At 46.9% G+C, this 144,179-nt stretch overlaps 1 protein-coding gene across 1 annotated transcript; it reads right to left on the reverse strand.

Moving 5' to 3' along the window:
- Positions 1–3,098: 3,098 nt before the first annotated feature.
- LOC147124761 (atrial natriuretic peptide receptor 1) lies at positions 3,099–97,446 on the reverse strand. The gene is made up of 23 exons (XM_086003431.1): positions 97,393–97,446; positions 96,874–96,979; positions 90,504–90,636; positions 88,456–88,579; positions 85,477–85,581; positions 81,110–81,212; positions 79,882–80,021; positions 79,684–79,756; positions 71,608–71,746; positions 62,337–62,423; positions 59,527–59,670; positions 57,758–57,879; positions 57,220–57,361; positions 50,222–50,270; positions 44,934–45,038; positions 44,722–44,841; positions 16,337–16,430; positions 14,865–14,952; positions 9,209–9,348; positions 7,789–7,941; positions 7,516–7,614; positions 4,284–4,375; positions 3,099–3,474 (listed from the first exon to the last, which is right to left on the reverse strand). Exons 1-23 carry the CDS (start codon positions 97,444–97,446, stop codon positions 3,277–3,279), a joined length of 2,610 nt encoding a protein of 869 aa, XP_085859557.1. The 3' UTR covers positions 3,099–3,276.
- Between the last annotated feature and the right edge of the window lie 46,733 nt (positions 97,447–144,179).

Raw genomic sequence — 144,179 nt, forward strand, 5'->3', positions numbered from 1 at the left:
CTTTCCATACCTCGGGAGCCTACTGTCAACAAGGGCAGCCGTCGACGGCGAAGTCCAACACCGCCTTCAGTGTGCCAGTGCAGCCTTCGGTCGCCGGAGGAAGAGAGTGTTTGAAGACCAGGACCTCAAACCCAGCACTAAGCTCATGGTCTACAGAGCAGCAGTGATACCCGCCCTGCTGTATGCCTCAGAGACATAGACCATGTATAGCAGGCACCTCAAAGCACTGGAGAGGTACCACCAACGCTGCCTCCGCAAGATCCAGCAAATCCATTGGCAGGATAGGCGCACCAACGTCAGTGTTCTCGCTCAGGCCAACATCCCCAGCATCGAAACTTTGACCACGCTCGATCAGTTCCGATGGACGGGTCACATCATCCGCATGCCCGATACGAGACTCCCAAAACAAGAGCTCTACTTGGAGCTCCGGCACGGCAAGAGAGCCCCAGGTGGGCAGAGGAAATGCTTCAAGGACACCCTCACAGGCTCCTTGAAAAAGTGTAACATCCCCACCAACACCTGGGAATCCCTGGCACAAGACCGCACAAAGTGGAGGAGAAGCATCCGGGAAGGCACCGAATACCATGAGTCTCTTCGCCAGGAGCAAGTGGAAGCCAAGCGCAAGCAACGCAAGAAGCACACTTCAACCCAAGCACCCCACCCACCCACCCCTTCAACCACCGTCTGCCCCACCTGTGACAGAGACTGTAGGTCCCGCATTGGACTCATCAGTCACCTGAGAACTCATTTTTAATGTGGAAGCAAGTCATCCTCGGTTCCGAGGGACTGCCTAAGAAGAAGAGGAGAAGACTCTCAATCATCAGCAAAGTGATGGAAGGTGTCATCGACAGTGCTATCAAGCAGCACTTACTCACCAATAACCTGCTCACGGATGCCCAGTTTGGGTTCCGCCAAGTCCACTCGGCTCCCGACCTCATTACAGCCTTGGTCCAAACATGGACAAAGGAGCTGAATTCCAGCGGTGAGGTGAGAGTGACTGTCCTTGACATCAAGGCAGCATTTGACCGAGTCTGGCATCAAGGAGCCCTAGTAAAACTGAAGTCAATGGGAATCAGGGGGAAAATGCTCCACTGGCTGGAGTCATATCTAGCACAAAGGAGGATGGTTGCGGTGGTTGAAGGTCAATCATCACAGCCCCTGGACATTGCTGCAGGAGTTCCTCAGGGCAGTGTCCTGGGCCCAACCATCTTCAACTGCTTCATCAATGACCTCCCCTCCAACATAAGGTCAGAAATGGGGATGTTCACTAATGACTGCACAGTGTTCAGCGCCATTCACAACTCCACAGATAATGAAGCAGCCCATGCCCATATGCAACAAGACCTGGACGACGTTCAGGCTTGGGCTGATAAGTGACAGGTAACATTCGCGCCACAGAAGTGCCAGGCAATGACTATCTCCAACAAGCGAGAATCTAACCACCTCCCCTTGATATTCAATGGCATTACCATCACCGAATCCCCCACTATCAACGTCCTGGGGGTCACCATTAACTAGAAACTTAACTGGACCAGCCACATAAGTACAGTGGCAACAAGAGCAGGTCAGAGACTAGGTATTCTGCGATGAGTGTTTCACCTCCTGACTCCCCAAAGCCTTTCCACCATCTACAAGGCACAAGTAAGGAGTGTGATGGAATATTCTCCACTTGCCTGGATGAGTGCAGCTCTAACAACACTCAAGAAGCTCGACACCATCCAGGACAAAGCAGCCCACTTGATTGGCACCCCATCCACCACCTTAAACATTCACTCCTTCCACCACCGGCGTACTGTGGCTGCAGTGTGTACCATCTACAGGATGCACTGCAGCAACTCGCCAAGACTTCTTCAGCAGCACCTCCCAAACCCATGACCTCTTCCACCTAGAAGGACAAGGGCAGCAGGATGCATGGGAACACCACCACCTCCAAGTTCCCCTCCAAGTCACACACCATCCTGACTTAGAAGTATATTGCCGATCTTTCATCGTTGCTGGGTCAAAATCCTGCAACTCCCTACCTAACAGCACTGTGGGAGTACCATCACCACACGGACTGCAGCGGTTCAAGAAGGCGGCTCACCACCACCTTCTCAAGGGCAACTAGGGATGGGCAATAAATGCTGGCATTGCCAGCGACGCCCTGATCCCATAAATGAATATTAAAAAAAAGATGCTACACACTGCAGCCACAGTGCATCGGTGATGGAGGGAGTGAATGTTTAAGGTGGTGGATGGGGTGCGAATCAAACTGGCTGCTTTGTCCTGGATGGTGTTGAGTTTCTTGATTGTTTCTGTATGTGTCACATAGAACACCTACGAATGAATTACATGGCAATAATCCAATAAAGAAGGTTTAAATGACGTCGTGACCCATAAGAGAATAAATTGAGTGATTTATGTTCTAATTCTTAACCTAGTATTAGTCTCTTGCCTTCAAATCACATACAACTGTTGATTATTCTGTGTGTGCAGTACTGATGTCAATTTGTACTCTTATTTATTATACACATATATTTATATATATATATATAATAATATATCTATAGGTATATAAGCTGGGCCAGGCTTCCCATCAGGTTTGCGAAGTCAGAAAATTACCTCACTGGATCACATGATGGTGTAATCTGTGGCTCAGTGAGTAGCACTCTCACATTTGAGTCAGAAGGTTGTGGGTTCAAGTCCCACTCCAGAGACTTAAGCACAAAATCTAGGCTGACACTCTCAGTGCAGTACTGAGGGAGTGCTGCACTGTCGGAGGTGCTCTCTTTTGGATGACATGTTAAACCGAGGCCCTGTCTGTCCTCTTTGGGGGATGTAAAAGATCCCATGGCACTATTTTGAAGAAGAGCAGGGGAGTTCCTTCCAGTGCCTTGGCCAATATTTATCCTTCAACCAACATCATTAAAACAGATTATCTGGTCATCATCAGATTGCTGTTTGTGGGAGCTTGCTGTGCGCAAATTGGCTGCCGTGTTTCCTACATTATAACAGTGACTACACTTCAAAAAGCATTTGATTGCCTGTAAAACGCTTTGGGACGTCCTGAGGTCATGAAAGGTGCTATATAAATGCAAGTCTTTCTTTATGACATGGCTTCCAATATTACAAGTTTCTTGCAGCAAATTACAACAAAATTATCTAATTGTATTTCTTTTGTTAACTATTTTCTAATTGTTGAGGACCCTTCCACTCAGAAAGAGTCTATGTAGCTCTTGAAATGGTGAAAATATTAAATTACTTCTACTTGCTGGTCATAAATTATGGATTTGTGGGCTACCAGGAATTAGATTGAAGGTCATTGCTCAACACCCCAGGAATGACGCTATATGTCTCTTTCTCTGACTCTGGGATGGAGGTGATGTTTTCCGGCTGTGCTTTGTTCAGTGATGCATTCGTTGGTGTATTCGCTGATGTGTTTGATGATGAACTTTGCTTCCCTTCAAGCCAATAAGTCACCATGTCGCCCTTCCCCTGCAAATGAAAGAAGGTGCGAGGTAGATTACATAGAATTACATAGAGTCTACAGCATAGCAACAGGCCATTTTGGCCCAACTGGTCTATGTCAGTGTTTATGCTTCCCACAAGCCTTCATCTCACCCTATCGACATATCCTTCTATTCCTTTCTCCCTCATGTGTTTATCTAGTTTCCCCTTATAAGAATCCACGTTATTCGCCTCAACCACTCCCTGTGGTAGCGAGCAACATTCCTGTGGTCTGGGGGTCCCGCGCAGGCCGCTCGTCGGCTTTTGCATGGAAGAAACCACGCGTGCATGAAAATTTGAATGGGCCACGCAGCCAGTTAAAGGGACCGCACACGAGAAAAAAAATTAGAGAATATTGGTAGCAAGTTCCACATTCTCACCACTCTCTGGGTAACGAAGTTGCTCCTGAATTCCTTACTGGATTTATTAGTGACTATCTCACATTGATGGCCCCTAGTTTTGGACTCCCCTCTGAGATTGCACAGCCCTTCTAATGCTGTCATTGAATTACATGGATGAAAGCCATTCCGAGGAAACGCCATCAAGCTTGGCTCTGCCTACATTTACTTTCTCTGAGATATGTGCACTCAACCTGGAATGTGAATTAAAAATAACTTTGACGCATGGAACTATTAGCCTGGTCAGGGGATTAAATTCACTCATGACTCACGAGTTTGATTTGATACCGTGACAAGGCTCAATATTCATTAAAGAAATATTATTTTGTTCACATCATCATCATACCTATTTTTCACTTGTCCCACTAAAATTCATCATATAACGTGAGGTTAACATACCTTTATTTGCAATGTGCCACGGCATATTAAGATGTATCCTCCAAACTGCTCCAGTAGACTATATGTGCTGGAACTACATTGTATCTTCAGTGCTAAAATATAAGCAACAAAGCAGTTCGGTACTGAGAATCATAGAATCTTACAGCACAGGAGGAGGCCACTTGACCCATTGTGCCTGTGCCGGCTCTTTAGAAGAGCTATCCAATTAGTCCCACTCCCCCCTGCTCTTTCTCCCACAGCCCTGCAAATTTTTCCTTTTCAATACTTCGAGCCTGCTTCACATCATCTCCAATATATTTTGCAACCAGACTCGAAAATGTGCTGATTGTTTTATAAACTTACATTTTTTCCCATCTTACCACAGTTTACCTCTTCTGCCCAATGATTACTTACCTTCACACATATGAACATAGGAAAATGATGGGCAGGAAAGGACTAGCTGGTCCATCAAGCTTGCCCCACACTCATGATGCCTGGACCATGCCTACTGTTATCGCCATCATTGACTTCTAGTCTATAGGCTTTGACTGGCAGCCCAGGGTACAACCTTGGGTATAACTGGGAGGTGCTGCCCTTGACATCCTCTCTTCCATCTCTCCCTATCACTGAGCTCATTATCATTGTCCTTCTCTTTCTCTTTTTTTTAGCAGTGCGGAGGGCAAAGAATGTCTAATTGTTGACAGAGGTGATGATATCTATATAGATAAAAGGATACTTCTGTCTGTCATTCCGTCTGTCTGTCTGTCTGTCTTGAATTAACTCGAAAGTTATAGAGCGTACCTACACGTGCGTTACGTCGAAAGAAAGCTGACGATTCCAGAACCGTCCTAAGCGTATTTACGTTTTGGCCGGACAAAAATTGCGCCCGCGGTATCCAAAAAACGTTCAACATTCCGCTCATTATCTGCTCATTAGCATCGAGTGACGTCGAGGTCGACCAATCGTACGGCGGGTTCCTGGCGCGTGCGGCCAGGCCCTCCTACGGTCGAGTGATGGGACGATTGACCAATCCTACGCTTCGGTGACCTGATGGTCCACCAATCGGTGCCTGTGTGGGTGGGCCTTATTGTTCTGAACCGAGGTGAGTCGCCGCCATCTTGATTCCAAACTTTTCATTTCTTTTTCCCGCTTTCTGCGTCTTTAAAAAAAAAAGTTCCTTTTAAAACAGAAATTCTTTTTAAAAAAAGTTAATTACTTTCAGAAATTGTTTTAAAAAAAAGTTAATTACTTTCTAAATCTTTTATCTAATCTCATTAATTTTCCTACCTTTCCCCATTTTTGCAGGTAGGCCTCTATGCCTGGGCGTCTGTTGCCAGCCATGCTGGACCCTAGGCAATTGTTTTGTGGCAAGCTCCTCCCACCCCTCACCCCCCCCTTCGGTCTCCCCCATCACGTGATGGTTGACCAATCCTATGGCGTGTGTGGGCGGGGCCTGATGCTTAATAAGACAGAATAAATAAAAGTTACTTTAGTCTTCGCGAGCACTGGAGTGACTGCAGCAACTATTGCAACGTAAGTGAAGAGATAGAGAATAAATAATTCAGTTTTTATATCTTCTAACTTTGTATCTTCTTTCCTTAAAAAACTTTCGGTTTTCAAAAGGCGAAAGTTTTTTAAGGAAAGAAGACATAAAGTTAGAAGATATACAAAAACCGAAAGTTTTTCACGAAAGAAGATATAAAGTTAGAAGATATACAAAAGCTGAAAGTTTTTAAGGAAAGAACATATAAAGTTAGAAGATTTCCGATTTTGTACCTTGCAGCTACTTTTTTTAAAAGTAAAGAAATTTTGCAGTTTTTAATTAAGAATTTTTTTTCCCGTGCTTCCAACTGACATGAGAAAATGGCCGCCGGCTTCTTCACGCACCTTCAAGGCTGGCCTCACCCGCCCTGAAGGCTGGCAGACAGCTTTTTTTTCTTTCTGCCCCCGCCCCCTATCCCCTCTCCCCGCCCCTCTCAAGGGTTAACCCGGCAACTGGCTCTGGAGATCGGGAGGGGAGGAGGGTTACCCCGGCAACTGGGCCCGGCCATCTTTCATCCTGGCAGCAGTTCAATGCAGCGACACCACAGCGCCATATTTGATCCTGGCGGCACGACAATTTCCTCGTGACGCCATCTTTGATCATGGCGGAACTTCAATGTGGGCCCGAACAGCGCCATCTTTAGTCTGGGCTGCCCGGTTTCTTCCTCCTTCCCTCTCTCCTTCCCCCTCCCTCCCTCTCTCTTCCCCCCCTCCCTCTCTCTCCCCCCTCTCTCCCCTCCCTCTCCCTGCACCCCCCTCTCCCTGCACCCCTCTCTCCCTCCCTCCCCCCTCTCCCTCCCCCCCTCCCCCCCTCCCCTCCCCCTCCCCCCTCCTCCCCCTCCCCCTCCCTCCCCCCCTCCCCCCTTCCCCCCTCCCCCCAGTCACTCTCTCTCTTCCCCCCAGTCGCTCTCTCTCTCTCCCCCCCCCCCCCCAGTCGCTCTCTCTCTCTCTCTTCCAACAACAACATGCCCTCGAAAAAGCCTCGGCACCGCCGGGCACTCCAGCTAGTAATACTATAAACAAAATGAGTATTGACACCACCATGGAGGCAGGGCAGGACATACGGCAGGACTCACAGCAAGCAGTCTATTTTACAGCAAACAGCAAACAGAGTCTATTTAAAAAGAGTCTCGATGAACTGCAGCAAATGGAACTCCTGACCGAAACTACAGCAAAGGCTCCTGATAAAAGCAGGATTATTTCTCCAGCAAAATGCAGTAAGAGGAGGAGAGTTACATAATACAGATTCTGTGCATAAAATCAATCTCAGTCACTTACAGCAGTGCGGGCTCCAGGCATGATTGACGGGGGAATTACCCAATCATCTCCATTCTGGCCGGGACTTGTGATGTCACTATACCCAGCCTATTATAAAACAGGAATGTCCAAGGCACAGCCTTTGGCTGAATGCAGGCTGTGAGCTTCTTTGATCCAGGCCTTGTAACTCCTGCTTGTGTGCAAATCTGACTGTGGCGCCTTTTTAAGCTGTTTAAAGTTCCCAGGCCTGGAGGACTGGAAAAGTCTACTTCTTGCATGCTGGGTTTTGACTAGTCAGGGAAGAAGCCTTTTCTAGTGCTTCAAGCCTTGCAATTTTAAGGAACTGATGCGTTCTCTCCCTCTCTCTTGCTCCCTTTAGTATTTGACTACACCCCCATCATTATTCAGAAAACATGATTCAAAGGTATCAAAACAATCACAAAATGCAGTCTACCTTCACTTGTCGACTCCATCCTTGAAGCTGTGTTTACGGTGTCACCAAATAAGCAGTAACGAGGCATCTTTGTCCCAACCACCCCGGCAACCACAGGTCCTGCAGTTACCAACATTACCAAAAACAACAGCGTTCAGTGTCATTGCAACATGTTGGTAGCTACACACGCAAAGGTGTGATAAACTGAGACAATGGAGTATTAGAACGATGTCAAAAGGATTCATTATGGCACTCTTTCAACTACTGTACCTACTGGTGCCTGGGCTACATTACCTGAGTGGATTCCAGCCCGTATCTTGAGTTTTGTCTGTGGTTTGTGTGGAATTTTGAAAGTGTTACACACAGCTACCAAGTCCAGGGCCATACTTGCTATCTCACTTGCATGACCAATGCCATTTTCCTTTGGCACACCTGAAACTACCATATCTGCAACATAAAACAACAGAGTACTTTGCACCTTTCCAACCTTTTTATTTGTTGTTGAAATCTTACTTTTTTAAACACCGGAGACTTGCAAATTCAGCTCCTTCTTGGGTCAGATTTTGGGCACAGGGATAGAGATGGGACTGAGAGTTGGGGTCTAACCTGTGTCTCTCGGGTTTTCACCCCACTGATATAGCCACAGCAAATTCTGATGGAGAGGACATAGCTGATACTTCTTCTGCCTGCCCCCGCTCCCCTCCCACCCCACGACCATCGTCTGGAATTCAGTTTGGGGGGGATGTCGGCGGGGCGGGATGGGGGGCCTGGAATGCTGTCAGATGTGCTGCCTGGAGACCTAAAGCAGGCCCAGGTATCATTCTAGGCTGCAAGTGGGCCGCCCCAGGAAGACAACAAATGGCAACCAAACCCTAGATTCGCCATTGATTCTTGGCTGGATTGTGTGGCCATATTGATCCGTTTGGCTGCATTTAAATCACTACCCATTTTACCGTGGAGTTGCCAACTCTGGTTGGACGTATTCCTGGAGGATTCATCACATGACCTCCTGCCTCCAACCGCACCCCCCCAAGTCAAACAACATTTTTTTTCCATTTCCATATTTTTGTAACCAATAAACAAAAATGTTTGAAGAAAAACAAAAAAACACAATTATTTTCTAATGGCCCAATTATTTTCCTCCCTGGTAGCTCACAGCAGATTAACTTTCAATTCCTGGAGACTCCTGGAGGGTTGGCAACCCTATTTCACCAGCACAACCCTACATTCAGGATTTGAATAATATCCCATCTCAATGGTTATGGTATCCTTGGTTTCAAATCCCTCCATGGCCTTCCCCCCATCCCATCTCTGTAACCTCCTCCATCCCTACAACCCCCCGAGATCTCTGCGCTCCTCCAGCTCTGGCCTCTTGCGCATCCCCTGATTTTCATCGCCCCACCATTGGCGGCCGTGCCTTCAGCTGCCTCGGGCCTTAAGCTCTGGAATTCCCTCCCTAAACCTCTCCGCCCCTCCACCTCTCTCTCCTCCTTTAAGACGCTCCTTAAAACCTACCTCTTTGACCAAGCTTTAGGTCGCCTGACCTAATATCTCCTTATGTGGCTCGGTGTTAAATTTTGCTTGATAATTTCTCTTGTAAAATGCCTTGGGTCATTTTACTACATTAAAGGCACTATATAAATGCAAATTGTTGTAAAAGAAGCAATTAATTAACTACTTAGATTTTTTTTTAAACTCTATGTGCAATACTTACATGCATCTCCTATAGTTTCCACTTTGTAGACGTCGTGATTGTCTATAATTTCATCGAAGGTTGTGTATAATTTGTTTAACAATTCTACAACTTGATACGGTGTACTAGTACTTGACAGCTGTGTAAAACCTTCAATATCACTGTGAAGCAAAAAGAACAATGTATAAAAAGAATATAAACTTCTTTACCTGGACAGTGGTGAGAATGTGGAACTTGCTACCACAGGGAGCGGTTGAGGCGAATAGTATAGATACATTTAAGGGGCAGCGAAATAAACGCATGAGGGAGAAATGAATAGAAGGATATGCAAATAGGGTGAGATGAAGAGGGGTGGGAGGAGGCTCATGTGGAGCATAAACACCAGCATGGACCAGTTGAGCCGAATGGCCTGTTTCTGTGCTGTACATTCTATGTAATTCTATGTAAAACTCACTGGAAGGAACACACCATAATCTGATACACCTAAGCAATAAAAACAAGCTGTTCATATGCAACAAGAGGTTACATTATACAAATATCTTTACTGCAATTTTCTCCCCTCCACTTACCCAAGTGTTCATTCTTCACGTACGAACCTAGGCGGTTACTGTTGACAGTATATCCAACCGCGGGGCCATCACAACTCAACCCAATACTATGTGTACACCCAAGGAGCTGAAGCATCCACTGCCACCTTAGCTGAGATCAGCTAACTCAGCACAGACAGATGGATCACACCTGGAATCTTCCTTGTTTGTATGGCTTAGTCCCTGAGCTACCGTGAGAACAAGTTTAAAATCACTAACCATTTTACCATAGAGTTGGACGTTTCCTGGAGGATTCATCACATGACCTTCTGCCTCCAACCACCCCATCCAGTCAACCATTCAGGATTTGAACAATATGCCTTCTCAATGGTTACAGTATCCTTGTTTTCAAATCCCTCCATGGCCTCACCCCTCCCTATCTCTGTAACCTCCTCCAGCACCACAACCCTCCGCGATCTCTGCGCTCCTCCAGTTCTGGCCTCTTGTGCATCCCCGATCTTCATTGTCCACCATTGGGACCTTGAGATTTCTAAATGGTTAGCGGTTCCCTCTCACCAACTTACTGAAGAGATTCAAACCCTACCGTGAAGGAAAGAAATCAAATCTCTGGTACAAGGATGGAAAGAATCTCAATTTTAAAAGAGATTTGAACCATTGAATCACAGAATGATACAGCATAGAAGGTGGCCATTCAGCCTGTCGTGCCTGTGCCTGTGCCTGCTCCTTGAAAGAGCTATCCCAATTAGTCCCACTCCCCTGCCCTTTCCCCATAGCCCTGCAAATATTTCCTTTTCAAGAATTTATCTAATTCCATTTTGAAAGTTACTGCTGAATCTGCTTCCACCGTCCTTTCAGGCTGTGTTCCAGATCATAACAACTCGCTGCGTAAGAAATTTCTCCTCATGTTACCTCTAGTTCTTTTGCCAATTACCTTAAATCTGTCCTCCTGTTACTGACTCTTCTGCCAGTGGAAACAGTTTCCCCTTTTTTACTCTATCAAAATCCTTCATGATTTTGAACACATCTATCAATCTCCCCTTAACCTTCTCTGCTTTAAGGAGAACAACCTCAGTTTCTCCAGTCTCCCCACTTAACTGAAATCCTTTATCACTGGTACCATTCTAGTAAATCTCCTCTGCACCCTGTCTGAGGCCTTGACATCCTTCCTAAAGTGTAGGGCCCAGAATTGGCCACAATACTGCAGCTGAGGCCTAACCAGTGCTTTATAAAGTTCCATCTTTTTCTCCAGTTCCTCATTGCACCTGTTGAGATGACAGGAGGGACGCTACAGAAATGGAACACTGTGCAGTAATGGCGCTTGCTTTTCGGAGGGATGGAGTATTAAACTACCAGTATTTTCTATTAGCCAATCATAGAGAAAATTGGGCAATGGCCATGGATGAGTTTAAGGCCCAATTTCTTACTTTGAGAGTGTTTTGTGGTGTTTGAAAGCAGCAGATGAAATAAAGAGCGAAATAACTTCTATATCTATAGCACCTTTCGCAACCTCAGGCTGTCCCAAGGTACTTCACAGCCAATGAAGTACTTTTAGTCTCTGTTGCAATGTTGGGGAAACATGGTAGCCAATGTGCACACAGCAAGGTCCCACAAACAGCAATGAGATAAGTCACCAGATAATCTGTTTTAGAGATGTTGGTTGTGGGATAAATAATAATAGAAAGATTTAAATGGGAAAGACTTTTTAAAAAATGCATCAAGGTACATAAACCTCAGGACTTTTCAGTCTTCAAGTGATAATTATCAACAAATTTCAGCTGCAGCTGCTGAGCATCTGCTGTGACAGAAAGTACTGTGATGGTCAAAAAATAACATTAAAGGCCATTAAAGCTCAAGAAAGGAAGAACCAGACTTTATCTTATTTTATCGTACATCTTCCAGCTCAGATTCAGAGCAACAGCTGCCTCAGATACCGCAGTGAGCTCTCTGTTACTTTAGAGTGTATCATCACTGTCTTCTTGACATTACACTTTGGGATACTTGCATATACACCCTTAATCTGTTCCCTGTAAAACTCCGTCCTCTGCTATTTTATCCCTGCCCTACAACCCTCCAAGATCTCTGCGCTCCTCCGATTCTGGACTCTTATGTATCCTCGATTTCTTTCACTCCAACATTGGCTGCCGTGCCTTCAGCTGCCAAGGCCCTAGGCTCTGGATTTCCATCCCTAAACCTCTCCACCGGTCTTTCCTCCTTTAAGACATTCCTTAAAACCTACCTCTTTGTCCAAGTTGTCCTAATATCTCCTTATGTGGCTCAGTGTCAAAATCTTTGTCTCATAACTCTCCTGTGATGCACCTTGGGACATTTTACTATGTTAAAGGCACTATATAAATGCAAGTTGTTGTTGTGTTAACCCATTTATTTTAAACAAAATTAATGACACTGGTTTTAAAGAAATTTCATGCCAATGCATTAAGCTTTCATACATTACTGTCCTATGATGGAATTGCAAGGCCAGTGTCTTTTAGTAGATCATGTATACATTACATTGCAAACAATTAGATTAATCATGTATCACATGGCATGGCCACACTTGACACATGGATTAGTTGCCATCTCATACGTTAAGACAGAATTTAAGGCTACACTTAGTTATAATTCCTCCAATATCTGGAAATGTTCATAACATTCTCCAAATGGATGAGACGTTAAACTGCCTGCCATCTCAGTTGGGTGTAAAAGATCCCATGGCTAGTATTTATCCCTCAATCAACGTCATTAAAACAGAATATCTGGTTATTATCTCATTGCTGTTTGTGCGACCTTGCTGTGCGCAAATTGGCTGCTGCATGTTCTACATTACAACAGTGACTACACTTCCTAAACAGCACTTCATTGGCTGTGAAGTGTTTTGGGACGTCCTGAGGTTATGAAAGGCGCTGTATAAATGCAGGTTCTTTCTTTCATTTAATTGCTACCAGAACCTTCTACAGCATTCTAACAAATTCAATACAAACTGTAATAAGTAAAGTTGTTTTTATCGCAACTGCATTTATTTATCGCAAGTGCAGTAAACATACTTTAGCAAACAGCTCATCATTTTACATTTATATGCTGACTATCAGCTTTTCCAGCACTGGTACCTGAAAACACGGCAAGGTGGGAAGCAGCGTGAAATACATACTGGATCAAGTTTCTACCCCTAATTGTTTTAATGTGTTTCTGAAGCACTATCAGAATTTAATGACCCAGAATTTGCTGCCAAAATACATCAATGATTTGGAGTCGGGAATCGAAAATACAATTTCAGAATTTGCGGACGACACCAAATTGGGGCGTGTAGTTAATACAGAGGAGGACTGCGGCAAGGGACAACGGCAGCAAATGCATGGGAACACCACCACCTCCAAGTCACACACCACCCTGACTTGGAAATATATCGCCGTTCCTTCATCGTCGCTGGGTCAAAATCCTGGAACTCCCTACCTAACAGCACTGTGGGAGCACCTTCACCACATGGACTGCATCCGTTCAAGAAGGCGGCTCACCACCACCTTCTCAAGGGGCAACTAGGGATGGGCAATAAATGCTGGCCTTGCCAGTGATGCCCACAGCCTGTGAATGAATAAAAAAAACACAGGAAGACATTAATAAACTTGCACAATGGACGGGTAATTGGCAAATGAAGTTCAATATAGATAACTGTGAGGTGGTACATTTGGTTGAAAGAATAAGGAGGCCACATACTCCTTGTTAGTGTCTAATTGGGGTAGAGGAACAGAGGGATCTGGGGGTACAGATACACAGATCACTAAAAGTACCGACGCAGGATAATAAGGCCATAAAAAAAGCAAACAAAGCACTGGGATTCATTTCTAAAGGGGTAGAATTGACAAGCAGAGAACTTATGTTAAACTTGTATAGAACCTTGGTTAGACCACACTTGGAGTACTGTGTACAGTACCAGTCTCCATATTATAAAAAGGGTATAGAGGCACTGGAAAAGGTGCAAAAAAGATTTAGTAGAATGATACCAGAACTGAGTGGTTATACCTATCAGGAAAGATTGAACAGGCTGGGGCTCTTTTCTCTAGAAAAGAGAAGACTGAGGGATGACCTGATAGAGATCTTTAGGATTATGAAAGGGTTTGATAGGGTGGGAAGATACCCCGTGAATTGCAAATCGCAGCCTGTTATACATCTCTCCCATTGACTTCAATGGAAAGGAAAATCAGGAGAGATGTAAAATGGGCTGTCAATTCGCTACCACTCATTTTACGCTGTCTCACAAAAATCAAAATCATACCCCCACCCCCCACCCCCGCCGCCTCCCGTCTGTATAGGGATGAGGTGACGACAAGATCATATTAGTCTGAGATACATCCACAGACAGTAACCTGTGGGCACTTACTCTCTAAGCACATACAAATAATGGGGTTCTGGAGGGTTGCTGACAACCTTGGGGCCATATCCCAACACGAGTCAGTGCTTCCAGGAGAGGAGAGGAGGAAAGAGTAGAAAATTGGAAATAAAAATGGGTGGATTGGTAGCGGGCTATAAATTTCTCAACTGGACAGTTGTGTGGTTGGATGCAGGATTATTTAGTGGAGTGTTTTGCATCAAGATGGTTCCACCATGTCTACAATAAATACACATTAAAGAAAAGTCTCGGTTGACAGACGCAAGTCCTTCATTTTATATTCCCCACTGTGATGGTGAGGCTCGATGCAATTTAGTTCATTTTGTTTGTTTCCAAACAAATTTTTTTTTTTAAATTGGTAAACTGTTTTTCATTCACGAAGGGGCACTGGTCCTCTTTAATATATCACTGACATTGTCAGGATTGCTCGCTTGCTAAGCAGGAATAGTTGCTGACAGTGGTAGCAAATATATACGTACAGCTATGCTTCCCATCACTCAGACTGAAGACATTACCTCTGTAACAGCTTGCTGACACTTCGCTATTCAAGACTGCTCGGTATAAGCTGATTCTTTTAATAGAGTCCCTCTCACTTTACAATACTCTGCCCTCTTCAGCTGGTATAGTGCGTGGTCAAAATCCCTGGAGTGCAGTTTAAAAACTGGGTCAGTCGAGAAGACTTAGGTCATTTTCCCTCTCCCCAAATTTATGCATTTGCCACATACACAGGTGTTGCGCATATATTTACCTGAAGAATATTGTTGCGCTAGAATAGTTCTGAGCTTGAGCCATGATTCCTTGCCTTAGGTCATCGGCTACTTGTTTTGGCAACATACCTAGAACAGGAACAATATTTTAGACACATGCACAAACTAAATGCAAATGCAGTGCAATCTGTCAGCAATGTCCTCTTCTCATGTTTTCCTAAGAGGGTCAGCAGGTCCCAACCCATTTGCCAAGCATAGATTTTCTTTTTCTCTTCATTTAAAACAATTTAGGATTGTGTTCCCATTGTAACTCCAAATCTTAATCGCATAGAGTTGGGTAAATTTTTGCATACAGTATATAAGGCCATATTACAGTATATAAGGAAACATACATGTTCCCTGCATGCAGCAAGATCTGGACGATGTTCAGGCTTGGGCTGATAAGTGGCAGGTAACAGTCGCACCACAGAAGTGCCAGGCAATGACTATCTCCAACAAGAGAGAGTCTAACCAACTCCCCTTGACATTTAGTGGCATTACTATCGCCAAATCCCCCACCATCAACATCCTGGGGTCACCATTGACCAGAAACTTAACTAGCCCAGCCACATAAGTACTGTGGCTACAAGAGCAGGTTAGAGGCTGGATATTCTGCAGCGAGTGATTCGCCTGGATGAATGCAGCTCCAACAACACTCAAGAAGTTCGACACCATCTTAAACATTCACTCCATCCACCACTGGTGCACCGTGGCTGCAGTGTGTACTGGGAGTGTGGACAAGATGCACTGCAGCAACTCGCCAAGGCTTCTTCAACAGCATCTCCAAAATCCGCGACCTCTACCGCCTAGAAGGACAAGGGCAGCAGGCACATGGGAACACCACCACCTGCAAGTTCCCCTCCAAGTCACACACTATCCTGACTTGGAAATATATCGCTGTTCCTTCATCGTTGTTGGGTCAAAATCCTGGAACTCCCTACCTAACAGCACTGTGGGAGTACTTTCACTACATGGACTGCAGCGGTTCAAGAAGGTGGCTCACCACCACCTTCTCGAGGGCAATTATGGATGGGAAATAAATTCTGGCCTTGCCAGCAATGCCCATATACCAGGAATGAATAAAAAAGCATACACTATATAAGGAAACACACAGTATATACTCCCACGTAAGATGACCACACTACTTTCTAGCCAAGAAGCCTTAACAAAACATCTGGCCCACATACAAGATGAAGGCCAACATCCTAACCCATTTGATAACATTGCTCTGCTTAAAAATAGGTTAATGCTTCTGCCAAAACAGTGGACAACTTAATATCACCTAACCTAATTAGACATTCATCTTCGAACACTTCCAATGATAATTTCTAGACTAGCCTTTAATCTGTTTTATTCAAAGCAAAGCAGAACAGGAAAGGCCGTTTTTTTTAAATCACAATTAATAATCATAATTCTATTAACTGTCTGAATGCGAGTGGGATTTTTTTCAAGGGGTGGCTCCCTCAAGACTTACTGTAAAGCAAACGATCTGTTTTCTGTTTCTCGTGGACTAAGTCTTGCGTCCTTTCAGCTACCAAAAGTTCCAGGTGCTTGCTGTACTTCTCCATCTTAAGTACATGGACACAAATCAGTTAAAAGCTAGCCAGTTGTGTAACAGAATCAGAATAAGTCCTAACTTGTTTATTTCATTACAGTACGGAATAAACACCGAATTAAATTTCCAACCTGAAGTATGGGCCAGGTGAGGTGATCTCTATTTACCCCAAGTTTGGGGACATGTTCATGTTCTTCTGCTTTTTAAAAATGTGCTGGGGCCAATTTCCATCACGATATTGCCCGCCGCTTATGCACCTTTGAATGGTTAGTGTCGAGGTGAAAACTGGGCCTACTTACTGCCAGAGGTCCCACCCACTTACTGCCAGAGGCCCTGCCCACTTACTGCCAGAGGCCCTGCCCACTTACTGCCAGAGGCCCCACCCAGTTACTGCCAGAGGCTCTGCCCACTTACTGCCAGAGGTCCCACCCACTTACTGCCAGATTCCCCGCTCACTTACTGCCAGAGGTCCTGCCCACTTCCTGCCAAAGACCCCGCCCACTTACTGACGGAGGCCCTGCCCACTTACTGCCAATGGTCCTGCCCAATTACTGCCAGAGGCCCCACCCACTTACTGCCAGAGGTCCCGCCCACCTACCACTGGAGGACCTTCGAGTTAGGCAACCAGTGTTCCTGCCAGAAGGAGACAAGGATCTAATTCAGATATTCAAGCAGAGGGGTTAACTGATGTTGTCAGGACCTCCCCATGCACCATTTTCATGTCAGTCAGCGCTGCAACAATTACTTCCTCATCCCGCCCATGAAGCATGATTGGTAGAGGTTGAGAGGCAGTTATTACAACACTAATTAAAGGGATCTTTAGCTGCTGACTGCTGCTCATTTCGTCTTCAATCTCGAGAGTTTTGAGCTTTTTTGACACAAAATATGGAATAGATTCCCAGATAGAGTAAAACGAAAGAACATTTTGTACTGTCTTTCAAGACTTCAGGATGTCCCAAAGTGCTTTACAGCCAATGAAGTACTTTTGAAGTGTAGTCACTGTTGTAACGGTGCCTGAGGAAATGCGGCAAAAGCACACAGTGGCTTGTGAACTTTTACCGCGGCACCATAGAGAGTGTCTTGACGAGTGGTGTCAATGTGTGGTATGGTAACACCACTGCACAGAACAAGAAAGCCATCCAGAGAGTTGTGAATATGGCAGAAAAGATCATCGGGTGTGCACTTCCGTCCATCGAGGAGATCTTCCAGACCAGGTGCCGGAACAAGGCCCGCTCCATCATCCAGGACCCCAATCACCCTGGGCACAAACTGTTCTCCCTCCTGCGGTCCGGACGTCAGTACCGCAGCATCCGAACCAGGACCAGCAGGTTTAAGAACAGTTTCTATCCACAGGCAGTGCACCTACTGAACTGCTAACCGCACTGCCCCACATATTATAGTTATATGTTTATGTAAATATATATATTATACTTATATTACCATATATTTATCATATTACATTACTATTATTTCCAGTGGTAATTGAGGCTTTTTTGCACTATTCATCATATCCTGCAACTTGGACTGTTATTGCTATACTTTCTGCTTATTTGCTTATTGTTTTTATTTATACTTGTTTTTATTTTTTGCTTTTATATTTATATGCTTGTATTGTGGGAGTGAGTGGGGAGTAAGCATTCCATTGTACTAGTTACATATGGCAATAAAATGATCTTGAATCTTGAATCTTGAATCTTGAAACGTGGCAGTCAATTTGCGCACAACAAGCTCCCACAACAGCACTGTGATAAATGACCAGATAATCTGTTTTTAGTGATGTTGGGTGAGAGATAAATATTGGTCAGGACACCGGGGAGAACGCCCCTGCTCATCTTTGAAAGAGTGCCACGTGATTTTTTTATGTCCACCTGAGAGGGCAGACGGGGCCTCGGTTTAACGCTTCATCGGAAAGATGGCATCTCCGACAGTGCAGCACTCCCTCAGTACTGCACTGGTGTGTCAGCCTGGATTTTGTGCTCAAGTCTCTGGAGTGGGACTGCCCTCTGAAGTAGCCTAGTAAGCCACTCAGTTCAGGGCAACTAGAGTTGGGCAATAACTACTGGCTTTGTGATGCCCACATGTGAATGAATAAAAAAAAACTGAAGGGTTTTTACACAGAATTACATAAAATGTACAGCACAGAGACAGCCCATTCCGCCCAAGTGGTCTGTGATACACACGAGACTCCCCCCATCCTACTTCATCTAACCTGAGCAACATATCCTTCTATTCCTTTCTCCTTCATGTACTTATCTAGCTTCCCCTTAAGTGCATCTATGCTATTTGCCTCAACTACGCCATATTGCAAGTTCCACATTATCCCCACTCTCTGAGTAAAGAAGTTTCTCCTGAATTCCTTATTGGATTTATTGATGACTATTTTATATTTATGGACCCCAGTTTTGGACTTCTCACAAGTGGAAAGTCTATCCTATCAAATCCCTTGATAATTATAAAGGCATATTGAATAATTACTTTGTGTCTAGCACGCCGGACATCCCAAGGAAAATAATATTGAATCAGGGATGGGGCCTCACCAAAATGAATGTAAGCAAAAATAACAGTAATGAAGAAAATAATGGCACTAAAGAGTGACGAATCTCCAGGACCAGATGATTTCTATCCCAGGGTTCTAAATGAAGTAGGTGAGAACATTGTAGATGCCCTAACTATAATCTTCCAAAGTTCACTCGATTCAGAAACTGTTCCTTTAGATTGGAAAATTGCACATGTCACTCCGCTATTTAAGAAAGGTGAGAGAAGGAAACCAGTGAATTATAGATCAGTTAGCCTAATATCTGTCATCGGAAAATTTTAATTAAGGATAGAGTGACTGAAAATCTTGAAAATTTTCAGCTGATTGGGGAAAGCCAGCATGGATTTGTAAAGGATAGGTCATGCCTGACGAACCAGATTGAATTTTTTGAAGAGGTATGTTATTTATATGGACTTCCAGAAGGCATTCAATAAAGAGACTCATAAGAGACTGTTAGCTAAAACTGATGCTCATGGAATTGAAGGCAAATTATTGACCTGGTTAGGAAATTGGCTGAACAGCAGGAGACAGAGCGTAGGGATAATGGACAGGTACTCTAATTGGCAGGGTTTAACTAGTGGTATCCAACAGGGATCTGTGTTGGGGCCTCAACTATTCACCGTATTTATTAACGACTCAGATGATTGGATAGAAAGCCACATATCCAAGTTTGCTAATGACATAAAGATAGGTGGCATTATAAGCAGTGTAGATGGAAGCATAAAATTACAAAGCGATATTAATAGATTAAGTGAATTGGCAATACTGTGGCAAATGGATTTCAATGTAAGCAAATGCGAGGCCATCCACTTTGGACCTATAAAGGATAGATCAGAGTACTTTTTAAATGGTGAAAAGCTAGAAACAATGGAGATTCAAAGTGACCTGGGGGTCTATGTACATAGATCATTAAAATGTGATGGACAGGTACAGAAAATAATCACAAAGGCTAAGGGAAGTCTTTCTATCTAGAGGACTAGAATACAAGGAGGTAGAAGTCATGCTACAGCTATACAAAGCCCAGGTTAGACCACACCTGGAGTATTGTGAGCAGTTCTGGGCACCACACCTTAGGTAGGATATATTGGCCTTGGAGGGAGTGTAGTGAAGATTTACCAGAATGATACCCAGACTCCAGGGTTAAACTACGAGGAGAGATTACACAAACCAGGGTTGTGTTCCCTGGAATTTAGAAGGTTAAGGGGTGATTTGATCGAAGTTTTCAAGATATTAAGGGGAACTGATATGGTAGTGTTTGCTAGTGCTGTGGGGGAGGGTTTAAACGAAAATGGCAGGGGGTTGGGAACCTGAGCAGGGAGACAGAGGAAAGGGAAACAAGGATAAAAGCAAAAGATAGGAAGGAGAAAAACAAAAGTGGCAGTCAGAGAAATCAACGGTTTAAATCAAACATGGCCACAGTAAATAATAATTCTAATATGTCTAAGAGCGTTAAAAAAACAAGTCTGAAGGCTTTGTGTCTTAATGCGAGGAGCATTTGTAATAAGGTGGATGAATTGGCTGCGCAAATAGAGGTAAACGAATACGATTTGGTTGGGATTACGGAAACGTGGCTCAAGGATGGCCAAGACTGGGAACTCAACATCCAGGGGTATTCGATATTCAGGAAAGATAGGCAAAAAGGGAGGTGGGGTAGCATTACTGGTTAAAGAAGGGATTAACACAATTGTAATGAAGGATATTAGCTCTGATGATGTGGAATCTGTATGGGTAGAATTGAGAAATACTAAGGGGAAAAAAACATTAGTGGGAGTGGTATATAGACCTCCAAACAGTAAGGTGGAGGTTGGGGATGGCATTAAAAGGGAAATTAAAGAAGCGTACAATAAGGGCACAGCAGTCATCATGGGTGACTTTAATCTAGATTGGGCCAACCAAATTAGTAACAATACTGTGGAGGAGGAATTCCTGGAGTGTTTATGGGATGGTTTCCTGGACCAATATGTCGAGGAACCAACCAGAGATCAGGCCATCTTAGGCTGGGGATTATGTAACGAGAAAGGATTAATTAGCAATCTTGTTGTACGAGGCCCCTTGGGTCGGAGCGATCATAATACAATCGAATTCTTCATTAAGATGGAGAATGAAGTAGTTGACTCAGAGACTAGCGTCCTCAATTTAAATAAAGGAAACTACGATGGTCTGAGGAGCGAGTTGGGTAGGATTGATTGGGGAATGGCACTCAAAGGGTTGACGGTGGATAGTCAATGGCAAACATTCAAAGACCGAATGGATGAGCTACAGAATTTGTTCATCCCAGTTTGGCATAAAAATAAAACAAAAAAGGTGACTCAACCGTGGCTAACAAGGGAAATTAGGGATAGCATAAGATCCAAGGAGAGGACATATAAATTGGCCAGAAAAAGCAATAATCCTGAGGATTGGGAACAGTTTAGGATTCAACAAAGGAGGAAAAAGGGATTAATTAAGAAAGGGAAAATAGAATATGAGAGTAAGCTTGCAGGGAACATAAAAGCTGACTGTAAAAGCTTTTATAGATATGTGAAGAGAAAAAGATTGGTGAAGTCAAGCGTAGGTCCCTTGCAGTCAGAATCAGGGGAATTTATAATGGGGAACAAAGAAATGGCAGACCAACTAAATACATATTTTGGTTCTGTCTTCACAAAGGAGGACACAAATAACCTCCCAGAGATGCCGGGGAACATAGTGTCTGATGAAAGGGTGGAACTGAAAGAAATCAGTATTTGTAGGGAAATGGTGTTAGGAAAATTGATGGGACTGAAGGCCGATAAATCCCCAGGGCCTGATAATCTACATCCCAGGGTACTTAAGGAAGTGGCCGTAGAAATAGTAGATGCATTGCTGGTCATCTTTCAGAACTCGATAGACTCTGGAACAGTACCCATGGATTGGAGGGTAGCTAATGTTACCCCACTATTCAAAAAAGGTAGTAGAGAAAAAGCGGGGAATTATAGACCGGCAAGCCTGACATCGGTAGTGGGGAAAATGATAGAGTCCATTATAAAAGATGTAATAGCAGAGCACTTGGAAAGCAGTGACAGGATCGGACAAAGTCAACATGGATTTACAAAAGGTAAATCATGCTTGACTAATCTACTGGAATTTTTTGAGGATGTAACTGGTAAAATAGATAAGGGAGAACCAGTGGATGTGGTGTATTTGGACTTTCAGAAGGCTTTTGATAAGGTCCCACATAAGAGATTAGCGTGCAAAATTAAGGCACATGGGATTGGGGGCAAGGTATTGACTTGGATAGAGAACTGGTTGGCGGACAGAAAGCAAAGGTTTGGAATAAACGGGTCGTTTTCTGAGTGGCAGGCAGTGACGAGTGGGGTACCGCAAGGATCGGTCCTAGGACCTCAGCTGTTCACTATATATATTAATGATCTGGATATGGTAGAAACATAGAAACATAGGAGATAGGAGCAGGAGTAGGCCATTCGGCCCCTCGAGCCTGCTCCGCCATTCAATGCGATCATGGCTGATCATCCAAATTCAGTACCCTGTCCCTGCTTTCTCCCCATATCCCTTGATCCCTTTAGCCTTAAGAAATATATCCAACTCCTTCTTGAATATATTTAATGAATTGGCCTCTACTGCCTTCTGTGGTAGAGAATTCCACAGGTTCACCACTCTCTGGGTGAAGAAATTCCTCATCATTTCTGTCCTAAATGGCTTACCCCTTATCCTTAGACTGTGCCCCCTGGTTCTGGACTCCCCGACCATCGGGAACATCCTTCCTGCATCTAGTCTGTCCAGTCCTGTCAGAATTTTATAAGTTTCAATAAGATCCCCTCTCATTCTTCTAAACTCCAGCGAGTATAAGCCCAATTGACCCAATCTCTCCTCATACGTCATTCCTGCCATCCCAGGTATCAGCCTGGTGAATCTTCACTGAACTCCTTCCATGGCAAGAACATCCTTCCTCAGATAAGGCGACCAAAACTGCACACAATACTCAAGATGTGGTCTCACCAAGGCCCTGTACAACTGCAGCAAGACATCCTTGTTCCTGTACTCAAACCCTCTCGCTACGAAGGCCAACATACCATTTGCCTTCTTAACTGCCTGCTGCACCTGCATGCTTACCTTCAGCGACTGGTGCACAAGGACACCCAGGTCTCTTTGCACTTCCCCTTCTCCCAATCTATTGCCATTCAGATAATAATCTGCCTTCCTGTTTTTGCCACCAAAGTGGATAACCTCGCATTTACCCACGTTATATTGCATCTGCCATGCTTCTGCCCAATCACCCAACCTGTCCAAATCATCCTGGAGTTTCTCGGCATCCTCCTCACAGCACACACGCCCACCCAGCTTTGTGTCGTCTGCAAACTTGGAGATATTACATCTAGTTCCCTCGTCTAGATCATTAATACATATTGTGAATAGCTCGGGTCCAAGGACCGATCCCTGCGGTACCCCACTAGTCACTACCTGCCACTCGGAAAAAGACCCGTTTATTCCAACTCTTTGCTTTCTGTCTGCCAACCAGTTCTCTGTCCAAGTCAATACCTTGCCTCCAATCCCATGTGCCTTAACTTTACACGCTAATCTCTTATGTGGGACCTTATCGAAAGCCTTTTGAAAGTCCAAATACACCACATCCACTGGTTCTCCCTTATCTACTTTACCAGTTACATCCTCAAAAAATTCCAGTAGATTAGTCAAGCACGATTTACCTTTGTCCGATCCTGTCACTGTTTTCCAAGTGCTCTGCTATTACATCTTTTATAATGGGCTCTAGCATTTTCCCCACTACCAATGTCAGGCTTACATTACAGGTCTGTAATTCCCCATTTTCTCTCCACCACCTTTTTTGAATAGTGGGGTAAAATTAGCTACCCTCCAATCCATGGGTACAGTTCCAGATTCCATCGAATGTTGAAAGATGATCAGCAATGCATCTACTATTTCTAGGGCACTTCCTTAAGTACCCTAGGATGTAGATTATCAGGCCCTGGGGATTTATCGGCCTTCAATCCCGTCAATTTCCCTAACACCATTTCCCTACAAATACTGTATCTATAAAAGCTTTTAGTCAGTTTTTATGTTCCCTGAAAGCTTACTCTCATATTCTATTTTCCCCTTCTTAATTAATCCCTTTGTCCTCCTTTGTTGAATCCTAAACTGCTCCCAATCCTCAGGTTTACTGCTTTTTCTGGCCAATTTATATGTCCTCTCCTTGGATCTTATGCTATCCCTAATTTCCCTTGTTAGGCACGGTTGAGTCGCCTTTTTTGTTTTATTTTCATGCCAAACTGGGATGAACAAATTCTGTTGTTCATCCATGCGGTCTTTGAATGTTTGCCATTGCTTATGCACCATCCACCCTTTGAGTGACATTCCCCAAATAATCCTACCTAACTCGCGCCTCATACCATCGTAGTTTCCTTTATTTAAATTCAGGACCCTAGTCTCTGAGTCAACTACTTCACTCTCCATCTTAATGAAGAATTCTATCATATTATGATCGCTCTGACTCAAGGGGCCTCGTACAACAAGATTGCTAATTAATCCTTTCTCATTACCTAATACCCAGTCTAAGATGGCCTGATCTCTGGTTGGTTCCTCGACATATTGGTCCAGGAAACCATCCCGTAAACACTCCAGGAATTCCTCCTCCACAGTATTGTTACTAATTTGGTTAGCCCAATATATATGTAGATTAAAGTCACCCATGATGACTGCTATGCCCTTATTGCACGCTTCTCTAATTTCCCTTTTAATGCCATCCCCAACCTCTGCATTACTGTTTGGAGGTCTATATACCACTCCCACTAACGTTTTCTGCCCCTTGGTATTTCTCAGTTCTACCCATACAGATTCCACATCATCAGAGCTAATATCCTTCCTTACAATTGTGTTAATCCCTTCTTTAACCAGCAATGCTACCCGACCTCCTTTTCCTTTTTGCCTATCTTTCCAGAATATTGAATACCCCTGGATGTTGAGTTCCCAGCCTTGGTCACCCTGGAGCCATGTTTCCGTAATCCCAATCAAATCATATTCGTTTACCTCTATTTGTGCAGCTAATTCATCCACCTTATTACGAATGCTCCTCGCATTAAGACACAAAGCCTTCAGGCTTGTTTTTTTAACGCTCTTAGACATATTAGAATTATTATTTACTGTGGCCATGTTTGATTTAAACCGTTGATTTCTCTGACTGCCTCTTTTGTTTTTCTCCTTCCTATCTTTTGCTTTTATCCTTGTTTCCCTTTCCTCTGTCTCCCTGCTCAGGTTCCCAACCCCCTGCCATTTTAGTTTAAACCCTCCCCCAGAGCACTAGCAAACAGTCCCCCTAGGACATTGGTCCCGGCCCTGCCCAGGTACAAACCGTCCAGTTTGTACTGGTCCCACCTCCCCCAGAACCGGTTCCAATGTCCCAGGAATTTGAATCCTTCCCCCTTGCACCATTCCTCTAGCCACGTATTCAGCTGAAATATCCTTCTATTCCTACTCTGACTAGCATGTGGCACTGGTAGCAATCCTGAGATTACTACCTTTGATGTCCTATTTTTTAATTTACCTCCTAACTCCCTAAATTCAGCTTTTAGGACCTCATCCCGTTTTTTACATATATCATTGGTACCTATATGCACCTCCCCTTCCAAAATTTTCTGCAGCCGCTCTGAGGCATTCTTGACCCTTGCACTAGGGAGGCAACACACCATCCTGGAGTCTCGTTTGCGACCGCAGAAATGCCTATCTATTCCCCTTATATAGAATCCCCTATTACTATAGCTCTACCCCTCATTTTCCTCCCGTCCTGTGCAGCAGAACCACCCCTGGTGCTAGGAAGTTGGCTGCTGCTGCTTTCCCCTGATAAGCCATCCCCCTCAACAGTATTCAAAGTGGTATATCTGTTGGAGAGGGGGATGTCCACAGGGGACTCCTGCACTACCTGCCTGCGCCTACTACTCTGCCTGTTGGTCACCCATTCCCTTTCTGCCTGTGCAACCTTTGCCTGCGGCATGACCAACTGATTAAACTTGATATCCACAATGTGCTCAGCATCGCGAATGGTCCAGTATGTCTCCAATCGCAGCTCCAGCGCCGCAATGCGATCTGCCAGTAGCTGCAGCTGGATACACTTCCTGCACACATGGTTGTCAGGGACACAGAAAGTGTCCCTGGGTTCCCACATAGCGCAGGAGGAGCATACCACGGGGCTGAGCTCTCCTATCATGACTTACCCTTTAATTAATTCAAATTAAATTAAATCAAATCAATCCCACCAATTACACTACAGTTAAATGATATACTTAAGGGCCTTGGTTTACCAACAGTCCTCGCTGCACCACAGAGAGCTTAGAAACTATAAACCACAGAGTTTAAGTTTAAAAGAGAGAGAAATACTCACCAACCAATCACTTACCTGCTTTCTGGTGACGTCACACTTCAATTACATTTTACTTCTCTCCCTCTCTGAGTTCGGAGATTGGAGATTGGTAAGCCTACCTGTGCTCTGCCGCCGCTTTTAACCACGCTCCTCTGCCGCCGCCGCCTCAACCAGGTCCGCCACCACTGTGGGGCCTATCTGCGCTCTGCCGCTGCTTTTAACCACGCTCCTCTGCCGCTGTCACCTCACCCAGGTCCGCCGCTGCTGTGGGGCCTACCTGCGCTCTGCCGCTGCTTTTAACCATGCTCCTCTGCCGCCGTCGCCTCACCCAGGTCCGCCGCCGCTGTGGGGCCTACCTGCGCTCCGCTGCCGCCTTTAACCATGCTTCTCTGCCGTCGCCGCCTCACCCAGGTCCGCCGCTGCTGTGGGGCCTACCTGCGCTCTGCCGCCGCTTTTAACCATGCTCCTCTGCCGCTGCCACCTCACCCAGGTCCGCCGCCGCTGTGGGGCCTACCTGCGCTCCGCTGCCGCTTTTAACCATGCTCCTCTGCCGTCGCCGCCTCACCCAGGTCCGCCGCCGCTGTGGGGCCTACCTGCGCTCTGCCGCCGCTTTTAACCATGCTCCTCTGCCGCCGCCGCCTTACCCAGGTAGATAGAGAGAAACTAGGACTAGGAGACATAGCCTAAAAATTAGAGCCAGGCTTTTCAGGAGTGAAGTTAGGAAACATTTCTACACACAAAGGGTGGTTGAAATTTAGAACTCTCTTCCACAAACGGCAGTTGATGCTAGATCAATCGTTAATTTTAAATCTGAGATTGATAGATTTTTGTTAAATAAAGATATTAAGGGATATGGGGCAAAGGCAGGTGGATGGAGTTAGGATATAGATCAGTCATGATCTCATTGAATGGCAGAACAGGCTCGAGGGGCTAAATGGCCTACTCCTGTTCTTATGTTCTTATAAGACCTCTATCAGGTCACCCTCAGCCTTCTCTTTTCTAGAGACTGTAGGGTTCTCAAAATTCCCACATTCCCCGAAAGTTATGGATAAAGGGACCCTGTATGGGCAAGTTATTAAAAGGTTACCCAAAATGGCTTCTGAAACCTCGTGACCAAGGCCTGCAGGATTTTAAAAAAAACAAGGCCCTGCAAAAGGCAGGCCCTTTCAAATCCTGAAACAAAAGCTAACATGCATGGATCTGTGAAAGACTTTGTCCTTTTCTAAAGCCAGACAGCTAGGTAAACACAGAATATGCATTCTTCATCTTGGAACAGATCAAGTCAGGATGGACCTAATCTTGAGGCCATTAACTTCTTGCAGAAATAATCGGTAACAGCTCACAGTAGCTGCCAAGCCAGGAGAAAATGATTAAATTTCATAAATAACAAACAGCCAGGATATCGAAGCCATTAAACAAGGAGACAACTGCCCCAATAGCCGTTAAAGTGAATGACTGTAATCATTTTAGACAAGCCTGCCAAAAAATAGACAAAGAACTGACCTGATTTGGCGTGCAGATAAGGGGTGAAGAACCGGGTATAACTGTAGGCCCACCTGTAGCCAAGGCCTCTTGCCTCTTGCCTCTTCGCTGGCTCTCTTCTTCCTCTCCTCCCTCCCCGCGCTGCTCGACACCGAGGACGCCCATTACAACACCGGGGGCCAAACGCGGGAGGAGAACGGGACCCGACTCAAACACGCACAGGATGCATGGGCCCGCAACCGGGCAGATGAGACGAGATGAACGGCAAAAACCGATAAGCAGAGAAGGGCAGCGAAAAGGAGCGTTGGGGACGAGTGGGCACACACCTCGGCCTAGTTATAAGCTGGCATTTGAAGCATGGGTAGGAAAATCAAGCTAACAATATAAACCACCAACCGAACCCCAACCGCAACAAAACCACCGGCGACCAAACCACCACCAGAAGAAGAACCATTTCTGCAAAGTAAAGTACCCAACAAAGACTTTACACCATTTCTCTAATGGAGGAAAAGGAGGGTACTTTACACAGACGACTCCATCGCCGCGCCCTGGGACCATATGACGATGGCAGGCCCCAAAGGACAACAAGATCGAACCCCAAAACCACAACCGGCTTAGTCGACAGGTTTCGAACTGTCAAGGAAACCCCATTGGTGAGCATAAATCCCTGACCCCTCGTAGCTTAATCTAGTTAGGTATTGGGGGTGGGATAAGGGTGGGGGGATTTTTAATGTGTTTGTTCCCTCGATGTGCCATGTGTTCCCCATTCCCAAATAAGTGTAATTTTATATGCCTGTAATTATTCTAGTGATTTTTCCAGTGTTGTAATATTGTTGTGCCTTTAATAAGATTACAGTTTTCTTGTACCAAACCAGTTGCCTACTCTATTTTCTGTATCGCCGCCTGTACCTAAGTCCGGTGTCTAGAACCCAGGGGTGTGGGAGCGATTCGAACCGCTCAGAGACAGTCAGGGGCAGAGCTGACTGGGCACACACCACCCCCTACAGAAATGGCGACCGCAGCAGGACACCGGCAACAGAGGTGCGATACAGTAGACAATGGTTCAGAAGAGTAAACCATGATGGAGGAAAGGATTTCTGATTATGTGTTCAGCAAGGTGAATATCACAAAGAAGTGGATCACCAATCTGTTAAAGGCTGGGCGTCCGGTAGATGCCGCAGCTAAGTGGACAGAAGGGAAGGAGCACAAGAAATCCCTAGAGAAGGCAGTCTGGCTGATGTGCTTCAAGAAGCAGGTCCAGCTTTTGGACAGGCTTGTTGCAGTACAGGCAGCCGAGATAAGGGAGTCAGCCCTGGAGATCCAGGACAAGGCTCTAGCAGGGGAGAAGTTACTGGTAGCATTGCAGGCCCTGAATCAGGAAAGGGTACAATTAGTGGGAGAACATAAGGCCAGGTTGGAATACCTACAGTGCCAGGTCACCGAAGCCAAGAGCAGTGAGTTGAGGTTGCGGGAAAAGAACGCCCGCCTAGCGAGACAAGTAAGAGCGCAGGAGGAGAAAGTAAAAGAAGTAAAGGCAGCCTATAAGTTGGCAAGTGAACAGGGGTTTGAAGACGCAGATCATGGCCCCTGCAAGTAACAAATAGAGAATCTGAGCCTGGCCCTAAGGAAGGCAAAGGGCATGGTGTGCCTCATAAGCCCGAAGGCAGGCCAGGCGGATTTTACAGGGAACGAGGGGAGGACAGTTCAGACACCACAGGTAGTGCCAAGGGATGACCCGGTTGAGGAACAGGAGGTCCCATGACCACCATCCGTAGTGCCAGGTTTTAGCGAGGTCTGGCAGCAAGGGGGGTGAAGTCAGGGGTAGAAGCGGAGGTGGAGCAACCCCCGCAAGAGAGGCTGGAACCAGGCCCGATGTGCCCAGCCTGGCATCGGAAGTTTGGCCCACCCGTTAATGGCGAGGCCGTGGGACCCCTCCAAAACCAGTTCGTATTACCCTATAGCACCCAACAGCTTAGGGCTATGGTGAGCCATATCCCAAAGCTCGCAGAAAAAGGGAACCCCTCGGTCCACTTCAGGGAAGTGGAACAGGCAGCCAGCATCAACGAGTGTGATGATGCTGAGCAGGCCAAAATGCTGCTGTTCTCTTTGGAGAGTAGGCTCCTCCAGTCCCTCTCTGACGAATGTAAGAGGGGGCAGAGTGGGTATGAGGAGCTCAGGGATGAAGTTCTGGAGGCCATGGGATGAATGAGGGAAGTCCTTTCTTCCGTGTGAAGACAGTGCAGCTCGCAGGGGAAACCCCGCAGGCCTTTGCAGACAGGTTATGGCCGGTATATAGGAGCGCCTGTCCTGGAGCACCTAACCGGGCATTCCTGAACCGGGATCAGCTGGCCCACTGGCTCCGTTGCCAGGTGGCAAACAGCTTGCTACAGGTCCGGGCCAAGGCGGAAGTCTGGTTCGACCCTAGGAATCCCCTGACCACTGAACTTACGGTGATCAGACAGTTGACCCTAGCCTATAAGAATGGTAGGTGAACCGATGCACACCCACCTAAGGGGAAGGTGCATGAGGTAAAACCCGGACAGGGTAGGAAGGAGTGGCATCAGGAAGGGAATAACCCTTCTAGCACTAAGCTCAATTGTTACGGGTATGGGAAGGATGGATACTGGAGGAAGGAGTGCAAAAACCCTTGGAAAGATAACAAGGGAAAGAATTCCACAGCCCCAGTCCAAAAGGCAGAGACAGGAATCCCTCCCGCCACGGTCGAGTCATTTTTGAACACCATGAGGTCCCTATTGACTGGCCAGGGGAGAGTAGCAGCCGCTACCGGTGCTCTGACCCCATCCGCCCCATGGCCCTGACTAGAACCAGCGAAGCCTGTCGACCTGTGTCCCCTTGAAAACGATGAGGGGAGCAGGCCCTGTGTTAAGATGCGGGTGGAGACGGTGCAGGGGAGATATTCGGTGGACACTGGAGCTTCCAGCACGGTGGTCCATTCGGAAGACCCGACCAATCCTCCCAGGTCTAACAAGGTCCCATTTAGCCTAATGGGATTTACAGGGAACGAGCAGGCTGGGGGAATGGCCAAACCTTTGGCCAGAGATTTGGGATCCCTCCCTACCACGCGGGAGGGTAACCAAAGGACCAATGAGGTGCCCAAGCAGAGGGCTAGGGAAGGAGAGTATTGGGACCCATATCGGACAGGTTCGGTGGCCGTAATCCGGGACAAGGGAGGCACACAGGGGGTAGCTTTGGCCCCAGACCTAAAGCAGGTCCAAGCCCAAGATCCCTTCCTTAAGGCCGAACCGGTAAGGAGAAAGGATGGGGAGTCCATAGAAGGCTCATTCAAGGCAGCGGACGAGACTTTAAAACAGGCTGCTAGTTACATCAATCAGTGTAAACTGTTTAAACCCGAGAAGAGAGAACAGCCAGTTGGGGCAAGGTCTGAGGATAGAAATCCTCAGCCTGCAGCAGGAGCAAGTTCACAGACTGCACAGGCAGGCGCAGTGGCTTGTTTAAGGGGAGGGACCATCCCACCCACCACTTGGGACAGTCCCCCACTCTTCTGGGATTCAGATGAGGGGGGACCCGAGGGCGAAGACCCCGCCCCTGGCCCAGGTTTAGAGGAGGAGGGACCTGAGGGTGAAGACCCCGCCCCGGACCCAGATTTGGGACCCGAGGGCGAGGACCCTCAGCCTGCAGCACCAGGCTGCGAAGAGTTACCTGCCCCTAGCCCAGGTTCAGGAGAGGTAAAGCCTGAGGATGAAGATCCCCAGCCAGCGGTAGTGGTAAGTGCACAGATCGCAGAGGAGGGGGCAATGGCTCGGGTTAAAGAACCACCAGCCAGGAAAACCCCACCCGCCAAAGTCCCCAGAAGGTCCCCACGGACGCCCCAGCCAAGGAAACCCTGGTCACCGGCTCCCCATTTAAAAAGGGCAGCCTCTCGAGTCAGGGATCAGTCTGAGGGCAGAGGTCCCCAGCCAGCAGCCACAGGCTGCGAGGGACCGAAAGTACAGGACAGTGCGGCCACACCAAAGGGAGCGGTGTGCCGCAGCCCGAACAGGATTTAGGCTTGCCGCCCGGAGACAGGCGACGGATGTACATAGTGTTACGTAATTTTTAAGCTTGATATTGTTAAGTTTGGATGTTTAGTTTAAGTTTAAACAAGGTGATTGGTAGTTTTAAATAGTAGTAGTATTGTTAAGAGTGTTAGTATTTTGAGTCGAGGTCGCAAGACCCGACTATGCTTCACCCAAGCCAGAGAATCTCCTCGGGACCTGGCTATATGTTCTTGTATCTCTTTGCAGAAAGGATTTCAAGATGAAGGGGGGCGTAATCCTACTCGCCCTGATAGGAATGAGCATTGGAAAGCGAGGTGACGTGGAGGACTCCCACATCTATGGGTGCTCAGGAGAGAGAGCACCGATAGTTACCGATGGAAGTGGCGAACGGGATGTGGAGGAGCTCGCCATCTACTTCCACGAGGGAAGGTGGCCAGGGTGGCTGGGGTCCAATTCGACTCAGTACTCCAGCCAGACCGGGTTCACGTACGGGGAGGCCTCCCTCCTGTGCCCCAGGGTACAGGTCGTTGCCACAAGGGTCAGCGTCACCGTAGGGAAACGTGTATGTTTAACATGCAAGGGACACATTCCTTTGGATAGGTGGTGGCGGCTCAGAAAACTGAGCAAGGATATGGGAAACCCCACAGTTGAGTGGGAACGATTGGGGAACAATACCCATCGGACGATTACAGGGACTCACGGGGGATTAAGTGTGTGCTGGGACAAGTGGTGGGAACCGGATCAGGGGATTTATGTCTGTATGTGGGGGTCAGAGAAGGTCTGCCCCACAGGCATATCCATCATTTTCCACCGGCAATGGCAAGATGGCGGTGAGGAGGTGGATTGGGATTCCAGCCTGAAGGCGTGCGCAGTCCCATACTCCCCGATCCCAGTGAATGCCACTGAACTTGTGACCCACCCCCGAAAGCCCCTGCCCACAACCCAGGCAGCAAGGACACACAGGGAGGGGTGCCCTGCCACCACCAAGGGACCAGGGTATGGGCTGGTACTAGTGCCTACGGAACAGGTGCTATACCAGGGGGTACACTATCCGGTAGCCTCCGTGGTATTAAACCTCACCGAGGTACACTTACCGGAGTGGTGCCCCAAAGAGACAGAACAGCTATACCAGGCCCTGTTAAAAGAGATGTTTAGGAAATTCTACGAGTTCGATTTTGACAATGTAGACAAAACCGAACTGTACACCACACACAATGAGTACTTTGGTAATATGGGGAGACAAAGAAGGGGTGCCTGGACTGATGTTTTTACGACATTTAACACAGGGTCCTCTGTCATCAACAGCCTGGATGACACAGAATTGCAGACACAGATAAACGGTTTAAAAACACAATTGAGGAAAATCCTTATGGATGAAAATAAGGTAGTAGGCTCAGAGTTACACGAGGACCAGGCCATGATGGTCCATTTAAAAGAAATAATAGCTGAGCTGGAGAAGCACGCAAAGACTGTAAATGCCCTTATAAGAGAGGACAGGAATGCTTCAGATCAGGCTGCACAGAACGAGGTGTATGTACTGTACGGGGCATGGTTGCTAGGCGAGGGCCGCAGTAACCTGGAGGATTAAAACAGGGTTTAGTCCCCTCCTGGATCAGCAACAAGCACCTCGCAGCCCTCCATCCATTTGAGAATGCATTAAGCCCGTGTCAACTCCGGCTAGCTTCTGAGGCCTACCCAGTCCCAGTAGATTGTGGACGTTCAAATCATACTATTGTGGGTATAGTAGTAAGGTTGCCGGTCATGGGTGGGACAGCCCGACCCGCACCGGTATACAGGGTAGAGAACATTGGAGTCATTCAAGGGGGTGCACACATCCGTTTCACAGCGGTCCCACCTTATGTCATAAAGTGGGAGCACGCTATGACAGGTACTGACCTCTCGGGGTGCCGGAGCCGGGAGCATACATAATACTGTGTCCCCAGCACTTGAACGCCTATTCAAAACCACAGTGCGGGTGTAAAGCTGCTGGCGCAAAACCGATAAACTGTACCATGGAGGTAATGGCACAAGACCATGTTCCCCCGCAGGTAGCATATATAGGAGGTGGGACATATTGTGTCACCACAGGTGCACCCCACTACCAGCATGGACAGCATAGCTGGTGTCCGGTAAGTGAAAGCAGTTTCTGCTTTAAACCCGAGGCAGAAGTTCAAGTGGCCCAGGAACGAATTGTACGATAGCAAAATACTGCAGATGCTGGAAATCCGAAATAACAACAGAAAATGCTGGAAAAACTCAGCAGGCCAGGCAACATCCGTGGAGAGAAATTAGAGTTGACGTTTCGGGTCTAACTCTTTTTCAAAACTGGAAAGGAAATGAAATAGATCGAAAGGCAGGGCTGGGAGGGAACAAAAGAAGTGAAGAGACATTAAGAGGTATTCAAAACGAGACGAGATGGTGATCGGACTAGTGGAGACAAAAGACAGCTCAGATTAGGTGTGAAATGTTCTGGCAGAATGAGAGACAGCTGCCATGTGGGAGAGGGGGAAAAAAGGAAAGGGAGGGGGAGGGAAAAACCAAAACAAAGGGGTGGATAAAAAATATAAGTAAAAATGTAATAGGGGCCGAGGTTATGATCTGAAATTGTTGAACTCGATATTGAGTCCGGAAGGCTGCAAAGTGCCTAATCGGAAGATGAGGTGCTGTTCCTCGAGTTTACGTTGAGCTTCCATGGAATAATGCAAGAGGCCAAGGACGGTGAGGTCCGAGTGGGAATGGAGCGGTGAATTAAAATTACAGGCGACCGGAAGCTCGGGGTCACCCTTACGGACTGAACGGAGGTGTTCCGCAAAGCGGTCACCCAATCTGCGTTTGGTCTCCCCAATGTAGAGGAGACCGCATCATGAGCATCGTGAGGAACGAATTGTCCCCATTCCTGAACCCTCCACTGCTCACCTCACTGTAAAAGAGAATTTTACCAACCTGCAAAAGTATGTAGCACATTTCGGCTACGAAATCCCCCCTCTCCCAGAACACCTTACCAAAATACTCAAAGCAGTAATAGTCTCACAGAAACATTTCTACACTCTGGAGCAGAAGATGGTAGAGATAGGGGCCAAGATACTGGACATTGTAGTTCCACCCTGGTGGGACATTTTTGAAAATATAGAGGTCCCTTCTGTTGTGTATGTACCTTTAAGAGAGAACTGCTTTTATACTGTAGTACCGGCAGTGACCACACCTGTATATAAAGCCGTAGCAGGCTTCTGTACTTTCAGTTCCAGCATACTCTCTGTTCAGTAAACACCTGTTATTACCGTTCTCCTGCAGTCCGTGTGTTATTGATACGCGGACACTACAGTGGCGACGAGCAGGTTCAAACTCACCTGCAGTACTGCATCACCTCACGGGGATCCATCCCTGAAAAGAAGCTTCTTGGAGGTCGAAGCCAGAGCAACGGCCGTCGACCGTGGGCAACCGCCCAGTGATCCATCGGAGTTCAGAGAATCGCAGGGGAAGCTGTGGAGAGCTGGGCTTGGTTCTCCAGTCAAGGTGTCCCAGCAAATCGGGCTGGTAGCAGGTAGTGCGCTGACCCTTCCCGGACTGCGGTGGGCTAGAGCTCGATCGAGCGGCTCTGCAAGGGGGCCGAGCAGCGTCGTCGGGAAGAAAAAGAGAGAGAGAGGGTGGAGCGCACAGGGTGCGGCCGGTACTCAAGAGTCGGGCAGTGTTAAAGAAAATAAAAAAGGGGAAGGAAAAGAGACGCGCAGTGGACAACGTTGAAGAAGAATAATACTAAGAAAATTAATTAACAAAAGAGAGACGCGCAGAAAGCCGCGGGGCGCCGCCATTACTAGTTAGAACGCTAGGAGCAGCATTGGCAGCAGGGGGAAGAAGGAAAAGCGCGGGAGGCACCATTTTAATCCATTGGGGAAGAAGGAAAAGCGTGGGAGGCGCCATTTTAAACCACCCAAGATGCCGAAGAGTGGCAGCATCACTGCTTTCGACAACGAAATAGAAGACTGGACCACGTATGTGGAAAGAATTGAAGTGTACTGCAAGGCAAATGAGGTGGCCGATGAAAAGAAGGCATCGGTATTATTGAATTTGATGGGCGCGAGAACGTACGGCCTATTGCGGAATTTAATTACCCCAGCTAAACCAATGCAGAAAAGCTTTGAAGAGATTGTCAATATCTTACAGGACCAATTAAACCCCACACCGCTGCTGATAGCAGAAAGATTTAAGTTTCACAAAAGGAACCAGCATAAAGACGAAAGTAATGCTGAGTATTTAACGGAACTGCGCAAGCTATCGAAACACTGCCAGTTTGGAATGGGACTAGCAGATACCTTAAGGGACAAGTTTGTGTGTGGGCTTCAAAGTGAAGGAACCCAGAAACGGCTTCTATCAGAAAAGGATCTTACGCTGGACAAGACTTTCAGCATGGCAGTATCACACGAAGCAGCCGCACGGGGCGCTGCGGAGATACAGCGGAGACCGCTAGGATACGGCACCAATGAAATGTCATATGGAGCAGGGAAGTGTTATAGCTGCGGCAAAACAACACACGACCAGAAGGATTGCTGGTTCAAGGACCAAGTGTGCAGACAGTGTGGAAAAGCAGGACACATAGCAAGAGTCTGCAGGTCGGGGAAGAAAACCAGCAGCAAGAAATCTCCACAGGAGAAGTACAAAAAGGTACATAAGGTGACGGAGAGTAGTTCAGACGAACAGAAAAGTGACACAGACTCCGGAAGCAAGGAGCTGGGTTGTCTGAAACTACATAATGTAATCAAAATGGAGGATCACCAGACTATCTGGGTCACGCTCAAGATAGACGGAGTCCAAGTGAAAATGGAATTGGACACAGGATCAGCCCTAACAGTCATAAACCGAAGGGACTACAAGCGGCTATTCTCACATATACCCTTGAAAGCTACAGAGATTGTCTTGAAGACGTACACGGGGGAAAAAGTCCACCCCAAAGGAAAAATAAGGGTGAACGTGATATACAACGACCAGGAAATACCAAAAATGGACCTATATGTATTGCCAGATGGAGGACCACCACTACTAGGACGTGAATGGATCCGGAAGATACAATTAGATTGGCATTCCATACAGGCACTGACGGTAGAGGCCAAAAAGGATGACGACGCCACACCTGGACGACTGTCAAAAATGCTAACTGACGCACAAGAAGTGTTCCAGGAGGGACTCGGAACACTAAAAGGCATAACAGCGACGATTAAAATAGAGGAAAATGCAAGCCCAATGTTTTTTAAGGCCAGACCGGTGCCTTATGCGATCCGCCCAGCCGTCGAAGCAGAGCTGGAAGGGTTGGAACGTTCAGGAGTACTGTCCAAAGTGGACTGGAGTGAGTGGGCTACACCCATCGTTCCTGTAATGAAGAGGTCATTGAGTAATACGCCTGGGGAACCAAAGAAGGTTCGCATCTGTGGGGACTTCAAGGTGACAGTGAACCCAGTCCTTCACACGGTACAATATCCGCTTCCGCGGATAGAAGATATTTTCGCCTCGCTATCTGGAGGAAAACGCTTCACGAAGATTGATCTGGCCCAGGCGTACCTGCAAATGGAGGTAGAAGAAGCCTCAAAACAATACCTCACGATCAACATTCACAAAGGTCTCTACCAATATAACCGGCTGGTGTTCGGGGTAGCATCGGCTCCGGCTATTTGGCAAAGGGCAATGGATCAAGTCCTGCAAGGGATTCCAGGGACCCAGTGTTATTTGGACGACATCCTGGTCACGGGCAAAAATGACAGTGATCACCTCGCCAACCTGGAGCAGGTGCTCACTAGATTGAAGGGATATGGGCTACGAGCTAATCGCCACAAATGCGAGTTTTTCCAGAAGCAGATCTCATATTGTGGCCACGTTATTGATGAAGAGGGGTTACATAAGTCCCCTGAAAAGATTGAGGCAGTAGTCATGGCTCCGGCACCGGAAAATGTGTCACAACTGAGGTCGTTCCTCGGACTGGTGAACTATTACCATAAGTTCTTACCAAATTTGTCTACAGTATTACACCCACTGAACACCCTACTGCAGACGGGGGTACCATGGAAGTGGAATGACGAATGTAAACGAGCTTTCCAGAAGTGCAAAGAATTGATCACATCAAAAGAGGTATTGGCCCATTTCAACCCAGCACTACCAATTCGGTTGGCGTGTGATGCATCACCCTATGGTATTGGAGCGGTGCTGTCGCACAAATTCCCAGACGGGTTGGAGACGCCAGTCGCCTTTGCGTCTCGGTCACTAACCTCAGCCGAGCGCAACTACGCCCAGATTGACAGGGAGCCCTCAGCCTAGTATGGGGAGTAAAAAAATTCAACCACTATCTGCATGGGCAGAAGTTCACCTTGCTGACTGACCACCAACCACTTGTCTCCATCTTTAATCCAAAGAACGGCGTTCTGGTGATGACTGCACAACGGCTACAAAGATGGTCCCTTTTTCTAGGGGCGAACCAATATGAAACAGAGTATAAGGGCACGAAACAGCATGGAAGCGCTGATGGGCTATCACGCCAGCCACTGCCTACTGTGGAGGAAGCACCTGCAGTGGACCCTGTCGAAATATTTTATTCATCAATAATTGAACTCTTGCCAGTAACGAACACGGATATAGAGAAGGAGACCCGAAATGATCCGACACTGTCTCGGGTATATGACTTAACGGTGAAGGGATGGCCAACACATGGCGATTCACTGTTGCCAGCATTCTCATCCAGAAGAGAACAGCTGTCAGTGTGCCAGGGGACAGTGATGTGTGGATCCCGAGTGGTAATTCCACCCAAGTTAAGGGAGAGAGTGCTCAATGAGCTTCACGAAGGCCACCTGGGAGGGGTGAAAATGAAAGGCCTTGCTAGGGCTTATGTGTGGTGGCTGGGGATCGATCAACAAATCGAGGACCTAACAAAGAGCTGCTCAGGATGCCAGAAGATCCAAAACGCACCACCACATGCCCCTTTACACCCATGGGAGTGGCCCTCCTCTCCATGGCAATGGGTGCATATTGATTTTGCTGGTCCATTCATGGACTCAATGTTCTTAATAGCAGTGGATGCGCATTCGAAATGGCCTGAGGTGATCAAAATGTCCTCCACCACTACGGAGAAAACGATTGCAGTCCTACGGACCATATTTGCCAGGAACGGCTTGCCAGAGCAGATTTGCTCTGATAACGGACCACAGTTTGTGTCCGAAGAGTTTCGGAAATTTATGAGAAGGAATGGGGTAAGGCATTACACATCCACCCCGTATCATCCAGCCAGAAATGGATTGGCCGAGAGGTTCGTACAAACCTTTAAAAAGGCAGTAAGGGCCATGTGCAATGACGACAGTCCACTGCAGCATAAGGTGGACAATTTCCTGTTTGTCTACCGAAATGTGACAGATGCAGTTACCAACCAGACCCCAGCCATGATGTTTTTTAACCGAAGGTTGAGATCTCGTCTGGATTTGCTCAGACCAAATGCGCGAAGAAATGTTGAGAATAAGCAATTCCAGCACATCAATGAGAAGCCGACAAGGAGCTTCAATGGAGGACAACCAGTCTTGGCCCGTGACTACCGAACAGAGAAATGGCAACCCGGAACGATATGCACAAGGCAGGGGCCACTAATGTACACAGTGGATGTCGGGGGGAACATTGTGAGATGCCATGTCGATCAGATCTTAGCGTCACAGGAACGAGTCAATCCCATGTCCCGCGTACCTGGTGATGAACTGGACATACCGGTAGCATCTACCCCAGAAACAGTAGCATCGGAAGCTGATGAACCAACCGACGACCGGGGGCCAGAATCGCCTCCACACCAAGAGCAAGACACTCAGGAAAGGCGCTATCCAGAATGGATCAGGAAGCCGCCCCAAAGACTGGATTTATAAATGGACTATTTTCAGTTAATGTTGCATGTTAAAAGTGTTAATTGTTAAATGAATGTTATGGTACTGTTAATCTAAAAGGGGAGGAATTGTTGTGTATGTACCTTTAAGAGAGAACTGCTTTTATACTGTAGTACCGGCAGTGACCACACCTGTATATAAAGCCATAGCAGGCTTCTGTACTTTCAGTTCCAGCATACCCTCTGTTCAGTAAACACCTGTTATTACCATTCTCCTGCAGTCCGTGTGTTATTGATACACGGACACTACACCTTTATGGATTAGACTGGCTTCCCACATTCTCGTGGTTTGCCAGCTGGGAATAGTATTGTACCTAGTGTGCACTCAGTGCAAGGGAAAAGGCCAAATACTAGAATTCCGAAACCAAAGGACCTGGAAGGAACATTATGTTAAGGTGGAGGGAGATACACCTGTTTGAATTTTTTGTGTGTTTTCTGAATAAAGATTGTTGTTTTTTTTGTGTTCTTTTTGTTATTTTTAATAAAGATTTTCGATTTGTTCATTTTAATAAAGATGTATGTGTACCAAGTGGTGCAGGGGTGTTGGAGCCCTCCATGCTTGGATGTGTGTAAACGCCTGTATTCTGTTTATGTATGCTAATGTACACTACATTTTTACAGAATGGGAAATGCATGTGTCGTGGGATCATAGATAGGTAATTACAGGGGAAGATTGACTATGGAGGGTTGGGAATTTTGCTCACCTTGTCAGGACGATACTTAAAGCGAGTTTAGTATCAACAGGGGAGAGTGTAGGGTTCTCAAAATTCCCACATTCCCCGAAAGTTATGGATAAAGGGACCCTGTATGGACAAGTTATTAAAAGAGTACCCAAAATGGCTTCTGAAACCTCGTGACCAAGGCCTGCAGGATTTTAAAAAAAACAAGGTCCTGCAAAAGGCAGGCCCTTTCAAACCCTGAAACAAAAGCTAACATGCATGGATCTGTGAAAGACTTTGTCCTTTTCTAAAGCCAGACAGCTAGGTAAACACAGAATATGCATTCTTTATCTTGGAACAGATCAAGTCAGGATGGGCCTAATCTTGAGGCTATTAAATTTTTGCATAAATAATCGGTAACAGCTCACAGTAGCTGCCAAGCCAGGAAAAGACGATTACATTTCATAAACAACAAACAGCCAGGATATCGAAGCCATTAAACAAGGAGACAACCGCCCCAATAGCCGTTAAAGTGAATGATTGTAATCACTTTAGACGAGCCCGCCAAAAAATAGACAAAGAACTGACCTGATTTGGCGTGCAGATAAGGGGTGAAGAACCGGGTATAACTGTAGGCCCACCTGTAGCCAAGGCCTCTTGCCTCTTCGCTGGCTCTCTTCTTCCTCTCCTCCCTCCCCGCGCTGCTCGACACCAAGGACGCCCATTACAACACTGGGGGCCAAACGCGGGAGGAGAACGGGACCCGACTCAAATACGCGCAGAACACACGGGGCCGCAACCGGGCAGACGAGACGAGACAATGGCAAAAACGAATAAGCAGAGAAGGGCAGCGAAAAGGAGCGTTGGGGATGAGCGGGCACACACCTCGGCCTAGTTATAAGCTGGCGTTTGAAGCATGGGTAGGAAAATCAAGCTAACAATATAAACCGCCAACCGAACCCCAACCGCAAAAAAACCGCCGGCGACCAAACCACCACCAGAAGAACAACCATTTCTGCAAAGTAAAGTACCCAACAAAGACTTTACACCATTTCTCTAACGGAGGAAAAGGAGGGTACTTTACACAGACGACTCCACCGCCGCGCCCTGGGACCATATGACGATGGCAGGCCCCAAAGGACAACAAGATCGAACCCCAAAACCACAACCGGCTTAGTCGACAGGTTTCGAACTGTCAAGGAAACCCCATTGGTGAGCATAAATCCCTGACCCCTCGTAGCTTAATCTAGTTAGATATTGGGGGTGGGATAAGGGTAGGGGGATTTTTAATGTGTTTGTTCCCTCGATGTGCCGTGTGTTCCCCAATCCCAAATAAGTGTAATTTCATATGCCTGTAATTATTCTAGTGATTTTTCCAGTGTTGTAATATTGTTGTGCCTTTAATAAAATTACGGTTTTCTTGTACCAAACCAGTTGTCTACTCTATTTTCTGTATCGCTGCCTGTACCTAAGTCCGGTGTCTAGAACCCAGGGGTGTGGGAGCGATTCGAACCGCTCAGAGACAGTCAGGCAGAGCTGACTGGGCATACGCCACCCCCTACAGAGACAAGAGCCCAAGCCTGTTCAGTATTTCCTGATAGGTATAACCCAGTTCTGGTATCATCCTTGTAAATCTTTTTTTGCACCTTCTCTAGTGCTTCGATATTCTTTTAGTAATATGGAGACCAGAACTGTACACAGTACACCAAGTGTGATCCAACCAATGCTCTATACAAGTTTAACATAACTTCTCTGCTTTTCAATTCTATTCCATTAGGCATGAACCCCAGTGCTTTGTTTGCATTTTTCTTACACTCAGGTGGTTCTCTCCTCCTTGCCGCAAGAGACTGTCTGTTCCCTCATGATCCTTCTATAGCTCAGGACATCAAGCCAACAGTCGAGAGGTGATTTTTATTGCTCCTGCGAGCACAAAAGTTTGGAACTTGAGGCATGCCTAATTCCTGTGGTCAAGTTGGTGTTTGATATTCCTTCGTTGAATGTGATCAGTCAGTTGCTAGTTAAGGATTTTAATCATTCAATGCATATATTTTTTGATGTGCTGTAAAACTGGATGAAGGAGTGTACCAGTGATTGGAGCACATGATGTAACTGTGCCAGCTAGCAGAGTCCTCCACCCTTAGCCAGGGAAAAGCAGATAATTGGCACATATAATCATACAGCACAGAAGGAAGGCGTTCAGCCCATTGTGCCTGTGCCGGCTCTTTGAAAGAGCTATCCAATTAATCCCACTGCCCCCTGCTCTTTCCCCATAGCTCTGCAAATGTTTCCTTTTCAAGTATTTATCCAATTACCTTTTGAAGGTTACTATTGGATATGTTTCCACTGCTCTTTCAGGCAGTGCATTCCAGATCATAACAACTCGCTGAGTAAAAAAAATTCTCCTCATCTCCCCACTGGTTCTTTTGTCAACCTGTGTCCCCTAGTAACCAACCCTTCTGCCACTGGAAACAGTTTCTCCTCAGTTACTCTATCAAAGCCCTTCATGATTTTGAACACATCCATTAAATCTCCCCTTAACCTTCTCTGCTCTAGATTGAAGGAGATCTAAGAAGAACAACCCCAGCTTCTTTAGTCTCTCCACTCAAGGTGCTCAGGTGCACTTCTTGGTCAATCAGCCAAGTTGCAACACAACATTCTCAGGCTGACCTGACCTTACCCTCTGATTTAGGAAAACAGTTGTGCAATAAAACTGAAGGGGCGCAAAATTAAATGAGCAAAAAGATGGGGTAACAACTTAACTTAAATCCAACTAGGGTCCATAAATATAAGACAGTCACTAATAAACCCAATAAGGAATTCAGGAGAAGCTTCTTTACCCAGAAAGTAATGAGAATGTGGAACTCGCTACCACAGGGAGTGGCTGAGGCGAATAGTATAGATACAGTACATTTAAGGGGAAGCCAGATAAACACACGAGGGAGAAAGGAATAGAAGGATATGTTGATAGGGTGAGATGAAGAGGGGTGGGAGGAGTCTCGTGTGGAGCATAATCACCGGCATAGAATAGTTGAGCCGCATGGCCTGTTTCTGTGCTGTACATTCTGTGGAGGAGAAATTTGTTTGGTTAGCGCCTCGCGTTAGTGCCTGGAGGGGGGGCACTAATGGGGCACTAAGGGGTAAGCGACCGGGCGCGGTGAATGCTGCGACGCCCGCAAACTTCTGAGCCGGCTTAGCGATGCCGCTAACTCTTACTGCCTGGGCCTCTAGCGCCTTGCAGATCGTGATGTCATAAAGTGCGCAGCGCCCCGTTATCGCCCTGGATGTGAAATTGCTTCCCGCCCCCTGCTGTATCACTGGGCGTGAACAGCGGCAGGAAGAGGAGGCGCTGTCAACTCGATGTTTGCGCCGCTCACGAAATTAACTTGACATTTTGCGGCGGTGCTAAACACTACAGCCACAATCTCCTGCACTGGCAGATCGTGACGTCAGTCGAGTGTGCAATGCCCCAGTAGTGCCCCGGACCGGATATTGAGTGGCGCCCCCTGCCTTACCGCCTGCCGTTAGCAACGACAGGTTAAGGGGAGCGTTTTACAGTCAGGAAGGGACTGGGTGGGCGTTATTTAAAGGCGACCACTGCCTGCCTTTTTTTGTTGGTGACATTTTTGTACCACGCATTCTGAGAGAGAGAGACTTCTGGAGAGATTCAACGCTGTGTGAAGGAGTATTGGGTACTGAGCAGCACTTTGCAGGTTCATTTTGATTTGCCCTTCCTTGTATCGATTTAGAAGAGACTGTGGGGGCCGCACTCTGAGCTCTTTCCCTGGGCCTCTCCATTGTTCTTTCCAGCAAATTTGATGTACAGGTCTCTCCAGGCCGAGATTCAAGGCTGCAATGAGTAGGATGTGGATGGCGAGCAAGATCGACCCTCACCTTTAAGAACTGGCCGGCGCCAGTGTGTCTGTGTTCCATTGCTGACTGACATCACATGAGCTTCGCCCGTGCTCTGAGGTAGCGTCTCGCTCCTCGGCCTTTGCACCTTAAGACAGGTGTGAAGCACCTGATTTAGCACTCCAAATCACCTCCAGGGGCGATAAAAGCCAAGTTTGCAGTTGGAGGCGACAATTAGCGGCAGGCGCTAATTTTTGCGCCCGGCTGATAATTGCGCCCCAAATGGGGCGATACTGAATTTCTCCCCCAATGGTTTACAGCTAGGCCAACCTTTACTATTTGCACCAGTTTGGTGCCTGCTTAAAGGTTTTTTTAGAACTGTAACTAAAAAACCAATATATGTAACATATAACTTTGGGCTTTGCAGCAACAATTGGGGGGGATAACAGCACTTGCATATACTGTGATTGTATTGTTTTAAATAATATATACTTAAATTCCAATTTTCCATCAGTACCAGGGTCATCATCATGTCCACAGGGCTGACTTTATTGGGATTAATTTTGTGCAGGTACTTCTTTATCTGTTCAAACGTGGGTCGCTGGGTTGGATTTTGTGCCCGGCACTTTCTAATCAGCTGTGGAGCAAAAGGAGAAAACCAAGTTTGTAAAAAGGGTCCACTTTACTCACAAAGTTATTTATTGTTTTTTTTTGTACTGACTTCCTTACCACGATATATTCGGAGGGGCAAGGGCAGGCATTTTCTGATTTTCCACTTATTAATTCTGGTAAAGGTGCACATCGCCCACATTCGGTAGAATTTCCATCTTCCCTCTAAAGTATAATTTAAGGGCACATGTTAAAAATTCTTTTGAATTGAGTTATTTTTGACTAAAAGACGAGTCACAATTTTCTCAGTTTCAAACTGCTCGATTGGAACATGCCCAACCTCCTGTTTCCATGACGATGCTGACCATCGACACAAAGCTACAAGATGCACTGCAGCAACTCACCAAAACTTCTTCGGCAGCACCTCCCAAACCCAGGAGCTCTACCATCTAGAAGGACAAGGGCAGCAGGCGCATGGGAACACCACCACCTCCAGGTTTCCCTCCAAGTCACACACCACCCTGATTTAGAAGTATATCGCCGATCCTTCATCGTCGCTGGGTCAAAATCCTGGAACTCCCTCCCTAACAACACTGTGGGAGTACCTTCACCACACGGATTGCAGCAGTTCAAGAAGGTGGCTCACCACCACCTTCTCAAGGGCAATTGAGGATGGGCAATAAATGCTGGTCTCGCCAGCGGCACACACATCCCATAAATGAATTAAAAAAAGAGCCATTTTTCTGCCTTCAAAGTTGCACGATTTTCCCAATGTTTTCCCTTCAAGTACTTATCCAATTCTCTTATGTTACTATTGAATCTGCTTCCACCACCATTTCTGATTAAAATATGAATAATTAAAAATAAAATTGTCTACAAATATACTGCATGTAATGGGGCCAGTGCAGTCTTTCCTCGATAGGACACTATTGACGAGAGCCAAGGAAAGTAGTACTGTATTGAGGGATGGGCCGTGCGTGGTAATTGTTTTGAGTTACAGAAAAAAACGAGAGAACCTAGAGATATAAGAAGAATGCTGGGAATCCCAAGTAGCAACAGAAAGTATGGGACAGACACAGCAGATATGGGACTAGTGTTGATTGGCCATGCCTGGAGAGTCTAGAACTAAGGGGCATAGTCTCAGGATAAGGAGTCGGCCATTTTCTAATTTTTTTATTTGTTTATGGGATGTGGGTGTCGCTGGCAAGGCCAGCATTTATTGCCCATCCCTAATTGCCCTTGAGAAGGTGGTGGTGAGCCGCTTCTTGAACTGCTGCAGTCCGTGTGGTGAAGGTACTCCCACAGTGCTGTTAGGGAGGGAGTTCCAGGATTTTGACCCAGCGACGATGAAGGATAGGTGATATACTTCTAAGTCAGGATGGTGTGTGACTTGGAGGGGAACTTGGAGGTGATGGTGTTCCCATGCGCCTGCTGCCCTTGTCCTTCTAGGTGGAAGAGGTTGCGGGTTTGGGAGGTGCTGCTGAAGAAGCTTTGGCGAGTTGCTGCAGTGCATCCTGTAGATGGTACACACTGCAGCCACGGTTAGCCAGTGGTGGAGGGAGTGAATGTTTAAGGTAGTGGATGGGGTGCCAATCAAGTGGGCAACTTTGTCCTGGATGGTGTTAAGCTTCTTGAGTGTTGTTGGTGCTGCACTCATCCAGTCAAGTGGAGAGTATTCCATCACACTCCTTACTTGTGCCTTGTAGATGGCAAAATACCTAGCCTCTGACCTGCTCTTGTTGCCACAGTATTTATGTGGCTGGTCCAGTTAAGTTTCTGGTCAATAGTAACTCCCAGGATGTTGATGGTGGGGGATTCGGCAATGGTAATGCCGTTGAATGTCAAAGGGTAATGGTTAGTCTCTCGCTGGTTGGAGATAGTCATTGCCTGGCACTTGTGTGGCGTGAATATCACCTGCCACTTATCAGCCCAAGCCTGAACGTTGTCCAGGCCTTGTTGCATGTGGGCATGGACGCTTATAAAGGAGTCTGTCTGATTTTCTGCCCATTAAATGAAGCAGGCTCCATCAGATATGTTCGATTCTCCCCGCCTGATCCTTTACTGCCGAAGCACTAAAGAGGAAAATCTGCCCTAATATTTTCTGGCCAGCCATGAGATACGACAGATGCTGCAATCACCCTTCTTGAGATAACCAGGGTTCATTCATGATTACTTTCAATTATGAGTTATCTGCTCAACTTCACTTAAGGCTGGTCTATGATTTTCTTATATGCAAACTGAAAAGTGCAGTCACTTCATACAAATGCGCAAACTCCTCTCATAATGACCATTCCACTGTCTGAACAGAAAGGCTCTGCGTAATTTTTTAAAAAGTTGCATCCCTCCTCCCGCCCGCACCCCATCACCCTCACCAAAAGGTAAACTAAACAAAACTCCAGAATATCTGAAAGACCTTATCTTATATTTTATAGTTTCCAGACCAGTTGCTTTATTTCGAATGGCTAAGTCCTTGGTCCCACCAGCTCAAGAATCACCAGTTGATCAACTCTATCTGCACTTATACTTTACAAAGAAATTCAAGGCGCAGATTCAAGAGAATAATAGTTTGTTAAAATTACCAACAACCAATGATCACCAGAATGATACTGGGGCTAAAAGGGTTAAGTTAGTAACAATACTGTGGAGGAGGAATTCCTGGAGTGTTTACGGGATGGTTTCTTGGACCAATAAGTCGAGGAACCAGCCAGAGATCAGGTCATCTTAGACTGGGTATTATGTAACGAGAAAGGATTAATTAGCAATCTTGTTGTACGAGGCCCCTTGGGTCAGAGCGATCATAATATGATCGAATTCTTCATTAAGATGGAGAATGAAGTAGTTGACTCAGAGACTAGGGTCCTCAATTTAAATAAAGGAAACTACGATGGTCTAAGGAGCGAGTTGGGTAGGATTGATTGGGGAATGTCACTCAAAGGGATGACGGTGGATAGGCAATGGCAAACATTCAAAGGCCAAATGGATGAACTACAGAATTTGTTCATCCCAGTTTGGCATAAAAATAAAACAAAAAAGGCGACTCAACCGTGGCTAACAAGGGAAATTAGGGATGGATATATGAAGAGAAAAAGATTGGTGAAGTCAAGCGTAGGTCCCTTGCAGTCAGAATCAGGGGACTTTATAATGGGGAACAAAGAAATGGCAGACCAACTAAATACATGTTTTGGTTTTGTCTTCACAAAGGAGGACACAAATAACCTCCCAGAGATGCCGGGGAATATAGGGTCTGATGAAAGGGTGGAACTGAAAGAAATCAGTATTTGTAGGGAAATGGTGTTAGGAAAATTGATGGGACTGAAGGCCGATAAATCCCCAAGGCCTGATAATCTACATCCTAGGGTACTTAAGGAAGTGGCCCTAGAAATAGTAGATGCATTGCTGGTCATCTTCCAGAACTCGATAGACTCTGGAACAGTACCCATGGATTGGAGGGTTGCTAATGTTACCCCACTATTCAAAAAAGGTGGTAGAGAAAAAGCGGGGAATTATAGACCGGTAAGCCTGACATCTGTAGTGGGGAAAATGCTAGAGTCCATTATAAAAGATGTACTAGCAGAGCACTTGGAAAGCAGTGACAGGATCGGACAAAGTGAACATGGATTTACAAAAGGTAAATCCATGTTCACTTTGTCCGATCCTGTCACTAATTGACTAATCTACTGGAATTTTTTGAGGATGTAACTGGTAAAATAGATAAGGGAGAACCAGTGGACGTGGTGTATTTGGACTTTCAGAAGGCTTTCGATAAGGTCCCGCATAAGAGATTAGCGTGCAAAATTAAGGCACATGGGATTGGGGGCAAGGTATTGACTTGGATAGAGAACTGGTTGGCGGACAGAAAGCAAAGAGTTGGAATAAACGGGTCGTTTTCCGAGTGGCAGGCAGTGACTAGTGGGATACCGCAAGGATCGGTCCTAGGACCCCAGCTGTTCGCAATATATATTAATGATCTGGATGAGGGAATTGGATGTAATATCTCCAAATTTGCAGATGACACAAAGCTGGGTGGGAGGGTATGCTGTGAGGAGGATGTCGTGAAACTCCAGTATGATTTGGACAGGTTGGGTGATTGGGCAGAAGCATGGCAAATGCACTATAATGTGGATAAATGTGAGGTTATCCACTTTGATGGCAAAAACAGGAAGGCAGATTATTTTTTGAATGGCAATAGATTGGGAGAAGGGGAAGTGCAAAGAGACCTGGGTGTTCTTGTGCACCAGTCGCTGAAGGTAAGCATGCAGGTGCAGCAGGCGGTTAAGAAGGCAAATGGTATGTTGGCCTTCATAGCAAGAGGGTTCGAGTACAGGAACAAGGATGTCTTGCTGCAGTTGTACAGGGCCTTGGTGAGGCCGCACCTTGAGTATTGTGTGCAGTTTTGGTCGCCTTATCTGAAGAAGGACGTTCTTGCCATGGAAGGAGTGCAGCGAAGATTCACCAGGCTGATACCTGGGATGGCAGGAATGACGTATGAGGAGAGATTGTGTCGATTGGGCTTATACTCACTGGAGTTTAGAAGATTGAGAGGGGATCTCATCGAAACTTATAACATTCTGTCAGGCCTGGGCAGACTAGATGCAGGAAGGATGTTTCTGATGGCCGGGGAGTCCAGAACCAGGGGTCATAGTCTAAGGATAAGGGGTAAGCCATTTAGGACTGAAATGAGGAGGAATTTCTTCACCCAGAGAGTGGTGAACCTGTGGAATTCTCTGCCACAGAGGGCGGTGGAGGCCAATTCATTAAATATATTCAAGAAGGAGTTGGATATATTTCTTAAGGCTAAAGGGATCAAGGGATATGGGGAGAAGGCAGGGACCGGGTACTGAATTTGGATGATCAGCCATGATCTCATTAAATGGCAGAGCAGGCTCGAAGGGCCGAATGGCCTACTCCTGCTCCTATCTCTATGTTTCTATTAAGGGGTGATCTAATTGAGGTGTTTAAGATGATTCAAGGATTTGATAGGGTAGAGAGAGAGAAACTATTTCCTCTGGTGGGGGAGTCCAGAACAAAGGGGGCAGAACCTTAAAATTAGAAACAGGCCGTTCAGGGGGTGATGTCAGGAAGCACCTCTTCACACAAAGGGTCGTGGAAATCTGGAACTCACCCCCCTGAAAGGCTGTTAAGGCTGGAGTTCAATTGAAATTTCAAAACTGAGATTGATAGACTTTTTTTAGGCAAGGGTATTAAGGATTACGGAACCAAGGCGGGTGGATGGAGTTAAGATACAGATCAGCCAGGATCTAATTGAATGGTGGAACAGCCTTGAGGGGCTGAATGGCCTCCTCCTGTTCCCATGTTCCTAATAGAAATATGAATATAGAACAGGTTGTCACAGAGTCTTGATCAACGGATAGTGTTGGATTCTGCCTCACATTTTGAATTAAACTTACCGGCACAGGGTCACTTCTGGTTGCAATTTCTAGTAGAATGATGGCATAGCTGTAAGAATAACAAATACCTTCCTTTAACAATCATTTCCAGAAAGGATAGATGCTGGCACAAAGCTTCAGTCCTGAACACAAAGATGTAATGATCCCCGTTTTACTTTGGTGTCACGCATGCATTACTTCAGTAGATTTTGTTATGTTCCTTTCCCTCTTTGTCGAATCTCCATGTGCAATGCATCTTTCCCAGCTAAGATAGAGACCTAATTTCCGTTGCTTCAATGGTGCTCCACTGTTACAAGTTGGGCACAGGAGGCCCAACTAAGTTGGGACTTCTGGTGGGACCTGGTCTCCGCTCAGATAGTGCTCACATCAAACTCATACAGGGTGCCTGGGGCAGGTTGGAACTTCCAAACATGACTGGCGTCAGAGGAGGCAGGGCCTGGGGGAAGAAATTCCCTCACTGAGAAGCAAGCCTCTCAGTGGTTGTACCACTTCCCTTCTCATTTTCAGCACATCCAACTAAGAAGCAGAATGAGAAGGACTGGAAGGGAACTCATCAGAATTTGGATCTACAACTAGTCCGGTGCCTGCCAGCAAGAGACGTATATTGCATCCTCCCATCTTGCACATCACCAAATGATGGCCCATGTGACACATCTGGCAAGTGAACCTCCTGTAAGTACGCATGTCCCAGCATCTTGGACACCAAATAGCACACACCTCAAGGCAGCGAGTTGCAGTAGCTTCTACTTTCACTTGCACCTTAGGGTTGCCAACCCTCCAGGATTGCCATGGAGTCACCAGGCATTAATGATAAATTATTCTTTGAACATTTATTAGTTATAAAAATATTGGAGAATGGATAAAAAGGGCTGTTTGATTGACAGTCAATCATCATCCAATCGGGTAATTAAAAGCCTGTTTGCTTTCCAATTGGCGGTGGGAAGGCAGGGCGTTGCAAGGGTGGGCATGTTGGGCGACCAATGGCGGGAGTGTGGGGGCGGGACAGTTGCAGACAGGAAATCATGTGAAGAAACCTCCAGCAATACGTCCAACCAGAGGTGGCAACCCTATTGCATCTACAAGTACAGAATTGCGGATGTGCTCTGGAGCATTAACTCAAGGCTAAATATTTTTTAAAAAGGGGATGTTACCTGTAATGTATATACCTTTAAGGGGGGAACTATGTTTTACAGCTCATGTATACTGCAGTACCGGCAGTGACCACACCTGTATATAGCACTGAGTAGTAATCTGTACAGATCAGTTGCAGTGTGAGCCACGTTGAGTAAACACCTGTTGTACCGTTCTCCGCAGTCTGTGTCTTATTATGCACGGACGCAACATTGGCGACGAGCCAGGTTCGAACCTACCTGCAACTCTGCATCACCTCCCGGGGATTCGTTCCTGGAGATCAGTGGATTGGAGGTCAAGGCCAGAGACTCGGGCGTCGACCACGGGCAACCACCCAGTCATCCAGCAGAGACTCGAGAATTGCGGGGGAGGCTGTCGAGAGCCAGGCTTGGCTTTCCAGTCGAGGTGGTCCAGCGAAACGGGCTAGCAACAGGTAGTGCGCAGACCCTTCCCGGACAGCAGCGGGCTAGAGCCGACCGAGCAGCACAGCAAAGGGCCGAGCAGCGTCGACGGGGGAGAGAGAGAGAGGGCAGAGCGCACAGGGCACAGCTGGTGTTCAGGGGCCGAGCAGCATCGGAGAGAGGGAGAGAGAGACGCGCAGAAACCCGCGAGGCGCCGCCATTGCCACGAGGACCACCGAGAGCGGCGTTGGCAGCAGCGCAGGAGAAGCGCGCAAAACCTACAGGGCACCGCCATTGCCACGAGAACCACCAGGAGCGGCGTTGGCATCAGCGGGGGAGGAAGGAAAGCGCGGGAGACGCCATTTTAAGCCATTGGGAGATGCCATTTTAAACCACACCCAAAATGCCAAAGAGTGGCAGTATCACCGCATTTGACAATGAAGTCGAAGATTGGACTACATATGTCGAACGAATAGAGGTGTACTGCAAGGCAAATGAGGTGTTAGATGACAAGAAAGCGTCGGTATTGTTAAATTTAATGGGTGCAAAGACGTATGGTTTATTACGAAATCTAGTAACCCCAACGAAGCCAATGGAAAAGAGTTTTGAAGACATAGTAACGATACTAAAGGAACATTTAAACCCCACACCGCTGCTGATAGCAGAAAGATTCAAGTTTCACAAACGGAACCAGCATAAGGATGAAAGCAATGCTGATTATTTAACAGAACTGTGCAAACTATCGAAACACTGCCAGTTTGGAGCGGGACTGGCAGATACCTTAAGGGACAAGTTTGTGTGTGGGCTTCAAAGTGAAGGAACCCAGAAACGGCTTTTATCTGAAAAGGACCTTACGCTGGAAAAGGCTTTCAGCATTGCGGTATCATATGAAGCAGCAGCACGGGGCGCTGCAGAGATACAACAGAGACCGCAAGAATATGGCACAAACGAAATGTCATATGGAACAGAGAAGTGTTATCGCTGCGGCAGAACAACACACGACCAGAATGATTGCTGGTTCAAAGACAAAGTGTGCAGACAGTGTGGAAAAGTAGGACACATAGCACGAGTCTGCAGGTCGGGAAAGAAAACCAGCAATAAGAAACCTACCAAAGGAAAGTACAAGAAGGTACATAAGGTGACGGAGAATAGTTCAGACGAACAAAAGAGTGATAACGACTCTGAAAGCAGGGAACTGAGTTGTCTGAAACTATATAATGTGATCACAACGGAGGATCACTGAACCATTTGGGTCACTCGCAAGTTAGCAGGAGTCCAGGTAAAGATGGAATTGGACACAGGATCAGCCCTAACAGTCATAAACCGACAGGACTATGAGCGGCTATTCTCACACATACCCTTGAGAGACACAAAAATTATTTTGAAGACGTACATGGGGCAAAAAGTCTACCCCAAAGGAAAAATAAGGGTGACCGTTATATATAACGGTAAGGAAACACCAAAACTAGACCTGTATGTATTGCAAGATGGAGGACCACCATTACTGGGACGTGAATGGATCCGGAAAATACAACTGGATTGGCATTCCATACAGGCACTGACTGTGGCTGACAAAAAGGATGACGACGTCACACCTGGGCGACTGTCAAAGATCCTAACTGATGCGAAAGAAGTGTTCCAGCAAGGACTCGGAACACTAAAAGGCATGACAGCAACAATTAAAAAGAAATCGCAAGCCCAAAATTTTTTAAGGCCAGACCGGTACCTTATGCGATCCGCCCAGCCGTCGAAGCAGAGCTGGAGAGTCTGGAACGTTCAGGTGTACTGTCCAAGGTAGACTGGAGCGAGTGGGCTACACCCATCATCCCTGTGATGAAAAAGTCGTTGAGCAGCACGCCTGGGGAACCAAGGAAGGTTCGCCTCTGTGGGGACTTTAAGGTAACAGTGAACCCGGTCCTTCACACCGTACAATATCCACTTCCGCGGATTGAAGATATTTTCGCCTCGCTATCTGGAGGGAAACGCTTCACTAAGATTGATCTGGCCCAGGCGTACCTGCAAATGGAGGTAGAAGAAGCATCAAAAAAATACCTCACAATCAACACCCATAAAGGTCTCTACCAATATAACCGGCTGGTATTCGGGGTAGCATCAGCTCCGGCTATTTGGCAGAGGGCAATGGAACAAGTCCTGCAAGGGATCCCAGGGACCCATTGTTATTTGGACGACATCCTGGTCACGGGCGAAAATGACAGTGATCACCTTGCCAACCTGGAGCAGGTGCTCACTAGATTGCAGGAATATGGGCTCCGAGCTAACCGCCCCAAATGCGAGTTTTTTAGAAAACAGATCTCATATTGTGGCCACGTTATCGATAAAGAGGGGTTACATAAGTCCCCAGAGAAGATTGAGGCAGTAGTCAAGGCTCCAGCACCGGAAAATGTGTCACAACTGAGGTCGTTCCTCGGGCTGGTAAACTACTACCATAAGTTCTTGCCATATTTGTCTACAATACTACACCCACTGAACACCCTACTGCAAACTGGGGTGCCATGGAAGTGGAGTGACGAATGTAGACGAGCTTTCCAGAAGAGCAAAACACTAATCACATCGAAAGATGTATTGGCCCATTACAACCCAGCATTGCCAATTCGGTTGGCATGTGATGCGTCCCCCTACGGCATTGGAGCGGTGCTGTCGCACAAATTCTCGGACGGCTCAGAGAGGCCAATAGCCTTTGCGTCACGATCACTAACCTCAGCTGAGCGTAACTACGCCCAGATTGACAGGGAGGCCCTCAGCCTAGTGTGGGGAGTGAAAAAGTTCAATCACTATCTGCACGGGCAGAAATTCACCTTGCTGACTGATCATCAGCCTCTTGTCTCCATTTTTAATCCGAAGAAGGGCGTTCCGGTGATGACTGCGCAACGACTACAAAGATGGTCACTTTTTCTAGGGGCGCACCACTATGAGATTGAATATAAGGGCACGAAACAGCATGGAAATGCTGATGGGCTATCACGCCTGCCACTGCCTACTGCGGAGGAAGCACCAGCAGTGGATCCTGTCAAAATATTTCATTCGACTATAGTTGAATACCTACCGGTAACTAACGCTTGTATCGAAAAGGAAACCCGAAATGACCCGACACTGTCTCAGGTATATGATTTGACAGTGAAGGGATGGCCAGCACATGGCAACTCACTGTTGCCAGCATTCTCGACAAGGAGAGAACAGCTGTCAGTGTGCCAGGGGACCTTGATGTGTGGATCCCGAGTGGTAATTCCATCCAAGTTAAGGGATAGAGTGCTCAATGAGCTTCATGAGGGTCATCTGGGAGGGGTAAAAATGAAAAGCCTAGCCAGAGCTTATGAGTGGTGGCCGGGAATCGATAAACAAATCGAGGACCTGACCAAGAGCTGCTCAGGATGCCAGAAAGTCCAAAATGCACCACCACAGGCCCCTCTACACCCATGGGAGTGGCCCTCATCTCCATGGCAACGGGTGCATATTGATTTTGCTGGTCCATTCATGGACTCAATGTTTTTAATAGCCGTGGATGCACACTCGAAATGGCCTGAGGTCATCAAAATGTCCTCCACCACCGCGGAGAAAACGATTGCAGTCCTACGGACCATTTTTGCCAGGAATGGCTTGCCAGAACAGATTTGCTCCGACAACGGACCACAGTTTGTGTCCGAAGAGTTCCGGAGGTTCTTGAAAAAGAATGGGGTAAGGCATTACACATCCGCCCCGTATCATCCAGCCACAAATGGATTGGCTGAGAGGTTCGTACAAACCTTTAAGAAGGCAATAAAGGCTATGTACAATGACAACATTCCGCTGCAGCTCAAGGTGGACAATTTCCTGTTCGCCTACCGGAATGCGACATATGCAGTCACCAACCAGGCCCCAGCCATGATGTTCTTTAACTGAAGGTTAAGATCTCGCCTGGATTTGCTCAGACCAAACGTACGAAGAGATGTTGAGAGTAAGCAAGTCCAGCACATCCATGAGAAGCCAACAAGGAGCTTCAATGTAGGGCAACCAGTCTTGGCCCGCGACTACCGAACAGAAAAATGGCAGCCAGGAACGATATGCACACGGCAGGGCCCACTAATGTACACAGTGGATGTTGGGGAGAGCATCGTGATATGCCATGCTGACCAGATCCTAGAGTCACAGGAACAAGTCAACCCCATGCCTCGCCCATACGTAACTGGTGATGAACCCGACGTACAGGTCGCATCTACCCCAGAAACCGTAGCATCGGAAGCTGATGAACCAACCGACGACAGGGGGCCAGAATCGCCTCCGCACCAAGAGCAAGACACTCGGGAAAGGCGCTATCCAGAAAGGGTGAGGAAGCCTCCCCAAAGACTGAATATATAAATAGGCTATTTTCAGCTAATGTTGCATGTTAAAAGTGTTAATTGTAATTAGTTTGATATTTAATTGTTAAATGAGTGTTATGGTACTGTTAATCTAAAAGGGGAGGAATTGTAATGTATATACCTTTAAGGGGGAACTATGTTTTACAGCTCATGTATACTGCAGTACCGGCAGTGACCACACCTGTATATAGCACTGAGTAGTAATCTGTACAGATCAGTTGCAGTGTGAGCCACGTTGAGTAAACACCGTTCTCCGCAGTCTGTGTCTTATTATACACGGACGCAACATTACCTTCTAATATTTCTCCTATTTTTCCATGTCTCCCAATACCTCTATGCCTCAAACCTCCTGCAATTAATTACAGGGCAACAAGGTCTCTGAAAATACCATTCCTAAGCTGATTGCTAGATGGCATACAAGAATGGGCTGGTGACAACTTGTCCCAATGTCCTTCCGTTGTTCCACGCAACGCCTAAACTCTGCCCAGTCACTCTGCAGAGCAGAGTAGCTGGCATCACAAAGTCATTGTGGTTGGCGAGCCAACCTGCATACCACAAGTCTATGGCACCACATGTTGGTGCTCCAATGAACTGCACTGACGCACTACCCCAAACTCGATTGCCTTGTGGGTGCTTATCAATATACACTTATGAAGAAAGAAAGACCTGCATTTCTATAATGCCTTTCACGACCTCAGGACGCCCCAAAGCACTTCACAGCCAACGAAGTACTTTTGAAGTGTAGTCATTGTTGTTATGTCAGAAATGTGGCAGCCAATTTGGGCACAGCACGGTCCCACAAACAGCAACGTGATAATGTTGGTGACGGATAAATATTGGCCAGGACACTGGGGAGAACTCCCCTGCTCTTCTTTGAATAGTGCCGTGGGATCTTTTATGTCAACCTGAGACGGCAGATGGGGCCTTGATTTAATGTCTCATCCAAAAGACTGCACTTCTCCCTCAGTACTGCACTCCGAGTGTCAGCCTTGATTTTGTGCTCAAGTCTCTGGAGTGAGACTTGAACCCATGACTGTCTGACTCAGAAATGAGAGCGCTACCCACTGAGCCATGGCTCAAATTAATATTTTGGATTCATTCTTCTGGTTACCTGTACACATCTGTAGCAGGAGATAGTTCGAAGTTTGATGTCATCTGGGCCTCAGGAGGCAAGTATACTTGAATCAACCTCTGTCGGTATGTCGTAGGGGGCTCTGTGAAGTCCTCCTTTCTGTAAATTGGCAAGCAGAAATCTGGTGGAAAATACAGGATACTTTATGAACGCAGGACACAGATTTAAGGCAATTGGCAAAAGAACCAGAGGGGAGATGAGGAGAAGAGTTTTTACACAGTGAGTTGTTGTGATCTGGAATGCGCTGCCTGAAAGGGCGGTGGAAGCAGATTCAATGTAAATTTCAAAAGGGAATTGGATAAATACTTGAAAAGGAAACATTTGCAGGGCTATGGGGAAACAGCGTGGGAGTGGATCTAATTGGATAGCTCTTTCAAAGAGCCAGCACAGGCACAATGGGCCGAATGGCCTTCTTCTGTGCTGTATCATTCTATGATAAGAACATTCGAACCGTGTATAGATTCAGAAGCTGGCCGACCGACATTTTTCTGACTTTTAATACATTGCCATTTCTCACCTGTAAGTTTGCAAACCCAACGGTCATCGATCACTGTGTTTGTGGATTTTAACCTGCCGTGGTAAATTTTATGCTGGTGAAGGTAAGCCATCCCTCTGGCGATATCAGTGGCAAACGAAAATCTGGGGTGAAACCACACAGACATTTCTCACGTAAACTACACAAGACTGAAATACAATTATATCATCTAATATTACCTCGGGTCTTTGATAATCAGCTGAATTCAAAGAGGTATTGTCTTCATGACAAACTTTTTTTTGTTTGTTTACAAAATATACAATGGCTGAGATTTTGCTGTCAAAGTAACGGTGAGACCAATGGCGCTCACCATTTTTAAGCGTGAATGGTGCAGCAACTTCAGATGAGGGGGCAGATTTGCAATTAAACAAGACTATCCAAAAGTTGCTGTCCGAGCTGCTCTGCCGTTAGCTTCTTGAAAACGGCATCTCGCTGTCTGGCTCATCATTGACACAGCATGGACCGGCGTGAAGTTGCTGTATTTGTGCGGTAGATACGGACTACAGTGTAAAGTGTCAGCTGTGGCTCAGTGGGTAGCAACCTCGCATCTGAGGCAGAAGGTTGTGGGTTCAAGTCCCACTCCAGAGACTTGAGCACAAAATCTAGGCTGACGTTCCCAGTGCAGTACTGAGGGAGTGTTGTTAGAAGTGCTGTGTTTCAGGTAAGGCGTTTAATGGAGGCCACATCTGCCCTCTCAGGTGGACGCAGAAGATCCCATGGCACTATTTCGAAGAAGAACATGGGAGTTCTCCCCAGTGTCTTGGACAATATTTATCTCTCAATCAACAAAATATTTGGACTCAAGTCAAACCTTCTGCCAAAATTTGAATGGAACCGGGGCAGGTGGGCATGGTGGGGGGAGGGGCAGAATACAGCACTGGGTTACGCTCTGCCACAACCCCACCCATTGGACAACCATCAATGATCATGCCCGTTGGTCCCTGTTGTTCAGTGTTGCTGTGGGTGGAGCAAAGACCAGTTGTAATTTAAAGGCCCAAAATCCAGTGAGTCGATCGCTGAATAATTGATTACGCAAGCCTTATTGTGAAAATCAAAAGAAATTTAAAATTGGCTTTTGAATTTAAACTTCTGGATCAAATTGAATACATTCTCCATCCCCACTGCACATTAACCCAAGTTGTCCACATCTTTGAGGTGAATGTGTATGTGTGAGCGTGTGGATATATATGTGTGAGTGAGTATGTGGATAAATATGTGTCAGTGTGTGAGTGAGTGTGTGGGTATATGTGAAAGTATGTGGGAGTGGGAGTGAGAGTGTGGGTGTATATGTATATGTGTGGGTGTTTGTGGGTGTGTGTGGGTATATATGTGAGTGTGTGTGTGTATACGTGTGAGTTTGTGTGTGTATACGTGTGAGTTTGTGTGGATATATGTGTGTGTGGGTATTGTGTGAGCGTGTGTGTGTGAGTGTGTGGGTATTGTGTGAGCGTGTGTGTGTGAGTGTGTGGGTATTGTGTGAGCGTGTGTGAGTATGTGTATATGTGTGACTGTGTGTATATGTGGACAATGGGTGAGGATATCAGTGGGCTTGTCTGTGATGTACCCCTGGTTAAATAGCCAAGCAACACTCAATGTCGAGGCTCGCACATGTCATTCGGGTGAGATACAGGAGGGTGGTCTCCATGTTTGGAAACCCCATCCAAGAGGAGTCAGCAATTTCAGGACTAAGAGAAAACTGGGGTGGGAAGTGTAATCATAAGTTAGCGAAATTCTCCACTTTAAATCCATACCTGAAACCCCAGTTTAATGGGATGTCTTCATTGAGGAGCACATCATTTAAGCTGCCTTTCGGACAGTACTCCGTTATTATCGCCACATTTGGAACTTCAATGCAACCACCATTAAACTTGCAGAGGTTCGGATGGTCAAGTTCCCTGTCAAATCCAAATAGAGGCAAAGATTGTAAAGTTAATAGTTTCCTTAAACTCCTGGTTAACAGTACACATGTGCGTAGTAAAGACAGAAAGACCTGCATTTATATAGCGCCTTTCACAAGCTCAGGATGTCCCAAAGCACTTCACATCCAATGAACTATTTTTGAAGTGTAGTCACTGTTGTAATGTAAGAAACGCAGCAGCCAATTTACGCACAGCAAGCTCCCACAAACTGCAATGTGATAATGACCAGATCATCTGTTTTTTTGTGATTTTGGTTGAGGGATAAATATTGGATGAAACACCTCTGCTCTTCTCTGAATAGTGGCGATGGGATCTTTTATGCCCACCAGAGTGGGCAGATGGGGCCTCGGTGTAACGTCTCATCTGAAAGACATAGGCCTGGAATTTCCCTGCAGATGCTCCCGCTCCACTACTGTAATTTTCCTGCAGTATTCCAGCGATGGAGCGGGTGCAACTCTGAGGAAACTACTGGCCACTATGTTGTGAATTTCCAAACTGATCATTGATCATTGATTTTTAAGCAAAGAGAATAGTAAAAAAAAAAGACTTGCATTTATATAGCGCCTTTCACAACCTCAGGATGTCCCAAAGCGCTTTACAGCCACTGAAGTACTTTTTAGAAGTGTGGCCACTGTTCTAATGTAGGAAATGTTGCAGTCAATTTGCGCACAGCAAGCTGCCACAAACAGCAATGTGATAATGACCAGATAATCTGTTTTTGTTATGTTGGTTGAGGGATAAATATTGGCCAGGACACCGGGGATAACTCCCCTGCTCTTCTTCAAATAGTGCCATGGGATCTTTTACGTCAACCTGAGAGAGCAGACGGGGCCTCAGTTTGACGTCTCATCCGAAAGATGGCACCTCCGACAGTGCAGCACTCCCTCAGTACTGCACATAAGGAGATATTAGGTCAGATGACCAAAAGCTTGGTCAAAGAGATAGATTTTTAAGGAGCTTCTTTAAGGAGGAGGGAGAGAGGCGGAGAGGTTTAGGGACAGAATTGCAGAGCTTAGGGCCTTGGCAGCTGAAGGCATGGCCACCAATGGTGGAGCGATGAAAATCGGGGATGCACAAGAGGCCAAAATTGGAATCTCTGGAGTGGGTCTTGATGAAAACGTGACCATTTGATCCAAAAATTGAAGTGACTCGATTGATCGATAGGGACATGTTAACTTTGTTTGGACTTCCACAGCTAGTAATAAATTCTGTCTAGCTCTATTATTGCGTAATGTATTTCCTCATACTAGTGGATCTTGCGAAGCATTAGTTGGAGGATACCCTGTTTATAACGACAGGAACATTATATCATGTTGTGCACAATATGTTATTATGTAAGATAATTGTGTGAGGTCTAACCATTCAATCCCCTCGCCCTGGATTTTCCAGGACTTCGCCACAAAGGCCTAGAAATTGGGTTTTGGCGCAGCGACGGCTTTAGCGCCGGAAGTTAGTGCCGGAGCTAAGTCGCGCTGGGCGGGCCAAAAATTCACTACTTCTGCGCCCAAACGGCTGCCGGCGCTGCTGAAAGCTGTTAGCGCCTGAAAACTGGCGCTATGCGCTGAATTTCGGCGCTATTCCGGCGCTGCGGCGCCCGCTGCGGTGCGGCAGGTTCGGGAAGTGCAGGCCTCCTCCTTCCCTTAAGGAGGAGCTGCCTGCACCCGGCCGCGGCCCGCGATAATCTTTTTAAAAATGAGCCCGGCACCTCGGACAAGTGCCGGGCTTGCTTCTGTTCCGGGTGGGGGGGGGGGAAGTCCGGGGAGGGAGCTGCGGCCAGGCGGGCGGCGGGAAAGCGGCCGGCCGCCGCGGGGCCTTTAATGCGCCGGCGCAACGTTCTGTAAGGCACCTCTGCCAGAACGTTGCTTGCGGCTGCCACGGGCGAGGCGGCCGCAACTCAATTTCCGAGTTCGGGCGGGTTACCATGGCAACCGGGACGCTGCGCACACCGATGACGTCATCGGTGCCGGCGCAGCGCTACCGGCCTAACGCCGATTTAGGGCCCCTGTCAATTTCAAAACTGGCCATAACTTCGCCGCTAGGTCCTCTAGCGCCTCAAAAGCGGCGCTAAGGCCAGTGAATTTCTAGGCCAATATGTCACAGGGTCATGTCCTGGCATGGGTGCAGGATCACCATTAGTGTTTTGATGAGGTGGGAGGGAGGTTTCCCAACCTCCTGCCTCATTTTGCTGTTAGTTGGAGGCCCCGGCTTAAAGGGTGTCCGATGACACATTGCTCAAGGTCTTGCTCTTTGAACCCCAGTGCAGCGACGATGAAAGGAACGAGGGTCAATTTAAAAAAAAACCTCCTCCAGAACTACCTGTGGACCTCAGGGGCCTTCCTACTGCTGGCCTGTAGGAGTCAGAAGGCCCCGATGGTAGTTGTCAAAGTGCGAGGTCTAGCTGGGGGGAAAGCCTGCACCACCAGTGAGCCTGGACTCTTCAAAAGACCTCGGGACCGGAAAACCTCATATTCTTCCTTCATGAACAGATGCAGCACAGCTGAATGGTGTCGGTTTCAAGGGAACGATGGCACAGACAGTGTGAATGGTCTCCTTTCATGTGCACTTATCTAGATGACTTGAGCCAAATCAATCAAACTACCGTATCCATTAAAAAAAAATACCATTTACTGTTTGTGACTCACCGGACTTGTTTCACCTCTTTGCGAATCGCTTTCGAAAGGGTAAAAGTTCTCTTCTTTATTTTCTTGATGGCAACGGTTCGACCATCACTGCAATGACAGAAAGAGTAACGACGGTGAGTTTCTCATTTCAGTGTTAAGGACGAACGCTGAAATGATTACAGATCATCAATTCAACCAAATGGATTCATGGTGAGGCATTTACTTGTTATATTAAGGACAAAGAGCTTGGAAATGCATAGTGAGTGAAGGGTGTGGCACATGCAGTCAGGGGCAGAGCTGTAAAATGTTAAAGGTACTGTATAAGTGCATGTTGTTGTTGTATCTAACCTGTGCTATACCTGTAACAACAACAACTTGCATTTATATAGCACCATTAATGTAGCAAAATGTCCTAAGGCGCTTCACAGGAGCGATTATCAACCAAAATTTGACACCGAGCCACATAAGGGGATATTAAGAGAGGTGTTCAAAGAGTTAGGCTTTAAGAAGCTTCTTAAAGGAGGAGAGAGAGGCAGAGAGGTGGAGAGGTTTAGGGAGGGATTTCCAGAGCTTAGCGCTTTTTAAGGTGATTGGCAAAAGAACCAGAGGCGGCATGAGGAAAACCATTTATACGCAACGAGTGGTTAGGATTTGGAATGCACTGCCTGATAGGGTGGTGGAGGCAGATTCAATAGTAGCCTTCAAAAGGGAATTGGATAAATATTTGAATGAGAAAAAATTGCAGGGATATGGGGAAAGAGCCAGGGAGTGGGACTAACTGGATTGCTCTTCGAAAGAGCCGACTCGATGGGCGAATGGCCTCCTTCTGTGTTGTACTATTCTATGGGGGAAAAATTCAGTATCGCCCCGTTTGGGGCGCGATTATCGGCCGTGCGCAAAGTTTAGCGCCTGGCGCTAATTATCACCTCTGACGGCAAACTTGGCTTTTATCGCCCCTGGAGGTGATTGGAGCGCTAAATCAGGTGCTACACACCTCTCTTAAGGCGCAAAGGCTGAGGAGCGAGGCACTAACTCAGAGCGCGGGTGCAGCGCAGGTGCTGTCAGTTAACCATGGAACACAGACACACTGGCACTGGCCAGTTCTTAAAGGGGAGGGTCGATCTTGCTCTCCAGCCACACCCTACTCATTGGAGCCTTGAATCTCGGCCTGGAGAGACCTGTGCCTAAATCTTGCAGCCAAGGACTATGGAGAGGGCCAGGGAGCGAGCACAGCGCTTCAGCGAGCGGGCCTTGGAGGCTCTGGTTGGCACGGTGGAGCACAGAAGATCGATACTGTACTCAGAGAGTGGCAGGAGGCCTTTGCTGCGCGAGTACAGAAGAGTGTGGAGGGAGGTGACTCAGAACGTCTCCTCCAGGAGCACGGTGCCCAGGGCCCATATACAATGTAGAAAAAAGTTCAACGACCTCACTCGGGTCGTCAGGGTGAGTGGCTTTTTTTCAATACCTCTCCATATCTCCATCTCAACCTCACTCTATGGCCAGAGGGTCTTAAAACCCCAATGCCCAACACTCATCCAACACATATGGCCCTCTCATGAAACACATACGCACATTCCACACTCTGCATACAGTCAGGGCTATTCACCTATGGGAGGCACATCAGGCAAGACCATGGCTGTATATTTATTCAGACGCCGTCCTTTTTCTTGCAGGTCAAGCTATCTCATAATAGGAGACAGCAGCAATGGACGGGTGGAGGGCGGCCTCAGCTGCAACCCCTCAGCGATCTTGAGGAGCGCGTCCAGAGGATTGTGGCAAGCCGGGTGATCGGTCCCGTCGCCACTGGAGAGGCCGACCCCGTTCTGGACAGCAATGGTAAGGTCATCACCTTTTTGTCCTCTCTCCTTCTACTTGTCCCTCAGAACACCAGCCTTTGACACTTTCAATCCAACTTACTAAATCGCTGCACTCATTCCTCCCTTACTGCCACCCTGTCCTTACGCTAAAGCCACTCTTGTACCTCCCTGCTTTCAGATGGTGATTCACCAGCTGAGGAGATGGGCCCTCAAGCTGCCAGTGGGAGTGAAGCTGCAGGCGAGGAGGAAGAGGAAGCCGGAGCATCAGCGCCACCCTCTCCTGAGGAAGCCCATGCCCACACTGGGAACATGCCTTCCCTGGAGGGGAGCAGGGGGGAAGGGTCTGATGAGGGTGTAGCTCCAGGACCCAGCGGGCTGCAAAAACGCGATGGGGGTAGGGAAGCTCAGGGGCCTTCTCCCCGGAGGGAGAGTATGCCAGCTAGTCCTACTGCAGTGGATGCAGAGGAGGAGCAACTGACCGCTGAAATGAACACCCAGGCGGTGGACATGCACACTGAGCTCATGGGTGCAGTGGGAAGGGTCCCGAATGCATTAAATCACTGGCAAGGAGTGTGGAGCACTTCGCAGTAGCACAGGCGGATGTCACGCAAATGTTTAGTGCTGCAATTCAGTCACTGGCTGCCATGACCCCATCTCTGACTGCTCTCATGCAGACTCAGATTGAGGCCACGCGAGCACTGACTGCTGCCATCCTCGCTGGTTCGGACACATTTCCCCGGGGCTCTCACCGCGCCGCAGCAGGCCAGCAATCTGTGCTCCAGTGGATTGCTCCGGATGCTGAAGTGCAGCCCCGTAGGAGTGCCAGTGTGTCGGTCGAGCAGGGAGTTGCTGTCCTCTCTCAAGATGACAGCATTCCTGCTGCCACCACTGTCACTTCTCCACTGCACTTGCCACCACCTGTAGGACAGACTGCTGCCGCCCATGCAGAGTTGATGCAGTCTGCAGCCGGGCCCTCCAGGGCTAGAGCTGGTCGAGGCCGTCCTTCAAGGGCATCTGCAGTCTCAGGTTGTGACAATCAGCAGCCTTCCACCAGCCTTGCTGCAGCCACTGGGGTCCCATTACGGAGGAGCAGTAGGGTGGGAAGGGGGGAAGTGCGCAAGGGAAGGATATCACCCTCGAAAGGCAAAAAGTAGGAGGTGTGACAAAATGTTGGTCATTTTTTTATTAAAGGCCGAGGTTCGTGGTCAAACTTTTGTTTAGTGTTTTGGACATTATCTCCAGGTTGTGACAACCAGTTATGTTAATGACTGTTTTTTTGTGTTTCTTTCTATTAATTTGTCATGAGGAAATGACACACACGCAGTTTGTAAAATAAATAAGTTTTTGTATTCAAAATGTACATGTTTGGTCTTTACAATCATTGCTGCCTTGGCCGGCTTCGGGGTTGCGTGTTGGTTTAATTCATGTTGTTCTCAATGGCAGAAGCCATTTCCTCAGCAGGGGCCTAGAAGCAGCTTGCTATCAGCCGTTAAAGGACGGCCCTTTCAGTTTCTACATTGTGGGCCTCCCTCCCGCCTTGGTGCTGCTGATGATCATCCTCCTCCTCTTCCTCCTCCTCCTCTGGTGGTGCTCCAAGGCCTGGTGACATTGGCTGGGTCCTGAGGATTGCCAGGTTATGCAGCATGCAGCACACAACAACGAAGTGGGAGACTCGCTCAGGCGAGTACTGCAGGGCTCCTCCAGAATGGTCCAGACAGCGGAACCGTTGCTTGAACATGCCGATTGTGTGCTCAACGATGTTCCTGGTAGCTTGATGGCTCTCGTTGTACTGCAGCTCAGCAGGGGTGTTGGGCGTACGGAGCGGTGTCATCAGCCAGGTGTACAGTGGATATCCCTTGTCCCCGAGAAGCCAACCACCTGGAAAAGTTCTGCCACAGTAGTCTGGCGCAGGATGTATGCATCGTGGCTGCTGCCAGGATAACAGGCATTGACAGCGAGTATCAGCTGTCTGTGGTCACAGACCAACTGCACGTTTAAGGAATGGAACCCCTTTTGGCTGCGGAAATTCTCTGCATTCTCATGCGGAGCACGCAAAGCCACATGCATGCAGCCAATGGTGCCCTGCACCAAGGGGAAGCCCGCTATCCTCGCAAAGCCCATAGCGCATTCTAGCTGCTTGTCCAGGGTCATGGGGAAAGAGATGTACTCTTGCCTCCTTTTATAGAGGGCATTTGTGACCTGACGGATGCAGCAATGGACCATGAACTGGGAGGTATTGGCAATGTCCCCAGTAGCTGATTGAAATGAGCCGGTGGCATAAAAGTTGAGAGCCACTGTTATCTTCACTGCCACCGACAGAGACGTCCTGCTCCTCAGTTGAGGCTGCAGGTCTGGCTGCAGCAGGTGGCAGAGCTCAGTGACCACCTCTTGCTGAAGCGCAGCCTTCGCAAACACTGCTCCTCAGACATATTAATATATGAGAATTGTTGGCGAAACACCCTGGGAGGGTAAGGTCTCCTGTACAGAGGCCTGTTGACCCTCTTCCGTCTGGCCATGATTGCCACTCTCTCTCTGTGTCTCTGTGGCCTCCAAATCTGCTGGCGCAGGACGACGACCCCAATTAGTGCAGTCCCCATAGTCTCTTGGCAATCAAAGTAATGAAGGTCAAAAACCAAAGTACCTGCAAAGTTATGGTCAGAAGCCAAAACTACTTCAGACAGCGTTGACTCAATGCAGAAGTCTCTCTTTCTCTCTCTCAAAATCTCTCTCGCTCTCTCAGAACAACTGGTGCAAAAATGTCCACCACACAAAAAGCCAGGAAGAGCCCCCCTTTAAATAGCGTCCCCCACAGCCCCACAGCGACTGGGAAGTGTTCCAGTCTACCTGTCGTTGGTTGCGCCAGGCGGAAAGAAGGGGGACGCCACTCAATTTCCATTCCGGGACGCCACAAGGGCGTTGCACGCTCGAATGACATCAAGATCTGCGTGCGCAGGAGATTGGGCAGTATTGTTTAGCGCTGCCACAAAATGTCGGGTCAATTCTGCGAGAGGTGCAGAATGTGGAACTCGCTACCACAGGGAGTGGCTGAAGCGAATAGTATGGATGCATTTAAGGGGAGGCTGGATAAGCACGTGAGGGAGAAGGGAATGGAAGGTTATGCTGATAGAGTTAGATGAGGCTTTGCGCCCCATTAGCGCCCTCTTAAGGCGCTAACGGGAGGCACAAACCAACTGAATTTTTCCCCCTCTGATTCTATCGCTGCCTTAAACTTTATCTGTAACCCTGGGGCTTCCTGGTACCCACCAATGTGGCTCAGAAAGGCAAAATGCTCGGAAATCCCAGCTTTTGTGTTGCAGAGGGAAAAGCAGAGGAGAAAAATAATTACAAAAAAGCAGTATCTGGAGCAGAGGCTGATCAATTAGTTAAAATAAGAGAGAGATAGGGAATAGGCAATTCAGGAGAAACTTCTTTACCCAGAGAGTGCTGAGAATAGGAACTCGCTACCACATGGAGTAGTTGAGGCGAATAGTATAGAGGCATATAAGGGGAAGCTAGATTACATAGGATTACATAGGATAAACGGCACAGAAACAGGCCATTCAGCCCAACCAGTCCTCGCCAGCATTTATGCTCCACTCGAGCCTCCTCCCGTCTTTCCTCATCTAACTCTATCAGCATAACCTTCCATTCCCTTCTCCCTCATGTGCTTATCCAGCCTCCCTTTAAATGCATCCATACTATTCGCTTCAACCACTCCCTGTGGTAGCGAGTTCCACATTCTCACCACTCTCTGGGTAAAGAAGTTTCTTCTGAATTCCCTATTAGATTTCTTGGTGACTATCTTATATTGATGGCCTCTAGTTATGCTCTTCACCACAAGTGGAAACACTTTCTCTATATCTACTCTATCAAAGCCTTTCATAGTTTTAAAGATAAGCACACAAGGGAGAAAGGAATAGAAGGTTACGGCAGCACGGTGGCATAGTGGTTAGCACTGTTGCCTCACAGCGCCAGGGACCCGGGTTCGAATCCGGCCTTGGGCGACTGTCTGTGTGGAGTTTGCACATTCTCCCCGTGTTTGCGTGGGTTTCCTCCGGGTGCTCCGGTTTCCTCCCACAGTCCAAAGATGTGCGGGTTAGGTTGATTGGCTATGATAAATTGACCCTTAGTATTAGGGGGATTAAATACGTGGGGTTACAGGGATAGGGTGGGATATGTGTTGATGTAGGGGTTACGGGGATCGGGTGGGATATGTGTCGGTGCAGGCTCGATGGGCCGAAATGGCCTCTATCTGCACTGTGGGGTTTCTGTGGTTTCTGTGGATATGCTGATAGGGTGAGATAGAGAGGGGTGGGAGGAGGTTCGTGTGGAGCATAAACATCGGCATAGACCAGTTGGGCCGAATGGCCGGTTTCCATGCTGTAAATACTTTGTAAGATATGCACACGACGCAAATTGTGAATGAATTCCATCCATCAAAAGGTTACAATTAACATAATGCAGCAACCTAACCAAATGACATTACTTTGATGGCGGTTCTGCAGCAGCATTTCCCTGTGGACACAAGAGGTGGTTTCTCCTCAGTATCCCTGATGTCAGGGCGTGTTGTGGTGCTTAAGGATGGTGAAACTGCAGCTGCTGCAGAGCGGGGAGACATCACTCACTGTAAATAGACATTAACCCGGGAGATGGAAAACAGTTACCCGGCTGTAATCGAACCAGTTGCCTCATTCGCCAGGACAGAATGAGTGCCTAGAAGGATATGCAGATAGGGTGAGATGTAGTAGGCTGGGAGGAGGCTCGTGTGGAGCATAAACACCAGCATAGAACAGTTGGGCCGAATGGCCTGTTTCTGTGCTGTGCATTCTATGTACTATGTACTATGTGTTGTGTGCATATACACAGGATTAGCCAATGAGGTAGCAGTGAGTTAGCTAGCAGTGCTGTTACTAGCTATCCCTAATAGGGAAATTAGGGATAGCATAAGATCCAAGGAGAGGACATATAAATTGGCTAGAAAAAGCAGTAAACCTGAGGATTGGGAGCAGTTTAGGATTCAACAAAGGAGGACAAAGGGATTAATTAAGAAAGGAAAAATAGAATATGAGTGTAAGCTTGCAGGGAACATAAAAACTGACTGTAAAAGCTTTTATAGATATGTGAAGAGAAAAAGATTGGTGAAGTCAAGCGTAGGTCCCTTGTAGTCAGAATCAGGGGAATTTATAATGGGGAACAATGAAATGGCTGACCAATTAAATACATATTTTGGTTCTGTCTTCACAAAGGAGGAGACAAATAACCTCCCAGAGATGTCGGGGAACATAGGGTCTGATGAAAGGGAGGAACTGAAAGAAATCAGTATTTGTAGGGCAATGGTGTTGGGGAAATTGATGCGATTGAAGGCCGATAAATCTCCAGGGCCTGATAATCTACATCCTAGGGTACTTAAGGAAGTGGCCCTAGAAATAGTAGATGCATTGCTGATCATCTTCCAACATTCGATAGAATCTGGAACAGTACCCATGGATTGGAGGGTAACTAATGTTACCCCACTATTTAAAAAAGGTGGTAGAGAGAAAATGGGGAATTACAGATTGGTAAGCCTGACATCGGTAGTGGGGAAAATGCTAGTGTCCATTATAAAAGATGTAATAGCAGAGCACTTGGAAAACAGTGACAGGATCAGACAAAGTCAACATGGATTTACAAAAGGTAAATTGTGCTTGACTAATCTACTGGAATTTTTTGAGGATGTAACTAGTAAAATAGATAAGGGAGAACCAGTGGATGTGGTGTATTTGGACTTTCAGAAGGCTTTTGATAAGGTCCCGCATAAGAGATTAGTATGTAAAGTTAAGGCGCATGGGATTGGGGGCAAGGTATTGACTTGGATAGAGAACTGGTTGGCAGACAGAAAGCAAAGAGTTGGAATAAACGGGTCTTTTTCCGAATGGCAGGCAGTGACTAGTGGGGTACCGCAGGGATCGGTCCTTGGACCCCAGCTATTCACAATATATATTAATGATCTAGATAAGGGAACTTGATGTAATATCTCCAAATTTGCAGACGACACAAAGCTGGGTGGGCGTGTGTGCTGTGAGGAGGATGCCGAGAAACTACAGGATGATTTGGACAGGTTGGGTGATTGGGCAGAAGCATGGCAGATGCAATATAACGTGGATAAATGTGAGGTTATCCACTTTGGTGGCAAAAACAGGAAGGCAGATTATTATCTGAATGGCAATAGATTGGGAAAAGGGGAAGTGCAACGAGACCTGGGTGTCCTTGTGCACCAGTCGCTGAAGGTAAGCATGCAGGTGCAGCAGGCGGTTAAGAAGGCAAATGGTATGTTGGCCTTCGTAGCGAGAGGGTTTGAGTACAGGAACAAGGATGTCTTGCTGCAGTTGTACAGGGCCTTGGTGAGACCACATCTTGAGTATTGTGTGTAGTTTTGGTCACCTTACCTGAGGAAGGATGTTCTTGCCATGGAAGGAGTTCAGCGAAGATTCACCAGGCTGATACCTGGGGTGGCAGGAATGACGTATGAGGAGAGATTGGGACGATTGGGCTTGTACTCGCTGGAGTTTAGAAGAATGAGAGGGGATCTCATTGAAACTTATAAAATTCTGACAGGACTGGACAGACTAGATGCAGGAAGGATGTTTCCGATGGTCGGGGGGTCCAGAACCAGGGGTCACAGTCTAAGGATAAGGGGTAGGCCATTTAGGACAGAAATGAGGAGGCATTTCTTCACCCAGAGAGTGGTGAACCTGTGGAATTCTCTACCACAGAAGGCAGTAGAGGCCAATACATTAAATATATTCAAGAAGGAGTTGGATATATTTCTTAAGGCTAAAGTGATCAAGGAGTATGGGGAGAAAGCAGGGACCGGGTACTGAATTTGGATGATCAGCCATGATCGCCATTGAATGGCGGAGCAGGTTCGAGGGACCGAATGGCCTACTCCTGCTCCTTTCTTCTATGTTTCTATGTTTCTATGTACTGTGAAACTGTTTGAAATACAAGAAGAAAGAAAGGAAGACTTGCATTTCTATAGCGCCTTTCACAACCTCAGGACCTCCTAAAACACTTTACAGCCAATGAAGTACTTTTTGAAGTGTAGTCACTGTTGTAATGTAGGGAAATGCAACAGCCAATTTGCGCACAGCAATGTGATAAATGACCAGATAATTTTTTAGTGATGTTGGTTGAGGGATAAATATTGGCCAGGACACCGGGGAGACCTCCCACTGCTCTTCTTCGAAATATTGGCTATGGGATCTTTACATCCACCTGAGAGAGCAGACGGGGCCTCGGTTTAACATCTCATCTGAAAGACGGCACCTCCGACAGTGCAGTGCCCCTAATACAGGCTACAACTTCTGCTACATTTATTGAAGGAAACTGAGAGGCAAAGCAAGTGGTCACTAAACAAAGAGCCAGATTGGAAACCAATGATTTTCATTACTATATTCAATTATTAATGGATATAGTTATAGTTGCGCTTCACTTACAATATCCCCGTCTGGGTAAAGTGCTGTTTTCTAGATGCATTGACAGCTCCTGTACAAGAGCTCACTGTGGTGACACAGCTGGCATTGGAATCACTGGCTCCATTTGGAACGCTGATGACACTGCCCATCATGGCATGATCTGCAAGAGAGTTCAAAAATATCACATCAGGAAGGATGGCTTGGATTAGACAAAAAGCCATTAGGAAGTCCATTTCATCTTACTGACCAGAGTTTTGCTATGTCAAGTAAATATATGCAATCGGTGAAAAGAAAGGAAGGAAGGAATGAAAGAAGGAAAAGAAAGAAGGAAGGAAACAAAGAAAAAAAGAAAGACTTGCATTTATATAGGGCTCGATTTTGCCAGTGTGGGCGGGCTGGGGGCGTGTCAGGTGTTTTTCAAGTCCTGAATCCGACTCCAGTGTGATGTGGGAAAAAAGAGCGATTTTCCCCCAGTTGGGCAATTGATTTCCAGCGTGTGGGAACCCCTGGCCCAATTCGTCTTTCCATCCTGAAAGTCACCTCCGATGACATCATCAGTGCTGCTGGCCGCCTTGCTTCTTCTGGAGACTGCAAATGCTTTGGACATTGTTTAAAGGACTTCATTTACTGACCATGTCCACCAGCAAGCAAAAGTGTGCACCTCGCTTTGATGAGCCCTCCCTCCAAGCTCTGGTGGAGGGAGCAAGAGCAAATAAGGAGGTGCTCTTCCCTTCCCCAGGGAGAAAAAAGGCACCACAGCAAACTAAAGCTGTGTGGCTGCAAGTGGCCAGGGAGGTCAATGCCATCTCTATGTTCCGCAGAACCTGGCTGCAGTGCAGGAAGAGGTTTCATGACCTTCTGCGCACTGGAAAAGTGAGTATGACTTTCCCTTCACCCTCAATCTGATCCCCATCGCCTCCTCACCAGCACTCTGCTTTGCCAACCTCTTCCTCCACATCCCACTTGACACTTACATCCCTGCACACTTACCCATTCCCTCTCTCTCTATGGTCACATTCACTTAACTATTCAACCATGCAGCCCTCACACTCTCTATCACTGTGATGCATTGACAACTTACAACACACGAGGAGGGCCCTTTGTCTTCTTCTAAGCATCTATGCTATGGAATCTCTACACTCCTTCATTCTCACTCAAACTCCACTTGTGTCCCTCATTGCAGGAAGAGAGAGCCCACAATAAGAGGGAAAGAGCAAGGACAGGAGGAGGGCCACCCTCAGTAGCCCAGTTCACCACCTCAGAGGAGGTGGCCCTGGAAATTGCCGGGATCGAGGAGGATTCCCAAGTGGGGGATGGACAGGTAGGCACATCACAGCAAGCTTGTGACAGAATAGTTTGGCATCTCTCTCATTGACATTGCATGAGTCACTGATAATGAATCTGATGGTCTAACAGATTGACTTATGATCATCTGCACTATTCAATGTGCATGTAACCTTGACCTCACATCTCTAACTCTTTCCTTTACTCCCCCACAGGACCATCGACAGCCCCCGTCCCCACTGTCCAGGAGGAAGAGCCTGAGCTTCCAGACTTCTCAGGGGAAGCTGCAACCTCTGAGGGCGCTGCGTCAGCAGAATTAAGTGCACCCTGCACCAACGCAGACACTCACGCCTCGGTGGGACCTTCGAGACATAGAGTAGAGTTGTCACCTGGTGTATCACAGCTCACAAGGGAGCATCAGCAGATGGTGGAGACAGGGACAACAGTGGAGAGTCCTAGTTGGAGGGCGTAGGACGCCCCCAGTTCGGCTCCACTGCATGTCGACTCTGTGCCTCCGGGTCCATCCAGGAGGGCAGTGCTGTAACTCTAGGAAGGCGGTGCTGTAACTCCAGGAACAGGTGCAGGAGTCTCTGGCAGGTTTTGTCTCCAGGGTCGCTGAGTGTGGAGCGAATAGTGGAGTCCATCACTAACATGAGCAGAGCCTTTGTGGAGGTGTTGGCGCATGAACGCATCACCACGGAAAGGATGGCAACCTCTGTGGAAAGGATGGCTACCATAGAGGAGAGGATGGCTACGGCCATGGAGGAGCTTAGTCGCCAGGGTCGTGAAAACATGGTCATTGTTCACAATAGACTGACATCTTTTGAGGAGCGATGGTCAGCTATTGAGCATACAAACCAGACCTTCATGCAAGTCCTCGGGAGTAGGACTTCCAGTACAGAAACGGGTCCTCATGGCCCCCCTGAAGTGCAGCAAGGTGCTGTCAAGCCACCTGCTAGCTCTGAAGTGGGGCTGACCCATGAAAGGGATGTTAGTGGCAGACAGCAAGTAAGTGGGGGCTTCTCTCCGAGTGCTCACATGATCATGCCACTGCAAAGCCCTCGGTCAGAGCCCCACCAGAGTCCCCACCCAACTGAGATTGGCGTCTCAACCCCTGCACAGCCGCAGGAGCAGCAGACTGTTGCCGAGCCCTCACAGGTTCGCAACCCCAGAGGATGCCCACCAAAGGTGTCGAGACAGGAGAAGCAAGAAAGTGAGCAAGGGGCCTCCACATCTGCTGAAGCCACAGGGGAAGCACCACGTAGGAGCACGCGTAAGAGGGAGATAATGCACAAGTAGTCACAAGGGTAGTCACTTGGGTGTAATGTGATGTTTAATGTTGAAAAGCCATCAGATGCTTATTGCCATTAAAAATTCTGATGGCAACCTGTGGCAGTTGTAGCGTGTGTCATTTCGCTAATGGGACTTCCACATTGAGGGCTTAGGATGACTTGCAATTGTCAGTATGGTGGTCAGAGTGATAGGAATCTGCAGGTTCTTGGCCATTGTCGATGGTCTGATAAGAAGGTGCGAGGCAAAAGTTTTTGATTGTGCAGGCTAAGTAAATCTGGCCAGGATGAGTGCGTCCCTTGCATCCCGGGCAGCAATGTTGTCGCGCGCTGGCACCTTCTGGCCTGTGTATCTTCAGGTGGATGACTAGCAGCTTGGCGGTCCTGTTGATGCTCTTGCTGTTGGTGCTGCTGTTGCTCATGGTTCTGCTGCTACCGCGGCTGGTCTGCATCCGAATCTGATGTCCAGGAAGAAAGGAATTAAATGTTTGGCATGCTTCTGGAATATGCCTCAGCTGAAGAAGCGCTTAGTCAAGGTGGGGAGAGGGGTTTCCCAGGAGGTCACACTGAAGATGGTGCCAGGCTCCAAACTTCCACAACACTGAGTATGCCTGCTAAAAGTTCCCCCAGACCTGAAAGAACAAACTTCTGCCACCTGCAAATGATCATCGGTGAAAACTCCTTTGTAATGGTGGAGCTGCAGCTGTTCGTAAGCAATCCACTAGTGAGGCCGCCAGGATTACCTGGCGTGTTCCAAAGGAGGCGTGTAGGATGGGGGGAAAGGGTTAAAATCGGAAAGACCTCTCAAAATGGGATTATAGAGGCAATTAAGTGGTTGTTAAGGGCCTTAAGGGCCTATCCCGCCTCTTGGAGGTGGGATGGAAACGGGGTCAGAAAACTCGCATGTGGGAAAATTGCTCGGAGGCGGGATGGAGGCAGGATCACAGCATTCCTGTTACCACCACTGTCACTTCTCCACTCAGGGGCAAAGGTGCTACCCACTGAGCCACGGCTGACTGTCATACATTTTGCCATTTTCATTCTCGTTGATTACATACTCGTTACTTGATACACCTGCTAAGGTTTACAACAACAACAACTTGCATTTATATAGTGCTTTTAACATAGTAAAATGTCCCAAGGCACTTCACTGAAGCGATTATCAATCAAAATTTGACACCGAGCTACATAATGAGATATTAGGTCAAGCTTGGACAAAGAGGTAGGTTTTAAGGAGCGTCTTAAAGGAGGAGAGCGAGGTAGAGAGGCGGAGAGGTTTAGGGAGGGATTTCCAGAGCGTAGAACCTAGGCAGCTGAAGGCACGGCCGCCAATTGTGGAGCGATGAAAATCAGGGACGCGCAAGAGGCCAGAATGGGAGGAGCGCAGAGATCTCGGGGGGGGGGTTGTGGGGCTGGAGGAGGTTACAGAGATAGGGAGGGGCGAGGCCATGGAGGGATTTGAAAACAAGGATGAGAATTTTAAAATCGAGGTGTTGCCAACTGGGAACCAATGTAGGTCAGCGAGCACAGGGTAATGGGTGAACAGCACTTGGTGCAACTTAGCACACAAGCAGCAGAGTTTTGGATGAGCTCAATTTGACATTTCCGATAATCCAGCAATTGATTAATCCAGAAACAAACTGAATAGGGTGAGATAGATTTGAGCATTGTTTTGCCTGTTGATACATCTTGCAATCATGAAAATAATATTTTGAAATGTTGTGCAAATACAACACAAAACATATAAGCCCGGAACTTGCGGTCAGCAGTGTTCACCACTGACCCCGAAGTAAGCTTCCCACAAAGATCTCGCGACCTCTGTGGCGAGATGTTCAGCTTTTCCGACGTGCAGTTGAAATCAGCGTAGTTTAGTGGGAATCCCATAGTGCGAGCGGCTGTGACATCTACAAGCTGTCTAAGCAACCAATCACAATGCAGAATTCTTACAGACAGGGAACCAGGAAATAGAAAACACTAATAATCAATGGGGGAAAAATTCAGTTGGTTAGCACCTCCCATTCACGCCTCCGGGGGGCGTTAACGGGGTGCTAGGAACTTAGCGCCCGAGTGCAGCGATTTTAGCACCGCTTGCAAAATTGACCAGTCATTTTGCGGCGATGCTAAGCACTACCGCCATGATCTCCTGCGCCCGCAGATCGTGACATCATGCAAGCGTGCAATGGAACGGACTGGAAATTGAGTTGCGCCCCCTGCCTTAGCGCCTGCCGCTAGGAACAACAGGTGGAGGGGAATGTTTTCAAGTCAGGAAGGGGCTGGGGGAGCGCTATTTAAAGACGGGTGCTTCCTGCCTTTTCCTGTCGGCAAAATTTTTGGTACACGCAGGTTGAGAGGGAGAGAGACATCTGGAGAGATTTAACGCTGTCCTAAGGGGTTTTGGTCCTCAGCACCACTTTTAAGTTTCCTAAGCGCCGAGCCCTTTCCCTGGGCCTATCCATTAGTGGTTCTACCACAATTGCTTTTGAGGTCTCTCCAGGCTGAGATTCAAGGCTGCAATGAGCAGGGTGTGGTTGGCCAGCAAGATGGCCTCCCTCCTTTAAGAACTGGATGGCGCCAGTCTGTCTGGCTTCCATGGTAACTGACATCGCCTGAGCTTCGATAGCGTTCTGAGGTAGCTCCTCGCTCCCCGACATTAGCACCTTAAGAGAGGTGTATGGTGCCTGATTTAGCGCTCAAATCACCTCCAGAAGGCAAGAGAGGCGAATTTTGCAGTCGGAGGTGATAATTAGCACTGGGCGCGAAACTTTGCGCCAGCCGATATTAGCGCCCCAAAATGGGTGATACCGAATTTTTCCCCCAATCACTTTTAAAAAAATTTACAGAGAGCAAAATAAAGATTGGGACATACACATTGGGTTAAGGTAGAAGCTGAAATATCACAAACAAACTTTAAAAAATACTAAAAGAAATGTTTTAATTAATTTTAAAATCTAATAATTTTTAACTTAATGGAGAAATTTAACATTCCACCAATTTAAAATTAGTTTCTAACAGCGATTATTGTTTGGAAAGGGGAAGTTTTCGTCAGATCAGTGATTTCACTGACTGCCGGCTCGGGTTGGGGGAGGATTCACATCACAGCCTGTGGAGGAGCAGTGAACGACAGACTGCAACTTCAGGATTTCCGCATTAGGCTGCACATGCGTTAAATCCTGAAGTTGCGGTCAGTTTCAAAGGTGAAATGACAGCGAATGCTGACAGTTTGTCGTCATCAGGACCGCAAGTTCCAAGCCAATCTCTTGAGTGTCAATAATGCAGACCTGGTGCACTCTGTATTGCTGTCATGCTAATGCATTTAGTCTGTTGTGCGTTAAATGTGACAATAAACAAACACCAAGCATTGTTCCAACTTAGGTTACGGAACATAGGAATTAAGATACAGATCAGCCATGAACTAATTGAATGGCGGAACAGGCTCGTGAGGCTGAATGACCTACTCTTGTTCCTATGATCTTAACTCAGGGTATCTGCTGGTTATATGCTCGCAGAATCACATAATCTGAGCTAAGTAACACATATCTTCTCTCATAATCCTCATACCAACATATTTCCATTTTTTATCTGCTTCTAGGAAAAGGCTATACTTAACAGATGGAAAGGAAGTGCATGCAGATTGGAGGAGCTCACTTTATCGAAGATCTTTGCCTTCCTCATGAGGGAAAGGCACTGGAAATTCTGAGCTTGGGGAATTGAGGGAATGGGGAGATAGAACACGGGAGCCTTCCTCAAGCTCGTGGATGATATCATCCTTTATTTTCAATTCTTTATCTTCTGACTCGTTCATTCACTCCATCATGTGAGGAGGATGTCGTGAAACTCCAGTACGATTTGGACAGGTTGGGTGATTGGGCAGAAACATGGCAAATGCACTATAATGTGGATAAATGTGAGGTTATCCACTTTGGTGGCAAAAACAGGAAGGCAGATTATTATTTGAATGGCAATAGATTGGGAGAAGGGCAAGTGCAAAGAGACCTGGGTGTTCTTGTGCACCAGTCGCTGAAGGTAAGCATGCAGGTGCAGCAGGCGGTTAAGAAGGCAAATGGTATGTTGGCCTTCATAGCGAGAGGGTTCAAGTACAGGAACAAGGATGTCTTGCTACAGTTGTACAGGGCCTTGGTGAGACTGCACCTTGAGTATTGTGTGCAGTTTTGGTCGCCTTACCTGAGGAAGGACATTCTTGCCATGGAAGGAGTGCAGCGAAGATTCACCAGGCTGATACCTGGGATGGCAGGAATGACGTATGAGGAGAGATTGTGTCGATTGGGCTTATACTCACTGGAGTTTAGAAGATTGAGAGGGGATCTCATCGAAACCTGTAAAATTCTGTCAGGCCTGGACAGACTAGATGCAGGAAGGATGTTTCTGATGGACGGGGAGTCCAGAACCAGGGGTCATAGTTTAAGGATAAGGGGTAAGCCATTTAGGATTGAAATGAGGAGGAATTTCTTCACCCAGAGAGTGGTGAACCTGTGGAATTCTCTGCCACAGAGGGCAGTGGAGGCCAGTTCATTAAATATATTCAAGAAAGAGTTGGATATATTTCTTAAGGCAAAAGTGATCAAGGGATATGGGGAGAAGGCAGGGACAGGGTACTGAATTTGGATGATCAGCCATGATCTCATTGAATGACGGAGCAGGCTCAAAGGGCCGAATGGCCTACTCCTGCTCCTATCTTCTATGTTTCTATGTTTCTATGTATAGGCATGCACTGCAGATCTACAGCAGAACATACTAGAATAGCTTGCCACTTAAACTTTGTTTCAAAGAGGTCTAGTTGACTTGAAACTACTTTTGGTTCTTAGAAGTTCCTCTGAGTTAATTTATTATGGCAGGACAGCGGAAACTTTTGTATTGTGGAACTTGCATGATATGGGAGTTTCTGGGAGCCACAAGTATCCAGGAATCATGCAGCAAGTATCTTCACATAAACTTGCTTGAGCTCAAAGTTGCCGAGTTTGACAAAGTTACTGAGTTAGAGATATTGCAGTGGAATGACTTGTTAGACAAGTCTCCCTCCAAGAATACTGGATATCTCCAGAGTTACAGGAGCAATCCAATTGATGCCAATCAGTTGACAATAACCACAGCAAGCAAAGCTTTTGGACCAGACCAATGGGTCAAGGCATTCAATTCAAATACAAGCATCCTGTGGGATTGTATGCAGTGCATGTTTGATTGGCAGCTTTATTTGTGTGGAGTAAATGTTCTTTTGAATCTTACGAATGGTTGACCTTCCAATGTAGTACAGTTTGTGTTCTGAAATATCATCAAAGAACTTTGGAACTATTGCTGGGTTGTACTGCAACCCAGACAGCAGTCAGTCTGAGGCTGTAAACAAAATCTGCATATCTGTGCCTTCATATATTACATAGAACGTATATTCTGTGCAACTTGCATAGACAATTTTACACATGTGCATGTGCTGCCATCAGCAAGAAAGAATCCAATAAATAATCCATCAAATTTACATCTACAGCTATCAACTTTATGACAATGTACAAACCTTGCTTAATTTGATTGAAGTCAATTATCCAGCTTTCATCCCACAACATCTTTTGCTTCTGGTACTGAAACCACTGTGATCAAAAAAAAATGTAAAGGTCCAATAATGCTGCATACTCTATGTTAACATTCATTATCATTACATCTTGTTTTATGGAAATGGGTAGAAGATTGCGGAGAACATCAGAAGAAGACCTACCACTATGGTAAGGATGAAACCAGTGCAGACCAGCGAGATTGGGAAACTTATGGCAATTTTGATGGTGGCTATGCAGTCACCGCAGTCTGCTGGACATGTGGAGCACGTTTCATCCTCATCGCAGTTACCATCTCCACACACTCAACACAGGAACAGAAAGATGTTATTAGTACATTGTTACACTGCTCGGTGCTGGGCAATAGAATTAAATATTACGCAGAATTTACAGCACAGAAACAGGCCATTCGGCCCAACTGGTCTATGCTGGTGTTTATGCTCCATACGAGCCTCCTCCCACCCCTCTTCATCTCACCCTATCAGCATATCCCTCTATTCATTTCTCCCTCATGTGTTTATCTAGCTTCCCCTTAAATGCATCTATACTATTCACCTCAACCACTCCCTGTGGTAGTGAGTTCCACATTCTCACCACTCTCTGGGTAAAGAAGTTTCTCCTGAATTCCCCACTGGATTTATTGGTAACTATCTTATATTTATATTTATTACATGTTCGGCTATTCAAAATGACCACCGTTCTTCAGAAGCAGTTGAGATTGAAAGCTGTCCACAATTTCATTAGAAAAGATCTTCTGGTTGGTGGCCACTGTACAGTTTATTTTGTGAACTTCGGGATTCACGGAGGCACATTGGAGAACCATAGTCACAAAGACGGCGGAGGCCTGAATGATATAGCACCTTTCACGACCTCAGGACACCCCAAAGTGCTTTACAGCCAATTAAGTACTTTTTGAAGTGTAGTCACTGCTGTAATGTAGAAAATTCGGCAGCTAATTTGCGCACAGCAAGCTCCCATAAACAGCAATGTGATAATGACCAGACAATCTTTTTTTAGTGATGCTGGCTGAAGGATAAGTATTGACCCAGGACTCAGGGGAGAACTCCCCTGCTCTTCTTCAAAATAATGGCCGTGGGATCTTTTGCATCCACCTGAGAGGGCAGACGGGGCCCAGGTTTAATGTCTCATCCAAAAGACGGCACCTCTGACAGTTCAGTACTCCCTCAGTACTGGTGGGGTCTCAAAGCAATGCAAATCAAATTAGGACTGACTTACACCTAGAGATGAAACTCAGCCCCGTGGTGTTTGCAAGCAGGAGGGGTTGTCCTATTGAGAGGACATAGTCCCTCTAAAATTATTCTAATTTTGTAGCGCTTTTTTTTAGACCACCAACTCTTACAGTAATGCACAGTACATTTCATTCTAAATTACCTTTTGCAGGTAACACTGTGGTTTTAGCCTCCAATGCAGCTTGCATTCGCCCCACCTTTATGTGAGCTATTAAGGAAGTTACACCGAGATGGACAAGGACCACCTACATTCAGAAAACACGAGAAGATAAAATCAGCACATTCAAAAGACCTGTGCACTGTCCTACACATCGACAATTGTATGCTCTTTCTAAAACAACTGGTTTGCCCCAGTGTCATCACCCAAAAAACCAAACAAAATTGCTTCCCTTTTAATGGGACACAACTGATAAAGAACTTAACCATAAAAATCACAAAGGAAACTGATAAGCTTAAATAATAACATTAGTACTGCAATCCCTGTGGTGCCCACTGGTTGTGGAAGGCCTCAAAAGCCTGCTGTACCTGGTATTCCCAGGCTGCCTTCCACCCAGGTACTAACCAGGCCTGGCTCTGCTTAACTTCTGAGACCAAACTAGATTGGGTGCAATTTTTTTAAATTGGATTTATATCACATTTACAAAATTGTGATCATTTACTTTGTACCATACAATCATTCCTTTACCAGTTTTTAGCACAGAAATGAAAGTCATTAAAGACATTAACATTATTATTCTGTTACACTGCACAGTCCTTCCTTTATCATTCATTGGCTCCAGAAATTAAAGTTCAATGTGTCGTCCATGACATATTAATCTATTGAACTTCAAAAACTGGTCAAAAAATGCCATCCTTAAATTATTTTCCGAATAATAAATTAACAAAGCCTTATAATGCTCTTTCAGTCTATATTTGGAATACTCTTTCAGGTTTATTTTTCTCCCCTTATAAAACTGAGCATTCCTTTGTTGAACAATCATGAATCTGGCCACATTGATTAAACTAATTGCCGCTCCACTAGACTCAGGCCAACTCTCCTACAATCCCCATCACATAATTGAGTCCCATGGAATTCCCATTCCCGCTCTTTGACCCCCCCACCCCCCCACTCACCCAGCAAGAAAACCTCACACAACTGTCGGATGTAGTGCTTGAAATCCTTTAACCGAGTATGTAAGACCAGTAAATGGAACAGGGTCTCATCTTGTGACCTGCACTGTGGAGGTCACAATTTTATGTAATTTGAAAGAAAGTGGGACATTAATCGATTAGTTCACATGCCTCAGTCTGCTTGGAGAGTGCATTTGGAAGAGGGGTTCTATCAAGTATCTATACAGCGGTGAACAATTGAAGCCAAGCAGCATCTGATTTTTACTGATGGAAGGTCATCGACCTGAAGGGGTAATTTTAACCTCGCCAGCTCGTCGGGAAACGGACGGGATCAGGCGCAACACTAGTTTTACACCCTGCCTGACTTTACTCCTCATTGAAGTCAATGGAGACTAATATTGGGCGGGATGTAAATCCGCCATTTCCCCCCTCCGATCCCGTGAGATTCCTGCCCACGTGTTAGGTTAAAATTGCCCCCAAACGTTAACTCTGTTTCTCTCTCCACAGATGCTGCCTGATCTGCTGAGCATTTTTATTCTGTTTTTTACTTCTCAGTTATACGTCTGGCTCAAACAGTACTTCACCTGCCCAGATCATCACTGCTATCTAAACATCTATATCCACTCCGGGTAAGTTTAACAGGTACATCGGAGGCCGAAGGCATACTTTTCGAACTCAGGTTTGACAGAGCACTAATTATTCTCCATGTAGTGTTTCAGAATCAAGTCGTGTGAACTGGGTGTTCAAATCCTCATCCTTAAATCCCTCTATGGCCTCGCCCACCTCCCTATCTCTGTAACCTCCTCCAGCCCTACAACCCGCTGAGATCTCTGCATTCCTCCAATTCTGGCCTCTTGAGCATCCCTGATTTTAATCGCTCCACCATTGGTGGCTGTGCCTTCAGCTGCCTGGGCCCAAAGCTCAAGAATTCCCTCCCTAAACCTCTCTGCTTCTCTCTCCTCCTTTAAGACACTCCTTAAAACCTACCTCTTTGACCAAGCTTTTGGTCGCCTGCCCTAATATCTCCTTATGTGGCTCAGTGTCAAATTGTGTTTGATAATTGCTCCTGTGAAGCGCACTTGGGACGTTTCACTACATCAAAGGCGCTCTATAAATGCAAGTTGCTGTTGCAGGGGCAATCTTTAGAAAATAGTTTCATAGCCACTGAAGTTGCAGCATAAATGCAGAAAATGTTTCTTCAATTTTGGGACCCTGCTCCCTCCCTCTATCTCTTCTGCCCCAATGAGGACGGTTTGCAGTGGGAGTTTCAATTTGCACAGCTCACTTATCTATGTTTCTTGTGGTCTCACCCACCTGAACCCACAGATTTTACCAGGATGCGTCAACCGATACATTTTCAGACCCATAATGTATGGCTTTAAAGTGCGGACTGAATTACGCCCTCATTGGCCCAGTTATCCCTCAACTTTAGATGAAGACTCCATTTGGTCTTGCCTTCCCACCATGGGAGCTTGACTCATATGTATTTATTTACTTTCAAATAAAAATAAGTTTCAATTGCCTGGGGGCATCGGAGAAGAATTTCCTAGATTTTTTCCCACAAATTGGCCTGGATTTTTAAATCTGTTTGTTCACCACTCCCAGGAAAACATGGTTTCATGTTGGGTGAAGTGTATATAAAGTGATACACAAGGTATCAGAATTGTGTGTAACAGGCTGGATGGACAATAGAATCATAGAAAGAGCTATCCAATTAGTCCCACTCCTCTGCACTTTCCCAATAAGCCTGCAAATTTTTCCCCTTCAAGTATTTATCCAATTCCATAAGAACATAAGGAATAGGAGCAGGCGCAGGCCATACAGCACCTCGAGCCTGCTCTGCCATTCAATAAGATCATGGCTGATCTTCTACCTCAACTCCACTTTCCCATCTGATCCCCATATCCCTCAATTCCCTTTAGTCCAAAAATCTATCGATCTCAGTCTTGAATATACGCAATGGGCTAAAAATTGAGTAGCGCCCCAATTGAGGCGCTAACTTCGCCAGGGCGCTAAAAGTAGTGCCCTGGAAAAATTAGCACCCCCGTGCTGGAAATTGAGTGGTTGCACCCCAAGAGGGAAGCGGGGTGCTACTGGAAGTGCCCCACATCCCTCTTGGGGTGCTGTGAGTCAATATTGCGGCGTTATGTGCCGCAGCACCACACGTGGTATTGCAGGCCTTCCTCCCCTTCTTAAAGGGGAGGGGCCTTGTGCAGCGCGACCTGGGGCCCAGCTGGGCCCCCGGGGACCGGGAGTGCAGGCAAAAGAGCCCGGCACCCAAGAGAGGTGCCGGGCTCTTGGAGCGCAGCCGGCACTCCGCGGGGGGGGGGGGGGGTCAGGAGGCCGGGGACGGGAGAGCAGGCAGGTGCTGGCAGGCGGCCAGCAAAAAAAATGACCGCCCCGCACCTCGTCTTTAAATTGCGCCTCCCCGGCCGCAGGTACGCCCCCCTGACCCTGTCGAACGTAGCGTCCGGCGGTAAATCAGGGGGCGCTCCCGAAGATCGTGGCTGGGGCGTGAGCGGGGCACTGTGCACACCAATGATGTCATCGCCAGCGGCGCAGCGCCGCAGGGACTACCGGTTAGCGCCACCACTAACCTCCCGCTGAATTTTGCAGGAGGTGTGGGCAGTGCCGCGCCCGGGCGCTAGTTGGTTTGTGCCCCACTTAGCGCCCTCTTAAGGCACTAATGGGTGGCACTACCAACTGAATTTTTCCCCCAATGACTGAGCATGCACAGCCCTCTGGGGTAGAGAATTCTAAAGATTCACAACCCTCTGAGTGAAGAAATTTCTCCTTATCTCAGTCTTATCCTGAGACTGTGACCCCTGGTTCTAGACTCTCCAGCCAGGGGAAACATCCTCTCAGCATCTACCCTGTCAAGCCGACCAAGAATTTTATACATTTCAATAAGATCACCTCTCATTCTTCTAAATTTCAGAGTATAGGCCCATTCTACTCAGCCTGGCAGAGTAAGCAAGGTACTATCAGCCACGTGTGGGTCCGAGCTTGCCCGAGCTTCCCTTTTGAAAGTTACTATTGAATCTGGTTCCACCACACTTTCAGGCAGTGCATTCCAGGTAATAACAACTTGCTGCATAAAAAACATTATTATCTTGCCTCTGGTTCTTTTGACAATTATCTTAAATCTGTGTCCTCTGGTTACTGGCCTGCCTGCCAGTTTCTCTATTAAAACCCTTCATGATTCTGAACACCTCTATTAAATCTCCCCTTAACCTCCTCTGCTCTAAGGAAAACAATCCCAGCTTCTCTGGTCTCTCCACATAACTGAAGTCCCGCCTCCCTGGTACCATTCTAGTAAATCTCCCCTGCACCTTCTCTAAGGCCAGAGGGTCTTTACCTGTCCGTTATTGTTCGTACATTCATATGTTCATAAATTACCTTGGCAGTCCAGTTTGTTTGGCTCATTTTCCCTGCCGTAGATATCGTGTGAGTAACGATCTGACCATCATCCGGGATCCACGGACCACAAATCCCCCCTTTCACCTTCAGCAACGAAATAAAATGAATGTTAAACGGTTTCAATAACTTGGGATACATTTTGAAATAATTCAATGACAAAATCTTCCTTATGTTTTGTATTTTATACATAAAAACTTCTGCTTAAGGACATGCGAAGAATTAATAATGTTTTAAAAAGCTTTAAAAAAATTTCTCATAGTGGGTTTGGGTGTCAGCACTAGAGAATGGAACATCAATCATCGAGGAGCGCGCCCAAATCGGGCTTAGCCTATTGAAGACGGTCTACTATAAGTGACCGAAACTCAGTGATTGCAATGGCATTGAGGGCCCACATTTACTGGCTCACAAGATACTTATGGATAAGGAAGGCCATTTAGCTCATTTTAATTCATCTTTCCAGAAAGATCTTAAGTCCCCCACCCCCCCCCCCCCGGCTCCTGACCATTGTAGAATTCAATTGTATTGTAAATGACTCCAAGGGTTTTTGCCTCCACTGCTCTATCTAGGTGCCCATTCCCCAAGTTGATCAATCTTTGAGTGAAGAACTTCCCGATATCAGTACTAAATTTACCTTTTACTCGTTTTAATCTGTGTCCCTTGATATAATCTCACAGTTTAATTTAAAAGTAATATTCCAGATTTACCTTTTTCTATTCCCTTAACTATCACATCTATTTCTATAAGATCGCCTCCCAGTCGCATCAGGCTGGAAGGCCTAAGTTTCCTCAAAGCTGACACGGGGGATCAGCCTCATGGCTCTTCTCTGCATTTCTCCCAGCTCTTGAATGTCCCCATTGCTTCTGGGAGGCCAGAACTGGAAGCAGTACCTCAGCTCTGACCAGAGATCTGTACAGTTTAATCATGAGTTCCTCTGGCTTGTATTCTACTGCTTCATCTACGTAAAGAAAGAAAGAGCTTGCATTCCTATAGCACTTTTCCCATCCTCAGGCCGTCCCAAAGTGCTTCACAGCCAAGGAAGTGCTTTTGAAGTGTAGTCACTGTTGTAAAGTAAGGAAAGGTAGCAGCCAATTTGCACACAGCAAGGTCCCACAGACAGCAATGAGATAATGAGATCATCTGTTTCTTTAGTGATTTTGACTAGCACATTAGAAGAACCCCTGCTCTTCTTTGAATGGCGCTATGATTTTTTTTTTACATCCATCTGAGGGGGAAGACAGAGCCATGGTTTAATGTCTCATCCGAAATTCAGCGGCCTAGAAGTTGTAATTATCTGATCATAGCAGCACTCGCTGTACCAGCCTAAAGATGGCAGTGTCAGGACCATGGGGAATTGGTCCCCCACTTGTCTATTACTGGCGAGCTGCAGGTGTCAATCACGGCTATAGAAGCAGCTGGCCGGCTGTGGGGAGGAGTGAAAGCAGTCGGCTGGGATGTCAGCCAAGGGCAAAAGCCATGTCCACGGTGGTGGGGGGGGTTGGGGTGCGGGGGCGGGGGGGGGCGGCGGTGGTGGTCACTGGTGGTGGCGGTTGGAGAAGTAATTGGGAAGGGGGTGAATGTGGGCTGGTAACTGCTCATAGGTTTAATGTGGAGCCAGGGGGAGAAGAAGTGCTCCTCATGGCTTATAATATATAAAATGTTGAACTTGAAGGCAGCCTCCGGTGATCCCTTTAAGGACTACTGTTCACCCGAGAACATAGATTTTAGATTTGGTCCATTGAAATCGCAGGCTGAATTGAATCTGAACACTGAGTTGATCATAGAAACATAGAATCTTACAGCACAGAAGGAGGCCATTTGGCCCATCGTGCCCGTGCTGGCTGTCTGAAAGAGCTATCCAATTAATCCCACTCCCCTGCTCTTTCACCATAGCCCTGCAAATGTTTCCTTTTCCTGTATTCCCTTTTGAAAGTTACTATTGATTCTGCTTCCACCACCCGTTCACGCAGTGCATGCCAGAACACAACAACTCGCTGCATAAATTTTTTTTATCCTCATCTTCCCTCTGGTACTTTTGCCAATTACAGTAAATCTGTGTCTTTTGGTTCGCAACCCGCCTGCCACTGGAAACAGTTTCTCCCTATCTACTCTATCAAAACCCCTCATAATTTTGAACACCTCTATTAAATCTCCCCTTAACCTTCTCTGCTCTAAGGAGAACAATCCCAGCTTCTCTGATCTCATCATGTAACTGAAGTCCCTCATCCCTGGTACCATTGGGTAAATCTCCTCTGCAGCCTCTCTAAGGCCTCAGAATGCATATCTCTATGAAACTGGCATCATCTTGGAATTCATAGAAATAAGTACAGCAAACTTCAGGAAGATTCTAAAGCAGCAGAGCTGGACATAAACAAACAGTCACTGTAACGTTTGTTATTAGGGACCCTTCAGTTTATCCACAAGTAGAAACAGACTGAAGTTCTCCATGAAGTAAAACCTCCAGCAATGCAATCCCCTTTTTTGCACTACTTTTAAGCATGTCGTTAACTTCCTGTCTCTGCAGTTTGAACTCATGTCCAATTAAAGAAAGTGCAGAGAGAATGTGAATACAAGTATGTTTTCTACATTGGCCACACTTTAGAAAGTACTCAATTGGCTGTAAAGCATGTTGGGACGTCCTGAGGTCGTGAAAGTCGCTATATAAATGCAAGTCCTTTGTTAGCTTGGGGAAAGTCATGCACTCCAATGAGCAAATGTGAAAAATGACTCCACTGCCTAGAAGTCACACTGAGCGAGTGAGCAAGTAAACAACTATACTCGCATTTTATCCACAGACTAATCCCAGCACCATACAATTACTTTGATTTAATGAGCTCCAACAGAGAGACAGATCACTGATCAACCAACTGCACTTTCTTTTTCAAAGAAAGGGGCGCACAAGACGGAGTTTAATAATTTGCAGATAGTGTATTCCTACTTGGCAGGGATCTGATCACTAACCATAAAAGCCAGCGGGCAGGAGTGTATGTTGGCATGATGGACGCAGCAGTTGTCTTCATTTGCATTCTTCCAGTTTGAGGGGCACGCTTTCTCTTCACAGAATGCCTTCGCTTCTCTGGGATTGCTAGATTATAGCAAAGCAGATCACTTGAATAAATTGCAAAAGACGGGAAGACTTTTTCAATAGGTTTCATTTTTATGTTGAGAAATTCAAATGGTGATCAAGCTTGCGACGTAGTAAAGGAATCTGTGGGCTTTCTGTTAAACTCTGCTATCTTCCACAGTCGTGCTTTTTGGTGCCCTACCTGGTGAGGCAAATTAGTGCTGGGAAATGGAAACCTTTCATTTCAAACACCCAAGTATCAAGCACTCACAGGTCCAGTACAACACAGTACAAGCTCCCTCCACTCTTCCCCAACAATGTTCATTGACCTCAACCAAGCACTCTCGATCACCCGTGTGTGACATTTTTTTTCCAGTCTCCACACCTCCCATCCTTGGCTCTTTCAGCATGACATTGGCAATTAGGGCAGTTTTATACTATAGACCCATGCTCACTGGAAACTGGTTCCAGAGTGCCCGGACTCATTTCACATAGGATCCTTGTAGCCAGCAGACAGAGGAGACTTATACCCCATCAGTCTAGCCTGGGTTTGAACCCAGGTCCCAATGGATGAAAGCTCAGTGTCTAATTCACTGTGCCACCCTAGTCCCTTTGTATAGTGAATGTTAAAGATAAAATTAAAATTGCAGATAAAAAGCAAAGAGCCTTGACTATCTTCTCTGATACTGCTAGGAACCCAGGAATTGTAAATGTATTTTCAGTAATTTTGATTTATTTATGGTAAATTTTAAACACACTTTGTTTTGCTCTGTGCGAAGTGCAGATTTATCTGATCGCTCTGTGCAGTACCAATAACAAAAACCTGCATTTATATAGCGCCTTTTAACGTAGTAAAACGTGCCAAGGCGCTTCACAGGAGCGTAATCAGACAAAGCTTGACACCGAGCCACATAAGGATATTAGGACAGGTGACCAAAACTTGGTCAAAGCGGTAGGTTTTAAGGAACATCTTAAAGGTGGAGAGAGAGCGGTGGAGAGGCAGAGAGGTTTAGGGAGGGAATTCCAGAGCTTAGGGACTAGGCAGCTGAAGGCACGGCCACCAATGGTGGGGCGAAGAAAAGTGCGACTTGAATCTGATCTGCTCCTATTGTGCTTTGAGGTGAGAATTGCTGTACCACAGCAACTGTTTGGATGCTGCGTATGTAATAAATCAAAGCCTCTCTCAAATAATTAATTTTTGCCAAAGTGTTAGCAGCCTCTCTGATACTATTCCTGATTTATGATGCGATTTATTCAAATTGCTACTCTGAGGTGGACCAGAGTACCCAAGAACAATTTGCTTTCCATCCTTTCTTATCTGCATTTACAAGGTGGATAATTGAAGGAAAGTGGGAGCTGAAGTCGAAAGACAAGTGGGTACCGCATTGACATACATATAGGCCTCCCTTCCATATAAGGTGCACCCTCCAATTTGAGTCCTCTTCCCAGATAAACATAATTATTATTATTAACTCAAGCAGACAGCACCTCAACTTAAACTGTGAATTTGCTTCTTTCTGCAAGCTATTTATGAGATAATAGTGCAAATGGAATTAAAACCATTGGAACGGAGGTGGAGGGAGGACAACTATCTTTTAGCGGGGATTTTAATTATTTAGGAAGTCACTTTTTAAACAAAGGCAGCACAGAACAGGGATCAAATGTAGAAACTTCCTGCTCAACTTGCAAAAACACCGGAAGAGCTTCACCCTCCTTGAACGCTCCATTAGCACGTCAAGCAGTTAGCACGAAAAGGTAAGTTCACCGATCCCGCACTCCCAGCGGGGAGCTTCACTCAGCAGGCTAGCAGGTGACAGAGAATCAGCGTGACAGTGTCTCCGATTCACATTCCCTTTCATGTGTGGCTCCCAGCTGAGAGTGTGCGATCAGTGAATGTGCCCATCAACATCATCACTAACAACTGTAGCAGAAAAGCAATACCCACACGTGTGAGAGTATGCTGTTCTCCACCGCCCAGTGGTAAAAATGATCTGTCACTGTTACTGCATAGGTCACATTGAATTCTTCACCACTCAGCACCTTCTCTGAAGGTCTCTGCACCCAAGCCATCTCTAGACCTGCGAAAGAAAGAAAAATGTTTATTAAACAAGTGATGCTAAGGATTTAATACAAATTAGAAAAACGGTTGCAAAATCCACTAAAGACTTGCATTTCTATAATGCCTTTCATGATCTCAGCACGTCCCAAAGCGCTTTACATCCAATGAAGTACTTTTTGAAGTTCAGTCACTGTTGTAATGTAGGAAACGCGGCAGCCAATTTGCGCACAGCAAACTCTCACAAACACCAACATTAACTCCTCTGACCTGTTGAGTGCTTCCAGCACTTTCTGGTTTCCTTTCAGACTTCCAGCATTTTGTTTTTTACTCCTTTACTTTAATTGTGGTCTGGAATCAAAGGTTGTCAGAGAGTCTAACCACCGCCCCTTGATATTCAACGGCATTACCATCACCAAATCCCCCACCATCAACATCCTGGGAGTCACCATTGATCAGAAACTTAACTGGACCAGCCACATAAATACTGTGGCAACAAGAGCAGGTCAGAGGCTGGGTATTCTGTGGCAAGTGTCTCACCTCCTGACTCTCCAAAGCCTTTCCACCATCTACAAGGCACAAGTAAGGGGTGTGATGGAATACTCTCCACTTGCCTGGATGAGTACTGCTCCAACAACACTCAAGAAGCTCGACACCATCCAGGACAAAGCAGCCCGCTTGATTGGCACCCCATCCACCACCTTAAACATTCACTCCCTCCACCACCGGCGTACAGTGGCTGCAGTGTGTACCATCTACAAGATGCACTGCAGCAACTCACCAAGGCTTCTTCGGCAGCACCTCCCAAACCCTCTTCCACCTAAAAGGACAAGGGCAGCAGGCGCATGGGAACATCACCACCTCCAAGTTCCCCTCCAAGTCACACATCATCGTGAATTATAAGTATATCGCTGATCCTTCATCGTCGCTGGGTCAAAATCCTGGAACTCCCTCCCTAACAGCACTGTGGGAGTATCTTCACCACACAGACTGCAGCGGTTCAAGAAGGCGGCTCACCACCACCTTTTCAAGGGCAATTAGGGATGGGCAATAAATGCTGGCCTTGCCAGTGACACCCACATCCCATAAGCGAATAAAAAACAAAACAAATGTGTTCGGGAATAAGTCACAAGGGAATAAGCCTTTTGCGGGAAACAATCCTTTGCAGAAGATCAGTCTCCTTCCCCAAGATTCTTGATTTTTACTCTCACATTCACATTCCCAGTTGAACTATTGCTTCTCCCCATATACAGCGACTGCACTTCAGAATTAAGTCATTTATGTGTGAAGTGCTTTGGGAGAATATTTCGGAGATGGAATCAGGCATTTCCTAAAATGTACATCTTTCTACACACAAAGCTTGCTTGTTGTAAAACAAAACTGATCGGTCAACTAAAGTCAAGGTGAAACAACAAAAATCTAATGACAACACTTTGCGGATAAGTATAGCTTGTGTCTTGTGCAAATTATTTTCAGATATAAAGTTAAATACATGAAAAGGAAAAATTTGCAGGGCTATGGGGAAAGAGCAGGGGGACTGGGACTAGTTGGATAGCTCTTTGAAAGAGCCGGCACAGGCATGATGGGCTGAATGGCCTCTTTCTGTGCTGTATCATTCTATGATTCTAAAGTTCACTCTTCAATTATTTGGAACTACAGGAGTGGAAATCTGGAAATCGCTCCCCACAAAAAGCTGATTCACCAGAATGATACTGGGTCTAAAAGGCTTAAATTATGAGGCCAGGTTGCATAGGCTAGGCTTGTACTCCCCTGAATATAGAAGATTAAGGGGTGATTTAATTGAGGTGTTTATGATGATTAAAGGATTTGATAGGATAGAGTAGAGAGAAACTATTTCCTCTGGTGGGGGGAGTCCAGAACAAGGGGGCAGAACCTTAAAATTAGCGCCAAGTCATTCAGGGGTGATGTCAGGAAGCCCTTCTTCAACAAAGGGTAGTGGAAATTTGGAACTCTCTCCCCCCAAAAAATAACTGTTGAGGCCGGGTGTCAATTGAAAATTTCGAAACTGAGATCGATAGATTTTTTGTTGGGCAAAGGGTATTAAAGGTTACGGAACCAAGGCGGGTGGATAGAGTTAAGATACAAATGAGCCAGGATCTAATTGAATGGCAGAGGAGGCTCCAGGAGCTGAATGGCCTCCTCCTGTTCCTATGTTTCTACAACTGAGAAGTTGGAAGTGATTTCATTTGAGCCAGCCCAGGAACTTCAAACCTGTAGTTTGCTCTATATCCTGCTGGTGGTTGTAGGGGATACACTATTTCAGAGTAACAGGTGGATATAGACATATTCTGACAGGCTGGGCTCATTTTAACCCCCGATTCATCTCGTCAGACAGTTCATATATTGATGCTGTGCTCTAAACTCTCTGACCAACGGCTCCCCGAACATGGGGCAAACGTGGCTGGTGTTGAGCATCTTGAAAGTAGCCATTGCCCTTTTTCAGTTGGTTGCTGTGCACATTATATGACCAGTTCACAGGTTAAACTCGGTGTTACAAGCATCCCGAATGTTTTTTATTCCATTTATGTAAGTTTCCCCGCTGAATGTGACTCCTCACCAACACCCCCCCCCCCGAACATTCTGTTAATCCCCAAAATAGTTTTTTTTTAAAGAAACGAATTGCAACTAATTTATAAACAAACAGAAACAAAACTATCCCGACCATACAACTTGCACATCGTAAGAGAATCAAACAGAAATTTGCTGGAACCTGTTTCCATTTGGACGGCAACATTTATTGCCGTTTCGATCTGGGGTGTCGTTCATTTTAAAATACTTGCCCCCTGGTAGTTCAATTCTTTCAAAAGTTGGTCAGGTTTGAAGTATATTTAAGGTTGTGTCTCTGGGATGAATTCCGTGCACAGAGCATAGTGCTGGGTTGGTTTGGGAATGATCAAACTCCATGAGATTAATAGGCACAGAGGTCATGGGAGCAGATACAATAATAACTTTCAAAAGGGAATTGGATAACTACTTAAAGGGGGGAAATTTGCTGGGCTATGGGGAAAGAGCAGGGGGAGTGGGATTAATTGGAGAGCTCTTTCTAAGAGCCAGCACAGGCACGATGGGCTGAATGGCCTCCTTCTGTGCTGTATGATTCTAGGATTCTACGAGGTCGTGCCCTTTAAATCCTACATGGCTGGGTGGAGGGGCGAGCAGGAAAAAATCCATCACGAAAGTTCTCGGAATATTTCTAAGTTGATATTAAATTTAATCTGTTCACAACTCAGCTCATTAGTCTCGCCGTGACGACAGTAATTGCAGTTTATTACATGCTGTAAAATGTTGCATACACAATCCAATATGCACACAGTATACACGTGTTTCTAGACACACACTGGGCGGAGAGGTTTTATATTCCATGGCTAATTTTCATGTAACTCCTCCTATGCGCCCCTCTCTCCTCACTCACAATCTCTTTATTTTACCAGATTAATCGCTCACTTCTTTTCATCTCCTTCTACATTGCCAATGATTGATTTCACCCTGATTTGCTCTTTCGCATTTTCCCCATTCCCATGACATTTCACTCCCTCGCTCAATCTTTGCCCACTGACTTGTTTATCTGGCCACCGGCTGCTTATTAACTCCCGCCATGCAAAACCCTGAATGTAACCCGTTGATTTTACCCTATGGATTTTACCCCGTGGATTGTAACCAGTGGATTGTAACCTATGGACTATATCCTATGGATTGTAACCTGTGGATTTTACCCCATGGATTGTAACCAGTGGATTGTAACCTATGGACTTTACCCCATGGATTGTAACCTGTGGATTGTAACCTATGGACTTTATCCTATGGATTGTAACCTGTGGATTTTACCCCATGGATTGTAACCTGTGGATTTTACCCCGTGGATTGTAACCTGTGGATTGTAACCTATGGACTTTACCCCATGGATTGTAACCTGTGGATTTTACCCCATGGATTGTAACCTGTGGATTGTAACCAGTGGATTGTAACCTATGGACTTTACCCCATGGATTGTAACCAGTGGATTGTAACCTATGGACTTTACCCCATGGATTGTAACCTGTGGATTTTACCCCATGGATTGTAACCTGTGGATTGTAACCAGTGGATTGTAACCTATGGACTTTACCCCATGGATTGTAACCTGTGGATTGTAACCTATGGACTTTACCCCATGGATTGTAACCTGTGGATTGTAACCTGTGGATTTTACCCCGTGGATTGTAACCAGTGGAGTGTAACCTGTGGATTGTAACCAGTGGATTGTAACCTATGGACTTTATCCTATGGATTGTAACCTGTGGATTTTACCTCATGGATTGTAACCTGTGGATTGTAACCCTATGGATTGTAACCTCTGGATTTTACCCCGTGGATTGTAACCTATGGACTTTATCCTATGGATTGTAACCTGTGGATTTTACCCCATGGATTGTAACCTGTGGATTGTAACCAGTGGAGTGTAACCAGTGGAGTGTAACCAGTGGATTTTACTCCATGGATTGTAACCTGTGGATTTTACCCTATGGATTGTAACCTATGGATTTTACCCCGTGGATTGTAACCTGTGGATTGTAACTGGTGGATTGTAACCTGTGGATTTTACCCTATGGATTGTAACCTGTGGATTGTAACCTATGGATTGTAACCTATGGATTTTACCCCGTGGATTGTAACCTGTGGATTGTAACCTATGGGCTTTATCCTATGGATTGTAACCTGTGGATTTTACCCCATGGATTGCAACCTGTGGATTGTAACCCCATGGATTATAACCTGTGGATTGTAACCTATCGACTTTATCCTATGGATTGTAACCTATGGGTTTTACCCCGTGGATTGTAACCTGTGGATTTTACCCTATGGATTGTAACCTGTGGATTGTAACTTATGGACTTTATCCTATGGATTGTAACCTATGGATTTTACCCCGTGGATTGTAACCTGTGGATTTTACCCTATGGATTATAACCTGTGGATTGTAACCTATGGACTTTATCCTATGGATTGTAACTTATGGATTACAACCTATTACAGCAACCACGCTTTCAGTTATTAACCAAGACAGATGTTACTCCAAAACAACTGTTGCCCCCGAAACTGATGTGAGATGGGGAGGAAGGAGAATCACTGAAGGAAAATATCTAGCAATAGGGAGGAAAAGAAGGCTTTGTGCTCGGGGAGATTTCAAACTGCAGAACACGGAGTTTCTAACATTGCCGAGATAGAGCAGTACAGTCTATCCCCTCACCTCACCTCCCAAATAATTTTATATTTCGACATCAATCTGGATCCTCAGACTATTACAGAAAGACTGGAGGACACGTAATCCTGACACTGAATGGAGACATCGGCAGCAATAGCCGGCACTCCCGCGTTGCCTCTTGCTCACTATCGCTTTCCGAACCTGTTGAATGGCCCACAGAATACCAATTAATTCATATACTTTAACCATATTAATGATAACTCATAAACTATTAACCGATTACCAATAAAAATCCAGGGTTTAATTTCCAGTTCATGCTATTGTTTTTTCCCCTCACTGCCGTTACCATTATCTCGGAATGGCGTTTTTATTTTGGTAAAATAGTTGAATTGCTTCAACTTCGAAAATGTGTGTTCGAATCTAAATTCACTGGAGGTGCAAAACCCACCGTTCTTCCAAAATTAAAAGGAATGCTGAAAAATCTGGACTGATCATAAAAATGCTGGAAATAGACAGCAAGGCAGAGAGCAAACAGACAGCGAGGTTCCTGGTCCGAACTATCTCCAGCCTTTCCATTTCCAAATACAATTATTTGTCAGAACAATTACACTGTCCCGGCTCAAAGTGCATTTTCTAGAGCTTAATCTGTAGTTTGAAGGTTTCGCCAATAATATTTCTAATTGCCTCTCCAGTTTTATGTGTTACTATTATTGAATCTGCTTCCACCACCCGTTCAGGCAGCACATTCCAGATCACAACAACTCGCTGCGTAAAAAATATTTCTCCTTATCACCCCTCTGGTTCTTTTGCCATAACAACAATTTAAAAAAAAACACATTGGGGAGGCAATGAGAAATGTTTCAAAATTGGATTGAAAGGGGGGATTGCAGGGCTGTGGGGAAAGGGCAGGGCAGTGGGGCTAGTTGGAGAGCTCTTTCAAAGAGCCGGCACAGGCAGGATGGGCCGAATGGCCTCCTTCTGTGCGTTGTATGATTCTATGATATGACTTATGATGACGGCGGCTGCTTTATAATAGATCATCAAATAGCAACTCACCCCCGCAGTCTATCATGTTGTATTCGTGCGGGTTTTCTAGGGGCCAGCAGTCATACTCAGTGTTGTCCAGGTCGTGCCACTCTCGTGTGCTTTTCGTTAGCATTGCCTTCGGAAACAAGAAAGAGAGACAAAGGGTGCAAAACAATCTGGTTTAAAAATGTCACTTATTCCGATGGTGATCCCCCCACCCCAGTAAAATAAAAGACTATGTCCCTGAACCCAAATCTTCCCTTTCAGCAACTGAAAGCTCATTCTGAGCGATGCTTGATTTAAAGTTTTATAACTGCAGGATATTTAGTTCCTGTTTTCAAACTGGTTTTCACAAACCAATATTGTTTTGATCTCTCCAATTTTCAACAAGCAGTCTATATATACATAAAAATATACCGACACGCCGTGATCTCTCTGGACTCATTTGTAAATGGCATTTTACATTTTAATACGTGCAGAGTACCTGGGATTTCTGTAGTTTATATTGTCGAGTACATCTACAGATAATGTTGAGTACTATAAACCTACCAGCAGATAGCAAACAACGAAATGAGCAAATCTGTCCGACTTCAAAGCTCGCATAATCCTCTGTAGCGCAGTGCAATGCGCAACGAATCCAGTCGCCAGCACTGGGTATTGTAAATTTGAAAAGAAAAAGCCTGTGATTTTTTCCCTTCTGTCTGAGCGTGTTTCACTGGGGCTCGACCGGCTTCTATGAGCATGCGTCGAAGTCTAGAGCATCGACTAACAAGGGGGAAGGAGCGGGAGGCAATGGACCATGTCAATATCTAAAGATACAATACCTGTACCTCGGTACCAAAGATCCAGTCACTGCAAGCACAAAACATCCGCGGGAATGAAAAGCCAAGTTTTGCACAGCCCAAATTCTTGAATACCCCACCCCCCCTTCCTCCAGATGTAGAATTTGCTTGAAATGAAACTTTTGAGAATAGTTGGCACATCATATAGTGTTTAAACCAACTGTAAATGGTGCACTTGGGCTTCAGGGACTGGGCAGTAACTTGGGGCCTCCAACCTAATCCATGTGTGTGTGGCAAGAAAACAGAGGGGCAGAGTCAACAGGGCATCAAACGCCCCTGCTACAGTGCCTTTGGGTGGACAATACTCCAAATCACAGCAACAGGAGGGAAACGTGCGGAGTCAGGACATTTTCTGTAAATAACTCGATTTAAAACAAACAAAACGAGCAATTAATCATTCGTTTTGACTTCAAAGGCTTAGCAGGAACTTGGTGCTGACTGAACATAGGAACAGGAGGAGGCCATTCAGCCCCTTGAGCTTGTTCCGTCATTCAATTCAGTCATGGCTGATCTGTATCTTAACTCCATCTACCCACCTTGGTTCCGTAACCCTTAATACCCCTTGCCTAACAAAAATCTATCAATCTCAGTTTTGAAATTTTCAACTGACCCCTAGCCTCAACAGCATTTTGGGGGGAGAGAGTTCCAGATTTCAACTATCTTGCACACATAAGGCTGATGTAAGCAACTCGGCATTCTCCTCGTGTCAGAATTATAGGACTTGTGCTTTGCAAATTGGCACTGTGAATTCACAAGGCAGCAGTGCCCTTTAATGTGACCTGTCTAGATGAACTGAATAATGTGTAATAAAAACAGAAAGTGCTGGAAATACTCAGCAGGTCAGGCAGCACCTGTGGAGAGAGAAACCGAGTTAACGTTTCAGGTCCATGACCCTCCCTCAGAACGGTATAATAATGCATACCTTATTCTTCCATTTACAACCTTCTTCGTTCCTTTTCAAACTCTGTTCATTATGCTTTCGGGCATTCTTTCCATTCGTGTTTTTCTCTTTCTCTCTCTGTCCATCCCTCTTTAATCCCTAGCCATGTGTTCTGCTAGTTGCTCCTGAGGCCACCCTCGCTCTCTCCCTTCCTAGTCCATAAGGGCTCATTACTCTCGCCTGCATATGTGATAGATATTGCTTGGCGTTTGCTTAAAGTAACTGTGGACATCAAGTTTAATCACCTTATTCAAGATTGTAGGTTAGTAGTAATGATATTACAAATGATCTCGGAGTGACTGCTGTATCTCCATATAGATGGCACACTGGCAAATAGTCTGACATGTCCGTGTGTTAGTGCCTAGTGAGGCTTTGTATTTCCTGATTGCCTTCCACTAAACCATATTTCATATTTATGGTCATGTAGAAAGTGCCGTCTGAGCCACAGTCAGAAAACATCCAAAACTCTAATTACGCGATAGTGTTTATGGACATTGGAAGTAAATGAACATGTTCACTTTATTAAAAAACCTTCATCTAATGACCTGAGGCTCTTGGGTCAGTGTTGACCAGAAAGGTATGGGGTGGCCTGGGGTGGTGTTGTGAATAGAGAATGGCAGAGAGGAAATTCAAAGGTCAAAGTAGCCACAGTCTGTAGCTTTGCAGTGTATGCCAGCATGCATTCACACCACAGCTGAAGGATGGGTGTGAAGTGATTGTGCTTCACACCGTAGCTGCGGTCTCTCTCTCTGCCTCGCTCTCTCTGTCTTTCATTCTCTTAGTGTCAGCTGTGGTTCAGTGGGTAGCACTCTTGTCTCTGAGTCAGGAGGTTGTGGGTTTAAGTCCCACTCAAGAGACTTGAGTGCAAAAATCTAGGCTGACACTCCCAGTGCAGTACTGAGGGAGTGCTGAACTGTCGGAGGTACCGTCTTTCAGCTGAGATGTTAAACCGACACCCCATCTGCTCTCTCAGGTGGATGTAAAAGATTCCATGGCACTATATCGAAGAAGAGAAGGGGGAGTTATCCCTGGTGTCATGGCCAATATTTATCCCTCAATCAACATCAGTAAAAAAAATTATCTGCTCATTATCATATTGCTGTTTGTGGGATCTTGCTGTGCACAAATTGACTGCCACATTTCCTGCATTACAACAGTGACTACACTTCAAAAAGTACTTCATTGGCTGTAAACTGCTTTGGGATGTCTTGAAAGGCGCTATTTAAATGCAAGTCTTTCTTTTTCTTTATAGTGTAAATGGAAGAACGGTCTCTTCCTAACACTGGGGTGAAGCAGAGTGATGCTTTCTGGAGGAGGCAGTCTCACTCCGCTTCTCCTCACAAATTGCTTCACATCGATGCTACACTTGTGGAGCGAATGCACTGTTAAGGGATCACCTACTGCCAAACACGTTTCTGCAATATATCAATGGCAACAATTTAACATGGTTGCTCCTCCCTTCACCGAGACTGACTCAACTCTGTCTCAATTTGCCATCATTCTTTTTTATCATTCATTTATGCGACGTGGGTATCGCTGGCAAGGCCAGCATTTATTGCTCATCCCTAATTGCCCTTGAGAAGGTGGTGGTGAGCCGCCTTCTTGAACCGCTGCAGTCCGTGTGGTGAAGGTACTCCCACAGTGCTGTTAGGAGGGAGTTCCAGGATTTTGACCCAGCGACGATGAAGGAATGGCAAAATTTCCAAGCAGGATGGTGCGTGACTTGAAGGGGAACTTGGAGGTGGTGGTGTTCCCATGCGTCTGCTGCCTTTGTCCTTCTAGGTGGCAGAGGTTGCGGGTTTAGGAGGTGCTGTTGAAGAAGCCTTGGTGAGTTGCTGCAGTGCATCTTGTAGATGGTACACACTGCAGCCACGGTACGCCGGTCGTGGAGGGAGTTAATGTTTAAGGTGTTGGATGGGGTGCCAATCATGCGGGCTGCTTTGTCCTGGATGGTGTCGAGCTTTTTGAGTGTAGTTGGAGCTGCACTCATCCAGGCAAGTGGAAAGTATTCCATCACACTCCTTACTTGTGCCTTGTAGCTGGTGGAAAGGCTTTGGGGAGTCAGGAGGTGAGACACTCGCCGCACAATACCCAATCTCTGACCTGCTCTTGTAGCCACAGTATTAATGTGGCTCTGCTAAGATTTATCTTAGCATATTGTTTACAGTTATACATCATAGCATGCAATTATATCAGTGCTGAGTGGCAATCGTAGCATTACATGATTTTTTAAAAATGCTCTTAATTTTCATTCAAAGAAAGATTTTATTTCTCCAGCACAAGAAAGCTGGATTTTAATGCACCAGCTGCATACTGGGAATGCTGAAGGGAAAATCTCTCAATGCCTCCTAAAAATTGTCTTCAGAGATTTAATAGCGTTATTGAAAATTATAAAGGGTTTTGAGTAAATAAGCAGAAACTTTGCAGTGGCAGGTGGATCAGTAACTAGAGGACACAGATTTAAGGGAATTGGGAAAAGAACCAGAGGGGAGATGAGGAGAATATCTTTTACACAGTGAGTTGTTGCGATCTCAAATGTGATGCCTGAAAGGGCGGTGGAAGCAGATAGAAACATAGAAACATAGAAGATAGGAGCAGGAGTAGGCCATTCGGCCCTTCGAGCCTGCTCCGCCATTCAATGAGATCATGGTTGATCATCCAAATTCAGTACCCGGTCCCTGCCTTCTCCCCATATCCCTTGATGCCTTTAGCCTCAAGAAATATATCCAGCTCTTTCTTGAATATATTTAATAAACTGGCCTCCACCGCCCTCTGTGGCAGAGAATTCCACAGGTTCACCACTCTCTGAGTGAAGTAATTCCTCCTCATTTCAGTCCTAAATGGCTTACCCCTTATCCTTAGACTATGACCCCTGGTTCTGGACTCCCCGGCCATCAGAAACATCCTTTCTGCATCTAGTCTGTCCAGACCTGACAGAATTTTATAGGTTTCGATGAGATCCCCTCTCAATCTTCTAAACTCCAGTGAGTATAAGCCCAATTGACACAATCTCTCCTCGTACGTCATTCCTGCCATCCCAGGTATCAGCCTGGTGATTCAATAGTAACTTTCAAAAGGGGAATTGGATAAATACTTAAAGGGAAAAATTTGCAGGGCTATGGGGAAAGAGCAGGGAGAGTGGGATTAGTTGGATAGCTCTTTCAAAGAGCCGGCACAGGCACGATGGGCCGAGTGGCCTCCTTCTGTGCTGTATCATGCCATGAAAAGATGAGAACGGAGTCTGACCCTCCTGAGAATTGAGGAGAAAAGTACAAGAGCTAGGTAAAATTCCCTAGCTTTAATTTGTATATTTGAATTCAATATTCTGCTAAACAAGGTGAAATGGCAGTGGTGAAAAATGAAACCTTTTTTAATTGTTTGCTCTCCATGTCAGTTGAACAAGCAGTTTAAGTCTGGTCCAGCATGGGTTACCTGTGGCATGGGTTAGATGCAGAGTGAAGCTCTTGCCACTCTGCCCCACAAACATGCTTCAACACTAACCTCAGAAGACCACCCCATCTCACCGTTGCCCACAACACCAACAATATCCCATGTTCTACCCTCCATAAACTTGAGGTCATCCAAAACTCTGCTGCCCGTGTCCTAACTCGCACCAAGTCCCGTTCACCCATCACCCCTGTGCTCACTGACCTACATTGGCTCCCGGTTGAGCAACGCCTCAATTTTAAAATTCTCATCCTTGGTTTCAAATCCCTCCATGGCCTCGTCCCTCCCTATCTCTGTAATATCCTCCAGCCCTACACCCCTCTGAGATCTCTGCGCTCCTCTAATTCTGCCCTCTTGAGCATCCCCGATGTTAATCGCTCCACCATTGATGTCCGTGCCTTCAGCTGCCAAGGCCCTAAGCTCTGGAATTCTCTCCCTAAACCTCTCCATCTCTCTACCTCTCTCTCCTCCTTTAAGATGCTCCTTAAAACCTACCTCTTTGACCAAGCTTTTGGTCACCTGTCCTAATATCTCCTTATGTGGCTCGGTGTCAAATTTTGTTTTATAATCGTTCCTGTGAAGCGCCTTGGGACGTTTTACTAAGTTAAAGGTGCTATATAAATACAAGTTGTTGTTATAGACTCACAGAGAGTGCCAAATAAGCAAGATTTTACTGTAAAATACTGTTAATAGCAGAGAAATGAGACTTTCACCCCTTCAATCTGACTAAGACTGAAATGGTATCCCAGATATGCTTAGATCCACTCTGTCATTAAAATAGTCATGTTTTTAAAAATAACAATTTCAGACTAAAATAAAGAGGAAATTTTATGTGTTAGGTTAATGTTAAAGTTGCTTTAAAATTACTGTACATGGAATTTGAAAGAATCATTTCAATCTATGAGTACAGTTGTAAATTCTGACACAGGTGAGTGAATTGTTATGCCTAAAACTGCTGGTGTACCATGTCCCAGGGTTTGAATGAGAAATTGAAGTGGAAATCCATCTCAGTACTTAAATAACTTGAAGTTAAAAACTAATTTTTCTGTTGGTTAGTACTGTATTTAAATATGTTGTATTTCAGTTTTCCATAAGTCTATTTGCCCAAACTGTAGTTTATTTACACACAGAAAGAAAATTAAAATGCAAACATTAACACATTAAGGCCTAGAAATTCAGTATCGCCACATTTGGGGCGTTATAGTCAAGCGGGCGCAAAATTTAGCGCCCAGCGCAAATTATCACCACCTTCAGCGAAATTGACCTGCTTTGCCCCAAGAGGTGCTTGGAGCGCTAAAGCGGGCGCTGCACGACTGTCCTAAGGCGCTAAGCCAGAGAAGCGAGGCACTACCACCGAGGACGGGTGCAGCGCAGGTGCGGCCAGTTAGCGATTGCAGGCAGACACGCTGGCGCCGGTCAGCTCTTAAGGGGGAGGGTCGATTTGGATTGCAGCCACGCCCTGCACATTGGAGCCCTGATTCTAAGCCTGGACAGACCTGCTGCCACATTCTAACGCCTAGGACCATGGAGAGGGCCAGGGAGCGAGCGCAGCGGTTCAGTGAGGGGGCCCTGCAGGTTCTGGTTGGTGCAGTGGAGCGTAGGCGATCTATCCTGTTTCCGGACAGTGGCAGGAGGCCACTGCCCACCGACTACCGCAAAGCTTGGAGGGAGGTGGCTCACAGAGTGACCTCCAGCAGCATGGTACCTAGGACCCCTGTGCAATGCAGGAAGAAGTTCAACGACCTCACTCGGGTTGTCAGGGTGAGTACCCTTTTCAGTATCCTCTTCATCCCGGCATGTGCACCTCACTTTATGGCCAAAGGGTCCTGAAAGCCCCAATGGCCAGCCCTCATCCAACACCTATGAGGCTTTCATGAAACTCACATGCACATTCACCACTTTACACACTGTAAGGGATATTCGACCATGGGAGGCAGTGCAGCCAAGATCAGGGCTTCACACTGTAAGGGCTATTCCACCATGGGAGGCAGTGCAGCCAAGATCAGGGCTTCACACTGTACTCAGAGCCTGTCCATTCTCTTGCAGGGCAAGCTGGCCCACAATAGGAGGCAGTAGCAATGGACCGGGGGAGGCTGGCCTCACCTTAAAGACCTCAGTGATCTGGAGCAGCGAGTCCAGCGCATTATGGCAGGCCGGCTGATTGGCCCCGTCGCCACTGGAGATGCCGAGCCCGTTCTGGACTGCAATGGTAAGGTCATCACCTTTTCACCTCTCTCCTTCCACTTGTGCCTCACACCAGCATCCTTTGCCACTAACGAACCAATACAGTGAATTGCAGCACTCATGCCTCCCTCGCTGCTGCCCTGTCCTCACGCTAAAGCAACTCTTGTACCTCCCTGCTTTCAGATGGTGAATCGCCAGGTGACGAGGCGGGCCCTCAAGGTGCCACTGTGAGTGATTCTGAAGGCGAGGAGGAAGAGGAAGCCGGACCATCAGTGCCACCTTCAGCCGAGGCAGCCCATGGCCATAATGGGGACACGTCTTCCCTGGAGGGGAGCAGGGGGGAAGGGTCTGAAGAGGGTGAAGCTCCGGGGCCCAGCGGGCTGCAGCAACGCGGGGGGGTTAGGGGAGCTTGGCGGCATTCTCCCCGGAGGGAGAGTCTGGGCTCCAATCCTGCTACAGTGAGCACAGAAGAGGTGCGTCTCCTTGCTGAAATGGGCACCCAGGCGGAGCAGAGGCACACTGAGCTCATGGCTGCAGTGGCAAGGATGCTCGACTCCATTGCAGTGTCCAGGACTTCGATGCAGCACTGGCAAGGAGTCTGCAGGACTTCGGTGCAGCACAGGCGGCTTCCACGCAAATGCTTAGTGGTGCCATGCAGTCAGTGGCTGGTCTGATGCAGACACAGATTGAGGCCACACGAGCACTGACTGCTGCCACCCTCGCTGCATCAGGCACGAATTTCCGGGGCCCTCGCCATGCCGCAGAAGGCCAGCAGTCTGTGCTTCAGCACATTGCTCCGTATGCTGCAGCACTGCCCCGTGGGAGTGCCAGTGTGTCGTCCGACCAGGGAGTGCCTGTCCTCTGTCAGGACGGCAGCATTCCTGCTGCCAACACTGTCACTCCTCCACTGCAGCTGCCACCACCCGTAGGAAAGACTGCTGCCGCCCATGCAGAGTTGGAGCAGTCAGCAGCCGGGCCCTCCAGGCCCAGAGCTGGTCCAGGCCATCCCCCAAGGGCATCTGCCGACTCAGTTTCTGACACTCAGCAGCCTTCCCCCAGCCTTGCTGCAGCCACTGGGGTCCCATTGCGGAGGAGCTGCAGGGTGGGAAGGGGCCAATCTCGCAAGCGAAGCAGATCACCCTCGAAGGCCAAAATGTAGGAGGTGTGGCAAAATGCTGTAAATTTTTTTAGTGAAGGCCGAGGATCGGGGTCATTTTTGGTTAACTCTTTTGTTCATTGTCTCCAGGTTGTGAGAGCCAGTTATGTGTCTGACTGGTTTTTTGGGGGTTTCTCTGTATTACTTTCTCATGCGGGAAGGGCACACAGTTTGTTAAATAAAGAAGTGTCTTTATTCAGATTGTGCATGATTGCTCTTTGAACTATTTGTTGCCTTGACCCGCTCAGGGTTTGCGGAACCATTCCATTCATGTTCTTTTAATGGCACAAGCCATTCCCTCAGAGGGGGCCTAGAACCGACTTGCAATAAGCCGCTGATGGACGGCCCTTGCACTTTCTGCCTCCCTCCCAAGGTCTTGGTGCTCCTCCTCCTCCTCCTCCTCTGCTGATGCTCCAATGCCTGCTGGCAGTGGCTGAGTCCTGAGGATAGCCAGGTTATGCAGCATGCAGCACACTACAATGAAATGGGAGACTCGCTCAGGCGAGTACTGAAGGGCTCCCCTGGAATGGTCCAGACAGCGGAACCGTTGCTTTAGCACGCCGATTGTGTGCTCAATGATGTTCCTGGTCGCTTGATGGCTGTCATTGTATCGTTCTTCAGCAGGGGTGCTGGGCGCATGGAGCGAGGTCATCAGCCAGGTGCACAGAGGATAGCCCTTGTCCCTGAGAAGCCAGCCTCCTGGGTGAGCCGGGGCTTCGAAAAGGTCTGCCACAGAAGTCTGGCGCAGGATGAAGGCGTCGTGGCTGCTGCCTGGAAAGCGGGCATTGACAACTAGTATCAGCTGTCTGTGGTCACACACCAACTGCACGTTCAACGAATGGAACCCCTTCCGGTTGCGGTAATCCTCGGCATTCTCTTGAGGTGCCCGCAAAGCCACATGCGTGCAGTCAATGGCGCCCTGGACCATGGAGAAGCCCGCTATTCTCGCAAATCCCATTTCTGCTGTTTGTCCAGGGTCATGGGGAAGGAAATGTACTGACGTCTCCTTTTGAAGAGGGCATTCATGACTTGACGGATGCAGCAATGCACCACGAACTGGGAGACATTGGCAATGTACCCAGTAGCGGATTGGAAGGAGCCAGTGGCATAGAAGTTGAGGGCCACTGTCACCTTCACTGCCACTGACAGACACGTCCTGCTCCTCAGCTGAGGCTGCAGATCTGTCTGAAGCAGGTGGCAGAGCTCAGTGACCACCTCCCTTCTGAATCGAAGCCTCCGAATACACTGCTCCTCAGACATGTTGAGGTAGGAGAACTGTTGGCGGTATACCCTGGGAGGGTAAGGCCCCCTGTGCCGACGCCTGTTGGCCCTCCTCCGTCTGGCCATGATTGGCACTCTCTCTCGGCGTCTCTGAGCCCTCTCAATGCAATGGAGAAACCCAACGTTTCCACCCATTGCAGCCCCCATAATATGTGGCCACTCAAGGCTATGGCACTGAAAAATCAATCCAACTGCAAAGTTCTGAGCTGAAGCCAGAAGTACCTCAGCGAGCGCTGACTCAGTGCAGAAAGCTCTCTCCCTTTGTCTCTCTGCAAATCTCTCTCTCTCTCACAGAGAAGGAGTGGTCCAAAAATGGCTACCACAAAGAAGACAGGAAGAGCCCCCTTTAAATAGCGCCCCCCCAACCCCACAGCGACTGGGAACTGTTCCAGTCAACCAGTCGCTGGGAGCGCCAGGCGGAAAGAAGGAGGGCGCCACTGAAGTTCTGGTTTGGGGCACCCCAAGGGCGTTGCAACATGAAATGATGTCAGGATCTGCGCGCGCAGCTGAGCGGGCGTTGCGGTTTTGCGCCGCTGCTAAATGTCCGCTCAATTTCACAAGAGGCGCAGGTCTCGCTGCGCCCGGGCGCTAGCCGCTTCGCGCCCCACTTATTGCCCTCTTAAGGCGCTAACAGCTGGCGCTAACAACTGAATTTCTCCCCCTAAATGTTTACAGGTATGACTTTGAGTCTGCTGCATTATCAGAAGCCAAACCTGTTCCGCCATTTAATTAGATACTGGCTGATCTGTAACTTAACTCCGTTTACCCGCCTTGGTTCTGTAACCCTTAGCATCCTTTGCCTAACAAAAATCTATCAATCACAGTTTTGAAATTTTCAATTGACCCCCCTAGCCGCAACGGTTTTTTGGGGGAGCAAGTTCCAGATTTCCACCACCCTTTGTGTGAAGAAGTGCTTCCTGACATCACCCCTGAACGGCCCAGCTCTAATTTTAAGGTTATGCCCCCTTGTTCTGGACTCCCCCCACCAGAGGAAATAGTTTCTCTCTCTCTACCCTATCAAATCCTTTAATCATCTTAAACACCTCAATTAGATCACCCCTTCATCTTCTAAATTCGAGGGAATACAAGCCTAGTCTATGCAACCTGTCCTCATAATTTAAAGTTGCCACAAATGACAGGACACAGCCTACTCATTTCGATGTGAAAATGTCTTCTGTTTTTAAGAAAACGTTAATTTAGAAATGCACTAATAGGTACAGTAACGAAACCATAGATCTATACTTGGTTAAAAAAAAATTGCCCCTTAGATTACAGGCACAACCTGGAGTGTACAATACACTTTTCGGCCTCTGGCTTTGGCCATGATGACACACTTCTGTTACCTTCTGTAAGCTGTGAAGCAAACCACATCCAGAACACATAGGCCCAGAATTTGTGGTCCTGATGACGGTGAACTGGCAGTGTTTGCTGTCATTTCGTCTTTGAAACTGACCACAACTTCAAGATTTAGCGCATGTGCAGCCTAATCCGGAAATCCTGAAGTTGCAGTCTGTTGTTCACTGTTCCTCCACAGGCTGCGCTGTGGATCCACCCCACCCCACCCCAGAGGGCCAGCAATCAATGAAATCCCTCAAATCATGGAAACTGACGAAAACTTTGGCTCTTCCGCAGTAATCACGCTGTTAAATTCTCCACCAAAAGTTTGATCCAAAGGGATTAGGTGGAACCTGGATTTTAACAGTGTATTGACTGTTAAACAAAGGTTATGGCCTGGAAAAACTAATTTTAATTTGTGCAGTGTCAAATTTATCCATTTGAATAAAAATTTAAATTTTTAAGAAACTTTAAAAAAAGTTTGCTTTTTTAAAAGTTTTTTCATCTTTATTTCAGGTTTGACTTTCCCCCATGTGAGAGTCCCAATCTTTGTTTTGCTCTCTCTAACCTTTTTAAAAAGTTAGAATTTTAGAAGCTTACCCACTTCCTGGATCACTGTCTGTGAGAATTCTGCATTGTGATTGGCTGCTTAGACAGCCTGTTGACGTCACAGAAGCTCGCACTATGGGATTCCCACTATACTACGTTGATTTGAATTACACGTCGGAAAAGCCGAACTTCTTGACACAGAGATCACGAGATATTTGTGCGAAGCTTACTTCGGGGCCAGCGCCTTTGCTTTGCTGCTGACCGCAAATTCCGGGCCATAGTCTTCCACTGAGTGGGACTGGCGCAGATAAACTTGCTCGGGGTTTGGGGATTGTAGCTCTGTTGCAGTGCCATCTAGTGGAGATGACAAGCATTACATGAAGTTTCATGGGTCAGTTTGTACCGTGAAATATACCATCAATCCTTTTGAGTGACACATTTGAAAGTTGTGCTAAGACACCTTAAAAATGGTTATGATGAAGGAGAGGGATAATTTAAGTAACAATTCAAGATTCTCAGAAAGAAAAAAGCCGTTCGTTACCTAAATTATAAGCAGATTTCAACACAGCTTTTTTTCAAAGTATTCTGTTTTGGCTACTCTAACAATGCTTGAGTTTGGAAAAGATGAAATGTGTTAATCTGATAATATTTGAATGTGACACAGCAAAGCTTTCTTAGAGGTTATATAGATGAGTTGGACTTGAGCAAAGGGAGTACAATCTCAAAGTTTGCCGATACCACAAAATTAAGGGATAGACTTCAGGAAGTAATGGCCCAGATACTGCTTCCAAAATAATGGCGGTGTAATGAAATCTGTTTGTCTTGATCCTGTATTTCCTGTATTCGTTTTGCACTCATGTTACCCTCCCCCACACTGTGTATAGTTTCACTTCCTCTTTCCTGACTAACCTGGAAGGTTCCAGGTCTTGGCTCCGCCCCTGACTTCTCTTACATAAAGATCCCAGGATCTGTATGACTCATTCCTGTGAACCAGTCGGCATGTTGAGATGTTAGCTCTGATCTTAGTGATTAAAAGCCAACTTGTTTAAGTCTATAACTTCTAGTTTTGTGGTTATTGAAGGCACATCAATTTTAATCACTAAAGAATACTAGGATGGATCGACTCCTAAAACCAGAGCGTCTGGACTTGGATCCACATTCTGCTGAAGCACCAAATCAATTTGGACACTGGCTCAAATGCTTCAAACTCTTCGCGGGGGCCTCATCCGCTAGCGAGGTAGATAAACTGAGTCTACTGACTACTCGCATTAGACATCGGATTTATTCGTTCATCCGGGACGCCACCTCTTACACGGAGGCCATCACTATCCTGAAGGCCCAATACCAGAGGCCAGTAAATGAAGTGTACGCCAGACATCTGCTGGCTACACGCAGGCAGCGACCTGAGGAATCAATGGACGATTTCTTACAGGGCCTAAAGGACTTGGTCCGGGACTGTAACTGCAAGGCCGTGATGGCCAACATGTACTCTGACGAATTGGTCCGCGATTCCTTCATCACGGGCCTCAAATCGAATTATATCCGGCAGAGACTGCTGGAGAAGGAGGTCCTGGACTTAAAAAAGGCAGTGGCCACTGCGCGATCGCTGGACGTGGCCCAGAAAAACTCTGACTCTTATTCTTCCGGCCATGCAGCCCTCACCGCCTCGTGCGCGCCGAGCGGGCCGCCATCTTGGAATCAGCCATCTTCCCCATCCAGGTCTCAGACCAGCTCTACGCCGCCGGAGTCCCCACACAGAAGTCCACCCAGGAGTCCTACTACAGCGGCAATGTCTCGAGGCCCGAAATGCTACTTCTGCGGCCAGGCCAAGCACCCCAGACAACGATGCCCAGCGAAGGACGCTACATGCTTCAAATGTAAGAAAAAGGGGCATTTTAGCAAAGTCTGCAGGGGGAATCCGATTTCCAACTCCGTCACCGCCTCGTGCGTGCCGTGCGGGCCGCCATCTTGGGATCCGCCATCTTTTCCCGACTCAACGGCCGCCCAGGGCCCAACAGTGGCTTCGATCACGGTGGATCAATCCAGGCCACACCCGTTGACAAAATCCATGATGGACATACAGGTAAACGGGAATTTAACGAAATGTTTAATTGACTGTGGGAGTACCGAGAGTTTTATCCACCTTAGCCTGGTACAGCGGCACTCATTAACGGTAACCCCTACACGGAGCAGAATTGCTATGGCTGCTAAGCCCCACACTTCGGACATTTTGGGCTACTGTGTGGTAACACTGACTGTAAAAGGCACGGACTACAAGGATTTTAAACTCCTCGTGATGCCAGAACTCTGTGTTAATGTAATCTTGGGCCTGGACTTCCAGTGCCACCACGAAAGTGTCACGCTAGCATATGGCGGGTCCCAGCCGCCACTCACAGTCTGTGGCCTATCAACCTTAAAAATCAGCCTGCCCTCTTTATTCGCTAATCTCGCTCCGAATTGTAGGCCCATAGTGACCAAAAGTAGACGGTACAGTCTGGAAGACAGACACTTTATCAAGGCGGAAGTGGACAGACTCCTGCGGGAAGGCATTATTGAATGCAGTACCAGTCCATGGCGTGCCCAAGTAGTCATAGTTAAAAATAGCGAAAAGAAACGGATGGTAATTGACTACAGCCAGACTGTTAATATTTATACCCAGCTGGACGCCTACCCTTTACCCTGCATATCAGAAATGGTCAACCAGATTGCGCAATACCGAGTCTTCTCGACTATCGACCTCAAATCCGCGTATCACCAGCTCCCCATTAGAACGGAGGACCGCCCATACACCGCCTTTGAGGCGAACGGACGCCTCTACCATTTTCTCAGAGTGCCCTTCGGGGTAACAAATGGGGTCTCGGTCTTCCAACGTGAGATGGGCCGCATGGTTGACGAGAATAAACTACAAGCTACCTACCCCTATCTGGACAATGTCACTATCTGCGGGCACAACCAGCAAGACCACGATCTAAATCTTGCGAGATTTTTAAAAACTGCCCTAAAGCTGAATCTAACCTACAACAAAGACAAATGTGTCTTCAACACAACCCGTCTCTGTATCCTCGGCTGTGTGGTGGAAGATGGGGTAATTGGACCGGACCCTGACCGATTACGCTCCCTAAAGGAACTGCCCCTGCCACACAATCCCAAAGCTTTAAAAAGGTGCCTGGGATTTTTTTCGTATTATGCCCAATGGGTGCCCAATTACTCTGATAAGGCCCGACCCCTCATTAAATCGACGTCCTTCCCACTATCAGCTGAAGCTCGGGAGGTTTTCACCAGTATCAAACAGGACATTGAAAGGGCTGCACTGTGTGCAGTGGACGAAAGCATTCCCTTTCAAGTCGAAAGAGATGCGTCAGACTTTGCCTTAGCTGCGACCCTCAATCAGGCTGGGAGACCTGTGGCCTTCTTCTCCCGAACCCTTCAGGGACCTGAAATCAGGCACTCTTCTGTCGAGAAGGAGGCACAGGCTATAGTGGAGGCAGTGCGGCACTGGAGACACTACCTAGCCGGCAAACGTTTCACCCTGCTCACCGACCAGCGGTCGGTGGCTTTCATGTTTAATAACAAACAAAGGGGGAAAATCAAGAATGACAAAATACTCAGGTGGAGGATCGAACTATCCACGTTCGCCGATGATATTATGTACAGGCCGGGAGCCCTTAATGAACCTCCAGACGCCCTATCGCGGGGAATGTGTGCCAGCATTCATACGGACAAATTACAGGGTCTGCACAATGACCTCTGTCACCCAGGGGTCACCCGACTATACCATTTTATAAAGTCCCGCAATCTGCCCCACTCCATCGAGGAGGTCAGGGCAATGACCAGAGCCTGCCGCATCTGTGCGGAATGCAAGCCTCGTTTCTACAGGCCTGACCGTGCACACCTTATCAAAGCCACACGGCCATTCGAGCGCCTAAGTCTGGACTTCAAGGGACCCCTTCCCTCTGCCGACCGTAACGTATACTTCCTCAATATCATTGATGAATATTCCCGCTTCCCCTTCGCCATTCCCTGCCCAGACATGACCAGTGCCACGGTCATCAAGTGTCTCTGTAATCTATTCTGCATGTTTGGCATGCCGAACTACATACACAGCGATAGGGGGACGTCATTCATGAGTGACGAACTGCGCCAGTTCTTGCTCTCGAAGGGGATAGCCACTAGCAGAACCACTAGCTACAACCCCCGGGGTAATGGGCAAGTGGAAAGGGAGAATGCTACTGTTTGGAAGGCTGTCACGTTAGTCTTAAAGTCAAAAGGCCTTCCGACCTCCCGCTGGCAGGAAGTCCTCCCAGACGTGCTCCACTCCATAAGGTCTCTGTTATGTACAGCCACTAACGCTACTCCTCACGAAAAGATGTTCGTTTTCCCCTGGAAATCCACCTCGGGCATATCTCTACCCGCGTGGCTGACGTCTCCGGGGACAGTACTATTGCGGAAGCACGTGAGAGGCCATAAAACGGACCCCCTTGTGGAAAAGGTACAGCTCCTCCATGCAAACCCTCAGTACGCCTATATCGAATACTCTGACGGGCGAGAGGACACTGTTTCCATAAAAGACCTCGCTCCCTCGGGGAGCGGAGAGAACGATGAGAGACTACCCGATGAAGACCTACACTACAAAGAGACAGGACGCCCAGAGGTATCAATACCCAACTTTAACCTGGAGGACACTGCAGATAACCTGGAAGACACTGCGGAGGCCCGGATAGCGGAGGAACCAGAATCCACTCCCCTAGAGGCACCCCAACCGGCTTTGCGCCGTTCACTGAGAACTGCAAAACCTCCTGACAGACTCACTTATACCAACTTTTAAGAAACATCACCCTGATGGACTAAATCTAAAGAAGGGGTGAATGTAATGAAATCTGTTTGTCTTGATCCTGTATTTCCTGTATTCGTTTTGCACTCATGTTACCCTCCCCCACACTGTGTATAGTTTCACTTCCTCTTTCCTGACTAACCTGGAAGGTTCCAGGTCTTGGCTCCGCCCCTGACTTCTCTTACATAATGATCCCAGGATCTGTATGACTCATTCCTGTGAACCAGTCGGCGTGTTGAGATGTTAGCTCTGATCTTAGTGATTAAAAGCCAACTTGTTTAAGTCTATAACTTCTAGTTTTGTGGTTATTGAAGGCACATCAGGCGGGTTTAATGGCGCTTACCATTATTATTGTGTAAATCATCCAGGAACTTGGGGCAAGGAAGAGATATGTTGTGAGTTGCAAATCGCCACAAGTTGCTGGACGATTTGCGCCGCTCCGCCGTTAGCCTCACGAAAACGGCAGCTCCCCCTCAACCTCCCTGTTAGTTTTAAGAAATTGCTGAATTTGTGCATTAATTACCCAATAAACTCACCAGAGAAAGTTAGGGCTGGTACTTCACAGTATAAGTACAGTTTTCCTGAGGAGATTTATGTTCCTGCAATGCCCCGCTGCCCTCGCCGCACCGTTATCAGCAACTTGCATGGCAAAAAATTTGGAGTTGAAGGGTGAGGGAAAAAAGTCTAATGAACAGAGCTCGCCGCAAAATGCCCCACTCCAGCAAGATCGGCGCCAATATTTCCATCTCTGTAATTTTTTTAAAGTTCATTTTTATGGGATATGGGCGTCGCTGGCAAGGCCAGCATTTATTGCCCATCCCTAATTGCCCTTGAGAAGGTGGTGGTGAGCTGCCTTCTTGAACCTCTGCAGTCCGTGTGGTGAAGGTACTCTCACGGTGCTGTTAGGGAGGGAGTTCCAGGATTTTGACCCAGCGATCACGAAGGATCGGCGATATACTTCTAAGTCAGGGTGATGTGTGACTTGGAGGGGAACTTGGAGGTGGTGGTGTTCCCATGCGCCTGCAGCCCTTGTCCTTCTAGGTGGAAGAGGTCATGTGTTTGGGAGGTGCTGCCGAAGAAGCCTTGGCGAGTTGCTGCAGTGCATCTTGTAGATGGTACACATTGCAGCCACGGTACGCCGGTGGTGGAGGGAGTGAATGTTTAAGGTGATGGATGGGGTGCCAATCAAGCGGGCTGCCAAATCCTGGATGGTGTCGAGCTTCTTGAGTGTTGTTGGAGCTGCACTCATCCAGGCAAGTTTCCCTGTCTCTGTCACTACCTCACTTTCACACCTAAACACTCATTCGCACCTTCCTCACATCCGGGCTCGATTTCTCCAATGCGCTCTTTGAACTCCCGACACAAACTCCACTGGCTGCATGATATTGTCTCACTTTGAGTCTCGCTTAATTTTGTCACACAGTGAATGATAGATCCCAGAAATCCCGCCTCCTCAGTTGATTTCTACCACACATTGGGCAAACCTAAAGACTTGCTTTGAGATAAGCGCATCAATTTGGAAACTTTACTGTGGATAATTCAGGCAAGCAATTTTATGCGATACCAGCTGGAGATATTTGTGCACTTTCATAATCCCATAGGTTTCTAGGTGCTGTACCTCCAGCAGCTCCTGCACACTGCTGCTGAACATTGCAGAGATTCTCCATTAGGAACAAGTCCTGAACCGTTGGATGGCTCAAGACCATTACAAACAGTAAGGCCACAAAATAAGGGATTTGAGAAAATGAGAAAACAGGATGAGGGGATTGTAGTGTCCGTGTGTAGATAAAGGCACTGAAGACAGGAGTTGGTTCATAGGTATTTACTAAGCAAGTCTGGGGGGGGTTTCTAAAGGATATACACAATACACAGGCTTATATAGCCCAAGTGGCAATTACCGGCATTACGCACACCTGGGGCTCTTAAAGGCACATACACCATAATTGCTCTTAAAGGCACATACACCACAGTTCCTCCCCTTCTAGCTAACTAGTACATCATATTTTAAGTAATTATTAATTACATGTTGTATGCAAAATAATATACATTGCTGTATTCATTAATTATAAGTTAGTCTCTCAGGAGGCTTCCTGACTCGGTCCGGATAACGCCTCGGGGGTGTAGTAGTTTCTGGTGGTGTAGTAGGTTCTTCTGGCAAGGCTGATTCGGCTTGAAGGCCAGTGTCGGGTTCATCGGGCTCCAGTATCACCGGATCGGAGGTAGATATGGGTATCTCTACTTCATCGTTAGATGTATAGAGTGGTGGTGTAGGTTGTCCCTTTTCGGATGACTTGATGATTTGGTCAGCATGGCCCCTTATTATGCTGTCTCCGATGTCCACGGTATACATCAGTGGTCCTAATCGTGTGCAGATAGTTCCAGGCTGCCATTTCTCGGTACGGTAGTCCCGGGCCAAAACCGGTTGGCCTATCTGGAAGGCCCTAGTTGGCCTTTCATTCATGCCCTGAAACTGCCGGTTCTCCACGTCCCTTCGGATGTTGGGCTTGACCAAATCCAGCCGGCATCTTAGGTTTCTATTGTAGAACATCATGGCGGGAGTTTGGTTAGTAACCATATGCGTTGCATTCCTATATGCAAATAAGAAGTTATCCACCTTGTGCTGAAGTTTTATGTCTTCATTACCCATGGCCTTGATGGCCTTCTTGAAGGTCTGGACAAACCTTTCAGCCAATCCATTGGTGGCGGGATGGTATGGGGCGGACGTGTAGTGCTTTACCCCATTGTTCTTTAAGAACTTTCTGAATTCTTCGGACACAAATTGCGGTCCATTATCAGAACATATCTGCTCCGGCAGCCCATTCCTGGCAAATATGGTCCTTAATACTGTGATGGTTTTTTCCGTGGTGGTGGAGGACATCTTTATTACCTCCGGCCACTTGGAGTGTGCATCAACTGCGATTAAGAACATTGAGTCCATAAATGGACCAGCAAAGTTGATGTGCAGCCTTTGCCAGGGAGATGAGGGCCACTCCCATGGATATAGAGGGGCCTGTGGCGGAGCATTTTGGACCTTCTGGCATCCTAGGCAGCTCTTGGTCATGTCTTCGATGTCTCCATCGATACCTGGCCACCATACAAACGCCCTAGCTAGGTTCTTCATTTTCACTCCACCCAGATGCCCCTCGTGAAGCTCCTTTAGCACTTTATCCTGGAGTTTGGGTGGAATCACCACTCTGGATCCACACATCAAGGTTCCTCGGCACACTGACAGCTGTTCTCTTCTTTGCGAGAATGCTGGCAACAGTGGTTCGCCATGTGCTGGCCATCCCTTCACTGTTAAATCGTAGACCCGTGAGAGAGTAGGGTCATTTCTTGTCTCCCTTTCAATGGCAGAATTTGTCACCGGTAGACATTCCACTATGGTAGAGTGGAATATCTCTACTGGGTCTACTGTAGGTGCCTCTTCTATCGTTGGCAACGGTAGGCGTGATAAACCGTCAGCATTCCCATGCTGTTTTGACCCTTTGTATTCAATGTTGTATTGGTGTGCCCCTAGAAAAAGGGACCACCTCTGTAGTCTTTGTGCCGTCATAATGGGGACACCTTTTTTAGGGTTGAATATGGAGATGAGGGGTTGATGGTCAGTCAGCAAGGTAAATTTTTGTCCGTGTAGGTAATGGTTGAATTTCTTCACTCCCCATACCAGGCTGAGTGCTTCCCTGTCTATCTGGGCATAGTTACGCTCAGCTGAGTTCAATGAGCGTGACGCAAAAGCTATCGGCCGTTCCGAGCCATCAGGGAATCTATGGGACAATACCACTCCTATGCCGTAAGGGGATGCATCGCACGCCAGTCTGATTGGTAGTGATGGGTTGTAATGAGCCAAAATTTTCTCGGATGTGATTAAGTCTTTACATTTATGGAAGGTACGTTTACAGTCTTCGTTCCATTTCCAAATCACTCCTGTCTGTAGAAGATCATTAAGAGGGTGTAGAATAGTTGATAAGTTCGGTAAAAATTTATGATAGTAATTTATTAATCCCAGGAATGACCTTAATTGTGAAACATTTTCAGGTGCTGGGGCTTTTATAACTGCTTCAATTTTTTCAGGTGACTTATGCAACCCTTCCTTATTAATTATGTGGCCACAATATGATATCTGATTTTGGAAAAATTCGCACTTGGGGCGATTTGCTCGTAGGCCTCGTTCTTTCAGCCTAGTGAGCACCTGCTCCAAATTGGCAAGGTGCTCGTTGTCATTTTCTCCTGTTATAAGGATGTCGTCTAGGTAGCATTGAGTCCCCGGAATCCCTTGCAGGACTTGCTCCATAGCTCTTTGCCAGATAGCTGGAGCTGATGCTATTCCAAAAACCAGTCGATTGTACTGGTACAGGCCTTTGTGTGTGTTTATTGTGAGATACCTTTTAGAGGTCTCCTCAACCTCCATCTGTAGATATGCCTGTGCCAAGTCAATTTTTGTGAAACGTTTCCCTCCGGATAGTGAGGCGAAAATATCTTCTATCCTCGGAAGAGGATACTGTACCGTGTGAAGGACCTGGTTTACAGTCACCTTAAAGTCCCCACAGATGCGAATTTTTTTCTGTTCCTCAGAGTTATTTTTCAATGTTTTTTTCATGACTGGAACGATGGGTGTTGCCCATTCGCTCCAATCTATTTTGGATAATACACCTGCCTTTTCCAAATTCTTCAGCTCTGCCTCGACTGCCGGATGTATTGCGTATGGCACCGGTCTTGCCTTAAAAAATTTTGGAATTGCTGTATCTTCCACTTTTATTGAGGCGGTGATGCCTTTCAAGGTTCCTAGTTTCTCTTGAAACATTTCTTTGGCGTTGGCCAAGATGTCTTTTAATCGTTCAGGTATGATGTCATCATTGTTTTTTTCCTTACTGGTCACCTTCAGTGCCTGAATGGAGTGCCAGTCTAAACGTATCTTCCTTATCCATTCACGTCCCAACAACGGTGGACCACCATCTTGTAGAATGTATAAATACAACTTTTGTATTTCTTTGGCGTTGTATACCACAGGCACCCTTATTTTTCCTTTGGGGTAGACTTTCTGCCCCATATATGTTTTTAAGATAATGGATGTGTCTTTTAGAGGTATATGCGAAAATAGCCTCTCGTAATCTCATCGATTTATTACGGTTAGAGCTGATCCTGTATCTAGCTCCATTTTAACTGGGGACCCTGCTATTGTGAGGGTAACCCAAATGGTTTGGTAATCCTCTTTGGAAAGTACATTATGTAATTTGAGACAGCTTAGTCTCTTGTTTCTGGAGTCGCTATCGCTATTCTGGTCTTCGGAGCTATTGTCCGTCATCATTTGTACCTTCCTGTACTTTTCTTTATTGATTTTTTGTTTTCTGTCAGTGGATTTATTTTGTCCAGATTGGCATACCCGTGCAATGTGTCCAATCTTACCACATTGCCTGCATGCTTTGCCCTTGAACCAGCAGTCCCTCTGGTTATGGGTGGATCTGCCGCAGCGATAACATCTTCCGAACTCCTGTGTCATTTTATGGGTGCCGAAGTCCTGTGTCTCTTGTTGTATCTCTGCAGCTCCTTTTGCTGCTGCTTCGTATGATACAGCCATACTGAAAGCTTTGTCCAATGTTAAATCTTTTTCAGAAAGCAGTCTTTTTTGTGTTCCTTCACTTAAGAGACCGCAAACAAATTTGTCTCGAAGATAATCCGATAGTCCTGCTCCGAATTGGCAGTACTTTGATAGCTTTCTTAATTCGGTTAGGTAATCAGCGTTACTTTCATTCTTGTGTTGATTTCTCTTGAAGAACTTGAATCGTTCCGCTATCAGCAGCGGTGTTGGGTTTAAATGCTCCTGCAGGGTATCAACAATTTATTTAAAAGTCTTGTCCTTTGGTTTGGCTGGAGTGATTAAATTTCGTAACAGCCCGTATGTCTTCGCGCCCATTAAGTTCAGAAGTACTGAAGCTTTTTTTTCATCTGTTATTCCATTTGCAGTGCAATAAACCTCTACTCTTTCCACGTATGTGGTCCAATCTTCTATTTCGCCATCAAAAGCCTCAATATTACCAGATTTAGGCATTTCAGAAAAGATATGGCGCTTCCCGCGCTTTTTTTTTTCTTTCTTTTTTTTTTCTCTTTCTGTAGCAACGATATGGCGCTTCCCGAGCTTTCCCGCCGCTGCTACCGATAACAACACTGTTTTACTGTGGTTTCCGTTTATTCACTGTTGGAGACTCGTTCCCGACGGAGGTCTAAACGCTGACCTGCTTGCCGCGCCGGCCGTCTCTCGAGTGCACCCTCCCAGTCCGTTATTGCTTGCCTCCGATTTCGCTGCCTGTCTCAGCTGTAGAGCCCGCTGCTGGAGCTCCAGCCTGATGCCCAGGAAGGATTAGCGCAGTACCTGTCACCAGCTTGGCCAGCTGGTGAAACCACAGTTTCTCTTACTTCCTTGAGTCTTCTGGACGCTGGAGGAATCGATGTCCTTGAGGTGCTGCCGAATTGCAGGTAAGTCCGTTTCCACTTCGTCGCCACTGTAGTGTCCGTGTGTAGATAAAGGCACTGAAGACAGGAGTTGGTTCATAGGTATTTACTAAGCAAGTCTGGGGGGGGTTTCTAAAGGATATACACAATACACAGGCTTATATAGCCCAAGTGGCAATTACCGGCATTACGCACACCTGGGGCTCTTAAAGGCACATACACCATAATTGCTCTTAAAGGCACATACACCACAGGGATGAAAAGGTAATTTTTCATTCTCGTTATTCTAATTTTCTGCTTATTGTTTCTACGCCTCATTTCTTTACATCTGTTTTGCTTTGATTCTCATTGACCTGTTTTTCTCATCTTTTTGTATTTCTATTGTATTTCACTCTCTTCTCACCCGTCTTAATTCTACATACCTTTCCATTCCCTCATATTTCTATTTCCCCTGTTCACTCTTCATATCCTATTTCCTCAAATCCCTTATTATTCTATTTCACTGTTTCTCTCTTTCCTCTTCTCTTAATTCTACTTACTTTCCCTTTTACTCAGATCTCATTTTGTTTTCTTTTGTGTCTCCTTCATTTCCATCCCCTTAATAGACTTGCATTTTTATAGCGTCTTTCACAACCTCAGGATGTCCCAAGGCGTTTTACAGCCAATGAAGTACTTTTAAGTGTAGTCACTATTGTAATGTAGGAAACACGGCAGCCAATTTGATCACAGCAAGTTCCCACAAACAGCAATGTGATAATGACCAGATAATCTGTTTTTTTTTAATGATGTTGATTGAGGGATAAATATTGGCCAGGACACTGGGGATAACTCCCCTGCTCTTCTACAAAATAGTGCCATGGGATTTTTTACATCCACCTGAGAGAGCAGACGGGTCCTCGGTTTAATGTCTCATCCAAAAGACGGCATCTCCGACAGTGCGGCATTCCCTCAGTCCTACACTTGAGTGTCAGCCTAGATTTTTGTGCTCAAGTCTCTGGGGTGGGACTTGAACCCACGACCTCTGACTCAGAGGCCAGAGTGCTACAACTGAGTCACGGCTGACGCTGCTTAACTTTTCTTTCCTCATATCCTTCTTCTAATTCTTTCTTTCTTCACTTCATTCTTTTCCCCCTAGTTCCATCTGTCATTTTCGATTTACCATTTTATCCAGTTGTTTTCAATTTTCTTATCTCCTCATCTCCTTCATTTTCTCCACTTCTCATATCATTTATTATTCTGTCACTTTCTTTCTCTTCATAGAAACATAGAAACATAGAAGATAGGAGCAGGAGTAGGCCATTCGGCCCTTCGAGCCTGCTCCGCCATTCAATGAGATCATGGCTGATCATCCAAATTCAGTACCCCGTTCCTGCCTTCTCCCCATATCCCTTGATCCCTTTAGCCTTAAGAAATATATCCAACTCCTTCTTGAACATATTTAATGAGTTGGCCTCCACTGCCTTCTGTGGTAGAGAACTCCACAGGTTCACCACTCTCTGGGTGAAGAAATTCCTCCTCATCTCAGTCCTAAATGGCTTACCCCTTATCCTTAGACTATGACCCCTAGTTCTGGACTCCCCGGCCATCGGGAACATCCTTCCTGCATCTAGTCTGTCCAGGCCTGACAGAATTTTATAGGTTTCGATGAGATCCCCTCTCAATCTTCTAAACTCCAGTGAGTATAAGCCCAATCGACACAATCTCTCCTCGTACGTCATTCCTGCCATCCCAGGTATTAGCCTGGTGAATCTTCGCTCCACTCCTTCCATGGCAAGAACGTCCTTCCTCAGATAAGGCGACCAAAACTGCACACAATACTCAAGATGTGGTCTCACCAAGGCCCTGTACAACTGCAGCAAGACATTCTTGTTCCTGTACTCAAACCCTCTCGCTACGAAGGCCAACATACCATTTGCCTTCTTAATCGCCTGCTGCACCTGCATGCTTGCCTTCAGTGACTGGTGCACAAGAACACCCAGGTCTCTTTGCACTTCCCCTTCTTCCAATCTATTGCCATTCAAATAATAATCTGCCTTAATATAATTGCAAAATACTGCGGATGCTGGAAATCTGAAATAACAACAGAAAATGCTGGAAATACTCAGCAGGCCAGGCAGCATCCGTGGAGAGAGAAACAGAGTTAACGTTTCAGGTCTGGGACCCTTCATCAGAACTGGAAAAAGCTGGAGATGTAACAGATATTAAGCAGGTGCAGAGACAGAGGGGGGGGGGGTGTTAGGAGGGGAGGAAGAAATAGAAAGAACATCCTGTACTTTTGTAAGAGGCAGGAAAGATAAAATGTTGCAAATGAGAATGGCAAAAATCATACTGCATGAAAAATGGGGGCAGGGATAATTATCTGAAATTGTTGAACTCAATGTTGAGTCCGGCAGGCTGCAAAGTGCCCAATCGAAAGATGAGGTGCTGTTCCTCGAGCTTACGTTGAGCTTCATTGGAACAATGCAATAGCCCGAGGACAGAGAGATCAGAGTGGGAGTGAAGCGGTGAATTAAAGTGACAGGCGACCAGAAGCTCAGGGTCACCCGTACGGACTGAACGGAGGTGTTCCGCAAAGCGGTCGCCCAATCTGCGTTTGGTCTCCCCAATGTAGAGGAGACCGCATCGTGAGCAGCGAATACAGTATATTAAATTGCAAGAAGTACAAGTAAATCGCTGTTTCACCTGGAAGGGGTGTTTGGGGCCCTGGACAGTGGGAAGGAAGGAGGTAAAAGGGCATGTGTTGCATCTCCTGCGCTTGCACGGGAAGGTGCCGGGTGAAGGAGCAGGGCTGTTGGGGGTGATTGAGGAGTGGACCAGGGTGTCACGGAGGGAGCGGTCCCTTCGGAATGCTGAAAGGGGAGGTGAGGAGAAGATGTGTTTGGTGGTGGGATCACGTTGGAGGTGGCGGAAATGGCGGAAGATGATCTGTTGAATGTGGAGGCTGGTGGGGTGAAAGGTGAGGACAAGGGGAACCCTATCGTGGTTCTGGGAGGGAGGGGCAGGGGTGAGAGCAGAAGTGCGGGAAATAGAACGGACACGGTCAAGGGCCATGTCAACCACGGTAGAGGGGAATCCTCGGTTGAGGAAAAAGGAAGACTAGTATGGAAGGTGGCATCGTCAGAACAGACGCGGCGGAGACGGAGAAACTGGCACCAAAGTGGATAACCTCACATTTATCCACATTATAGTGCATTTGCCATGTTTCTGCCCAATCACCCAACCTGTCCAAATCGTACTGGAGTTTCACGACATCCTCCTCACAGCATACCCTCCCACCCAGCTTTGTGTCATCTGCAAATTTGGAGATACTACATCCAATTCCCTCGTCCAGATCATTAATATATATTGTGAACAGCTGGGGTCCTAGGACTGATCCTTGCGGTACCCCACTAGTCACTGCCTGCCACTCGGAAAACGACCCGTTAATTCCAACTCTTTGCTTTCTATCTGCCAACCAGTTCTCTATCCAAGTCAATACCTTGCCCCCAATCCCATGTGCCTTAACTTTACATGCTAACCTCTTATGCGGGACCTTATCGAAAGCCTTCTGAAAGTCCAAATACACCACATCCACTGGTTCTCCCTTATCTATTTTACCAGTTACATCCTCAAAAAATTCCAGTAGATTAGTCAAGCACGATTTACCTTTTGTAAATCCATGTTGACTTTGTCCAATCCTGTCACTGCTTTCCAAGTGCTCTGCTATTACATCTTTTATAATGGACTCTACCATTTTCCCCACTACCGATGTCAGGCTTACCGGTCTATAATTCCCCACTTTTTCTCTACCACCTTTTTTGAATAGTGGGGTAAAATTAGCTACCCTCCAATCCATGGGTACTGTTCCAGAGTCTATCGAGTTCTGGAAGATGACCAGCAATGCATCTACTATCTCCAGGGCCACTTCCTTAAGTACCCTAGGATGTAGATTATCAGGCCCTGGGGATTTATCGGCATTCAATCCCGTCAACTTCCCCAACACCATTTCCCTACAAATACTGATTTCTTTCAGTTCCTCCCCCTCATTAGTCCCTATGTTCCCCGACATCTCTGGGAGGTTATTTGTGTCCTCCTGTGTGAAGACAGAACCAAAATATGTATTTAATTGGTCTGCCATTTCTTTGTTCCCCATTATAAATTCCCCTGATTCTGACTGCAAGGGACCTATGCTTGACTTCACCAATCTTTTTCTCTTCACATATCTATAAAAGCTTTTACAGTCAGTTTTTATGTTCCCTGCAATCTTACTTTCATAATCTATTTTCCCCCTCTTAATTAATCCCTTTGTCCTCCTTTGCTGAATCCTAAACTGCTCCCAATCCTTAGGTTTGCTGCTTTTTTTGGCCAATTTATATGTCCTCTCTTTGGATCTTATGCTCTCCCTAATTTCACTTGTTAGCCACGGTTGAGTCACCTTTTCTGATTTATTTTTATGCCAAACTGGGATAAACAAATTCTGTAGTTCATCCATGTGATCTTTGAATGTTTGCCATTACCTATCCACCATCAACCCTTTGAGTGACATTACCCAATCAATCCTACCCAACTCGCATCTCATACCATCATAGTTCCCTTTATTTAAATTCAGGACCTTAGTCTCTGAGTCAACTACTTCCCTCTCCATCTTAATGAAGAATTCAATCATATTATGATCGCTCTGACCCAAGGGGCCTCGCACAACAAGATTGCTAATTAATCCTTTCTCATTGCATAATACCCAGTCTAAGATGGCCTGATCCCTAGTTGGTTCCTCGACATATTGGTCCAGGAAACCATCCCGTATACACTCCAGGAATTTCTCCTCCACAGTATTGTTACTAATTTGGTTAGCCCAATCTATATGTAGATTAAAGTCACCCATGATGACTGCTGTGCCCTTATTGCACGCTTCTCTAATTTTCCTTTTAATGCCATCCCCAGCCTCTGCATTACTGTTTGGGGGTCTATACACCACTCCCACTAATGTTTTCTGCCCTTTGGTATTTCTCAGTTCTACCCATACAGATTCCACATCATCAGAGCTAATATCTTTCCTTACAATTGTGTTAATCCCCTCTTTAACCAGCAATGCTACCCCACCTCCTTTTCCTTTTTCCCTATCTTTCCTGAATATTGAATACCCCTGGATGTTGAGTTCCCAGCCTTGGTCACCCTGGAGCCATGTTTCCATAATTTCAATCATATCATATTCATTTACCTCTATTTGCACTGCTAATTCATCCACCTTATTATGAATGCTCCTTACATTAAGACACAAAGCCTTCAGGCTTGTTTTTTTAACGCTCTTAGACCTTTTAGAATTATTATTTACTGTGGCCATGTTTGTTTTAAACCCTTGATTTCTCCGATTGCCACCTTTGTTATTCTCCTTCCTGTCTTTTGCTTCTATCCTTGTTTCCCTTTCCTTTGTCTCCCTGCTCAGGTTCCCAACCCCCTGCCATTTTAGTTTAAACCCTCCCCCACAGCACTAGCAAACACTCCCCCAAGGACATCGGTCCCGGTCCTGCCCAGGTGCAAACCGTCCGGTTTGTACTGGTCCCACCTCCCCCAGAACCGGTTCCAATGTCCCAGGAATTTGAATCCCTCCCCGTTGCACCATTCCTCTAGCCACGTATTCATTTGAAGTATCCTTCTATTTCTACTCTGACTAGCATGTGGCACTGGTAGCAATCCTGAGATTACTACCTTTGAGGTCCTATTTTTTAATTTACCTCCTAACTCTAACTCTTAATTTGCATATCTTTTACTTTTTACATCTCCCTTTCCCATCTCATTCTTCTTTCTCATCATCTTATTTTTTCCTCATCTTTATTCGACATTGCTCTCCTCATTTAACTTGCCTTTCAATATACATCTTTTCAAATTTGTGTTTACCTTTCCTGATCTTGTTTATCGGTTTACTTTTTCTCCTTAAATCTACAATTTTGTCTATTTACCTCGTCCCCTAATCACTTTCTTTTTTCTCATAAGAACATAAGAATTAGGAGCAGGAGTAGGCCACATGGCCCCTCGAGCCTATTCTGCCATTCAATAAGATCATGGCTGATCATCGACCTCAACTCCACTTTCCCGTCCGATTCCCATATCCCTCGATTTCCCTGGAGTCCAAAAACCTATCAATCTCAGATGATGCCTGTCATTATCCTATTTCACTTTGTCACTCCTCATCTCCCCTTGTTTCCTATTCCTTTCCTGTTTACTCTCCTAATTCCTTACATTTTCTACTTACCATTTCCTGTGCATTCTCTCCCCCTCTTTCTCTATTATCTAATTTTCACATAACTTTCCATTCTCCATCTTTTTCAGTTTCATTCTTCACTCATTTCCCTTTTGCTCGCCTATTTCACATACTTTATTTCCCTTTCTCTTGTCAAATCTTTTATTTCTACAATTTTTCTTTTAACTCTCCGCTTCTTCTATTTCTTCTTTTTTTCTCTCTTTCTCGCCTAGTTTTCTCCTCATTATCTTGTTATTCTAATGCACTTTCTCCTTCATCTCTCACTTTCCCCGTTTCCTTCTTTCTTATTCCTCTCATTTTCAACTTAACTTTTATCTCCATTGTTCAGTTTTGTGTCATCTTTAGTTCTTTTTTATTTTCTCAAATCTCTGTTATATTTCAATTATTATCGATTTACTTTCTCTTCATTTTCTCATCATAGTCCTGTGTTTACATCTTCTCATTACCCACTATTTTATTTCAGTTCCTTCCCATCACTTTGGCAACTGCTTTTATCTTTTCCTTCCTTCTGTCTTTTGCTATTTCTCTTTCTGTGCATCTCATTCCTTTTATTTTCCATTTATCCTTTTGTTTCCCTGTCACGTTATTCGACATCATTTGCTCTTTACTCCTCATCTCCTGAACTCGATTTACCTGGTTTTCTATTTTCTTTTCACTCTTCCCATTTTCTACTAACTTTCTTCCCCATCCCCTCTTTTTCTGCTTTCTTGCTCGCTCTCTTTTCATTACCCTATTTATTATTTTCTCTTCTCCTCGTCTCATTTTCTATTTACTGTTTCCTTTCCTTCCAGGTCGCTCATTATCCTATTTCTGATACTCTTTCATCTCCCATTTCCTCTTTTCTTCTTATTTTACTTATCTTTATGCCCCCCGTGCTGCAGTGCTGGTACCTCTCAGCGACATCACGTGTACCCCATTGACAGTTAGCTCTAATCAGCTTGGAAACTTGCACTTAAGGACAGAGCCCAACCAAGTGGCCGCCATCCCAACAGATTCCTGCTGAACAGCGGGAGTCCATCAGAACAGCCCCATGATTTCAGGGCAAACCTCTTCTGCTTTACATGTCCAACCCTGTGTCTCTCTATATCTCCAGGTTACTGTGTATAATCTCTGTCTTTCTGCCTGTACACGTCTCTCTATATGCCTTGTCACCATCCCTCCCTTGCATGCCTGTCCCTCTATATCTGCACGTGTGTCTCTCTATATTTCCCCGTCACTAAGTAGATTATGTAATACTGTAATCCCCATGTTTCCCCACTTGTAAAATAATGTGTGCTGTCATCTTTTCATTCAAAACTCCTATATCAACAGTGCCGATGAGGCTTTCGATAATAACCATAATCTATTGATGCTGGCCCCAAGTATTTAAATGGGATTTCCCCATTAATGTAGCACTTCTGGCACTAGAATACCTGTACTTTCAAAATGCTTTGAGTTGCTTCGCATGCAGTTGCAGACTCTGGCCATTGCGTGGCACCCAGGAACAACTTTGAAATGTTTCTGCAAGCTGGGAAGTCCTATTGTGCTTACAAGTAAGTTATTTTTCTTAGGTAACTTGGTTTTGAACTTCATTTTCAACTTTAAGAAATGGTGACCACGTCTCTCTCCTTAGAGTCATATTCAGTATCGCCAGGTTTGGGGCGTTATAGTCGAGCGGGCGCGAAATTTAGCGCCCGGTGCAAATTATCGCCAGCTTCAGCGAAATTGACCTGCTTCGCCCCAAGAGGTGCTTGGAGCGCTAAAGCAGACACTGCACGACTGTCCTAAGGCGCTAAGCCAGAGAAGCGAGGCGCTACCACTGAGGGCGGACGCAGCGCAGGTGCGTCCAGTTAGCAATTGCAGGCAGACACGCTGGCGCCGGTCAGCTCTTAAAGGCGGGGGGTCGATTTGGATTGCAGCCACGCCCTGCACATTGGAGCCCTGATTCTCGGCCTGGACAGACCTGCTGCCACATTCTAACGCCTAGGACCATGGAAAGGGCCAGGGAGCGAGTGCAGCGGTTCAGTGAGGGGGCCCTGCAGGTTCTGGTTGGCGCAGTGGAGCGCAGGCGATCTATCCTGTTTCCGGACAGTGGCAGGAGGCCACTGCCCACCGACTACCGCAAAGCTTGGAGGGAGGTGGCTCACAGAGTGACCTCCAGCTGCATGGTACCTAGGACCCCTGTGCAATGCAGGAAGAAGTTCAATGACCTCACTCGGGTTGTCAGGGTGAGTACCCTTTTCAGTATCCTCTTCATCCCTGCATGTGCACCTCACTTTATGGCCAAAGGGTCCTGAAAGCCCCAATGGCCAGCCCTCATCCAACACCTATGAGGCTTTCATGAAACTCACATGCACATTCACCACTTTACAAACTGTAAGGGCTATTTGACCACGGGAGGCAGTGCAGCCAAGATCAGGGCTTCACACTGTAAGGGCTATTCGACCATGGGAGGCAGTGCAGCCAAGATCAGGGCTTCACACTGTAAGGGCTATTCGACCATGGGAGGCAGTGCAGCCAAGATCAGGGCTTCACACTCTACTCAGAGCCCGTCCTTTCTCTTGCAGGGCAAGCTGGCCCACAATAGGAGGCAGGAGCAACGGACCGGGGGAGGCCGGCCTCACCTTAAAGACCTCAGCGATCTGGAGCAGCAAGTCCAGCGCATTATGGCAGGCCAGCTGATTGGCCCCGTCGCCACTGGAGATGCCGAGCCCGTTCTAGACAGCAATGGTAAGGTCATCACCTTTTCACCTCTCTCCTTCCACTTGTGCCTCACACCAGCATCCTTTGCCACTATCGAACCAATACAGTGAATTGCAGCACTCATGCCTCCCTCGCTGCCACCCTGTCCTCACGCTAAAGCAAATCTTGTACCTCCCTGCTTTCAGATGGTGAATCGCCAGGTGAGGAGGTGGGCCTGCAAGCTGCCACTGTGAGTGATTCAGAAGGCGAGGAGGAAGAGGAAACCAGACCATCAGTGCCACCCTCAGCCGAGGCAGCCCATGGCCATAATGGGGACACGTCCTCCCTGGAGGAGAGCAGGGGGGAAGGGTCTGAGGAGGGTGAAGCTCCAGGGCCCAGCGGGCTGCAGCAATGCGGGGGGGTTAGGGAAGCTCGGCGGCCTTCTCTCCGGAGGGAGAGTCTGGCCTCCAGTCTTGCTATAGTGAGCGCAGAAGAGGTGCATCTCCTCGCTGAAATGGGTGCCCAGGCGGAGCAGAGGCACACTGAGCTCATGGCTGCAGTGGCAAGGATGCCCGACTCCATTGAGTCACTGGCAAGCAGTGTCCAGGACTTCGCTGCAGCACTGGCAAGGAGTCTGCAGGACTTCGGTGCAGCACAGGCGGCTTCCACGCAAGTGCTTATTGGTGCCATGCAGTCAGTGGCTGGTCTGATGCAGACACAGATTGAGGCCACACGAGCACTGACTGCTGCCACCCTCGCTGCATCGGGCACGAATCGCTGGTGCCCTCGCCGCGCCTCAGAAGGCCAGCAGTCAGTGCTTCAGCAGATTGTTCCGCATGCTGCAGCACTGCCCCGTGGGAGTGCCAGTGTGTCGTCCGACCAGGGAGTGCATCTGCCTACTCAGTTTCTGACACTCAGCAGCCTTCCCCCAGCCTTGCTGCAGCCACTGGGGTCCCATTGCGGAGGAGCTGCAGGGTGGGAAGGGGCCAATCTCGCAAGCGAAGCAGATCACCCTCGAAGGCCAAAAAGTGGGAGGTGTGGCAAAATGCTGTAAATTTTTTTAGTGAAGGCCGAGGATCGTGGTCATTTTTGGTTAACTCTTTTGTTCATTGTCTCCAGGTTGTGAGAGCCAGTTATGTGTCTGACTGCTTTTTTGGGGGTTTCTCTGTATTACTTTGTCATGCAGGAAGGGCACACAGTTTGTTAAATAAATAATTGTCTTTATTCAGATTGTGCATGATTGCTCTTTGTACTATTTGTTGCCTTGACTGGTTCAGGGTTTGCGGAATCGTTCCATTCATGTTCTTTCAATGGCACAAGCCATTCCCTCAGAGGGGGCCTAGAACCGACTTGCAATAAGACGCTGACGGACGGCCCTTGCACTTTGTGCCTCCCTCCCATCTTGGTGCTCCTCCTCCTCCTCCTTCTCCTCTGCTGGTGCTCCAATGTCTGCTAGCAGTGGCTGAGTCCTGAGGATAGCCAGGTTATGCAGCATGCAGAACACTACAATGAGTACAGGCGAGTACTGAAGGGCTCCCCCGGAATGGTCCAGACAGCGGAACCGTTGCTTTAGTATGCCGATTGTGTGCTCAATGATGTTCCTGGTTGCTTGATGGCTGTCATTGTATCGTTCTTCAGCAGGGGTGCTGGGCGCACGGAGCGGGGTCATCAACCAGGTGCACAGAGGATAGCCCTTGTCCCCGAGAAGCCATCCTCGTGGGTGAGCTGGGGCTTCGAAAAGGTCTGCCACAGAAGTTTGGCTCAGGATGAAGGTGTCGTGACTGCTGCCTGGAAAGCGGGCATTGACAGCTAGTATCAGCTGTCTGTGGTCACACACCAACTGCATGTTCAACAAATGGAACCCCTTCCCGTTGCGGTAATCCTCGGCATTCTCTTGAGGCGCCCGCAAAGCCACATGCGTGCAGTCAATGTGCAGTCAATGGCGCCCTGCACCATGGGGAAGCCCACTATTCTTGCAAATCCCAGGGTCCAGGGTCATGGGGAAGGAAATGTACTGACGTCTCCTTTTGAAGAGGGCATTCATGACTTGGCGGATGCAGCAATGCACCGCAAACTGGGAGACATTGGCAATGTCCCCAGTAGTGGATTGGAAGGAGCCGGTGGCATAGAAGTTGAGAGCCACTGTCACATTCACTGCCACCGACAGAGACGTCCTCCTCCTCAGCTGAGGCTGCAGATCTGTCTGTAGCAGGTGGCAGAGCTCAGTGACCACCTCCCTGCTGAATCGAAGCCTCCGAATACACTGCTCCTCAGACATGTTGAGGTAGGAGAACTGCTGGCGGAATACCCTGGGAGGGTAAGGTCTCCTGTGCCGACGCCTGTTGGCCCTCCTCCGTCTGGCCATGATTGGCACTCTCTCTCGGCATCTCTGAGCCCTCTCAATGCAGTGGAGAAACCCAACGTTTCCACCCATTGCAGCCCCCATAATATGTGGCCACTCAAGGCTATGGCACTGAAAAATCAATCCAACTGCAAAGTTCTGGGCTGAAGCCAGAAGTACCTCTGCGAGCACTGAGTCAAAGCAGAAAGCTCTCTCCCTTTGTCTCTCTGCAAATCTCTCTCTCTCTCACAGAAGGAGTGGTCCAAAATGGCTACCACTAAGAAGCCAGGAAGAGCCCCCTTTAAATAGCAGCCCCCCAGCCCCACAGCAACTGGGAACCGTTCCAGTCAACCAGTCGCTGGGAGCGCCAGGCGGAAAGAAGGGGGGCGCCACTGAAGTTCCGGTTCGGGGCGCCCCAAGGGCGTTGCACCATGAAATGACGTCAGGATCTGCGCGCGCAGCTGAGTGGGTGTTGCGGTTTTGCGCCGCCGCTAAATGTCCGCTCAATTTCGCGAGAGGTGCAAGTCTCGCCGCGCCCGGGCGCTAGCTGCTTCGTGCCCCACTTATCGCCCTCGTATGGCGCTAATGGCTGGCGCTAACAACTGAATTTCTCCCCCTATAGAGTTATACAGCACAGAAAGAAACCCTTCATTCCATCGTGTCCATGCCGGCCATCAAGCCCTATCTATTCTAATCCCATTTTTCAGCACTTGGTCCATAGCCTTGTATGCTATGGCGTTTCAATTGCTGATCTAAATGCTTCTTGAATGTTGTGAGGGTTCCTGCCTCTACCACCCTTTCAGGCAGTAAGTTCCAGATTCCACCCACCCTCTGGGTGAAAAAGTTTTTCCTCAAATCCCCTCTAAACCTCCTGCCCCTTACCTTGAAACTATGCCCCCTGGTTATTGACCCCTCTACTAAGGGGAAAAGTTCCTTTCTATCTACCCTATCTATGCCCCTCATAATTTTGTACACCTCAATCAGGTTCCCCCTCAGCCTTGTCTGCTCTAAGGAAAACAACCCCAGCCTGTCCAGTCTCTCTTCATAGCTGAAGCGCTCCAGCCCAGGTAACATCGGCAGCGGGTGGAGGCGGAGCAGTGCGGCAGAGCGACTACAAGAGGCCCCAGAGGCTCAGGTAGGCCTCAGTGCGGCATTGGCAGCGGGTGGAGGCGGAGCAGCGCGGCAGAGTGACTACAAGAGGCCCCAAAGGCTCAGGTAGGCCTCAGTGCGGCATCGGCAGCGGGTGGAGGCGGAGCAGCACGGCAGAGTGACTACAAGAGGCCCCAGATGCTCAGGTAGGCCTCAGTGCGGCATCGGCAGCGGGTGGAGGCGGAGCAGCACGGCAGAGTGACTACAAGAGGCCCCAAAGGCTCAGGTAGGCCTCAGTGCGGCATCGGCAGCGGGTGGAGGCGGAGCAGCGCGGCAGAGTGACTACAAGAGGCCCCAGAGGCTCAGGTAGGCCTCAGTGTGGCATCGGCAGCGGGTGGAGGTGGAGCAGCGCGGCAGAGTGACTACAAGAGGCCCCAGAGGCTCAGGTAGGCGTACCAATCTCCAATCTCAGGCAAGGAGAGAGGTAAAAAGTATTCAAGGTGTGACGTCATCACAAAACAGGTAGGTGATTGGTTGGAGTATTTCTCTCGTTTTAAAACTTTAAGTCTGTGGTTTATAGTTTTTAAGGTTGCTGTGGTGTACCAAGGCCTTTCTGGTGCCGAGTGACTGTTGGTAAACCATTTAACTGGTGTAACTAGAGGGATTGATTTAATTTAAATCCAATTAATTAACGGGGATACTAGCATCTAAAATCGGGCAGAGGGTGTCCATAACTAACAATAAAAAATTTAATTAATTAAATAGAATGGAGCAGGTGATGTGTTACTGTTGCGAGATGTGGGAGCCGGTGAACCCCATTGAGGCTCACGGTGATTACGTCTGTGACAAGTGTCTGCTGCTACAGGAACTCCAGCTCCGTGTTGATGAGCTGGAGTCTGAGCTTCAGACACTGCGACACATCAGGGAGGGGGAGAAGTACCTGGACTCTGTGTATCAGGAGGTGGTCACACCTATGAAGTTAAGTAATTCAAATGTAGCCCATGGTCAGGGACAGGACGGTGTGACTACGAGTGAGGCAGGTATGGGGATCCAGGAGGTAGAGCTGGAGGAGCCGCAGCCCTTGCTCTTGACCAACAGGTTCGAGGTTCTTACTCCCTGTGGGGACAGGAGCAGGGACTGCAGGGAGGATGAGCAACCTGGCCACAGCACCGTGGAACGGGGGACCATTCAAGAGGGGGGAGTAAATAGAAATGTTGTAGTGGTAGGGGATAGTATTATTAGGGGGATAGATAGAGTTCTCTGCAGCCGAGAGCGAGAGTCCCGAAGGCTGTGTTGCCTACCCGGTGCCAGGGTTAAGGACATCTCCTCTGGGCTGGAAAGAAACTTGCAGTGGGAGGGGGTGGATCCAGTTGTCGTGGTCCATGTTGGTACAAACGACGTAGACAGGACTAGGAAGCCGGTTCTGTTAAAGGAGTATGAGCAGCTAGGGGTCAAATTAAAAAACAGAACCTCAAGGGTAATAATCTCTGGATTATTACCTGAGCCACGAGCGAATTTGGCTAGGACAAATAAAATTAGAGAGTTAAATGCGTGGCTCAAAGACTGGTGTGGGAGAAATGGGTTTTGCTTCCTGGGACACTGGCACCAGTACTGGGGCAGGAGGGAGCTGTTCCGTTGGGACGGGCTTCACTTGACCAGTGCTGGGACTAGAGTCCTGGCGGATCATATAACTAGGGCTGTAGAGAGGGCTTTAAGCTAACTAGTGGAGGGAAGGTTCCTAGAGAGCAAATAATAAAAATGACAACAGAGAAGGTCATAGACTTAGGTAGCAGTGGGGAAATTAAAAACCAGAGTGTATCAGGAAGGGGCAGAAGGTATGGAGTAAAAGGTAAAGTAATAAAAAGGGCAAAAGCAGGAACTAAGTGTCACAAAACATATTTGAAAGTTCTCTATCTGAATGCACGTAGCATTCGTAACAAAATAGACGAGTTAATGGCACAAATAACTACATATGGGTATGATCTTGTGGCCATTACAGAAACATGGCTGCAGGGTGACAATGCCTGGGAATTAAACATACCAGGTTATTTAACGATCAGGAAGGACAGGCAGGAAGGAAGGGGAGGTGGGGTGGCTATGTTAATAAAGGAAGGAATCACTGTAATACAGAGAAATGATATTGGGTCAAAAGATCAGGATAATGAAACAGTTTGGGTGGAGGTAAGGAATAATAAGGGGAAAAAAACACTAGTGGGCGTAGTCTATAGGCCGCCGAACAGTTGCAACTCTGTTGGACGGAGTATCAATCAGGAAATAGTTGAGGCTTGTAATAAGGGAACATCTATAATTATGGGGGATTTTAACTATCATATTAATTGGACAAATCAAATTGGGCAGGGCTGCCTTGAGGATGAGTTCATTGAGTGTATTAGGGATGGGTTTCTTGAGCAGTATGTAACTGAACCGACCAGGGGGCAAGCAACCTTAGATCTGGTCCTGTGTAACGAGACAGGATTAATTAAAAATGTCCTAGTAAAGGATCCCCTTGGAATGAGTGACCATAACATGGTTGAATTCCATATTCAATTAGAGGGTGAGAAGGTTGGATCTCAAACAAGCGTGCTAAGCTTGAATAAAGGAGACTATGAAGGTATGAGAGTGGAATTGAGTAGAGTGGATTGGGAAAATAGATTAAAGGGTAAGACGATACATGATCAGTGGTGTACATTTAGGGAGTTATTCTACAACTTCCAAAAAATATATATTCCACTGAGAAGAAAAGGGTGTAAAAGAAAAGACAGCCATCCGTGGCTAAGTAAAGAAATTAAGGATAGTATTCGACTAAAAACAAGGGCATATAAGGTAGCCAAATCTAGTGGGAGGATAGAGGATTGGGATAACTTTAAAAGACAGCAAAAAATAACAAAAAGATTGATTAAGAAAGGGAAGATAGATTATGAAAGTAAATTAGCAAAAAATATAAAAACAGATAGTAAGAGTTTTTATAGTTATATAAAAAGAAAAAGGGTGGCTAAAGTAAATGTTGGTCCCTTAGAGGATGAGACCGGGAAATTAATGGTGGGAAATATGGAGATGGCAAAAACGCTGAATGAATATTTTGTATCAGTCTTTACAGTAGAAGACACTAAGAATATCCCAACACTGGACAAACAGGGGTCTATAGGGGGGGGGAGGAGCTAAACACGATCAAAATCACTAAGGAAGTGGTACTCAGTAAAATAATGGGACTCAAGGCGGATAAATCACCTGGACCTGATGGCTTACATCCTAGGGTCTTGAGGGAAGTGGCGGTAGGGATTGTGGATGCATTGGTAATAATTTTCCAAAACTCCCTGGACTCGGCAAAGGTCCCAGCAGACTGGAAAACTGCTAATGTAACGCCCTTATTTAAAAAGGGCAGTAGACAGAAGGCTGGAAACTATAGACCGGTTAGCCTAACATCTGTGGTAGGTAAACTTTTGGAGTCCATTATTAAGGAGACAGTAACAGGACATTTGGATAATCATAATTTAATAGGACAAAGTCAGCATGGTTTTATGAAGGGGAAGTCATGTTTGACAAATTTGCTGGAGTTCTTTGAGGAAGTAACATATAGGGTGGATAAAGGGGAACCAGTGGACGTAGTGTATTTAGACTTCCAAAAGGCATTTGACAAGGTGCCACACAAAAGATTATTGCTTAAGATAAAAAATCACGGGATTGGGGGTAATATTCTGGCATGGATAGAGGATTGGCTATCTAACAGAAGGCAGAGAGTTGGGATAAATGGTTCATTCTCGGACTGGCAATCAGTAACTAGTGGCGTTCCACAGGGGTCAGTGCTGGGTCCCCAACTCTTTACAATCTATATTAACGATTTGGAGGAGGGGACCGAGTGTAACATATCAAAGTTTGCAGATGATACTAAGATGGGAGGGAAAGTAGTGAGTGAGGAGGACATAAAAAACCTGCAAGGGGACATAGACAGGCTAAGTAAGTGGGCAGAGATTTGGCAGATGGAATACAGCACTGGAAAGTGTGAGGTTATGCACTTTGGCAGGAAAAATCGTAGAGCAAGTTATTATCTTAATGGCAAGAAACTGGAAAGTACTGAAGTACAAAGGGATCTGGGGGTCCTGGTGCACGAAACTCAAAAGGTTAGTATGCAGGTGCAGCAAGTGATTAAGAAGGCCAATGGAATGTTGGCTTTCATTGCTAGGGGGATAGAATATAAAAATAGGGAGGTATTGCTTCAGTTGTACAAGGTATTGGTGAGACCGCACCTGGAATACTGCATACAGTTTTGGTGTCCATACTTAAGAAAGGACATACTTGCTCTCGAGTCAGTACAAAGAAGGTTCACTCGGTTAATCCCGGGGATGAGGGGATGGACATATGAGGAGAGGTTGAGTAGATTGGGACTCTACTCATTGGAGTTCAGAAGAATGAGAGGCGATCTTATTGAAACATATAAGATTGTGAAGGGGTTGGATCGGGTGGATGCGGGGAGGATGTTCCCGATGATGGGTGAAACTAGAACTAGGGGGCATAGTCTTAAAATAAGGGGCTGCTCTTTCAAAACTGAGATGAGGAGGAACTACTTCACTCAGAGGGTGGTAGGTCCATGGAATATGCTGCCCCAAAAAGCTGTAGAAGCTACATCATTACATAAATTTAAAACAGAAATAGAAAGTTTCCTAGAATTAAAGGGAATAAAGGGTTATGGGGAACGGGCAGGAATTTGGACATGAGTCTAGGTTCGGATCGGTCATGGCCCTGTGGGTAGCGGAGCGGGCCCAGGGGCCATGTAGCCTGATCCTGCTCCTATTTCGTGTGTCTAATTCTGTTAGATTCAGGATATGGTTCAGTGATAGTAGATTGGCGGTTAGGATCAGATCAGCCATGATCTTATTGAATGGCGGAGCAGGCTCGAGGGGCCGATTGGCCTACTCCTGCTCCTATTTCTTATGTTCTTATGTTCTTATGAATCTCCTCTGCACCCTCTCCAATGCAATCACATCCTTCCTATAGTGTGGCGACCAGAACGTCACACAGTATTCCAGCTGTGGCCTAACTAGCGTTTTGTACAGCTCCATCATAACCTCCCTGCTCTTATATTCTATGCCACGGCTAATGAAGGCAAGTATCCCATATGCCTTTTTAACCACCTTATCTACCTGTCCTGCTGCCTTCAGGGATCTATATACATGCACACCAAGGTCCCTCTGATCCTCTGTCCTTCCTAGGGTCCTACCATTCATTGTGTATTCCCTTGTCTTGTTAGTCCTCCCAAAATGCATCACCTCACACCTTTCAGGGTTAAATTCCATTTGTCACTGTTCTGCCCATCTAACCAACCCATCTATATTGTCCTGTAGTCTGAGGCTTCCCTCCTCGCTATTTACCACTCCACCAATTTTTGTGTCATCTGCGAACTTACTGATCATACCTCCTAGATTCATATCTAAATAATTAATGCACACTACAAACAGCAAAGGACCCAGCACCGATCCCCGTGGTACACCACTGGACACAGGCTTCTAGTCACAAAAACAACCTTCGACCATCACCCTCTGCCTCCTGCCACTAAGTCAATTTTGGATCCAATGTGCCAAATTGCCCTGGATCCCATGGGCTCTTACCTTCTTGAGTCTCCCATGTGGGACTTTTTTCAAAAGCCTTACTGAAGTCCATGTAGACTACATCAACTGCACTACCCTCATCCACACACCTAGTCACCCTTTCAAAAAATTCATTCAAATTGGTTAGACATGATCTCCCCCTGACAAAGCTATGCTGACTATCCTTGATTAATCCTTGCCTCTCCAAGTGGAGACTAATTCTGTCCCTCAGAATTTTTTCCAATAATTTCCCTACCACTGATGTTAGGCTCACTGGCCTGTAATTCCCTGGTTTATCCCTACTACCCTTCTTGAATAATGATACTACGTTAGCTGTTCTCCAGCCCTCTGTGACCTCCCCTGTGGCCAGAGAGGTTCTGAAAATTTGTGTCAGAGCCCCTGCAATCTCCTCCCTTGCCTCACACAGCAGCCTGGGATACATCTCATCTGGGCCTGGGAACTTATCCACTTTTAAGCCCGCTAAAACTGCTAGTACCTCCTCCCTCTCAATACTAATTTGTTCACGTATATCATAATCCCCCTGACTGATTTCTCTGCCTACATCGTCCTTCTCCATAGTGAACACAGATGCAAAATATTCATTTAAAACCACACCTACATCTTCCGGCTCTACACAGATTGCCACTTTGGACCCTAATGGCCCCTACTCTTTCCCTGGTTATCCTCTTGCCCTTAATATACTTATAAAACACCGTGGGATTTTCCTTTATTTTGCCCGCCAGTGTTTTTTCATGCCCCCTCTTCGCTCTCCTAATTTCTTTTTTAAGTACCCCCCTGCATTTTCTATACTCCTCTAGGGCTTTCGCTGTTTTTAGTCCTTTGTATCTGCAAAAAGCCTCCCTTTTTTTCCTAATCCATTCTTGTATATCCCTTGACATCCAGGGTTCCCTGGGCTTGTTGGTCCCACCCTGACCTTTACAGGAACATGTTGGCATTGTACTCTCTCTATTTCCTTTCTGAAAGACTCACACTGCTCTGATGTGGATTTTCCTACAAGTAGCTGATCCCAGTCCACTTTGGCCAGATCCTGCCTTATCATAGTAAAATCGGTCTTCCCCCAATTTAGAACCTTTATTTCCGGTCCATCTTTGTCCTTTTCCATGACTACCTTAAATCTCACCGAATTATGGTCACTGTCACCAAAATGCTCTCCTATTGACACTTCCACCACTTGCCCGGCTACATTCCCTAGAATTAGGTCCAGTACCGCATTACTCCCCCCACCCCTCCCCCCCAAAAAAACTGCAATTGAACAATTCACAGAAGTGGGACGTACCTGCTCATATTGTAATTCATATTCTGGACCATGACATAACTGCAGAGAATCAGTTATTTCACAAGTGATTGAGTTTCTATGCTGCTCTTTTTTTTATTCGTTTATGGGAGGTGTCGCTGGCAAAGCCAGCATTTACTGCCCACCCCTAATTACCCTTGAGAAGGTGGTGGTGAGCCGCCTTCTTGAACCGCTGTAGTCCGTGCGGTTAAGGTACTCCCAGTGTTGTTCGGGAGGGAGTTCCAAGTCAGGATGGTGCGTGACTTGGAGGGGAACGTGGAGGTGGTGGTGTTCCCCTGTGCCTGCTGCCCTTGTCCTTCTAGGTGAAAGAGATCATGGGTTTGGGAAGTGCTGCCGAAGAAGCCTTGGCGAGTTGCTGCAGTGCATCTTGTAGATGGTACACACTGCAGCCATGGTACGCCGGTGGTGGGGGGAGTGAATGTTTAAGGTGGTGGATGGGGTGCCAATCAAGCGGGCTGCTTTGTCCTGGATGGTGTCGAGCTTCTTGAGTGTTGTTGGAGCTGCACTCATCCAGGCAAGTGGAGAGTATTCCATCACACTCCTTACTTGTTACATCACTATATTTTACAATGCTACTTTCATGCCCATCAATAACATTCATAAAGGGTGTATGGAATAATAGTGAACATTAGCTTGCTTGGGTCAGCTGTGGCTCAGTGGGTAGCACTCTTGTCTCTGAATACTATTGAATGTGCTTCCATCACCCTTTCAGGCAGTGCATTCCAGATCGCAAAAACCCTGTGTAAAGAAAGTTTCCTTGGGTCGCCTCTGGTTCTTTTGCCAATCACCTTAAATCTGTGTCCTCTGATTACTGACCCTTCTGCCACTGGAAACAGTCTCTCCTTATTTACTCAAAATATTACATCAATCCAGTATTTAAGAACTAAAATATCTCCTTCAGATAGCAGCAGCAGAATGCAGCAGCACCGCATTTAAATGTGCCTGACAATGAGAGCAGAGTCAAGTGTATCATAATGGTTTAGTTATAAAGATACTGCCATTAAACTGGGGGAAGGCCAATTTCAGTGGGATGAGAATGGATCTGGCCCAGGTAAACTGGAATCAAAGATTGGCAGGCAAAACTGTAATGGAACCATGGGCTGCCTGTAAAGAGGAAATCGTTCAAGTACAGTTGAGATACATTCCCCTAGGGGGAAAGGTAGGGCAACTAAAGTCAGGGCTCCCTTGATCACGAAACTGATAGAGAATATGATGAAACAGAAAAAGAGCACATATGACAGATGTCAGGTTGCAAATACATCTGAGAATCAGGCTATATATAGAAAGGTCAGAGAAGTGAAAAAGAAAATAAGAGGGGCAAAGAGAGGGTATGAGAATAGAATGGCAGCCAAAAGTCTTCTCTAGGCATATAAATAGTAAACGGGTAGTAAGAGGAGGGGTGGAGCCGATCAGGGACCGAAAAGGAGACCTACGCATGGAGGCAGAGGGTCTGGCTGAGGTACTAAATAAATACATTGTATCTGTCTTCACCAAGGAATAGGATGCTGCCATAGACATAGTAGAGGAGGTAGTGGAGATACTTGATAGGATAAAAATTGTTAATGAGGTATTAGAAAGGCTGGCTGTACTTATAAGTCACCAGGAGTGGATGGGATGCATCCTAGGATACTGAGGGCATTGAGCGAGGAAATTGCAGAAGTACTGGCCATAATATTCCAATCCTCCTTAGGTATGGGGGTGGTGCCAGAGGACTGGGGAACTGCAAATGTTAAACCATTGTTCAAAAAAGGGTGTAATGATAAACCCAGCAACTACAGGCCAGTGAGTTTGATCTCGGTAGTGGGGAAGCTTTTAGAAACATTAAATCAGGGACAACATTAACAGTCACTTGGACAAGTGTGGATTAATTAAGGAAAGCCAGCACAGATTTGTTAAAGGCAAATCATGTTTAAACAACCTGATTGAGTCCTTTGATGAGGTAAGAGAGGGTCGATGAGGGTAATGCAGTTGACGTAGTTGACGTACATGGATTTCCAAAAGGCATTTGACAAAGTGCCACATAATAGGCTTGCCAGCAAAGTTGAAGCCCATGGAATAAAAGGGATAGAGGCAGCATGGATACAGAATTAGCTAAGTGACAGGAAACAGAGTAGTGGTGAACGGTTGTTTTTCAGACTGGAGGAAGGTATACATTGGTGTTCCACAGGGGTCAGTTCTAGGACTACTGCTTTTCTTGATATATATATTAATGACTTGGATGTGGGTTTTCAGGACACTATTTCAAAATATGCAGATGAGACAAAACCTGGAAGTATAGTGAACAGTGAGGAGGAGAGTGATAAGAGTTCAGGAAGACAGACAGGCTGGTGAAATTTAATGCAGAAAAGTGTGAAGTTGTGGCAAAACCACCAATGGACTCCTGTACAAATGCATAGCTGTCTTTAACCCAATGTTACAGCATCTATGTTTGTTTGCTGAGTGTAAATAAGCTTTCTGTAAAAGTCCTGAAACAACGCGATGACGTCATCACGTTGGTCACGTGATGCCCCAAATGGCGGGAAACGTGATGACGTCATGACATCAGAGAGTGGGAGGTCCCTTAGGCAGACCTCGTGTAACAAGCTGCTGTAAAGACCTGTTTGCTGTTGCTCCTGCATGCTTTTGTTTTGTTCACTTGTTTAATTAAATTCGGTTGATTTATTGAACTGACTCGACCTCAGTACTTCAGTTAGGGATCGGTCGATTCCTACATTGGTGACCCCGAAGCTTCGCGGACAATTTTCGCGGAGGAAAGCTCGAGAACAAGATGGATGTGAATGCAGCGAGTTTGAAGCTCCCTCAATTTTGGGAACAACAGGCAGCCTCCTGGTTCGTGCAAGCGGAGGCTCAGTTCCAACTTCGGAACATCGTGCTGGATCAGACCCGTTATCTTTATGTGGTCTCCGCACTGGACAGCTCGACGGCTTCCCGAATCATCAACCTGCTGGAGACCCCGCCCGTGGATAACAAGTATGAAACGCTTAAGGCGTGCCTTATGCAAATATTCGGTCTCACGAAGGCGGAGCGCGCGCGATGCGTGCTCGCACTCCCCGGGTTAGGCGACGCTAAGCCTTCCGAGTTGATGAGCCAAATGCTCACAATCCTCGGGTCTAAACCGCAGTGTTTTCTGTTTCGGGAACTGTTCCTGAGCCAGCAGCCCTCGCCAGGTCGGAGGCTACGGACGGTGTAGCGCTCGCGGCCGAAGCCGACACCATTTACGCGGTGATGCAGCAGTACTGTGCCACCTCAAAGCGTCCCGCCTCGAAGAACCCCGCCTCGGCATCTCCACAGACCAGTCTCTGCCAGTACCACGCCCATTTCGGTCCGAAAGCCAGATACTGCCGACCCCCATGTAGTTTCGTGCCACCGGCACCGAGAAAGCAGCAAAACCGATTGCGCGAACGGAAGAGAGACCCCGAGGTCGGTTTCGCGTCCACGATGACAGTTGGTGATTCTGGGAAATTGTTGTATATCACCGACTCCATTTCGGGCCGGCGGTTCTTGTGCGACACGGGCGCCCGGTGCAGCATCCTCCCCGCTTCGCTCCTCGATGTCAGATCAGGGAGGTGTGGTTCTCCACTACAGGCCGCCAATGGCAGCGCTATCCGTACGTTCGGGAAGCAGCGGATCCAGTTGTGTCTCGGCGGGCAACTTTTCCACTGGGAGTTTATAACCGCCAAAATACCACTGGCAATCCTTGGCGCTGACTTTTTCTGCACGAATGACCTACTGGTCGACATACGTAATCGCCGCCTGATTCATGCCGCCTCATGGGCCCCCATCCCCTGTTTTCGGGGTTCGGGCGCGGCCCACGCGGTTGCCTGCACCGAGTCGACACCCGACGATTTCACCCGCCTGCTCAGGGAATTTCTGGAGCTCACTCGACCCACCTTCTCAGCGACGACTGCCAAACATGGTGTTGAACACCACATCGCGACGACCGGCCCCCCGGTTTACGCCTGGGCTCGGTGATTGGAGGCCAGTAAACTCGAGGCCGCGAAGGTGGAATTCGCCACTATGGAGCGGTTGGGCATCGTTCGCCGGTCAGATAGTCCCTGGTCATCTCCGCTGCATATTGTGCCAAAGCCCGGCGGTGGGTGGCGGCCCTGCGGTGATTATCGGCGCCTCAATGAGGTCACGACTCCGGACCGGTACCCGATACCGTACATACAAGATGTTTCCGCTCATTTAGCAGGCAATTCGTTGTTCTCCAAGATCGACCTCGTCCGGGGGTACCACCAAGTGCCCGTCCACCCACAGGACGTCCAGAAGACGGCGGTCATTACCCCTTTTGGACTTTTTGAATTCCTAAGAATGCCTTTCGGACTCAAAAATGCGGTGCAGGCGTTCCAACGCCTCATGGATTTGGTGCTGCGGGATCTCAAATTCCTTTTTGTGTACCTCGATGACATCCTCGTTGCCAGCGCGTCAAAGGAGGAACATCTATGACACCTGCGCATCCTCTTCCACCGCCTCCAGGAACATGGCCTTATAATTAACCCAAACAAGTGTCAATGAGGCAGATCGATTTTCTGGGCCACCACATCACCGCAGAAGGGGCGCTGCCACTCCGGGCGAAAGTGGCAGCCATCGCTGTGTTCCCGCGGCCACAATCCGTCAAAGCGCTCCAAGAATTCCTCGGAATGGTAAATTTTTACCATCGATTTGTCCCCTGGGCTGCACAGCTCATGCGGCCGCTCTACGAGGCACTCCGAGGGAAGCCGGGGAAAGAACCTGTGATTTGGACACCGGTGATGGATCGCGCTTTTGGGGACATGAAGGAGGCCCTCGTCAATGCGACGATGTTGGCACACCCGCTGCCTGGCGCCACCATCGTGCTCACGACAGATGCGTCGGACTACGCCGTCGGCGCCGTGCAAGAGCAATGGGTTGACGGGACATGGCAACCGCTGGCGTTTTTTAGCCGCCAGTTGCGTAGTAACAAACGTAGCTACAGCACATTCGACCGGGAGCTGTTGGCGTTATTCCTGGCCATCCGCCACTTTCGCTTTTTATTGGAAGGACGCCAATTCACCGCCTTTGTGGATCACAAGCCCCTGACGTTTGCCATGGCCAAGACGACTGAGCCGTGGTCGGC

This window comes from Somniosus microcephalus, chromosome 1, assembly GCF_052327205.1.
Source record: "Somniosus microcephalus isolate GS21.2 chromosome 1, FLI_Smic_1.0, whole genome shotgun sequence".
Lineage (NCBI taxonomy): Eukaryota > Metazoa > Chordata > Chondrichthyes > Squaliformes > Somniosidae > Somniosus > Somniosus microcephalus.

Excerpts from the sequence above, each read along its gene's own strand:
- LOC147124761 (XM_086003431.1), bottom strand. The coding sequence starts at position 97,446 with ATGCGAGCTTTGAAGTCGGACAGATTTGCTCATTTCGTTGTTTGCTAT. Across the intron at positions 85,582-88,455 it reads CCTGCCCGCTGGCTTTTATG|GTGAAAGGGGGGATTTGTGG; the intron begins GTTAGTGATCAG and ends TCGTTGCTGAAG. Across the intron at positions 7,615-7,788 it reads ACGGGCTGGAATCCACTCAG|GACCTGTGGTTGCCGGGGTG; the intron begins GTAATGTAGCCC and ends TGGTAACTGCAG.